The 131,086-nt window shown below is 57.2% G+C and overlaps 1 protein-coding gene across 7 annotated transcripts; it reads right to left on the bottom strand.

Annotated features, from left to right (window-relative positions):
* Positions 1-23,826: 23,826 nt before the first annotated feature.
* BAHCC1 (BAH domain and coiled-coil containing 1) lies at positions 23,827-84,239 on the bottom strand. Of its 7 annotated transcripts, none has more exons than XM_043463104.1 (28): positions 84,045-84,239; positions 79,858-80,235; positions 60,546-60,725; positions 49,875-49,997; positions 44,682-46,430; positions 44,280-44,388; positions 43,931-44,139; positions 43,643-43,801; positions 43,190-43,398; positions 42,680-43,013; positions 40,749-41,594; positions 36,611-36,810; positions 36,331-36,467; positions 35,606-35,794; positions 33,313-33,433; positions 32,185-32,476; positions 31,255-31,437; positions 30,857-31,158; positions 30,538-30,645; positions 30,303-30,447; positions 30,100-30,214; positions 29,926-30,001; positions 29,693-29,801; positions 28,823-28,942; positions 28,469-28,645; positions 27,201-28,372; positions 26,843-27,079; positions 23,827-26,218 (listed from the first exon to the last, which is right to left on the bottom strand). In XM_043463104.1, exons 2-28 carry the CDS (start codon positions 80,033-80,035, stop codon positions 26,012-26,014), a joined length of 7,986 nt encoding a protein of 2,661 aa, XP_043319039.1. In that variant the 5' UTR covers positions 80,036-80,235; positions 84,045-84,239; the 3' UTR covers positions 23,827-26,011. The 7 variants fall into 7 exon arrangements, with proteins under 7 accessions (XP_043319039.1, XP_043319068.1, XP_043319076.1 ...); XM_043463133.1 differs by having other exon boundaries at positions 35,606-35,716; XM_043463141.1 differs by having other exon boundaries at positions 35,606-35,716; positions 36,343-36,467.
* Positions 84,240-131,086: the final 46,847 nt, after the last annotated feature.

Raw genomic sequence — 131,086 nt, 5'->3', positions numbered from 1 at the left:
AGTGCTGGCCGAAGAATTGATGCTTTTGAACTGTGGTGTTGGAGAAGACTTTTGAGAGCCCCTTGGACTGCAGGGAGATCCAACCAGTCCATCCGAAAGGAAATCAGTCCTGAATATTCATTGGAAGGACTGATGCTGAAGCTGAAACTCCAATACTTTGGCCACCTGATGCGAAGAACTGACTCATTTGAAAAGACCTTGATGCTGGGAAAGATTAAAGATGGGAGGAGAAGGGAACGACAGAGGATGAGATGGTTGAATGGCATCACCAACTTGATGGACATGAGTCTGAGCAAGCTCTGGGAGTTGGTGATGGACAGGGAAGCCTGGCGTGCTGCAGTCCTGGGGTCGCAAAGAGTCGGACACGACTGAGCGACTTAACTGAACTGAACTACTTCTCTACTGATGGCTACTGAGGTGACTTTAAGATTCTTACTAATTCACATAACACAGTGACGGACTTTCTTATTTATGCATCTTTGTGGACTTGTCTGGAAATGCTCACTTCCTCAAAGCTCTTGTCCAACCAACCTTGAGCTTTCTTCAAGGGTATTTGCATTTTAAGACTTTCCTTAATTTTCATGGGGAAATTTCTGTTTAAATCTGGAGACTTAGTTGGCAGGGGAGGCCCAAGAGGGAGGGAGTACAAGTATACATATAGCTGATTTGCTTCATTGTTGTTCAGCCACTCAGTGGTGCTAGACTCTTTGCGACCCCATGGACTGCAACAGGCCAGGCCTCCCTGTCCTTCACCAACTCCTGGAGTTTTCTCAAACTCATGTCCATTGAGTCGGTGATACCTTCCAACCATCTCATTCTCTGTCATCCCCTTCTCCTCCTGCCTTTGGTCTTTCCCAATCACTTCATTGTACTAACACAATATTGTAAAGCAACTACACCCGGATTTAAAAAAAGAATAACGACAAAGAAAAAATGTGGAGACTCTTCCAAATTTCCAAATCACTCTGCCAACTAAATTCAATCATGCAAGTCTTGGGATTTCCCTGGCAGTCCAGTGGTTAAGATTCTGTGCTCCTAATGCAGCGGCCTTGGGTTCGATCACTTATCAGGGAATTAGGATCTCACATGCTTCGTTGCCAAAAAAAAAAAAAAAATGTGGGGGCAAATCAGGCAGGCCTGTGTAGCTGGTTTGTTTTTTTTTTTTTTTTTTTTTTTTTTTTTTTTCAGTAAATAATACTTTATCAGACTTTGCCAAGACAACCACAGGCTTATCTGCTCTTTTCATTTACCATTTTAACCCAAGCATCTCCCTAGATTATTAAACATTCTTTGTCGGGATGACTGGGCCAGGATTCACATACTCTCCTCTTTGGAAAAGGTGGTTGATGCCACTGGTTGTGGTTATTATCCACCCCATCGTGATGACACGTGTGTTAGCGCTTTCCCATCACTCTGACTACCATCCTGTAGAGAGAGATTACCTAATGTGAAATCACTGGGCCGAACCTGAACCCTAATGCATGGTGGCTGATGTGGGGGCCACGGACGGTGGGAGGCCACCCCAATAGGCAGGAAGCAGAGAAGGCAGGAGTTAGGAGCATGGCTTCAGTGCCAGTCTGAGCACCTGAATCCCAGCTCCACGACAGCTGTGTGATCTTGGGTGAGTTCCTAGGCCTCTCTGAGCTTCACTCTCCGCAGTAACATCGGAGTACATACCTTGCAGTGCTGTGGGGAGTATTGTGCTAACCTGTTTAAGTGCTATTATCCCCTTCAACACCCTTTCCTTCTGATGTAAAACAGACTGAAAATTGAGGCTGCCTGCCCCGAGTCAGTAACATTTATTAAGCACCCACTGTATGCCTGGTGCAGTTCAAGCAGGTCCTTGAACTTGGGTAGTGCCTGCTGCAGGGGGGTGCCTAACTCCATGTTGGGGGGGGAATGCCTGTGCAGGTATAACCTCCCTGAAAGGTGGACAGGGGCAGGGCCTTGCAGGGCACAGGAAGGCTGAGAACTTTCTGGGAGGAAGGAACTCCATGTGCAAGAATGCCAGGATGGAGAGCTGATCATAGAGCTGCCCAGTAGCCCCCAGGGAATGGGGACTTGCAGGGCTCCACCCAGGGTTCTGACCCCAATTCCAGGCTCTACTCTCTGTCCTTTGTCAGGAAAGGAAAACCATGTAGCTACAGAGTCCCTTCCCTTCCCTCCTCTTCTGTTTTCATAACCAGCTCATCAAGGATGCCAGGCTCTGTCTGTACCGTCTGCTGCTTTTGGGGGCAGGTGGGTCCTCTCTCTTGGGTAACCAACTGTCCCAGAACTCAGAGTCTTAAAACAACCATATCTGAAGGTCCAGAAGCAGCCTCCTTGGGTGGTCCTAACTCAAGGTCTCCCACAAGGTTGTGGTCAAGCTGTGGGCTGGGACCATGGTTTCTGAAGACTCAACAGGGACTGGCAACAGCTCACGTGGCTGTTGGCAGGAACCTGTGTTCCTTGCCCGGAGGAGGAGGTGATAGAGAGAGCCATGGTCTCACAACATGCTCTCAGAAGTGCCATTGCTCTGCCCTCCTCTGCTGGCCACCAGACCTGCCCTGGTCCAGTCTGAGGGGGCTGGGGGCTTGAGGACCTGGAGATAGGGCCATGGGGCCACCTTGGAGGCAGTCACAGCTGCTGTCGCGTGTCTGCCCATCTGTGAGTTTTGTTTTGATGGTTTTTTTTTTTGGCCACACCACGTGGCTTGTTGGATCTTAGTTGCCCAATGGAAGAGTGGAGTCCTAACCACTGGGCCACAGGGAATTCCCTATGTGTTTATGTAAAAAGCTAACTAGTCAGCTTTATTCTTAAGATGCATTAAGTCCACCTGAAACAGGTTGAGGCTTCTGCTGGCATTCTTCCGGAATCCTTTCTTGGGACATTCTACGAGCTCAGAAGGCCTCAGCCTGTCCAGCGTTGACAAAGAATTTCCTTGGATTCCTTCTCCAGATTTCTTTTTGCTGAAAATAGTCATTGGCTGCAAATAAATCCCTTTTTGTGATGCTCATGGATCTAGTCTGTCTTGATGATTCACGCAAAGGAATAATCCAAAGTGTCCCCTCAGCCTTGTCAGGCCCAAGGAGGGGTCAGCACTCACCAGCCCTTCCCCAGCCCAGAGTTCCCATATCGCTGGGAGGCGTGGACAGGAGAGGCCTGGGCCAGGACTGCCACCTGGCAGGGGTCTCCTAACTTTATAGGAGCCCACAGCTATGGCAGAATGAACCAGCTGCCAAGGGCAGCACCGGCCCTGATGTCAAAGCACGGGGGGTGGCCCACAGCCAAAGTGAGGAGCATGCAGGAGAAGGGGACTGGGCCTTCAGTGCCGGGGACCCATTACATCAGACATCCAGGGTCAGGAGATAATTTGTCTGTTCTGTGCCCCACGAGGCCCCTGTGGAAATCAAACAAGCAGTCTGGCCCATTTTTAAAGATAAATTAAATGCATCAATATAAAAAATGTCAGGCAGCAACATGGAAGGGAGAGGGTGGGGAGGTGGATAGAGCCGTGTGATTTATTGGCTCTTTAATAAGCATTTCTGGGGCTGTTCTGGCAGCCTCGCACCAACCACAGGGTGCCCGGGGGCCCCTTCACTGAGGTTGTGAACACAGCCAACACTCAGTCTTGGCATCTACTCGCCAGGCCGAGGCGTGTGTCCTTCCAGCCGGTGTCTGGCAACATCAAATACAATGCCACTGGGGAAGAGATGAGAAGGAGTAAGTGGTGGGCGCCCTTCCGTCCTGGGTAAGGTCTCACTGGCTACCCTGGGGCCAGGCCAGGCTCTCCTGTGTGGTTACTCTTTGGGGCCTGAGCACAGCTCCTTCCTCCTCCTTCCTACAGTGGTCTCCCCCCACCCCCCATCCTTCCCCCTACCCCCGCATCCCACCAACACCAGCTAGACCACCCTGAAATGCTGAAATGTTTGCCAGTCTGGTAGGTGAAAAATGACACCTCCTGGCTGTTTGAATGTGCATGTCTAATTTTTGGAGGGTTGAAGCGTCTTTTCATTTGTTTGGGGCCTTCGTGGAATGTCTTTATCATAACTATTGCCTATTTTCTATTGAAGTACTGCTGTTTCTCCTTGATGGTTAATAAAGACTCTCTGCTGTGTCGAGAATGTTATCGCTAATGTTTCTTCGCGTATGTTAAACACAGTGGCCTGGCCTATTGCCACAGCTCTGGTGTGTAGCTGGGAGGAGGGTCAGCCTTGATCTGAAAGGTGGTCTGCAGATTTTTTGGATTTATATTCACTATTTTATTGTCAACAAATACTTAAGAGAGGGCCTCCTGGGGGCAGGCAGGATATAGCCGGAAACACAATGGCAGAAAGAACTCACATCCTAGTAGGGGGAAACATTCTTAAAACAAGGAAACTGCTTTGCACTGGAGGCAGACGCTAGCTATAGAGAAGCAAAGCTGGGACTGGGACGGAGGGCATAGGGACTGGGGCGGAGGTGAAAATTTTAAGTAGGGGGTTAGAGGAGAGCCCTCTGAGAAGACATTTGAACAAAGATTAAAAGGAGGAGATGGAGGGGCAAAGAGAGATGGACAGTGCGAAGGCCCTGGGGGTGAGTGCAGGCCTGGGTGAATTCCAGGAACTATAGGGAGAAACAATCTGGAGTCTGGGGTTTTGAGATGCTGGTGGACTCAGCAGAGAGTTCAGATTATCAGGGCAGAGGGCTCTCTCAGGGCTGAGTGGACAGCTGGAAACAGAGTGGCTTACAAGGGTCTAAGGAGATTGAGGCAGATCCAACCCAGCGCTGGGTCCACAGGCCCTTGGGAGGACCTCCTGGTCTGCTCTGTTCTCCCTCCTCTCTGGGAGTTGGGGTTTCTGATCCACATCCAGGAAGCTCTAGGGGAGCAAAGGCCCAGGCCTGATGACAGGAAGGGTAGGGAGATGGAGGTGATGGGTTTTACCTAGTCACATGTCCCTGCAGCTGGGGGTTGGGGGGCATTGTGCACAGGGGCGAGGTGCTGCCAGCCTTGCCACCCCTGTCTGTTCCCAGGAGGGAGTGGGGGACAGCACCTGCTCACCAGCCCTCTCATTCATCCCATTCTCCTTTCTGAAGGTGCTGCGGGCCTGGCCTGCCTCCTGGAGGCTGCCCTGGGGCCTTAATCTCGGTCATCTAAGGGGCCGGTCACATGCGAGGGGCTGAGGCCTTCGATTCCTACCGCCTTTGTGCAAAGCCCCGCCTCGGCCACCTGCGCTGGCCCGGGGCGGAAGCAGTAGCACCCTCCGTCCGTCCCGCTGAGCCATCCGGCCGGACGGGTAGGGAGGGGGCGGGGGTCCTCCAGGAGGCAGGCTCCCCAGGGAAGGGACAAGATTCTGTCCAGGAAGAGCCCTGATCCCCCGAAGGCCCTTCAGAACCCGAGATAAGTTATCTCCCCAGAAGAGAGGCGGGGTCGCGGCCGCCCTTGATTCTATTAGTTATTCCCCGAAGCAGAGATGACTTAATGAAAATTCTCCTGAAGCCTTTTCTTTTAACCTTGCCGCTCTGCTGCGGGGCAGGGGGAGGAGAGGGAGAAGGGCGGAGGGAAGGGAGGAAAGGGAGGAGGGGAGAAGGGGGAAAGGGCGGGAGGGGAGGGAGGGGCGGGAGGAGAAGCCCGATGCGGGGTGGGGGAAGCCCGCCTGAAGTCGGACGCGGGTGCTGGGAGGCGATCGGCCACCGAGAACCCTCGCCACTCCCAAGTGCGGCCTCCCCACGACCGCACGCAAGGCTGACAGGGACCCCCGCCACTGCGGCCTCGCGGGCCCAGGGGCTCCTTTGTCTACGGATAAAGGGGCCCCTCTCGCAGCCAGATGTCGCCCACAGGCTCTGAGGGGGCCATCTCATAAATTCTGCTTCTCCCTTTTGTACTGAAGCGTTTATTCTCTTACAATAACGACAGTTCTGCGTCAATAGGGGCTTTCACCTCCCGGATCTAGTTGAAGGGACTGCGGGATGCGTGGGTTGCGGGGGCTCGAAAGGGGCGGGCGAGCACCGACCATCGGTCAGAGCAGAGGACTCTGCACGACTGGGGAGGGACGGCGCATCTGCAGGATCCCCTGCTCGTGCTCCCCCAGACCAAAGCCGGGAGGGAGAACTGGCTCGCACGCGGCGCGAGAACCCCACCAGAACTCAGGAACTCACTGCAGCGAGCTCCCGAGCGGCGGGGGCGGGGCCGCGCGTACGGCCCAGCGCGCGTGCGCCCGCTGCAGCGCGCCTTCTGGGCGCCGGGAAACCGCCTTTGTGATTGGCCCGGGCGACTGCACTCTTGGCCAATGGGCGCGCGGCTCTCCGAGCGCCCAGCGGGTCGATGGCAGTAGGGCCCAGGTGGCGGGTCTGATTGGGGCCAGCTGTATGGTTCCTGGGGTCTCTCTTTAACCTTCCTCTGCCGCCCTTCAGTAAGGGAAGTGAGGCTGCGAGCGAGCCTACGATTCTTGTCGACACCCCCCCGCCCCAGCAAATAATGGACCTGTGCACAGAACCGAAGTCGGCTCGACGTGAAGCCCCCGCCCGACCCAGTGCTGGCTGGGGGTTGCCCTGGGCCTTCGAAAGTTAGTAGACAAGACATTTCCAAAAACCAACAGTGTCACCACAGATTACCCGTGGTCTTTTCTAGGTGGTGGAGTTGGAGATGAATACAAACTTTTTCTTTTCTGTAGCTTATAAATTGTTTAATCTGCCACTCTCCCGTCTATGAGATTTCCCAGGCAAGAATATTAGAGTGGATTGACATTTTCTTCTCCAGGGGAATCTTCCTGACCCAGGGATTGAACTGGCATCGGCAGGGGGATTCTTTACCACTGAGCCACCTGGGAAGCCGGCTTATAAGTTAGTTTCAACAGATATGTTTTGTATTGAAAATTACTTTAGGACTTTTCTGGTGGCGCAGTGGATAATCCACCTGCCAATGCAGGGGACATGGGTTTGATCCCTGATCCGGGAAGACTCCACATGCTGAGGTGCAAGTAGGCCCATGCACCACAACTAGAGAGTAGTCTCCACTCTCCAGAACTAGGTAACGCCGGAGTGCAGCAATGAAGAGTCAGTGCAACCAAAGATAAATAATTTTAAAGAAGAAAATATTACTTTAAAAAATTCGTTTAATGATGATGAAAGTAACAAGTATTGGTGAGATTGTAGAGAAATTTGAGCCCTCATACAGTGCTGGTGCAGCCTTATGTAAAACAATTTGTCCATCCTCAAAGAGCTAAAGATAGATTTCCTTTCACTTCTAGGTATACACTCCTCTTGAGCAGTGACTCGAACAAATAAATACTTGAATGTATCTTGTAACATAACAGTAGGGAAAAGGTCCATCAACAAATGAATGGATATAATATGGTCTATCCATATAAAGGAATACTATTCAGCCATGAGAAGGAATGAAGTTCTGACACACATTGGAACGTGGATGGACATTGAAGACATGATGCTGAGTGACATACTGAATAGTGAAGTGAAAGTCACTCAGTCGTGTCTGACTCTTTGGGACCCCATGGACTGTGGCCCACCAGGCTCCTCTGTCCATGGAAATTCTCCAGGCAAGAATACTGGAGTGGGCAGCCATTCTCTTCTTCAGGGGATCTTCCAGAACAGGGATCGAACCTAGGTCTCCTGCATTGCAGGCAGATTCTTTACCATCTGAGCCATCAGGGAAAAGCACAAGTATTGTAGTATTGTATGACTTCATTTACATGAAACACCTAACCTTGGCAAATTCAGAGAGAGAGAGAGTAGATTAGAGGTTATGAGATAGGGAAGAATGAAGAGTTATTGCTTAGTTGCTACAGAGTTTCTCTCTGGGATAATGAGAAAGCTCAGGAAATGGATAGTGGTGGTGGTTACTGAACACTGAGAATGTACTAAATGCCGTTGACCTGTATACTTGATAATGGTTTTAAAATGACATATCTTGTTATATACATCTACCACAATTTAAAAAATTAATGATGTAATATCCCCAAACTATGGAATTGTACACTTTAAAGGGGCAAATTGTATGGAGTATGCGAGTTATATTCGAAACAGTATCTGCCATCTTTTTGCTCTCAAAGTGCTCTGGGCCTGGGTGTGGCAGGATTTGAGTTTGGAGGTATTGATTACACTTGGGGAGGTGGGGGTGGCTAATACCCCCACGCTTTACCTGGTGTGCGTGCTACTCTTCACCCCACCTGGTGAGCTTCGAGGAGCAGAGTGCCTTACGGGGCAGCTCCCTTTTTGGTTCCCAAGTTATCTGAGATCCAATCAAGAATACGGGGCGTCGATCCCCAGGCTGGATCCAGGCTGGATTCCCTACAACCGGTGCGCCCCACCCCCACCCCTACCCCACACCGCCAGCTCTTCGGGTCCACAGGTCTGCGATCGTCCCTGCCGCAGCCGCTGGAGGGCGCCCCAGCACCGCTCCTGCCGGCCGCTGGCTTCCCCCGCCCTCCACCACTGAGCCCTCGGCGGCGAAGGAGGTTGATCTCCTGGTTCACGTCAGGACGGTAGAACCAAGGGTGGGAGCGGGCGGGCGGCAACTTCCCGCCCCGAGACTGCACTGCAGCTGATGAGGGGCGGAGGTGGGGAGGGGAGGGGGGCGAAAATGCAGCAAAGGCTCAGTGGAGAAAGCAAACGCAGTTCCTTCCTCCCAGGACCCCGTGCCTGCCTGTTAACTGCTCCTCTGCAAGCAAACCTGCACTAATCCCACATCCCACCTCCTGAGGGGGTGCCTGCCAGATGCTCTGAACACTCACTTCCGTTAAGACAAGGCACTAGATGGCCAAGACCTGGCATCCCTCTGGGGTCCCTGTGGCCCATACTCAACACCTCCACGCCTCAAAACTCGACCCATGAGGGAGGTGGGGGGTCTGAGTTTGGGGGTCCTCAGCAGGTGACATGCAAGCAAGAACCAAGACATGGACGGCCGCCCTCTCCCGGCCCTCCCTGCGTCTCCTCCCCTGGCAGGACTTCTGGTTAGAGCAACCCCAGAGGATTCAGATTGGGTGCCAGTGGCCTCTCCAGGAAAGGACAGCATCCACAGTGAAATCATCACACTGGTGGCCCTGGCCCAGGGCTGTGGCAGCTGCAAGGGTCTCCTCTTCACCTCCCAGTGAAATGACCCTGGTCCCAGGCTAACTTCTGGAAGTGGGACCCTCAGCCAGTACCCGGGCCCAGACACTGGTCAGTGTCCTTTCTCAGCCTCTGCCCCATGGAGGTCTCCTGCTGACCGCTCTGTCCTCCGTGGAAGCTGCTGCTGAGACGCCGTCTGCCTCAGGTGGCCCAGTAACAGTCATTTGACATCAAGGGACAGACGTGGTCTGGCTGTCCAGGGTGACAGTGACATCATCACCACCATGGCATCTGAAGAGCAAAGATACTTTGGAGAGAGCCTGTGCCAGGGTGGCAGCTGGGCGGGGGGAGGGTAATCTTGGCCCAACTCACAGAAACCCTGTCACCACCCTGCAGCTGCAGCCTCAGGAGACACCACTGCCCCAGGACTCAGGACTCGGGGGAAGGGCATTTGAGAAGGCGGCTCTGCTGCCCTCGCTAGAGTTGGGGAACTGGATGCAGGGCTGGTAGTGGGATGCTCCGGCAGCTGCTCGGCCTCCCAAGCAGTGGCCAGCCCTGGGTCAGTTGGGTCACAGAGCAGCCGGCCCCTAAATCATTCTGGGCCTGCCCAAGGGGAGGCTTCCGCTGCAGGTGGATGACTGGTCCTCGCTATCACCTCCAAAGTCTGTTTCCTTTTCCCTCTGCTGGCTCCTCCAACCTCCCTAGACATCCTCCTCTTTCTTGGGTGGAGCCTTCAGCTTCCGCAGGCCTCCATGTGAGTGCAACAAAATGCCACTGAAAGGAGCCTGCAGTGTTGAGGATGTGCCCCCAAGGATCTGTAGGGCAGATGGCTGAGAAGCCCAGAAGGTCTGCATTCTGGGCAGAGAAATGGGTCACCCCTTGTAACTTGCTCCAGCACCCCTGGCTGGCTTTTGCCCCAAGACCCTCCTTCTCTGTGGCTGGCATAGAGGGTCCCAGCCAGGAGGGGGGTACATTCCACCTGCCTCTTCACCCTGAACCCTTGCTGGTGAGATGCTCCCACAGACAGGCTGTGTTGCCCCCTTGGCTCTGCTCCCCCCTCCTTCCCATTCACTGGGCTCCCGGCCACCCTGATGGGGCCTGTTTAATTGATTCAATTTGTCCAACAGTAAAAACACTCCGCAGATGTCAGGCTCCCAGCACCCCACCCCCAGGGAGCCAGCAGACACCTGCCAAGGCCCTGAGACTGGAAGTCCTTCCAGGGCCACTACAGTCAGGCTGCAGGGGAGGCCTCTGAGCCCATGATGCTTGCTGGGAGCTAGAGTGGTTGGCCCAACACACCAGAACCCAGGAGTCACACACGATGGTTGAGGGACTCCTCCACTGATGGCATGTGGAGGCATTCTGAACACGGATCACATTCCAGTCTATCTCAGGGAATTACATTTTTTACAGACTCCCAGGTCTGGGCAGGTGATCTCGGAGGTGACTCCCTTGTTTGTCAAGCTGCTGTCCCTAAGCCACCATTAGGGCTCCATCAGCAGTGGTTTGGGGGCTTTTCCAGGTCAATGGGGGTTGGAGTGGGTGCTGAGGAGTCCTTGGGGCCTGACTTCCTCCCTTGCAGGGGCCCTGTACTTCCTGTTGTCTCAGTGGTCTTCTCGGTTGACACCTCATGGAAGGAAAGGAGCTGAGACTGGGTTCCCAGTGGGTGGGGGAGAAGGAGCACAGGGGAACTCTGAGTGGGAGGGGAATCTAGAGATTGGGAGCCCTGTGTCCATAGTCGGGCCAGTACTGCAGCCGACTGCCTCCTGAGATTTGTATGTAGCCACCATCTCACTGGGAAATGCCTCCAGGCAGTTTCTGGGGAAAGGTGGTGGGCTGGGATGGAAAGGGACCAGACCTGGACCCCTGACCCCCTAACCCAGCCCAGAGCTCTCTCTCCCTGCAAGGGCCTCTGGCTCCTGGGGCCACCACTTTCCACCCCAGAGGGAGGCCACTGTGAAGTGATGGAAGAGGGAGATGATTTAGGGAGAGTTTGCACAGCTGGCCAGGCTGAGGCAGCGGCTTTTGCCCCATCCCCCACCCATCCCCTCTGATTAGGAGAAGACTGTCATTCTGAAAACGGTCTCAGGTTAGCAACATCCGGACACTTGGCCTCCTCTCCTCGGCAAACTTCCCCTCAGGAAAAATCAAGAGACATTCCTATCACTCACTGGGTACATTTGAGAAAGAGCCTGAGCTCACTTTTTATGGGTTCTTCTTGTCCACAAGTCCTAGGAGACAGGGAGAAAGCAAGGGTAAGGGAACCAAGGGACAGAACTGAAAGGGCTTGTCCAAGGTCAGCCCCAGCGCAGGCCGCGTTTCAGGCTGCGGGTTCTTTCTCCTGTGTGTGAGCAAGTTGGGGGGAGGGTGGTTGGAAAGGGGACTGAAGGGGAGGCCGGCCCGGAGCGGCCACTTAGTAGGGTCCTCGGCCGCAGCCTGCAGCTCCTCAGTGGCCCCAACCTGAGCTCTGGGGTGGGGGTACGCGCAACGGGGGAACGCGGGCGGTAGGGGACCCCCGAGGCGGGGCCCAGGAGGCGGGGCTCGCGGTGCCGCGGAGGAAAGAACAAAAGGAGGCCCCGCCCCTCCCTGGCCGGCTCCCCGCAGCCAATTGGCGAGGCCACTGTCAACGACGCCCTCTGATTGGCTGCACGAAGACCAATCGGGCGCCGGGGCCGCGAGCCCGTGCGGCCCCACGTGGGGCGGCGTGCGCGGCTGTACTCCGGCCGCGGCGGACTGCGTGCTTATAGTTGGGTGTGCCGGGGAGACCGTACAGCGACTCGCGCCGTCTCAAGGACCCCCAACCCCGAGGACCCCCACCGCCCCGAGGGTCCCCGAGTGTCCTTTGCACGCAAAGCGCTGTACCATCTTCTGGGTCGTCTGCTGTGCAGGGTTAGGGTCGTGGTTGCTCCCGTTGCACACGTGGAGTGAAGTGACAGCTTCAAATCCACCTAGCCTGTTAGGGCGGAAGCTCCTGGAGACCCGGTTTTCCGACTCCGCTGCTCGGCCGCGGGTTCTCACCTTCCCTGGGGGTTTAAGCCACTCACTCACCGCTGTACGCTCCTGACCTCAGGGGAGGAAGAAGGAAGGAGTGTGCCATCTGGGCTTGGCCGTGGAGGCTGAAGCAGATCGGGGGGAAGGAAGGAAGAGGCAATCTGCTGTTGGGTGGTGGAGGGGCTAGGCGGGATCAGTTCATATATCGATTGAGTCAGTTATTGACACCTTCTACTATTCTGGGGACACGAACATTGGTGGCCCCGGGGGAGGCTTGGAGGCTAGCCTCCCCCTAGTTTCCATTAGTCTCCCCTCCAAGCTACTCCAAGTGGAACATACAAGAATGTTCTTTATGGGCAATTGACGTGGTCTTACATTTTTATGGCACCCTCAGACAGAGTATTTGAGGAGAGTTGAATAAATGGAAAATGAATGAATTAAAGGAGAGATGGTGCCGCCCAGGGCCAGCAACAAAGGGGAGCTGTTACCACTTTGACCTGAAGGGTAGGTGTAGTCACAGGAGAGGCCCATCCTGTAGGAGTTCCGACCTTGGAGGGAGGGACACAGGGACTGGCCGGGAGGAACCAGGTGATATATATACTGACCTCACTTTACTCCTGCCTGCGCCTCTCATCTGCCGGCTCCTTTTTGGCTGAATTCCAATTAACACAGCGCCCACAGGTCAGCCTCGGGCCACAAGGCAGAGCAGCTGGGGCAGGGAAATGGGGAGGTGTCCAACACCTGTTGGGAAGTGTGAATAAAAGCATCTCAGAAACATTGCTGTTTTGATGTAAGTGAAACCCTTGTGCACTCCTATGCTGAGGTTGTTGAGAAATGAGTGGGGCGGGGTTCGGCCTTCCTCTCTGGTGCAGAACCAGTCCAAGCTCCAGAAGTGGGAAGACAACATGCAAGCAGCAAGTCGAACACAGGGGCAGAGCGGTGGGTGCGGAGCATGCTTGTCAGTGCACATGGGCCACACAGTTCAGGCGCCTCCTTCAGGAGGCCCTCCCTGATGCTCTCTTTTCATTAAGCGGCTGTCACAGGGCACCGCTGGGACCATGAGTCCCAGGGTCAGGGACTGGTCTTGCTCACTGTTGTCTCTTCACGTGCCTGCCTCCATCCACAGTGCTCAGCACATACTAGAGGGTGGAAGGACCTTTGCATTTTGTCTTGGCATGGTCTGACAGGCTTTGCTCTGAGACAAGGGGTGTTTACTCACTTAACACATTTTTTCAGGAGGCCTTTCTCTGCCTGGCCAGGTCTCAGCCCCAGGAGGCTCCAAGGAGGGAAGGATGTGTTCCAGGTGTGAAGTTTGTGGTCTAACAAGTTCAGGATGAGGTAGCCTGAGCCAAGGACCCTGAAAAGTTTGGGGAGGGGAGATGAGGGAAGGAGGTGGCGCTTTAGGTGGCTTGGAAGGACAGGTAGGCGTTGGAGCACTGGAGAAGGTGAAGAAAGGCAAAGGGCACAGAGGTGAAACCTCAAGATCCAAGGGTGTGGTTTTGGGAAGTCTGGCTGTGTATGTACCCCACTACACGGGAGTCAGGGGGCCTGGGCCAGGTACCCCACCTCAGTTCCCCACCTGTCAAATGGCGGTAATAACAGGATTATTGGGCAGGTTGAAAGAGACTGTATGTGATGTGCTTAGCACAGTCTTGCAGGTGGTAATTATGGGCTCAATAAATACACGTGCGCTGTCATTAGAAGCATCATTGTAGTCAGGGAGGTGGTGTTCGGTTTGGCGAGTTTGGGGAGCCTGTCTGCGGACCGTGGGGGTTGTAGAGTGAAGGTGGCCCTCAGGGCAGCAAGGTGGCCTTGCATTCTTCCATCACATGTGGTAGGTGTCACTCATCCATCAACCACTCTTTCCTGTGGAGCCCAAGGTGGCCTCAGAATCCTTCTCAGCACATTCTCTAGGCAACCCTCTAATCAATTGCAGCTGGCACATAAGATGACCAATTTGCCATCTCTGACTCAGCCAAGATCAGAAGTTGGAATGTGCCTGGAATCAGGAGTGCCAGTTTCAGACCTGGATCCTCCTTCCAGAGAGGGAGGAAGGAAGGAAGCCGGGGCAGGTGGACGGAATGCTACTCAGGGGCAGGGAGGGCGTGTCCTTAAGAGCACCTTCTGGCTTGCAGGGTTGGGATGTGCAGGTGCCCTTAGCGCTGTCAGAACAGTCCTGACTGAAGGCCAGGGAGGCCAGGATGGTGGTGCCTGTCAAGGTCAAAGAGAGAGAATGAATCAGAAGGAGTGTGAGAGCACATAGGCCCAGGGCTGCAGGGAGTGTGGGGTTTGGCCGGGGAATTGGCAGAGCCCAGAAAGCTGGAGGCCAGTGAGTCCTGAACAGAAATGGGGAGAGAGGAGGAGCAACAAGAGCTGGTCTGGGGTTTCAGTAACAAGACTTTCCTGTGAACCTATGTTCTGTGTCCCTGGACCGCACCTCCTTGTTTTAAAAGTTCATCTATGGACTTCCCTGTTGAGCCAATGGTTAAGATTCCATGCTTCCACTGCAGGTGGCACAGGTTTGATCTCTGGTTGGGGAAGTTGCGCATGCTGAGTGATGCAGCCAAAAAAAGAAAATTCATCTAAAAATCCTGAGGCAGAGCACCGATCTCAGGTTTAAAGGTGGATGGAGTTTCCATTTGTGTTCACCATGCAGCCACCATCCCACCCAGATAACTGCCCCTGTAGTGTCTCCCCAGTGCCACCTCTCATCCCAGACCCCAGAAAGGTCTCCCTAGAGATTACTTTTGCCTGATCTTTATATTCCTATTAATGGAGCCACACCACCTGTCCTGAGGCTGTCTGCTTTTCTTAACATAAGGTGTGTGATTCCTCCTTTGCTGTACATGTCTGAGTTGTGTTCTTTAGCATCACTATTCTGTTGTATGGGCATGCCAGTTTATTCATCCAGTGTCCTGTTAATGGACGTGCAAGTAATCTCCAAAATTTAGAGTGCCACTACAGACATTCTAGTGCATGTCTTCTGAGTTTGTGCCTGGCAGTGGGGCTCCTGAAGAGGCAGTGTTAGCTTTAGTATATACCGCTAGTTCTCCAAATGGCAATCCTGACTGCTTTTCTTATTGGCAGTGTGGGTGAGTTCTGATGGCCCCATGCCCGTGTCACCATTTGAGATTGTCTGTCTTTTACTGTTAGCCATTGGGGGTTGGAGGAACACGTCCTGCCTCCCAATCTTCCTAATGCCCCTGTGAATAGGATGCTTACCTGGGTGGGGGTGGTATTACCCCATTTATGGGACAAGAGTCGGGGGAGGGTCTGAGAAGTGAAGCCGCATGGCCAGCAAGCCCTGGAGCTGCTTCTGGAGTTCTAGAGCAATTCTTTCCTCACATCTGAAACCAGAACTCAGAAACTGAAATGTGGTGGTGTGGATAGCTGGAAGGCTCTGGGCCTTGGAGGTCAGGACTGGTGCAGAGCAAGGAGAGCTATGGAAGGGACTCTGAGCATTGGAGGAGGGCAAAGGAGGAGGGCAGGGAGCAGGAGGGACTGTGGAGCCGAGGAGGAGGATTGGGGAGCACAGTGGTGTCAGCAGGGCCAGCACCCAACTGGTGCACACCTGTGCCCAGGCCCTGAGCTGGTACAGGGACATAATGGTAAACCCACACAGGCAGGAACCCTGCCCTCACATTAATGACAGTCCTGGGAAGCAGGCAATCAAGGAAATCCACAATAAATACATAATTATAGACTGTGATGAGCGCTTTGTGTTGTGAGAGGGCCTGACCTGGCAGTGACATCAGGACTGAGAATGAACCACATTAGATATCAGATTGCCCCAGGGACTCTTAAAAGAGGTGTCCCAGCAGAATGGCAGGAGGTGGAAGTGGAAGTCCTCAATACCGACAGACAAGCAGCAGGATAGGAGAGCCTGAGAGACTGGGGGTGGACTGAGCAAGATCCAACACTCAGTGAGGATTAATGTCCACAGAAACCCCAAAATAACAGCGACTTAAACAAGAGAAACATTTCACAAAAAGCCTCCAGAGCAGCTTTAGAGGCTCCACAGTCATCAGGAACCCAGGCTCCTTCTCCTTCTGTCTTGTTGCCCTAGTATTCTCAAATACGGAATCTTCCTCATGATCCAAGAGGGCTGCTCAAGCACCAGCCATCATGTACATTCTAACAAGCAGGAGAGGAGAAGGGACGAAGAAGAGCACAGCCCCTGTGTTAAGGACACTTTCCATTGCACATGATGTTGCTTCACACTGATTGGCCAGAACTTGGAATAGCTGCAAGGGAAGCTGGGAAATGTGATCTTAGCTCTGGGTAGTCAGGTGCCTAGTTATAAGTTGTGGTTCTATTACTGAGGAAAAGGGGAAGACGCATTGGGGCAACACAGTCTCTGCCCCTGCTGGTAACTGGAAACGAAGAGATGATGCTGAAGGTAACAAATGACCTTTTGTCTCTGTCCCTCTCTGCAGATACAGTCATTGCTTAGGCCCAGCAGCTCAGAGGCCATGGGGTACACAAAACATGCTGGAGTCTCTACCAATGAACTGTCCTCACATTTCATCTTATTTTCACAGGCAGGGAACCTAGGTCTCAGGGAGGCAAGTGGCTTATCCAAGGACCTGTAGTTGGGAGATAGGCCAAGAAAAGCAGACCTTGCTAAGAACTTTTCAGATTTCCACTATCTGGTGAAGGAGGCTCAAGACCATGAAGCCCCTATCACTCCCTTCCTTGAAATGCTCAAAGCTGTCTCCATACTTGTTAAGCAGGACACAGGAGCAGCCATAACCACCCTCCCTCCAGACCCCATCTTCTCAGGGCATAGGAGGCAAGGCAGGACCGGAGGCAGGTGGCAAAGCTCTGGATGATCCGTGTACCCTTGGTGCTGGACAGGCAGAAAGGAGAGGACCTGAGAGCTGGCCCTCTTAGTCTCAGCACACCCCCCAGCCCTGGCATCAGCCCCTCATTTGGGCTGGAGAGCAGTGTTTCCTGCCCCTCCCCGCCAAGCCAGAACTGGGTTTTCAGCAGGAGCAGGCTCCAGAGGCTTTCTGTGCCTTCAGGGTTTGCTTGGCCTCTTCAGTGTGTACCCTTTCTGTCCCCTGATAAAAAGCTGCTGGATACACCTGTTTATGGCCAGGTGGGCTGGGGGGCACCCAGTTTGTGTTGGGAGCACCAGTTGGGTTTCAAGTTCAACCCATCATCCCACAGTAGCAAATAAACATAGGATGTTGTGTTAAATTTATTCTTTTATTTTATTCCACATGGCGTGTAGATCTTAGTTTGCTGACCAGAGATTGAACTCTCCCCCCTTGCAGAGAAAGCATGGAGTCTTAACCACTGGACTGCCAGGGAAGTCCCAGGATATTGGGTTAAATTTAAATCTCAGACCCTGAATAATTTTTAGTATATCCCTATTACCATGGACCATACTTATACTAAAAGTTACTTGTTGTTTATCCAAAAGTCAAATTAAACTGGGCATCCCGTATGTTATCTGGTGACCCGATCCAGTCAGAGGGTGGTCCCGCTGGGGTTTAGTACCAGGCCAGGAGATACAGGCTTCACCTGCACCTGCAGCTCATGCATCCCACCTGGCTTTTAAAGTAAGGCTATGCTCATATCTCCAGCTCTCCTGAGCCAGGAGCAGACCCTAATTGGCTCAGCTTGGGTCACATGCACACTCCAAAACCAATCACTGTGGGAGAGGCACTCTGATTGGCTAGGCTGAGGTTATATGACTAGAGTAAGGCCTGGCTGCCAGCATGGCTTCTTCCTGTTGTGGATCTCCCTGGTGGGGTCATCTTGGGCACAGACTACAGAGGAGGCTCCTTCTGCTGGGTCAGGGGCTTCTGGACCACTGGGACATTGGCCTTAGGCAGGCTTCAAGGGCGTTGACATTTCCATTTTGGCCAAAGGAGGGAGGCCTTAGGATGGTGTCCCGCAGGGCTGGGGTGGTGTGGTTTCCCTGCTGATCCCGCGGAAATTCTGATGGCCAGAGCAGAGGCTGCTCCGGTGCTGTCTTGTCCTTGGCACTGGGCTCGTGTCCCCTTCCTGCGGAGTTCCTCCACAGCCGCGTCCAGCGAACTCCAAGAAGGGAGCCACTGCAGGGACCTCGGGGAACCCCAGGCCTGGGGTGTTTTGCCCAGGATCAGAGGGGTCGGCTGAAGGCCCGGTAGAGAAAAATATAATTACCCTGTCAGTGCGGAGTCTCCTGACACTCCCCCTGCTCACCGCCGGCCCCTGAGTCTGTTTCTTATAAGTGAAAACAGATTTCCTGACAAGGGGCAAGATCTTAAACTTGTTCAAAACCTCCCAAATAAAAAGGGTGGTTTTAACTTTCCCCTCTCAGCAAACCAAATTGTTGAGGAGGTCTCTGGACCATTCCATTACTGCGGGAAGGGTTGGGGAGCCTGAGGCTCCTGACTGCTGGGAACCTTAGGGCAGAAGGGCTGTGGGAGGCCTCGGGTTTAGCTCACCGTGCCGGCATCTGGAGCGGTTTTTCTCAGTGGAGCCCCAGTCCCCACTCCCAGGCTCAGAAAGAGCAGACTTCCTGCTGGCCTCAGGGCCAGTCTGCCCCAGGGCTGAGAACTCAGGTCTCCAGTTGTTCTCCGCATTGCTGTTTTTCAAGGTGAGGCCAGTGGAATTTGGTTCCTACCCAGCGAAGCCCTAGTTCAGCCTTCCTCTGAAAGCTTCTTCAGATTAAACCAGTTAAAGGAAGCAGCTGTGGATGCCCCTAGAAGTGCTTCTGCCAGGGGCTGGGTTTCCTGGGAGAGGAGCTCCCCTCCCTCCCGCCGGGCCCTTGACCTGGATTTCTCAGCCTGCAGCTGCTTCGTGCTCCCTGCCTGGCGCCCTGCGCACAGCTTCTGCGTTTGCTGGATGCCGTGGTTTCTGGGCCAGCCTTCTCAGCCGGGCTCAAGCTCTCAGAGGGCGGGCACTTTGTGTCATCCCCTCCATGCTGCATCGTGGTGCCTGGCATAGGGCCCAACACACAGTAGGTCTTCAGCACATACTTGCTGAAATAATAGATGGATGGTTGGGTGAGCAGACAGATGAAAACAAGTTGTGTTCCTGCCAGGAGCCGATCACATCTGCGGGAGGTGAGAAAAGATGTAGGCCGTGTCCTTCTCTGATGGGCAGGATGGCGGATTCTAGGATGTTTGGGAAGGGTGGGAGGCATTGCCTCCTTCCCCGCCAGCCCTGGGTGTCACCAGGGGCCCCTGTCCTTTTCTGTTGAGGAAGACAGGACTGGTAAAGGTTCTCCCTGAACAATGGGCGTTGGCCTGGCAAGTCTAGGGTGCTGGGTCAGTCTTGCTTTTTCTCTGAAAACGGATGCAGTCTGCCTTAGGAGTCCTGCAGAGTCAGGCTGGAAACACTCATTCAAGTAGGCCCCGCTGATCCTGAGGTTGAGGTGGCTTACGATAGAGAGCGCCTGAAAGCTCAATCTAAGCAGTGGAAGGGGGCAAGGGACACTGTCAAGGGAACTTGGAACCTAAGAAAATAAAAGCTTTTCCAAGCTTGAACCTAAGAAAAGCCTTTCCAAGCTCTGCAGTGGCATCAGGTGCCCACAGCTGTGTGGTGAGCTTATTTCAAGCCTTTCTCTGGGCTCGGAGCGGCTCACTCTCCGTCAGCAAAGTGACAGAACCGTTCTTTGGCTGCTCTTTCTGCTTCTAGATGCTGGGGAGGGCCTTGTCCCCAGCCCTGGAGATTTGAGTAGGCTGAGTAGAAGTTGAAATGTGTCTGAACTTCAGAATTGATGGAAATGCCTAGAGAGCGCTGGCTCCAGGCTCCATCCCTTCAATATGGTACAGCACATAGAGGGGCAGTTTGGAGGCCAGCCTGTCCTCTTTATGCCCGAATTGGGCCCTCCCAGGTCTCTTGAGGGTGTGGAGTGGGGATGGGAGCCTCTGAGGATGGGCCGTCAGGATAGCAGAATGTGCAGTCACGGAGCTGTGGCCTGCCCACCCCAGACGGTTCGGTTTACGGCCTTGATTCCTGTGTCTTGCAGTGGCCTCTTGCCGTGCTGACCAAGCTGGCTAGGTGTGACTGAATCTTCTGTTCCCACCAGAGCTGGTCTGGGCTCCTGGTGAGGAGGGTGAAGGGAGGGGCTCCAGCACTGTCCGTCAGGGCCCACAGCACCCCATCCAGGCCCATAGCTTCCATGGGCTGGACCCCAGCAGGCGTGGTGGAGACTCTCCAGGGGGCCTGGGCTGGCCTCAGGACACAGAGCTTGACGAATGAGCCGCACTCCTGACTGGCTCAGTTCTGGGAGCTGGGGCTTGGGGAAGGGGCAGCCAATAGAGGGAAGAGGGGCGGAAGGGAAGGCGGAACATTACCACCCCCACCCCAGGACGCTACTCAGAACACTCTCCTCTGCTCACCCCAATTCTCTTCCTCAGGTCCTTTTTGTCCTAGAGCGCTGGCCCCATCAGCTCCACACTCCTCCCATCCATCCTCAGGGCTGGGCCAGGGGCTGCGTGGGGGCCCTAGGGCCTCAGGCTAGTGTGGAGGGAGCGGGGGAGGTGTGGCTTTGGAGACCCATCTGACATCCCCCCTGGGGCAGCAGGGGGATACATTCTTGACACCTAGGTGGCCCTGTGAATATTTGTTGGGGAAGGGCAGGTAGCACCCCCAGTGTACCCAGAGGGAAGCCTCATCAATTCTCAGCGGAGCCACTGGGCATGCCGGGGGCCCCTGGATGGAGATGCTGGGGCGGCTTCCTAGGTCCTGAGGCATCACCAGGCAGGGGAGAGCCAGGCCCCTGAGGCAGACAGGGGTGTGGAATCTGGCTCCACCGTGTCCAGCTCAGGCCTGTGCGTGTCCCCACATTCGGAGCCCTTTCACTTCCAGTGGGGAGGGTGTAGAGGCAGCGGCATGCGGGGCAGTGTGAGGAGCTCAGCCCGGGGCTCTGTCGGTCAGTCCCTTCCTGCCTGGGCAGTGGCGTGTGGCCCATGGAAAAGACCCTGGCCCACCTGTGGGTCCAGACATCCCTCACTACCTCCCACCAACCTCCCCCGATCTCCTCAGTGGCAAGAGTCGGGGACCCCGTTTCACAGACAAGGATTCTGCGGTCCCGGGCTGTGCTCCCACTGGCCACCCCGCCTGGCCCACCTCTACTCATCCTTCTCTCCGGAGGCCTGAGCCACTCTGACCCCGGGGGCTTTGGGTGAGGGCTCGCCTTGATGATCCCCAGCCTGTCTGTCTCCCTGGAGCTCGTGTACCAGCAGCCCTGTTCCTGTCACCGTCCTGGGTCTCAGCAGGTGGCCTGACTTTCAGAGCAGAAATGGCTTGGGGGGGTGCTGACTTGTCATGGGGAGTGCTGGGGAAGGGGAGGGGGTGGCGGCAGAGGGTGGGTGGCAGGAAGAATGGAGGTCAAGACCCCAGCTTCTCTCTGGGAGGCAAGGGAGCCCTTAGGGTCACCCTTCTTGGTGTCATCTTGGCCCACTTCCTCACCCAGGGGTCCCAGAGGTGGGTCCCTCCATGCCTGGCAGGGTCTCTTGAAGCTGCACAGACTTGGGAGGCCACTAGGAACCTGACCAGCCACTGGCCTTTGGCCGGCTGAGTGCCTGGAAGAACCCTTGATGGCTAGGCCGCAGAACCGAGATCCCCTGTCCCCAGCCTGGGTCTGCTCCCCACCCAGCCCCCAGCCACCTCGCCCCAGCCGGGCAAGATCAATTAAAGCCCCTGTCCCCAATTGGTTTGTGGTATTAAAAACGAATTGCGATCAGCTGGGTTGTCATTTCTACCTGATAAAACATCACTTTTATTGATCTCACTCACCCAATGCCATCACTTATCTTGCTTCAGCATTTCACATAATGGCTCGTTTGTCTTGATCCAAGTGCAGTCTCGCATGTTTAACCCTTGGGGCTCTGTGGCCTCTCATGTGCCCCTGCCCCCACCCTCCGTCCCTTGCCAGGCCCTGTTTTGGTGGGCAGGAGGTTCTAGAAGGCAAGAGCCGCACGGTGTTAAGGCAGGAAGAGGGAGGAGTTGGGGGAGGGGAGGAGAAAGTAGGAGGGCTGGGGGCGGACCCTAGTGGTCCTCACCTGTGTCGCTGTAGTTCCCTGCCTCCCGGCTCACCCCCACTGGCCCCCGTTTCTGTGCCGATTGACAACCCTCCCAGGTTTCTGGTCTGCAGGACCCCCTCACCCTCTAGCCCAGACCTGAACTCCTGTCCCCACACCAGTCCCTTAGGGTCTTTCTCTGGGTGCCGGTGTCTCCCCAAGGTGCTGGTTGTCTGACTGTGGGGTCGCAGAGGGAGGCGTCTCAGTCTGATTTCGGACTCCGCCTAGAGACTTCTGTGTGTCCCATCTCCAGCAGACAGTGCAGACCCGTCCTGCACTCGGGCTCTGGCCCTGGCCACAGTCCAGCTATTGCTTCTGCTCCTCTGTACCTCCTGGCCACCAGCCAGCCATGTTCCTCACCTCCCTGTTCCCTGCCATGGTCCTGCCTGGACTCTGCCCCAGCACATAACCAATACACTTTCAAGCCCACAGGGATCTCTGTCTGCTTCCCCCAGCCCCCCTTCCCCCACTACAGTGGGCCTCTGAGCCAGAAACTGTGGTCAGCTAGCACTCCCCTGCTCAGACCCCTTCTGCCGCTCATCCTAGTCCCCAAGGCCTCCTCTGGGCTCGCCCTCTCCTCTCCCTCCTGCAGCCCTTGGAAGTGGGCTTCCCTCCTGAGCAGCTGGAAACCTGCGCCTGCAGAGTGGGGGCTGCTGACTCATAAACTCGGTGAATCTAAGGGCCAGGTTGTCTGCCTTCAGGCATGGCTGAGCCTGGGAGCTCGGGCTGATTGTCCCAACTTCTTGCGGCCCCAGGCCTCCTGCTCAGGAGCCCCGTTCTCATCGGATTCCTTGATGGGCTTGGACCGGCCCTAGGGAAGAACTTGTCAGGCCTCACCTGTCACACCTGGCTGGTCACACGGCCTTGGGCCTTCTGCACCCCAGGGAGGGGTCTGCTTTCTCTGAATGAATCATCCCGTGGAGGAAATGAGAAAGGGGAACAGGGCGTGGTCAGGGCTGGCCTGCGGTAGCCCCAGAGTGGATGGGCTGGCAGCGTGTGTGTGCACCTGTGCGAATGGCCCACAGCTCCTGACACCCCTGGGGGGGGTCACAGCCCCACTACCCACACTTCTCTGCCCTGACCTGAGCTCCCCTCATCGGGGTCCCAGTTTCAGCTGAAGGGGTCCTCCCCAGGAGGTCTTAGAGGTGGAGGGAAAACAGCGCCACCCCCCCAGGTAGGGTTCCTGGGGGGCCCTCAGGGCTGCAGCCTCACTGAGCGGAGCTCTCTGGAGGGGGGGGCGCACATTGAGATGTACCCTTGCCCAACATCCCCCAGGCCCTGATGGGGGCTAACCATCCATTGAACAATCAGGACTGCTGTTTGAGTGTAACTCATGCATAGCTGAAAATATTTGTCAAATGAGTAAATTCATGCCTTCTGTGAGGAGAGTGCTGTCCGGTCTGCCCAGACCCCTCCCCTCCACTTTGGGGACCCCTTTTTCCCCCATGCCTGTACCTTCCCCTCCTCCCTTCCAGGGGCACCCAGCCTGGCCACATGTTCAGGCTGGACATCTGACCCACCTTGGGAGAGATCTATCAAGAGAGGGACCCTTGTCCTGGGTGGGGGGGTCTCAAAGCCAAGGCCACTCCAAAGCCATTTTGGCTGCATGTGCCTCTCAAAGGCCCAGCCCCCCCAATTCTGGCTCTTCTAGGCTGCTGCAGGGTAGGCCTCGCCGTTGCCCCAGTCCCTTGTCTGCTGAGACCCCAGCCTCTGGGGCCTCCAGGGAGTCCCCTTGGAACACACACATTGGACGCTGGGGTGCAGTTAGGATTCTGGACCACTGAAAACCTGTACAATAGTTTATATATTTATTCTTAAGCAAGTTATCAATAAAAAATTTAATACTAAAATGCCTTTACATAGAGTTTGCTGTTCATAAAACCTTTGCATTTTTTTTTGTTTGTTTGTTTTTAGTGTTTACATTGAAAAAAAAATCAACCATCCTCTTAGTTTACACATTTACATGAGTCGTGCTTTTGCCAGGTTTAACCACGGTGGGAGGCCGCGCTGTCCGCGCACACGCGGACAGAGGGGATGAGAAGAGAAAAGCAAAGGACAGAAGTCCACAGACGAGGGAGAATAACCAACAGGAGGGCGGGAGGGCCAAGAAAAGGCTGCCTGTTTTGTTCGTTCCTGCCTTGCAGACTGGGGTTGGAAGTAGCCTCAGGTTCTACTGTCCATGGCTGGCCCTTCCCCACATGCGCCTTGGAAGCTGGCTGTGTCCTCTCCACGGCATCTTTCCACTTCCCCAGCCGCCAGCAGGACCTTGGCGGCCGTCTCCAGGACGACCACCAGGAATGAAATATTGCACTCGAGCCGAGACAAAGGGGAGAGTTGGGGTGGGAGAGGAAAGCTGGGGTGCAGGGGAACCCCTCCCTGTCCCTGTACTTTCCTTGGAGCCGCCAGGAGCGGGGGAGGGGCCCTCCGGGTGGGCGGGGTGATTTCCTGGTTGGAAAGAAAAGCGGGCCCAGGCACCCGCCGACTCATTTCCCAGGTACCTGGTGTGGGTCTGTGGGTCACACAAGAGCCCGTGCTAAGGAGCAGTGGCTAACGTGGGGGGCCTTCCTGGGGCTCTCAGTGAGGCCAGGGGACCCTTAGCGTGACATGGGAGCATGGATCCCTCAGTGCGGTTTTTGGGGGGGAGGGAAGGGCTGTTGGGTCACGGGCCTGGCTTGCCCTGCCTGTCCCTCTTGGCCTCAGAAAAAGTGAAGGGGTGACATGTTCTCCGGGATTACTGGGGTGGTGCTGAGGGTCTGGGACACGCATGCGGCACAACAGTAATTATGGTGCTGGGCAGAGCAGCGCTCCTTGTACCCGAGGCTGGGGTGTGGGCAGGAGGAACCCTGCTCTGGGCCCCAAGCACTAGCCTGCCAGGTCATTGGCCCTGCCAAGCGGCTGCAGAAAAGGCCTGCAAAACTCCACGTGAGTTGGGGAGGGCCAGTTCCTTTCCTGCTGAGTGGAGGCTGGGCAAGATGGTTATTGAAACGGAAATCGGAAATAACTTGGAATATTCAGGAAATCAAATCAAAACATCATCCTTTCATATTGATAGTTTAAAACATTTGTTCATTTTTGCTTTGTTTTAAATAGAGGTAAGATACATATGGCTGCAGTCACAGTCTTGGGCTGGGGAGCCTGCTTCTGGCGTCCCTCCTACCCCGCAAGGGACCCTCATCATCGACCTCCCCCAATACATTTTTCCCCAGGAGATGAATTAAAAGGAAATAAACTCGAGTGTGACTTCCATCTTAGACAGTCCCCCCAAGAGGTCAGCAGGTATAATCTAGGGTTCTGTCTGATCCCTCCTGTGGCCTCTGGCCCCTCGGACCACGCCCCACCTGCCTCTGTTGTTACAGACACCCCAGTTGGAACTCAGCTAGGCTGAGGAAAACAGTGCATTTTCAAAGAAGACCCCTCAGAACAAAATCTCTACACACACACATACACAGACACACACACACACTCACCCACACACACCCTTGTCACGCGTGTGGGGAAAAAAAAAATCCTTTTCCACTTTTTTTCCATAAAACTTCCCCGCAAGGAATACAATATTTACATAGAGAAATAAATAGACAACACACCTGATTTCTGCTTTCCCTGGTGGGAGACAGTCGGAGGTACTAGGGAAAATATGGCTTGGATTCTAATCTCTCATGAACTGCCGATGCGGGAAAACAGAGAGGGCCGGCGGATCCCAGTTGGGGGCACAGCTGACCCTCCGCAGCAGACGGATGGGACTGGGTTCCGACGCCTAAAAGCTCTCTCGCTTTCCAGGGAAAATAATAATAATAATAATAATAAAAAGCCTGGATCTTGCCTTGGTGGGTTTGCATATTTGCTCAGACTCGCCCCTCCGAGGTGTGGGCCAGCCTCCTACTCAGAGGCGTGGGGCTGCGTCCTCTCGTGCCTGTGGCTTGCACGCCAGGCACCGCTGGGCGGGTGGGTCACCTGCGGCCGTCCGCGCAGAGTCAGCACAGAATGGGCACGCCGTCGGCCGTCACCAGGCGCCCTGTGGTGGGGTCGTAGGTGCCCGCCAGGTAGTAGAGGTCCCGTCGGTCCTGGTACTTGCGGCTCCGTGTCATCTGCTCGTACTGCTCGCGCCCTACGACCTGGCACTTGTGGGAGATGGTCTGCACGTCGTTCTCGTCCTCGTGGCAGGACTGGTACAGCGCGTTCTGCCGGGGAGCGGGGTGAGGAGCGCCTGGGGTCAGGTCTGGCGTGGGACAGCACACCCCACCCGACCCTGGGACCCTCAGCTCTGGATAAGATTTTAACCGTGTGGCGGGGGAGCCGGCACCTAGAGCCCCGGTGGGTGGGCAGAGTGCAAGAAACACTTGTTTCTGCACCATCTGCAAACACGGTTCTCAGGGAAGACAGGAGAGTGTGCTGGGGGTGTTTAGGGTCTTAGATCGGTTTGGGCAGGCAGGGACCAGAGGGTCTGCTGTAGGGGGGCGCTGCTGAGGGTGGGACCTGCTTGGTGCTACATGCTGCCATGGGTCACAGCCCCCCATGAGGTGAAACTGTCACCCACTCCACTAGGAGTCATAGAAGTGGTCAGGGAGGGATCCAGGTGGCCTGGCTCGGGGCCTGAGCCCTCAGCCATGTTACTCCCTGTTGGGCCCATGTGACCCTTAGGAAGAGGCACCTTGAGGTGTGGGTACAGGGAGGGGGGATGTTCATAGGTGATCATTCCCCTTCTTCCGACTGCTGGTGCTAGTTGCTAAGATACCTCTTCCCAGACCCCCACTCTGAGCCTGCCCAGGCCCCCGGGACCCCTGCCCTCCACCAGGCGGCCCCACCTTCCCGTCGCTCTGCCGCTTCCCCAGTTTGGTCTCCTCCGGATGGTAGAACCATTTGACCTTCACCACCATGTTGCTGCCCCACGACTCCCACATGCTCTCGATGCGGCCGATGTAGGGCAGGTTGGGCCGCCCGGCCGACAGGAAGACCGCGCAGTCCCCGATGCGAAGCGTCTCCTTGCCCCGGACGATGGCCTTGTAGAACAGCTTCCTGGCCTTCCCCTTCATGCCACGCCTCTGCAGGAGACAGCCAGGGGCACAGGGTGGGCAGGGGACACAGGCCGGAATGACAGCGACAGTGTGCAGGAGAGACAAATGGCAAGTCTCGAGGGCGCTTGCGCGGGCCAGGCCCACCTACCTGCGTGGGGTTCCCCGACCACTTCCAGAGCTGCCGGGCGGGCAGGAAGGCTGAGATCTTTGGCCGGTTTTCCACGGAGGGCAGCCGCTGCCTCCGGGACAGCTCTTTGGCTTTGGAGAAGCTCAGGGCCTCCTTGCGCTTGAGCCGGGGTCTGCTGCTGCTGGGGCCCGCGCCCGCACCCCCACCGGCCACGGTGGCCCTGGACAGGAAGCAGCGCTGGGCGTGCGGGTGCGGGCCGCCCCCCTTGGAGCGCAGGGCCTCGGGCTGGGCCAGGAGCGCGGGCACTGGGTGGGTGAGGCATGTCTGCAGCAGCAGGGCGGGGTCCTCCTCGTCTGAGCTGTAGGAAGAGCCCTCGTCGTCCGAGGAGCAGAGGCTGGAGGTGGACAGGGAGCCAGAGGAGGAGGAGGTGGATGAACCCGAGGACGAGGAAGACACGGACAGGCGGGCGAGGAAGCGGGAGGGCACGCCAGGTGCCAGGCCAGGCCCGTCTTCCTCCTCGTCTGAGTAGGAGCTGTGGCAGTCGCTGTCGCAGGGCAGCGGGTACTCGGCCTGGCCCGCGAACTTGCGCAGCGCCAGCCCCATGGGCAGCGGGTGGACGGGTGCCCGCCCCTTCCTGTCCTTGCCCACGAGGGCTGGGTGCCCGTAGCTGGGGCTGGGCAGGGGCCTCCCTGGCCTGGGCCCCGAGTCCTTGTCGCCAGCGTGTAGCGCCTTGCAGTTCTTGCTCTTGGGGGAGGTCACGCCCTCGTGGTCAAGCTTGACCAGGAACTCGCCGCCTGTCCGCCGCCGCCCGCCCTTCTCAACCTCGGCCTTCTTGGCCCGCAGCAGCTTGTGGGCCCCCCCGGGCAGGCCAGGCCCGGCCCCGCTGACAAAGGGCGCGTAGGAGCTGGCCAGGCTGCTGAAGGAGTCAGCGCGGAAGCCGTTGCCGAACACGGGTGGCGCCACGCTGTGCATGGGGAACAGGGCCTCGCGGGCCCGCAGCTTCTTGGCGCTGCCGTTGAGCTGGAAGAGGTTCTGCAGCACTCCTGGCCCCTTGCTGCCTGCCGCGGCCACCGCCTTCCGCTTGGTCTGCGCCACCGCCGACCAGCTCAGCAGCGGGCTGCTCCGGCGGCCCAAGAAGTGGTCTGAGGCCCCCGCGGGGGGCTTGGCACCAGAGGTCAGGAGCTCTGTTTTGCCTGGGGAGAGGCCAGGTAGAGTCAGAGAAACCACCCTCCCACCCTTCCTTCCCCCCCACTCCTGAGGGAGTTCCCCACCCGAGGTCCTGTGAGTACCAGCTTTGTCTTTGCCTGTGGATTTCTTCCCGGAGGTCTTTGAGGCTTCGGACCCGTCATGAGCCTTAGGAGACAGGCTGGGAGCGGTGGCCTCACTGGGCGGGGGCGCCTCACAGGAAGATTTCTTGGTCCTCCGGCAGCTGCTGGACACCAGCAGGGCTGGCGAGGGCTCGGTGCCTGCAGGGTGGACCAGTGGCCTCAGCGCTGTGCTGCCAGGGTGACCTCTTCCCCATGAGCCTCCTCTTGGGAGATCAGGGAGCTAATGTCTGGACCCAGGAGAAGCCCGCCCGAACTCCAGCCATATGGGCTGATCCAGGAAGGAAGGACGCCACCCTGGAGGGCCCTGGGGCTCACACTGGATCTTGAAGTCTGGAGGCAGCAGCCTGATGTTGGAGACAGCAATGTGGCCAGTGTCCCCGTCGTCGAACTCCACCACCACGGAGTCCAGGTCCTCTTCCTCATCACTGGAGGTGCCTGGAGATAGGGCCCACCTGAGCACACCGCCCTACGCTCCGGGCCCAAGAAGCTCTCCCCAGTGGCCAGGTGGCCAGGACAGGAGAATGATGGGATGGGCTCCGGAGCGCCTGACAAATGATGCTGGGACATTCTGCTCCCTGATCACATTTGACCTTGGAGCTGCTGTGGCAGCTGGGAGCAGCCCGCCTCCCCTCCACCTCCTGAAGTGCCGCCAGAGAGGCAATATTACCGCCATCCATCACCAGCATCCCAGGGCACACACGTAGGGACGCAGGGCCCCCGACCTCCCCCTGTGGACAGGCTCACAGATGCAGACACATGCCTGGCTGAGGCCTGCCAGACAATTTGCCCACCCACCTGTCTGACCCCAGGATCCCCACATCCTGTGCCGGGGAGCGGGGAGCAGAAGAATTCACCCAGGAGAGCTGGTGCCCAGGTGACCAGTTCATAACCCTCAGGTCCTAGGGCTCTCGGGCCCCTCTCTGCTAGGCCTTCTGGTCAGCCAGTGGCTCCATCCTGTCCCCACCCAGGCAGCCCCTCGACTTTTCCTGTTGACCAAGGAGCTGAGGTTATCGTCTGCCCTATCCGATCTGCTCTGGCCTGGGAAGCAGGGCTGGTAGGAAGCCTTCCTTGAGAGACAGGGTCCCCTCCCTGGCACTCTAAGAGTCTTGGAGGGGCCTCCGGCCTGTAGCTTTGCCTGAGGGGAGGAGTTGATGGACCTCGCTGGGGTCCCCGGGTGGCGCTCACCTCGTACCACGTTGCCTGGGTACAGGCAGCGGGACTTCTGGCTCCAGTAGGCACAGACCCTCGTGCCGGGTGGGAGGTACCGGCTGGACTGCGGTCGGACATCCAGAACCTGCGGGAACAGTAGTTCGGCAGCCGTGAGCGGGCAGGGCTGGCCGAGGGGTGCCCAGGAGGGGCTGGGTGCCATCAGGCCCACCTCCCTGGGGTGGTGAGCCGAGCAGGGGCTGTCCCCTCACCGCCTCCTGCAGCAGCTGCTCCAGTGAGTAGATCCTTTGCCGGTTGCCTCTTTCGCCCTCGATGACAATGCTGTAGCTGAGGGGGGGACGGGGCATGGCAACGGGAGCATGAGCTAGGCCTGCAGACCCCCCACCCCGCCCACAGCCCTCCCTGCATACACGCCAGGGCCTCACATGTCGGGGGGCTGCAGGGTCCTGACGCTGCCCGCGTACAGCAGACTGTCCTCCTTGGGGATGAGCACAGGTAGCCCGTCCTGCAGGTCCTCCTTATGAATGGTGCATGAGCGTGCTGGGGAGACCAGGGCGTCAGTGCCCGGCCCCCCGCCTGCCCACCACTGCCCCTCCCCAATGCTCCGAGCCCTTTCCTGGCCACTCACCCAGGGCGGCGCTCTGCTCTGCGCTCAGGGGGCCACTGGCCTCCTCCTCCTCCTCATCCTCCGAGAGGCAGCTGCTGTCCTCAAATTCAAAGTCGTCCTCCACCGCAAAGCTCTCCAGGAGCCGAGTGACCGCCCGGCCCTTGCCCTGGGGGCCAGAGGGGTCAGCTCCCTTGGGACAGGTGGGGGCGGGTGGTCAGGGCCAGCCAGTTCCCTGGGGTTGGGGCAGGGATGCTACCTGTTTGCCAACGGCCTTGGTTTTCACCTTGCCCGCTTTCCGGCCCCTCCCCAGGATGGCCTTGGCGTTGCGGGGCGACAGGGCAATGGACAGGGCCCCATTCTTCCGCTGTCGGAGGAGAGGGGTGAGGTGAGGGTGGCACAAACCTCCTTGCCCCCGGTGTGCCCGTGGAGTGACTCAGACAGACCCTGAGTATGAATCCCAGGGTGTGACTTGGTGTAGCAAGTAGAGAAGAGTGGGGTGAGGGTCCCCAAAGGCTTTCTGCATCCAGTACCCCCCCTGCCGAGCCCAGGACCCCGGGGCACCCGTCGGCCCTCACCCGCAGCCCCGGCTGGAGCACCGTGCTCTTGCGTGTGGCTCTCTTGAGGCGCTCGCTGGCCAGCCTGCTGCCCTCCTCATGGCAGGCGAAGGCCCGGGCAGGGCCGCAGAGGGCGTCCCTGCTGGGTGCGGCCCCCGGCTCAGCCCGCAGGCCGCTCTTGGCCTTGGCCTTGGCCTTCTTCTTGCCGGGCCCCCCTGGGGGCCTGCGCCCTGGGGCCCGCTCCAGCTTGCTGCCCACCTTGGTCTTCACCGTCCTCCGCTTGACCTTGACCTCACTCTCGGGGCTGGAGAGGCGGCAGGCCCCTGGGGAGGGAGGGAGGGCGGGCGTCACAGGAGCCCCAGCTGCCTCCCGGGGCCCCTCCCGGCCCGGCCTGCCCCAGCCCAGCCCTCCCTGGGTACCTAGCAAGCTCTGCCTCTCCTTCTTCTTCTTGGCCTTCTGGTTGGCCTCCATCTTGACCACGGAGGAGGGCGAGGGCCCCAGCACGGCCATGCGGGTCCCAGCATGTAGCACCAGCCCAGGCTCCTTGGGGGGTTCTTCTGTCTCCAGCAGACCGTCACAGTTTTCACTGTCTGAGCCGCTGTCTGTGGGGAGGTGGATGGTCCAGGTAACTTGGCATCAGAGCAGCGCCATTTTGGGGTGTGGCTAGGGGAGTGGATGGTTCATGTGTGCGGATGTGTCGGGGGCCGAGCAGAGTCCATCACTGTCGTATGGGGGCTGCTCCGAGGGCAGACACCTGGGCCAGGTATCCAGGTGAGGGTGTTTAGACCAGAAGGAGAAGGGGCGGCCTCTCTGACCTCCCTCTCTCTGTCTCAATCTCCCTTCCTTACGCGCTGGACAGTGGGGCCCCCACCTTGCAGGGCTGAGGGTTCCCATCCCCAGGGGCAGCCCCTTTCCCTCACTCGTCCTCCTGCCAGATGCCCTCTGTCTTCCTGCTTCCTCTTCCTTCCCTTTGTTCTTTCCCAGGCGGGACCTGGAGGAGGGGGCAGGGGCTGGCAGAGAGGAAGGATCTATTTTTCCAGGCCCCTGTCTCTGGACATGTGTGTCTGCTGGGGGCCAGATAACCTCTCCAGGTCACTCGGCCGGACACAGCAGGAAGGCCGGCTGGAGCAGGCAGAAGGGCTATTTTTAACCCCTCTTTCCAGGATGCATCCAGCTGTCTGCTTCCTCCCCGTGGCCCCCTGTGTGGGGGTGGGACACGGAGAATCCATCCTAGGCCAGCAAGAGGGTCTCCCTGGGCCCAGCACACTCCAAGAGCCCCTGACCACCCCCTCCCCCAGCCCCTAATGAGCGTGGAGGCCCTGTTTGCGATGCTCGGACTAACAACTTGCCTGCTTCATGTGTTGCGGCCGCTGCCGGCTGGGCTGGGAACTTAGGGGCCTCCCTGCCACCAATGCCGCCGTCGGGCTGTGGGTGCCGGGCCGCCCCAGACGCCTTGGCATTCTTGGCTCGTGACAGCTTCTTCCGGATACGACCCCCTGGGGTGGCCTCCTTTCGCCGGAAGGGGCTGAGGCCAGTGGGCAGCCCCTTGCTCTTGACCTTCGGCTTCAGCTGGGCTACCTTGTGGGCCACAGCAGATGCCAGGTCGCCCTGACTGCTGCTCTTCTTGCACCGAACCTTCTCCTGTGAACAGGCAGGTGGAGGCTGCAGTTACTGGTGCCCCAACCCTTAGCCACGGCCCTGCAACCTCCGGCCTCCCTTCTACCACTGGTAGGTAGGCTTGGGAGGTGGCAGGTCACTGGCCTTGCCCTCCAAAATGACTGAGAGGGCTCTGGCCCCCCGGGCACAAGGCCTGCCCAGTGGAGCCTAAACTTGTGCCTGTCTGTCCCCCATTTCACAGCCTCCCCAGGCGCCCAACCCACTCAGGTTTGGGGAGGGAGGCCAAGGACCCAAACGTCTGTCCTGTCCTGGACAGAGGGACCAGCCTCCTACTAGGGGAGGGACAGGCAAAGTGACAATAGACTCAGACCCACCTCTCGCCTGTCCCTCCCAGGACCCTAGAATAGGGGTGGGGTAGGATGTACCCACCGCATTGAGAAGGAATGGGGGGACTGGCACCCCGGGGGAGCCTGTCCCAAGAGAGGAATAGCTGTCCTTGGCCCACCCACTACACCAGGTATGCACCAGGTATGCATCGTCCACCTGTGACCAGGGCAGTACGTCCTGTGACCCACGACACCTATGTGCTCCTTTCCTCACGCTGCAGTGAGCAGAGGAGGGGGGTGTCATGGAGCACAACCAGCTCCTCTCATACCTTCAGGGGCCCGCCTCTGTGTGAGGCATACGAAGCTCTCTGGGCCTCATCTGCTCATCTGAGCAAGGGGACCCCAGCTGGGTGGTGGGGCGGGGCGGGGCGGGGCGGCAGTGTTCAGCCTGGGGCTGGTCTTCCGCCTGCTCCCTGTCCTGTCTGTCTGACATCTTGCACCCGGCCCAAGGGGAAGGCTGCAGCGGGGACTCACCGCAGACGTGGGCTGCAGGCCCACGTAGGTGCCCTGCTCCAGCCGGCCTCGCTTCTTCGAAGGCTCATCATCGCCGCCCCGCAGCTCAGCACATAGCAGGCTCAGGCTAGACCGCACAGCCCTGGGAGCACGGGGGGCGGAGGTCACACCGGGGCACCCGGGCCTTGTGCCCATGACAGGCCCTGTGGTGGCAGCCAGGACGCCACGTGGAGGTGGGGGGCGTGCAGTGCAGCTCTAAGTCTGCAGACCCACTTCTCCCTGTGAGGGCCCTGCCTCCTTCCTGGCCAAGGCTGTGTCCCTGGGCCAGGCTCCTCCAAGCACCCAGAACTGCTGCGGGGGGCACTGGCGAGCTAGGCCAGTGCTGAGCCCCTGGGGCACCTGCTACCCAGCCGGCCCCCGCTGCCCACTGCTCAGGGGCCACGGCCCTGCAGCCGGCTGGGCCACTGTGTGACCTGGGCTGTAGCCTCAGTCTTTCTACCTGGAAAGTGGGGGTGCTTTTCATTGTGTCTCTCTGCAAGGTGGGGGTGGGATTGTGCCAGTCCCAGGCCTGGCCCTTATTGAGTCCAAAGGCCAGCAGCTACCGCAATTAGGAAAAAAGAGGGAGTGAGGAGAGTCTGCTGAGAATGGGGTCCACTTGAAGCATCTCTGCCATGGTCAGGAAAAGGATGGGGGGGGCAGCGGCCAGAGAAACTCATGCCCAGGCTCTGCCTCCCAGCCCCCTGGGACCCCCACTGCTGGGCTCAGACCCCTCAGAACTTTGTCCTCTGCCTTCAATTCCTGGTCTCAAAGGAGGGACTCTGAACTCCCCCTAGCCCAGCTCCCAGGCCCTGGGAGCCACTGACTCTGAGCCTGGTTCCATGTCCCACAGGTGTGAGGCTGTGAGCTCCGCTCTGTCCTTGGGCAAACAGGGGCTGGGGACTGGGCCTCTCACCTGCCCTCTCCCTCACCCACATAGCATTAATGAAAATGAGTCCCAGGTGGAGGCTGAGGGCCCTGACCCGGCCCTGGCCTTCTGTGGCCAGAAGTCAACTTTTACCTTCCTGCCCAGAGAGGCCAGCCAGGAAGCCAACCCGCAGCCACGCGTGGCCCCGGGGCGTTGGCCCTCCCACTTCCTGCCTGAGCCCAACTGTCGGCAGCTACTGCAGGGTAGGGGCCCAGAGAGGGATAGAAAGTGGAGAGGAGCCCGAGATGGGGAGAGGTGGGAGGGAACCCCAGTCCTTAGGAAGGGAGGGCCCTGGCTTTGGTTTCCTTCCCCTGCCAACCAGGGCCTGCTTTCTCAGGTCAGTGGGGAAAGTGGCCAGATGCAAGCACCAGGACCTGGCTTCCAGACTCGGGCTGGCTCTTGGTGCCAGGTGGGTCTGAGACAAGTGTGGGGCAGCCTCGACAAGAGGATCCCTGACAAGGCCCCCTGCCAGGCCCTGGCCTTAGCCAGCAGCCCCCCAGTTCTGGCTAGTCCTCAAAGGGAGCCCCCTGGAGGCCCCTCGGGGTGACACCTGGGCAGGGTGGAGGGACAGCCCCAGGAGGCTCCCCCCAGCCATATGGTGCGTCCCCTCCCCAGCCCGCAGCCGAGGAGAATTCCCCTCCCTGTAACCTTCTCTGCATTTGCTAATGTTTTGTGACATAAAGCCCTGAGATTAATTTTTTGCCTCTGTCTTAATTGAAGGAACCATTTAGTGCCGATTTAACTATTATTACCAAATCATCAGGATTGATGCAGTGCGCACACGCCGCGCCAATCGTGTTTGGAGGAACTCGAGGATTTATGCAAATGGGCCTGCCGGGAGAGGCAATTTGTAGCCGAGAAGGACAATTATACCAGGCCCGGGAGTGCGCCAACGACTGCGCCGGGCGGGTAATGGATAATAACCGCGTGCCGGCAGCCGTGCGCAGCACCGCAGCGTGACCAACGACTCTATACGGTGCAGATAAAGAGGCTTTTACGCAACACTGCCTCGCACTCGTGGGACTGGGTGGGGGCTGGGGCCGGGCAGGGGGTATGCCACCGCCCTGGCTACAGCCAGGTGCGTGGGGCTGGAGTGGCCACGTGCCAGGCCCAGGGGGTGGGGCTTGTCTGCCCTGAGCTCAGGGCCCGGGACACCGCCACGCTCACCACCACATCTGGCCTGGGGTTCTGGGTCTTCAGGAGAGACTCTGAGAGGGGCTCTTGTGGCCCCGGGAGCCAGAGAGGAGCCCAGTCCCACCGGTCAGGCCTTAAGGGCACCGGGGCCAGCCCAGCCTCATCGAGTAACCTCAGCCCTAGGCACCCCACGGGACCCCTGCACCCAGGACTCACTTGACTTTCTTGCTGTCGCTGGGGCGCAGGGCAGGCAGCAAACTGGAGTATTTGCGCTTCCGTGGCCGGCCAGGCCCTCGCCTGGCAGGGCTCCTTGAGCTCTCCTCTCTCCTGGGGACCGCAGGAAGGGTGGTCAGAGACTGATGCCCTTCCTGGCTCCCTGGCAAGCGTCCAGCAGAGGTCACTGCCCTTGGGGGATATGGTGGGAGCCAGCTGTCCCAAGACTGGGCCTGGGGAGCCTGGCCACCCCGTGGAGCCAGAGTCCCACCATCCCTACTTCCCAGCTCCAGCCGTCCTGTACACACCAGTCAGGTGAGCTGCCACCACTGCTATGACAAACTTGGGGTTCCCTCTGCCCCCCAGAGCCCAACCCTGCCCTGGCCCCCTCTCTGACAGCACTACCCTCACCCTTTGCCCCACCACCCAAGGACCAGCCTCTGTCCTGCACTAGCCTTTGCTGCGTACTTCTTCCACCCCACACCGTACCGCACCTTGGTTTCTCTGCTGGGTGACTGCCTCATGGTTCCACTGCCTCTGGGGACCTTCCCAGGCCGCCCCCCCTTCCAGTCCCCACTCACCCCAGCACACACAGGTTGACCCCTGGCCACAAGGCGATGGCCCTGGGCTGGGCCGTGCCCGCCTCTGCCCTGAACTGGGGGCGTCTGCACAAGCCGCACTCCCGCCCCCCGCCCCCGCCCCCGCCCCACTGCCAGCCTGGGCCATACTCATGGTCGTGCCTGCGCTGCAGCCGGGCCAGCTCCCGCTGCTTCTCCTTGTAGCGCCTCTGCAGCTCCGCCAGCTGCACGCGCATCTCCACCTCCTGCGTGTCCAGCCGATCGATGGCAGCCTTCAGCGGGCACACCTAGTGGGCAGGGGCACAGAGGCCTGTGAGCCCAGCTACATGACCGCGATGGGGTGGGCAGGTGGCCAGCCTCGGCACTCAAGGCCCCGCCCACCGTCATGGCAGTGGGCAATGGGGGCAACCAGGGCCCCCCCACCACTCACAGGCTTGGTCTTGGGGGTCCAGGTGTCCTTGCGCCGCAGGATCTGCATGCGGGGGGTGAGCGTGGGAGCCCTGCAGGGGTCAGCGGTAGGGGGCTGGGCCAAGGAGGCAGGGCTGTCCAGGTTAGCAGCTTCGACCAGGGACCAGGCTGAGGCCAGGGTGGCCAGGCGCTGCAGGTTGAAGGCCAGCACATCCTCCTCCTCTGCAGGGCACAAGAGGGTCAGTGTGATGACAGCAGGCCACACACTGTCCCTCAGAGAGTCTCTTGACGTCAGCCTGCATCTCAGCCCAACCCAGACTACCCCCTCACCCCCACCCTGCAGCATGCTCCTGCCCTCCACCCTCACCCACAGGCTGCCTGGCTCCCTGAGACATTCAGACCAACGAGGGTGAGGTGGCTGGGAACGAGATGGGTCCTGGGTCAGACACCTAGCCCTCGCCTCAGCTCTGGGTGAGGGAGATGTCACCCTTGGCTACTGTGGGCCAGGCCAGTTGGAATGGCACAAGTCCACAGGACAGTGACCAGACGATTTCGTTAAGGCATGGGTCTCATTACACCTCTAACAGCAACTGCCTTGCATTTTTGCACTCTTCCAGATTCATGAAAATGCGGAGTATCACAGCCCTGGTGGGTGGGGAGGGACGGCCCGTTGCGGGGTCAGAGCCTGGCCAGTGGAGGGCAGTGTCCATTCATGAGACAGGCCTGGAGTGAAGACTTGGGTCTGAATACAACCACGGGGAGGGGGTGGTGGCAGAGATGGGGAGGGGGGTGGGGGTGGGGGTAGGGCACACGCAGGTAGGCAGATCCTATGAGCTACAGACGGGGAGGGACCGGCCAGGATGAGCCCTGTGGGGTCAGACAGTGTCCCTAGGGCTGAAGGTGTATAGTGGGTAGTCATGACGTCTAGAACACATAGCCAATTCTGCCCCCAAAGAAGAACTGAGAGCAACACCCCAGTGCTAATGAGCACACCTACACCCTGAACTTGGCTTCTAATATCCTCTGAGGAAAGGCATCAGCCTTCTTGGGGACACTGCCCCAAGAAAAATGGGGAAAGGTTTGGGGTAAGCTGAGAGGTTCAGGTAAGCCGGGAACACAGGAAGCTCAGAGGACGATCCAGCAGAAGGGGCCAAACCTGAGACAACTCAATCACCAGATTAAATGATGACAGTGACACATTATAACAGACTGAAGTAAATAAATATCCACAAGTTACACTGACATAAATAAATGAGTGAATCCAGTGTTTGAAGAGGAACGAGATATCACATCATTTCAAAGACACTCCCCACTGAGTAACTACAATAGAGGAGGTGCCCAGTCACAGCCTTGATGGAGCCATCAGGGTGACCCACTCTCAATAACGGGACAGAGCACAGGTGGACACCGGAAGTTCAACCCTCTGGATGCAGTGCTGGGTCAAGGCCAGAGGTGGGGTGCTGGGTCAAAGGTGCCCTGGGAAGACAGGGGAGGGGCTGCAGGGGCTTTCTTCTCCCACCTCAAGCTGGGGCACTGATATCTGCAAATTCCATTTCAGCTAAAAGTTCCACAGGGTCTCCCTGTCCCTTGAGGTCACTGTGACTGCGAGGACACCTCCCTGTTCCTCCCTGTCCCTCACTTACTCCTCAGGCTAAGCCTGCTAAGATGGCAAAGTCTTGCAGGTGAGCTCTGGGCGGGGGGCAGGAGTAGGGGGCTTAAGGAGATGGCAGGGGTGCTGGTGGTGCTGGGCTCCAAATGAGACCCTGCCGTGCTCTCTGGTTCAGGGAGCTGTAGGGGCAGACAACAACAGTCCTACCCTCTAAGCCTCCAGGTCTATACCCCCTGTCCAAGGAGGGATGTGGGGTGGGCTCTCCAGGCAGGTTGAGGCTCCACAGGTACAGAAGAGGCCCAAGACTTGGGTTTCCTCCCAACCAGCCAGGCCAGTAAAGGCTCTTGGGGCCAGGAGCAGGTGGGAGGAGGGAGTGTAGCAGATCAAAAGGGGGTCTGGGATCTAGACTCAGCTCATCATGTAAACTGGGTGGGTCACTCAGGAAAGAAGGGGCAACCAAACTCTGGGATGGGGCCTGGGCTTCACAAAATCCCAGGGTAGATGGGAAGTGTAGTGGACACCATGGCTCCTGCTGGCCGCTCCAAGTGCAGAGTGGGGCATTCTGGGCGCCTCGGGGATGGGCCCCTGCAGGCAGGCCTAAAAATCCACAGTCAGACAAGTGAATGGCCAGAGGTGTCCCGACTTCCTCCCAACCTCAAGGCTCTGTCTGGGGCCTGAGTCCCTGCCCCAGCTGGAATGGAGGTCTGCGGGCTGGGCAGCCTGCCCACTGAGCTCCCTGGACTTGAGCCCAGATGGGGGATAAGCCAGGGTCCTGGGCCAAGTCCTACCGGTGGGGGCAGTGAGGGCTCTGGACGCCCACGCCGGTGCGAGTGGAGCAAACAGCCTGGGGCCCAGCTACGGAGCCAGGGCCACGTCACCTTCCTCAACCTGGTTACCGCCTCTTTCCCACTTCTCAGGGATCCCCATCTGGCCTTTCAGCAGCTCTCCCCAGCCTGGGATGTACTTCAGGGGGAATGTACTCAAGGATGAGAGGGCAGGAGGCCCTGCTGACCCTCTGGGATCTTTTCCCTCCCTCTCCCCTCCACATCCCAGCCTGTTCCCGGGATGTTCTTCTTCCATTTTCTCCTTCTCTGAGTCCTGCCTTTTGCTCCAAAAACAAGCTGATTTCCTAATTAATTTCAAGCAAAGCAGTCACTGAGCTTGTAAAGAACAGCTCCAGAGCTGAGAGGCTGCGCAGACCAGCCAATTAACTGGGACAGTGGGAAGGGGCGGGCCTGGGAGCGGCAGAAGGGGAGGGTGAAGACCTGAGGGCTCTAAGAAGGGAGGGTGGGGGGCTTGGGAGAAACAAGAGGGGAGAGTGGGGGCTTGCAGGTTCCAGAAGGGGAGGGTGGGGTGGAGACCCAGCAGTGGCAGCAGGGCCTGGCCTGGACTGGCAGCTGCAACGCCCACAATGGGACACACGTGGTCTACACGTGAGCATCCATTCAATGAATGGGCACGGGTCCAGCAGGCATTCACAGGCACCGACCGGGTGGCCACACACATGGTGCTTGGCATTGGCTCAGTGCATCCTCACGCCAGCCACACTCACAAGGTGACTTGGGCAGCAGAGCCCCCTGCCCAGGGCCACCCCACCTCACCCTTCCAGGGTCGTGCCTGGCAAGGGCTCACTGGCTCACTCTCCTCACCAGGACAGTGGTGGCCCCTCTGGTCAGACAGTAACGGAGTGACACAGAGGCCTTCGGGGAAATTAACAAGAACTTTCGCTTATCTCCACGCAGCACAAGAGGTGCTGGTGGCTGGCTGTGGGCTGTGAGAGGTTCATACAGTGAGAAGACAGGCAGGCCAGCTGAGAACGTTGTTGGGTTCTTTCTATAAATATCAACCGGGTACAGTGCCTGGTTGGGGGTGCCTCCCCTTTCCCCCCTAGGATTCCAGCTGGGAAAGCCTGGGTGGAGTCCCTGGGGGGACCTAAGGGCTAGAGAGGCCTAAGCGGAGGCCTGACCCTTGGGTGGGATGCAGGGAGCCCAGGAACAACTTGCCCAGCAGGTCAGCTCCAGGGGCCTGGTGAGGCTTATGGGGGCCTCACCTCCCCAGGGCCCTTCCTCCCAGGGCCTGGGAGGCGAGGGTCACTGTGTCTTTAGCTGGACCCAATGCAGGTATCAGGTTCGGGAGCTGCAGAACCCAAGGTGGTGATAGCTTGCAGAGAGAGCGCCATCTCTCCTCCCCTTTCCTGGCTGTGAGATCATCGTTTAGTGACCTGGGCCCCCCACCCCCCCACCTGTGGGCCTTGGCACCCTTGTGCGTAAAATGGAGACAACCTTGAGCACACCCCCTGCCCCCCAGGGCATCGTGAGAATCCCAGAGGTCTTCCTGACACCACCATCAGAGGCACAGTCCTGGCCCTGAGGCCCTGCCCCCATGGCCCAACCTGCAGCTGGGGCTGGAGATGATGCTGGAGGTGTGGGCGCACCTGCCTGGTTTCCTGACCCGGGGCCACACTGTGGGGACCACTGAGTGGGGCTGAAGGCTGACCCTGAGCCTGTGCCTGAGGGTCCAGCTCCTGGGGCTCTGGAGGGATGGGGCTCACCTTGCAGGGCTGGCTCAGTCCTCTGCTGCTGGATCTCCAGGTCGGCCAGCTCGCTGAGCAGGGCAATTCCATGAATCCCTGAGCTACGGGGCAGGGGAGCTGTGCGGGGTGGCCCAGGGACAGCAGGGGGCGGAGGGTCCAGTGGGCCGACGCTGGGCAGGTCCCCCAGGTTGATGGTGGCTGCCACCAGAGCGTCCAGCCCGGGCAGCTCCCCGGGCAGCTGGCTGTTGTCAGGAGTCGAACCCCAGTCCTGCTCCTCTTCCTCCTCTTCTAGCTCAGCCTCCTCCAACTCGGCCACCTCCTCTGCCTCTGCTTCTGTAGGGCCTTGCTGTTTGCCCGGCTCGGCCTGATTCAGGGTGCCCAGGCTCCTCGCTGGCTGTTCCACGGCCTGGGGACCAGCCCCCAACGAGGGCCCCAGCTGTCCGTCCTCCCGCCCCTCCTCCGTGGTCCTTGCCTCTGGGGCCCCTCCTCCCTGAGTAGAATCAGCCTGGCCAGAGGCCTCAGGGCCCCCTCCCTCGAGGAGAGCCCCGCACCGAAGTTCTCGCAGCCCCTCAAGCGGGCTTGGGTCTGCTGCCTTCCCCGGGGGTGCCCGCTCGGCAGGGTAGGGGGTAGCGGCAAGGTCCTGGGTGGCCTCCCTGGTCCCTGAGGGCAGCCCAGCCTCCTCCAGTTTCTGGGGGCTGCGGAGGCAGCGCTCCCCGGGCGGGAACGTCCTGGCCAGCTCAGGCTGGGCCCCCAGAGGGGCAGTTTGCATAGTTTCAGGGTCCGAGAGGTCAGATGAGTGCACGCTGCGGGGCAGGGAGAAGCCCGAGCTGGCCGCCGCAGGGCACGTGTATCCGGGAGGCAGGTCTGCAAGACAGGAGCGCAGTCAGGAGAGCAGCTGGGGACGAGGGCGGCCTCCAACATCCCAGCTCCACCTGCGGGGAGGGTCCCCAGCCAACCCTCTGCCTGTGAAACGTGCCAGGAAGGAATGGGGACACGGTGTGTTGAAACGGGCAGAAGAGCACGGCGGGCGGGAGGGGCTATTTCCCAGGCCCCTCCTTGACCAGGACAGTTGTGAGCTCCCCAGCTCATGCCGCAGCCTTGCGGGGGGAGGGTATCCCTGGGGGGTGTCCCTGGAGGCTACCTCTGGCATATGTGGTGTGGCTAACCAGAAAAGGGGGGATTTTAAAACAAGATACTTGAATCAGGGTTTTCCCTGAACCAGAACGAGCTGGCAGCCTGTCGGAGGCATTACGCCCCATTAACTACAATAAAAAAAAAAAGAAAGCAAAAAGTCTAAAACACACACACACGCGCGCACACACACACAACCACCTCGGCTGGCTCAGCCTCCTTATTGTGGAACTGGGACAGGTTTTATGTTTGCCACATGGGCTTCCACTGTAAACTCTTAGCCTAATTCAGAGAGAATCAAATAGCTGTGGGGAGTTGGTGGGCAGTGGGCGGGAGGGCGGTTGCAGCGGCCGGGCTGGGCCTGGACCCTTCACCGCAGGCTGCTGCTCCTTGCCTCGGGCCCAAGCCGTGGCATTTTGGGCCCCTGCAGTGAGAATGAGCTCTGTGTTGCCCAGCTTCGTGGCTGCTGCCCCGTGGTCCTGCCACCATCACCAGCAGGCCAGGCCCTTTCTCATCTTCGAGGCTCCAGCGCCGGCTGGCTGGGCCTGACCTTCACCCTGCCCCATCTGCCAGGGGCAGGGACCCTGAGTTGCTTTCCCTATGGGTCCCTCAGAAGGACACGAGAGGGAGGAAGGGAAAGAGCAGTGGGACAGGCCACCTTGTCCCAGGCCCCATCAGGAGGACTGGGAAGGTGAGGACAGCCCTGCAGGAGGCCAAGCCAGGTGGCATGGTCCGCATTCAGCTCAGCCCACCAGGCAGTGCCAGGCCTGACTGGAGGGGCCGGCAGGCCAGGGCCAGCCCAGTGCACCCACTCTCACCTGGTTCCAACGTGTTGAGGTCGGCTCTGGGCCGCTGGCCCTCCCCACTCTTGTCTTCGGCGCTGGGCAGCTTGGAGCCTGGCCCGGGGCTGCCGGTGGGGCAGACGGATAAAGTGCACGGGGCGCCAGGATGCGGTGGTGGTGTAGGGCAGCTGGCGGGGGGGGGCTTCGGGGCGGGAGAGTGGCAGCAGGGTGACAGCTTCGCAGGGCCTGCGGTGGCAGGTGAGGGGGTGCCCTTGGCCGTGGGGGTTAAGGCAACTGGCTTGTGGGTGGACTTCAAGGCCTTCTCCTGGGCAGGCTCCTCCAGCTCCAGGTGGTGGTCCTCAGGCTTCTGCTGTTGGGGTGGGGCAGAGGCTCAGCCCAGCCGGGGCCCCCAGTGCTCAGGGCATTGTGGTGCACGGCAGGGACGAGGAGAGTGGGCAGTGGGGACTCTTGGACCCGGTCAGGTTGAAGCACAGAGGGAGCCGGGGGTGCCCTGGGTCCCAGCTGGGAGTGCTAGGGGGTGGGTACCTGGAGTTGGCTGGCCCGCTGCAGCTCCAGGGCCTGAGTGGCCCGCTGCTGCTGCTGCTGCTGCTGCTGCTGCAGGGCATAGAGCTCCTGTTGCCGCAGGAACTGGGACCGGGAGTAGACGGGGAGCTGGCCGGGGTGCTGCATGTGGGAGGCGGGGCCCCGGCCCCCATACATGGGGGGCCACAGCGAAGCCTGGTCCATGACATCAGCTGTGGGCAGGGCCAGAAGAGCGGTCAGCTCTGGCGGAGACAGCATGACCGGGCCGCATCCCAGCCGAGCGGACCTCCTCCGGCCCTCATCTCTCAATTATCTGCCTCACACCTGTCTCTCAGGCCCTGGCCGGGTGCCTGCCTTGCTGCCCGTTCCCCAGCGCCCAAAGGGGCTGCTCCCTTCCTCAGACCCGCTTCTGATCCCCCCACAACATGCAAATAGCCTGGCCTGAGAGGCCCTTACCAAGCGCATGGGGGGCCGTGTGGGGTGTGGGCTCAGATGGCAGGATGACTAGTTGTGTGGGGGCGTCCTGGGAGAGAGGGAAGACGGGGGGCATGGAGCCAGGCACGGATGCAGGGAAGCCGGGGGGCAGATTCTGGTGCAGGGCAGGGTGCCCAAGGCCTGTGGAGACAGGGCACTGGGGTCAGACAGAGCAGAGCAGGAAACAGGGCCCCGGGCCGGCACTGACCACCATGCCCCGCCAAGACTCTTGTCCTGCCCCGTGCCCCTACCTGCCCTCAGAGCACTGACCGTAGGAATGTCCTCCCATCCACAAGGAGGGGCTGCGGGTGCGGGGCAGCCAGGGAGGGTGGGCAGGGTGGGGATGGGGGGCCGGGTCCCCGGCCAGCTGGCTGCTCTGCAGGGAGGATCCCCCAGCGATCATGAGATGGGGGGCCAGGTCCCCGGGACAGCCGCCTGATGGGTGGATCCGGGCGAACTCCACGAGGTCCTTGTTGTCCCTGTCCATCATAGGGGGTGGGTGAGGGCTCCGCATGGCCGCCAGCCACCCCCGGCCCAGCTCTTCCACCCCATGTGACCCCACTGGGCACCCCCAGGGGCATGGCCCAGTCCCCAGCAAAAGGTGCAGCCTGGTTCTTACTGCAGCAGCAGTTCGCGGCCGGCGAGCCCCAGGCGGTCCTCACATAGGCGGGCCCTCTCCTCTTCGGCCTCCAGGTCCAGTGGGTGGGTGGAGCGGGGCCCACCACCAGCTGCATGGTGGGGGGATGGCAGAAGGGGCGAGGGCTGGGTTGGCTGGGGAGCCACAGCTAAAGCAAGCAGGAACCCCACTTCAAGCCAGGAGACTGATGAACTGAGGGGTTCTCCTGCCCATGAGTCTCACAGGAAAGGCGCAGGGCAGGTCAGCTCAGCCCCGGGAAAAACTGCAGACGTGGGGAGGTGATGGGTGCGAAAGCCCGGGGTCCAGCCCTGGGAACCGTGGGTGAGTGGACTAGGGCAGGTCAATGACACCCCCCCACCGCCCCGCTCCGTGGAGGGTCTGTACCTTTGAAGGCGGGGGCTGCCCGGCCCTGACGCCCTGTGTTGGCACCGTAGGCTGACTCCGACCGGCTCACCGTGTCCTTCTGCCTGGCCAAGGCCACTGCAATGCCCACTGGCGGCTGCCGCACCTCCCCATCACTGTGGGTGGCATCATGCTCCCGGCTTCGGGCACAGTCAGGCCTTTCCACCTCGCCTGAGGCCTGGCCTGCACCCTTGGAGTTCGGGAACTTCCCATCCTGCTGGGCACAGCTGGCCTTCAGGCCCCCCAGGCCCACGAAGGGTGCCTTCTGGCCGACGACCAGCGCTTGGTTGCTGTACTTGAGCAGGTTCTTCATGGCCGAGACCTCGTCAGGCGGGGCAGGCAGGTCCTGCGGCAGGAGGGCGGCCTGCTGCAGGGTGCCACCAAAGGGGTCCAGATAGGCACCCGCCTTGCGCTCCTCACCAATGGCCATGGGGGCCCCCTGGCCTGACTGGACGTTCCACGGGGGCGGGGGCGGCCCGCCATAGCCCAGAGACGCCAGCTCCAGAGACTTGCGCTTGGCCTCGGCCCCGCTGCCCCCCGGTTCTACCTCAGGGGCCACCAGGTGCTGCTGATGCCGGATGCGAGCCACCTTCTGGGCCCCGGGGGCACCCACAGGAGTCTCCTTGCTGGCAGCCTTGTCTAAAGTGCAGCAGGCCTGGGTGACCTTCCCGCCCAGTGGGTCCTGGTGACTAGGCCGGGCGCAGTCTTGCGAGGGGGCGGGCAACTCAAAGTAGCCGCTTTTGTCCAGACCCGCTTTGGGGAGCCCAGGAAAGGGGGCCTCGGGGCCGGCGCTGTCCAGGTACTCCAGGCCCTTCAGCCGGGGGTTGAGGGCCGCTTCGAAGCTTCCGGACCGCCGCTCGCCCTTGCTCTCGGCCTTCAGGTGGGCATAGGAGACCCCATAAGGCGCAGCATGGTCAGGCGCGGCGGCCGCCTCCAGGTGCCGGTCCTTGCCCTCACCCACCACGGCACAGGCCTCGGCCGCCTGGAAGGGGCGGCTCTTGTCGGCCAGGTGTCCCACGGAAGGCACGAAGGTGGGCCCGCTGGCCTTCAGGTCCCGGGGGACTTTGTCCTGCAAGGGGCAGAGCCCATCCGGGCCCCCATGCAGCTGCAGGCAGGGGAAGGGGCCGGCCGCGGCCGTGCTGAGGGGAGGGGGCGGCCCCGCGGGCAGGCCGGACGGCACTGTGTAGGACACGGCGTGGTGCAGCATCTGCCTCCGCTCCAGGCACTCGCTGAAGGCTGGCCCAGGCTCTGTGGGGCCCGCCGCCTCCTTGGTGCAGCGTCCAGAGGCCGGCATGCCCACACCCGGCCGCCCTAGCATGGCCCCCGCGCAGCTGGCCAGCGCGGACCGGCCCAGCTCACCGTCGAGCACCTTGGTGTTGAGAAGGCAGGAGGCCAGGTGCTTGGGGCGGCCTTCGCAGGCTCCCCGGGCCACGTTGCCCTCCTTGCAGTGAGAGTCCCCTGGCACAGGCAGCACCAGCTTGTGCCGCCCCCGGCCGACGTCCTCTTCCGCCGCCGGCCGCTCCTTGCCCTCAGCTGCCTTGCCGGCTTTCTCTTTGCCCATGAGGAAGCGGTCGAACTCCTTGGTGCCCTTCTGTAGGTGGCTGGCCTCGCCCCTGTCGCGGCTGCAGGAGCCGATGGGGTGGCCAGGGGCGGCCCGGGCCACACTGGGGAAGTTGTGGTTGGCGGGCAGGAGCGTGGGCTGGGGGGGCAGGTTGCGCAGGTAGAAGTTATCTGCGTGCCGAGAGAGCTGAGGTCAACAGGAAGCCCGAGGCAGGGGCCGGAGGGCTCAGTGCCCCCAAGACACTGCTCCAGGTGCCTCCCCACCATCACTGGCTGACCCTGACCCATTGGTTCTTTCCAGGGAAGGTTTATAACTGTAGAAAACATATTAACATAAACATCACCTCTTTAACCATTTTAAGTGTGCCGTTCAGTGGCTACTATGTTCGTGGTATGCAACCTTCATCCCTGTCCATTTCTGGAATTTTTCATAGTCCCAATCTGAAGCTCTCTGTCCCCATTCAATACCGACTCCCCATGCCCGAGGTTCTGACTTATGTTCACCCCTAAGAGATGAGCACTGAAAAGAGCACAGCTCCCATAACCCTGCAGATTAGTGGAGGGAGGGTGGGAGCGGGTGGCAGTGTGTCCTCACCGGATGCAGGGGGTGAAGTCTGGGGCCGCAGGCATCTCCCCCAACCCCACACGAGCTGGAGGAGTGCAAACTGATCAGTTCTTTACAAACAGCCATCAGAACCCTAAAGGCTAAGGAGGTTGTGGGTTTATAGTTGTATGCTTTGTCGCTCAGTTGTGTCCGACTCTTTGCGACCCCATGGACTGTAGCCCACCAGGCTCCTCTGTCCGTGGGATTTTCCCAGACAAGAATACCGGAGTGGGTTGCCATTTCTTTCTCCAGGGGCTTATAGTTGGGGGATGGCTCAAAGTGGACAGCATGTGCTGTGATGTGGCCACTACACAGCTCAGGACGCCCAGCCACGTGGAGAGTTATCTGAGGCAGGCCCCTGAAAGCAGCATAGTGCACTGTCGACAGCAAAATGGATGGCCTTTAGTAGCCCCTGTAAGTGCCAAGACACCCCTGCCCAGGAGGAAGTGAGGCCCCGGGCAGACATGCGTCTGAGAATGGGCCAGGAGTGAAGGACCCAGCCCACCTACCTCCTGAAAGCTCTGAGAGGCTCCCAGCCCTTCTGCATCAGGGGCTAGGGTGATCCTTTACGGAAGGAAGAAAGAAGAACGGTCCAGATGCCCACCCCTATCTAGTCCACACTGGGCTCTCGATGTCTCTGCAGCTCTGGCCCATCTTGCTTGAGTGGCTGGGGGGTGTACCCCCAGCTCCCTGCACGGGGTCAGCCTGGGCCCCCCCTAACCTGGGGTGCCTTGCTCTCTACCTGGGTCCCTGGCCAGCCCTACGGACACCCACTGCTCCCTAAGTTGAGGCTGGGTTACTGGGGACCTGGAGGGGCCGCCCCCCTCTACACCCAGCTGGGGTGGCGGATGGGCAGCCTGGATGGCCTGGAGCCTAGAAAGGGAACAAAAGAAACTTTTGGAACTTGTAAAACTGTCCTCAGTCCTGTAAATTCCTTGTCAATTTCCTGCTAATTAAAGCAAAGGGGAAGAGGGTAGCCTGGGCTAAACCTAATTAGCTCAATTTCCAAAACCAAAGTGTTCTTGGGTGGGGCTCCGCCACAACACTGTGAAAGCCGAGGAGGCCGCCAGCACTCCTGGAAGCCAGCGGCCCACACCCTGGAGGGGGTCCCTAGCTCTGGGTCAGATTTCTGAGGCTGGGACCACCTGCCTGCTCTTGACAAGCGCTGTCAAAACAGCAGCACATGCGGGGGCTGATGTGGGAGGTGGAGGGACTCAGGCCGCGGCCTACGCGGGGCTCTCCTCTGGGCAGCAGAGCACCTGGGCTCCAACCCCGAGGAGACTGGCTCCCTGGGCATCCAGTGTCTGTTCGAACCCTTCATGGGGCCGGGGAGCACTTCTGGCCCCTCTGCAGGCAGGGTCGCATCCGCCCCGACCCAAGCTTCACCAGCCCTGGATTGGGCCAAGTGAGAGTGAGGCCTTCCACAGCCTCAGCCATCCAGCCTGGACAAAGATGCCAGGTGGGCTCCAGGATACAGACACCCCGATGTCACAGAGTGGGAGGCTGTGAGGAAACAGGAGGACGGTGGTGGGAGGGCAAGAGGACTGGCCACAGGCCCACCCCCAACCTGCCTCATGTGGTCACCACTCTGGGGTCCCCTTCCTCCCCTGAGACCCTTCAGGATTCTCTCCTCCTTAGCTGCTGCCGCTTGAAGCCTGCCAGGTACTTTGTGAGTCCCTCCCCTGCCCCCACTCAGAGCCCCAATCTTGGGGCTCCCTGGAGCTGGATCTGTCCTTATTTATCCTCCTCACCTGGGTGGCCCCTCTCCTTGAGCCGGATCAACCTCTCAACCTGCCCTTCTGGCACTGACCCCCACCATGAGTGTGCAGTCACCCCCTGGGAAGGTGGCCCCCGCCCCGCAGCCCCTCAGCATGAAAGCTGAACTCATCACTCCCCTCTGAACTGCTCCTCTGCAGGTACACCCCTTCCTGCAGCCTGGGCTATAAATGGGGGTCATCTGGGGCCCCCTGACCCTCGTGCTCCATCCAGGCCCCCCATGGGATCCCATGGTCCAGTTCAAGTCCAGATCACTTGTCATCTAAACACGGTAACTAACCCCAGCCTCCTGGGCACCACCCTTGGAAGATCTTTCTAAAACACAGATGAAGTGTCACCCCATCCAAGAAAAATCCTGGACACGGGGCACCAAGGTCTCAGGCCTCCCCCTACACCTGTCTCATCTCCAGGTGGCTACATCTCTCATGGGCTCCCTGAAGGCTGGGCCTTTACACACACATGTGTGCGTGTGCATGTGGTGTGAGCACACCCTTCTTACAGAATGCCCTCCCAACTCCACCAGCCCTATGTTCCCATCAGCAAAGCTCCAACCTCAGCATACCCTCTCCAGCGACATCTCCTGCCAATGGGGTAGGAGTCCCTCCTCTGTCTGCTAGGGGCACACCATTGCCCCTGTCCCCTGCTGCTGCCTCCACCCCCTACCCCCTACCCCTGACCTCTCTGACCTTAAGCCCTGGTGTGGGTAGGGGGCTGGGCCTTCTGCTGTCTAGCTCAATGAGGCAAGAGGTACAGACTTCTAGGGGGCTCCCCTTCCCCCACCAGGTGGTATTCTCCCCTGAGCTGCCCCTGGGACCCCCTGAGCTGCTTGGGTGAGTCGGTGGCGGGGGGGGGGGGTGCCACAGGGTAAGGCCAGGTGCTGAGGGAGCTGGGTGCCACTCCTTCAGGGCCGCGCTTGTTTGAGATGCTTCCACCTGGGTGATGAGAGCTCACGGAGCATGGCTGTGTTTTCAGCATGCTTGCCTGACCCCGGCATGCAACCAGCTGCTTGGCCATGGTCCTGGGCCCCGCACTTTATAAATTTTCTGGGGGCCTGAGAAGCAGGCCCATCCTCCTCCGGCCCCTGTACCTACAGTGTGGCCTGGAGAGAACGGTTCATCCAGGCTGGCCACCTTCACCTGGCACCCCAGAAGCCCCCAGCCCTGCCCTCCACCCCTCCAGGATGCACTGTGTCCCAGGCCCCATGCAATCCCTCACAGACCCACGCCAGCACTTGCCTTTTTGGGTTCCATAGAAACGATGTTGCCCATAGAGAACATTGCTGTTTCCATGGTGATCCAAGTGGCTCATGGGTAGGAAGGTGGATGCCAGACTCCCCGAAAATCTGGGGTACCCTGGAGCTAGAGAAGCAAGGAGACTGTAGTAGAGGCGCCTCTGGGCCACAGGCTTGCACCCGCCCTGACCCCAGGGAGGTGAGAAGCCGGCAGGTGGCCCAGGAGTGACGCCCCGCAGAGCCCGGCGTGCAGCCCGCCGGTGGGAAATCAACCCATCAATACATCATATTAACTCTGACTCGACTAATACCATCCCTCCGGTGTGGCACAAATTGAATTGCTGATGGGCTGGGGAGAGAGGGGAGGATGGAGGAGGGAGCCTTTGATTTCTCTCCCAGCAGCACTTAGCAGTGCGGGAGCTTCGAGGCAGGCCAACAAAAGGGGCTCTGGAGAGGTGTCTGGGGAGGAGGGAGATGTGGCGGTCACATGCAGTGGACATGGAGGCCCTCGCAGCTCAGGCCGAGAGGAGAGAGGCAAGGCCGGACACCACCTTGGCCTGTACCATCCGTAGCTGCCAGGTGAGCAAATCACTCTGGGCTCAGTGGCCCACGCCTGGGGCTGAGTTGGTTGGGTGTGGCCAGCTTCTGCCTGGCTGGAGGCCACGGGCACCGGGCTGTCCACTGGCCGGCCTCCTCAGTGCTCTGAGATCGGCACAATGAGCTGGTCCCCAGCCACGGCAGCATCGCCCCCCAGAAGAGCTTCCTACGTTGGTCCCTAGCCCGAGACCCTCCCTGGAGCCTCCGAGTCATGTCAAGCAGGCCCCTCTCTGTCCCTTTGAGGGGCCTGGACTGTCTTCTTGGCCTGGCCCTGCCCAGCAGAGGATCACCAACTACACCCCGGACTTTGCTCTGGCCACCTGGGACACATACCCTGCCTCCCAGAAGTGATGAAGACAGAAAGAGCGAACATTTGGCCAAGGAGGCCCCTTAGGCACTGGCACCTTGAGACCAGGCACAGCCATGGGAGGCGTGTCTGTTGGATGCCCAGAGCCACTTGCAATGTGGCTCCTCACAGCTGGTCCTTCTCTACCAGGCCCAGCGGTGAGGAGGTGGGGGCGGGTGGAGGCCTGCAGCTGGGATGGCTGAGCTGGCTGGGCTGGGGTGGACAGGATACTGTCTTGCTCCAAAATTCCTGCTTTGAGTTAATGCTCTTAACATTTTCCCCATGGAAAATGAGTCCCAGGGGAGCTGCTCCTGGGGACCCCACGGCTGTCCCAAGAGTGACGGGTTGCTGGGGGCGGCTTCCCACCTGACTTCTGAGGCGCCTGGGCTGTGACAAGGGAGCAGGAAGGAATCCCAGGGTCTCCCTGGGGAGCAGGGGCCACAGGGAGGAGGAGGGGCTGGCGCAGGGTCCCGAGGCTGCGGGCCCCGCGGGAGGGTGGTGGGTCCCAGGGTGAGTGTTCAAGCTGGGTCATAGCTGTGCCTTGATACAAGGGAGCCGTGAGCCCCATGCCTGGGGAGCAGGGGTACCAACATCCCTCTTAGCGCATCACGACAAAGTTACAGACAAGTCTGAAGCAGGGAGCTAGCTCCGTGTGACCTGCTCATTTACTGTTTTCTAAATTCCTCTTAGGACAGAAGCCCTTTGCTGTTTCACTGGAACTCCTTGTGGCAACTCACGGCCAGAGGCTCCATGGAACACACGAGACCAATACCTTTCTAGAAGGAGAGGCTCAGAGCTGCAGGACAGGCCTCCAGGCTCCAGGTCCTCAGAGGCCCTGAGGCTGGCCTGCCTGGGTGCTGAGGCTGTTGAGATGGAGGGTGGAGGCCGGCTCAATCTCTGTGGGTGCATGGGGGTAAGCCCTGGAGCTTGCTGTGAGTATGAGGGGCCCAGGAGCAGCCCCTTGGCAGGTCTGAGGCTGGGGTGGTGAGCCGTGCCAGTGTGGGTGGGGCTGCGGAACCCAGCTAAGAGGTAGGGATGGACGAGGAGCTGTGAGAGAATGGAACCACACAGGCATCAAACACTCTGGGATCCCCCAGGGACAAGGCCCCCAGCCCAAAGGGTGCACTCTGCACCCTGATCCTGGCGGCCCCCTCGACATATCCACCATCCTGCCCCTAATGATGCAGGAGGATGGTCTCTGGATCAGGAGGTCTGAGGTCAAGCTGTGGCACCCATCCTCAAGAGGTGCTCCCTGCAGAACGTTCCCGTACCAGCCCCGTTTGGAGGTTCCCCTCAAGCACGCGTGTTGCAAAAGCTCTAAGAAGTCCCTTGGGCATCTCCCCACCGAGGGGCTCACATCCCCAGGCCCGTGGGAGGATACAGGGGAGGTGCCCACTGCCCCCCAGCCCTATCCCTCTGCAGCCCCCTAATGCCGAGGGCACGGCTGAGTCTGGGGAGCCTGGCCGCCTCGCCTGGTTTGTTGAGTGGAGACACATCTGGAGCAGATGTTTCCGAGATGAAATGCAGCTCCTGGAAGACCTGACAAAAGCTGGCCGAGCCCATCGGGGGTCGGGGCAGGCCAGGGCGGGGCGGGGGGGTGGGCAGAGGCCTGTGTGTGTACTAGGGGGGAGCGGTTAAAGTGCCACAGCTGTCCCCCTTTAATTGGCTGCTGTTAAATGTTTTACGGGGCCTCGTTTTGGTAAACAGAAGTCTGTAAATTCCTCCTTCCCAGACGCCCGTTACCCAGGCACAGACCCCCCGTGACCCCTCGGGAGGTCTGGGCCTCCCGCCCACCCACCCTCGGGGGAGCCGGCCTTCAGCTGGCCAAGTGGTGGGCTCCTTCCTGTTGCACCCTTCGGGGGGCAGTGGGAGGGTGATGGCCATGCCTGTCCCTCCACTTCTGACCCTGAACTGCTGGCCAGGGATCAGGGGACAGGAATCTACGGGGGCTCCTCCCCCCATCTCCAGTCTGCATAAAGTCCCACCCTCTGAGACCCCAGAAGCGGGGAGTTAGGACTGGGGGAGTAAGGATGGGGAGATGGAAGAAGAAACGGAGTGGGCAAGGGTTGGAGCTGAGTGGGGTGGCCAGGGAGGGGAAGTGTGAAGAGCGGGTGGGCATCTGGGGTGGGGGGCAGAGAGGGAGGAAGGAGGGAAGTCCTCCCAGTTCAGCCACAGAAAGGACCCTTTCTTCTTCCCAACAAGACCCTACTCTCTGAACTGAAGAAGAAAATAAAAAATGATTTTTTATGAATCAGAGCAGCTGTTCTGTGACCAGAAGCCAGGGCTGCTGTAGCTGGCCTGGGAAATGCCTCAGGTCCTCAAAGGGGCTTCTGCAGAGGAGAATGTGGTGGTGGTGGGCTCTGAAGAGGTCTCGGGGAGCAGAGGATGGGGGTCGGATACCCTGGAACCCAGGGCCAGAGCCCCTCAACCCTGTACTCCTTCGGGGTGGCATGGTCCAGAACCCCCTTGTTCCCAGGCTCTCACACACCCCCAAGGTTGGCTACTGCGATAGCCCCAGTTGACAGGTGAGCCCACGCTGTGTCCTCGGGCCCCCGCTGCCCTCGGAGCCCTGAAAGCCCCTGCTGAGTTCTAGGGAGAAGCCCTGGGCCTCGGCGAACAGCCCACTGAGATTCCCCCCATCCTGGTCCCACGCTCTGAGCTGCCAGGAGACTTAACCCCACCTGTAATGTGAGCATTAACAGGGGACAAAAAGGTGACACCGTCAGCACCTAATGGGGTTCAATGATGTGGAGGCAGTCTAGAGCTGGGCAGGGGCAGCACAGACCAGGTCCTTGGTCTCCTAGGACACCCAGCCCCTGCCAGCATCCCCCGGGGCCCTTGCTGGCCACATCCGGGAAGGTCAGGGGTGTTGGTGGGGAGTGTGCTCAGTGGGCTAAGGAGGAGAGGAGCCAGCGGGCAGCCCGTCCCTGGTGGGGGCTGCCCAGAGGGCAAGGTCTGGAGATGGAAGGGTGAGAGGAAGGGTGGGGACACTTTACAGGGGAAATAGGTGCCATGGGGTAGGAGGCACCTCTTGTCACCCCACCAGAGAAGGTGCCTGGGAGGACCCCAGGCCTGCTGCAAGTCTCTCAGCTGGAGAGGAAAGAGAGGTGGCCCTGGCCCCCTACATGCGCCCTCCTTGCCTGACGGGGTCAGTCCCCACCCCACCTGACGGCACCTCACCTCTCCTGGGTTTTGCTGTAGAACTTTCCCAGCAGCCCGAGGTGCCCCACCTGCCCCAGGCCAGACCCAAAGGCTGGGGAGGTGACAACACCTCCCCGCGGCCCTTGCAGGGTCCACCTTCCTAGGAGAAGACCGACTCTTGTGTCTCAGAAGGCTGACTGTCTCCTGGCCAGGTCTGTGCATGGGGTGGGGTGTGGCTTGTGACCACCCAACCAGCAGACCAGAATCCCTTGTGGGGTGGGTCAGGGGACTCCCACCACAGGGTCCCTGAGACCCCCACCCCCAGGCCCACAGAGCTCAGTGCAGACCCTGCAGGCTTAGCAAACTACCAGTGGCCTGACACACAGGGCTCTAATCACCATCATGCCACCAGGGTCCTGCCCTGGCTCCCCGCTGGCTCCCTGCACACCCATGTGGGCAAGGCCTTCCACAACAGATGGCCCCCGCCCTCCATGATGCCTTGACAAAAACATGGCCACCTCCCCGGAGGCTCGAGTTGCTAGAAAGTTCTCCCCACCACTGAGCCCTGAGCTGTGGCCAGGGGCTGCCAGCAGGGTCTGACATCAAGTCCCAAAGGCAGCTCCCCACAACGTGACTGGCTGAGCCCCCAATCTATGGGGCCGAGAATCACGCTTTTATACAGCTGGCCACACTGTGGGGGCGAGGCGGGCTGGTGATCCAGAAAACCCGAGTCGAACCATCTCAACTGCCCATCTCGTGGGTCAAGCCCACCTTCCCAGGGCTCAGCAGAGGGGAAAAGACCCTCTGGATAGAGCCCCACCAGACCACTCCACCCTCAACTGGTGTCCTGCCAACCCTGACAGGTCCCAACTTTACTCTACCCATGACAATCCCCACGGACACCTAGGCAAAGAGCCCTTGTTCCTGGAGCCCCACACACATCTATCCCTCTGAATTTTGCCACACCGACACTAACTGGGTGCTGGCTCTCTTCCTGTGACATCCTTTTCACTCAGGGTGTCAGTGGATTTCCACTGTGGTACACAAGACTACGAAACAGTAGTGACCACATTGAAAGCTGGGTTAAGAAGGATTCTGAGGCTGTGTCCACATGCAGCTTGGAAAGTGTTGCAATCGACTAGTAATGCCTGTCCTGGGCACAGGAAGGTCATTGGCAGCATATGGGGAGGACATCTGCCACCATCCTTGCTCTAGTATCTGAAGGAGGTAACTTTGCAACAGCCTCCTTCCCATGTCCTCCCTGTTCCTTGCCAAATACTCTGGTTTCCGTCCATAAGCCCCTTCAGGCTCACACTCAGTGGTCAGAACCCTTGGGAGTCCAGGCTGGGCATCACAGTGCAGCTCCCAAGATCGACCACCCAGGACATTGTTGGGAGCAGCTGAGTGAGACCCCTTAATGGGCTGAAGGCGGCTTTGGAAGCTGGGCCTCTCAGGGAGTGCCCAGATCTCAGCCTCTTGCAGCTGAGGGCTGGGGCTGGGGCCTAAGGCTGGCACAAGATGATTTCTGTGCCACTGTGGCCTGTTAAAGTTGGCCCAGGCAACACACTGACCCCCAGTCGCCCCAGGTTTGGGGCCCGGCTGCCTGGTCTGTTCCCAGGCTGAGAGGAGTGGCTCAGAGCCAGGGGAAGGTGCCAGGCTCCCACGGACACCTCTGGAACAAAAGCAGCAGGCAGCTAGCCCAGGAGCCAGGTGGTCATAGACAGTCCAGGGCTCCTAGCAAGTGCTGTGCAGGGAGGAGCTGGGTTCAGGCCATACAGAGCTGAGGTGCAGACCTTAGCAGCAGCCGCTCCAGGGGAGCAGGACCTGTGGGCCAGAGAGGGCTGGGGACCAGGTCTTGCTCAGGACTAAAACTGGGGGAGAGACAGAGTCTCAGAGCTTGGAGCTGGGAACAAACTGGCATGACCCCCCAAACACTCACAACATCCCACCCATCACCTCTGTCTGTCAGGGAGCTCGGCTGGAGAGAGCACTACACTACCCCTGACCACACCTACTATACCCTGTCTTCCTGGGTGGATGCTCCAAGACTCCCCCACCCCATCCCGGGGTATCTAAGATACACACAGAGCATAGTGCTTGGGGGGATGCTGGGGTCTTGTGGACACGGGAACAGTGCAAGCCAGCCCCACACCCAGATGTGACACTGGGCCTCTCCCAACCCTGTCAGACCCAGTATAGCTCACACACACGCCCAGTTGCAAACAGCAGCCCGGGAAGGTCCTCAGACCCCCAGCACAGCAGTGGACAGTTGCTACAGGGGACATGCAAGGACAGAGGGGTCCCTGGAGGTTGGGACCCTGATGGGGAGGTGGGCGGAGGCAAAGTGCAGTGAAGGGCCAAGGTCACAGGGAGCCGGGGGGTGTCCTGGCCACGCAAAACCCCGAGAAAGCTCTGGAGGAGGTCAGAGGTCCAGATGGGACAGGGCTCCCTCTGGCTACGATGAAGCTGGCGGGAGAGGACCTGTCTGGCAGGGCAGCCCTGATCCCCCACGTCTGGATCTGGGGAGTTTGGTCACTTCCCCTACACTGTCCCCAGATCACAGGGGGGTCAGCTGCCCCTACTGACCCAGCCCTGCCCTCTGGCACCAGCAGGAACAGGTGGGCAGGGTGAGGAATGCTGCCTACATGTGGGGGCATCTTTACTGGGCGGGGAGGGGAGGTGAACATCGGTGTCCTGTGCGGGCAGATTCAGAGGCCATTTTGGCCACCGAGAAAGCTGAGGCCAAGAGAAGGGGCTGGAGAGGCCAGCGTCCAGGGAAGAAGGACAAGGTCCGGGGCAGGGATCTGCCTCAGAGACAGGCAGGCAGAGGGCTCCTCTCGACAGCGTCACCACACTGAGACGGTGACACTGGCTGGGACATTTGTCCCCCACACAGGCGTGCTCCCAGAAGCCCTGGTGAACCCTGAAGTCTTAGAGGGGACAGAGGGGACAGAAGGACAGCTGAGGGGCTCAGGGAAGCCGGGGGGGGGGTTGGGAAACTGCAGGGAGTGCCTAGTGGCTCTTGGGTGAGACCCCTGCCCCACTGGAGGTGAGCCCAGCCCCGGCAGGAGAAAGAGCCTCTGGGGCGGGTGCAACTGACAAAGAGGCCGGCCAGGCTAACGGCCAGCGCTGGCGCATGTGCCCGCTGCCTCCAGACGCTCCCCCTCCAGGTGGCACAAGAGACCAGGAGTGGCCCAGGCTGTGGGAACCCAGCAGCCCCGTTCCTCCCCAGCTTAGCCCCCAGGAACAGAATCCCCTTTCATGGCCCCGTGGGTGGTCCCACCAGGCAGCCGGGGGGGGGGGGGGGAGGAGGGCGGGAGGGGGCCGGCCTGCTGACAATAGGGCCAGCTGTGCTGCACCCCACCCCCACGGGGACCCACCCAGGGCAGGCCGGCTGAACACTGGCTCACCCCTTTGCCTCAGGTCAGTTCCACCGCCCACCCTGACCCTAGGCCCCGGAAGGGAAAGTCTCGTCTCTGGCGGGACCCTTCACTTGGTTGAGCCTGGGGTGGGGGGTCTGGTGGGTGGGGTAGGGTAAGAGGCCCGGGACAGACAAGCTCTGCCCCAGGCCAGATGTTCTGGGGCGGCTCCTCCGTTATGGGGTACTTGTCCTGCACCCCAGCTGCTCCACCAGGGAAGCAGGAAGCCCTGGCCTCGGCTCTGGTGGCTGTCCCCCAGATGGTGGGTTGGGTCCACCCACGGAGAGCCAGGGGCCCTGCCTGGAGTGGAAGGGCCCATCCGCTCTCCTGGCCCCCATTGACATCCCTCCCCCACCCCCCCACCATCCTGGCATCCTTGCTCTTAAGCTAAGAACTCCTTTCAGGGCCCAGCCCTGACTATTCCCAGGCTGGAGGAGGGTAGCAAGCCGGCTTTGCCCGACACCTGTCTCTCTGCCCATCCTGGGGACGGCGAGAGGACGAGGGTGAGGCCACACTGTGGAGCAGCCCGCCCAGGCAGCCCACCCTGCCCGCCAGCCCCCACTCTCCGGCCATGTCGCGTGCCCCCCGCCCCACCTCGGCCCCCCTTCCCCCTGAACACACACGGCAGAGAAACAGGCCCCGGCACGCGGGCAGCCAGCTGGCACCCAGTCAAACTAGCAGCCAGGCACGCTGCCAGGGCAGCCAGCCAGCCAGCGCTGCCACTCGCCCCGGCCCCGCCCGCCTGCCGGCCTTTACGCTGGGAGCTCACAGCGAGCCGGCCGCACCACGTGGCCTGTCAGAGCGAGGCTGCAGAGAGTGGAGGGCAGGGGAACCCCGTAGGAAGGGGGTCCCAGGCCGGGCAGCGCAACTGCAGGCAGAGAAGGGGAGACTGGGGCTCAGGCCTGGGAGGTGGTAGCGTCCCCAGGACAGACACACGAGCTACCCTCAGGAGGGACCTGGCAGGTTGGGGGTGCTCTCCCCAGGGGCCGCTGAACCCCTAAACTCATCTTTGGCCCGGGTGGGCCCTGCTCTCCCCTCCACTCTTGTGTTCTGGAGCCTGTGTTCCATGTGGGCAGCTCAGAGGCCTCCTCGCTTCCCCTTGTCCTGCTCCCCGCTGCATTTGCCCTCGGAGCCCACCACCTCAACATGCACACCCTCCCCCATGAGACCGTGGGTGCACCCAGCCCAAGGAGGTGCCAGGGCTGGTTCGGGGCTGCTCCAACTGTCCTTGCCTTGGAGCAGCTGCCTTCCCGGAGTGCAGTGGGTAAGGGGTGGGTTGGGGGGCTGGCACCCTCCCACACACTGCTCCCCCACACTAGGGTGTGGGAACTGCAACTTGCCAGGTGGCTCTGGGGCTGCGGCTGAGGGTGGCGGGGTGCCCCGCAGGCCACGAGCAACTCCGCGGAGGCAGCCGTTGGCCGGGGGAAGTGAGTGTCTGGAGGCCGTTGAGGGCGCTATCTGCGGGCTGCCTCCCACCCACCCACCCCCGCCTCCCCGGCAGCCCCCAGAGGGGCAGGACAAGGCGCCTTCTCCCTGGGCCCCAGGGCAGGTGGCACTGCCCACAAACCGCCCTTCTTGCCAGCAAGGTCCTCAAGGGTGGGCCGGAGGGGCAGGGGGATATGTACCTTCTGACGCAGAGCTCTGCCATCCTGACCCTGACCAGGGATCACCGTGGCAGTCAGCCTGGCCACGCCCACGCCCCTGTGGCCAGGTCAGGGCAGGGCAGCGGCCGTGGGTTTGGTGGAAGCAGTCCTACACGGCTGCTGCGAGTATGCCCTGCCCGCCCCATGGCACTCGGCCCTCTCCTTCCCCCCACAGACGTTTTGGAAGCCAGACGCTCCCGCCAGGTCCAGGAGTTCGCCCAGCAGATGCAGAAGAGCTGGGAGGAACAGGGGAGCAAGGGGTGCCCAGCACGGCCAGCCCAGGAAGCCCCGATCCGGGGCCTGACACCATTGCACCAGGTGTGCCCTGGGGAGGCTGCAAAGAGGCAGGGGTGGGAAGCAGGCAGCAGAGAGGTCTGGGTCAGGTGTTTGCTCTGCCCACCTGGGTCCTCAGGGCCAGCCTGGCCGCCCTTCCACTGGGGAAGGGAGCTGCTCCTTATCGCCTACCCAACATGTGCGCTCCGCACAGCGCTTAAAGCCCAGATTATTTTAACAACTGTCCCTCACTCGTCACCTGTCCTGTTTGGAAAACAGCCCCTTTCTTGTTGCACAAAGAGAGGTTTCTCTCGCTCTCCAGCAGCGCTGGGCGCTAATCTCCCCGCCTGGAACGCGGGCGGCAGCGGGCGCGGTGTGTGGGTCCGCGTGCTCTGCAAACACAACGCCCGCCGCTCAGCAGTCATTGAGTTACGGCGGTGCTGGTGCCAGGAGCGCAGAGCCCTCTGTGCCCGCTGCCAATTGCAATTACCTCTCCGCGTGCCAGCCGCCGTCGGGCTTAACCCTTCCCACGCCATGGCGGCCGACTGGATACCAGCAACCTTGGGCTGGGGACACTGGGGCTAAGGGTCACTGCCCACATCACAGTGCCCAGGGGCTGAGCAGACAGTACGGAGCTGGGTGGGGGTGGTGACCTTCCCCGAGAGTGCCAAGGGGAACCTCAATATCCTAATAGGGCCTGCAGGGGCCCTCCAGCCAGCCACGAGGCCTGAGAGTGACACGTATGAGGCACCTACTGTGTGTACAAGGCTGCAACCGAGGGGAAGGCAGGGGCCAGGGAGGGACTGTGTTCTAGGCCAGGCCCCCAGGGTGGCAGCCTGAGTCTGTTGACAGCTCTCTCCTCCCCTCCCCTCCCTCCCAGCTGACACATCTGGAGCCCATGCCTCTCCGAGTCTGGGAGGTGGGCGCAGGCCTGCCTGGCCAGCCCAGCTGTGTTCCACATTTCCTCAGGTCCCCCGAGCCTTCCCGGCCCCACCACTTTTTCCCTCTCTGCCTGTCTCTGCTGCACATCTGGCCAGGACCACTGACTGGCGGGGCTGCACCCCCCCACTCTGTTTCCAACCAGTTACCAACTCCCCCATGGGGGCATCCTCGACAGGGAGGCAGCCCCTCGCCCCGGTGCTTGGCATGGTTTGCCAGCCACAGCAGGAGAGCCCTTTGCTTCACCACAGGCCCTGGGCACCACAATCAGTGGCTCTAGCTGCAGGGCACGGCTGGGAGGCTGGGCCCCAACTTACCTTCATGGGAGTGGGAGAACCAGATCTGGGACGTGGCGGGGTGTGAGCCCCGGTAGGCCTGATCCGAGGGAGACGGGGTGGGGCCACTGGGGTGCGCAGAGGCTGCCGAGCCCAGGCTGCTGGTGAGGAAACTGCCCATGAAAGAGGAGGCCGGAGAGTTTCCCATCAGGCGGCTGCTGGCTGTGGACACAGTGGGCGAGAATGAGTCTGGGCAGAGACCAGCACTAAGGAGCCCTTCCCCAGGGCTGACTCTCAGGCCCCAAGGTTCCCGGGCTTTTGTCTTCAAATAGCGAAGAAGCCAAGATGGGAGAAGTTGCCCGCTCCAGCCCTGGGGGCCCTGACACCCTCCTGTTCTTGCAAAACCCTGAAGATTGGCACTTCTGCTGAGTTGTCCTCCTTCACCCCGCCCGCCACCCCCGGCAACCAGGTGCCAGGTACTGTGGGAATAAACGTTCAGGGACCCAGGGCTTGAGGGAAATGTCGACCCTGTGGGCAGGTCTTCACTTCGGAGGCTGACTCCCCCAGGCCTCTTAGCTGCCGGCAGACCTGCCAGAGTGCACCTCCCGAAAAGGTCTAGGGTCGGCAGGTCTCAGCAGTCTCTGTCTGCCCCCCCGCCCAGGTGGCACCAGGGTTCTGGCCTTTCTCCCCCGTCGGGGGTCTTCAAACTTCTCCCCAGGTCGTTAACCACCTCATCACACTGGTGTGCCCTCTACCAGGTGAGCAAGAGAAGAAACTGAGGCAGAGCAAGAGAGAACCACAGGAGGAGAATGGACATGCCAGGATCTGCTTTAATGTTCCCAGGGTTTCTCAGGGTCAGGCCCTCACCGGTAGCATTGAGACGCAGTCATTTATGTTTCAGGATACTCAGCATTTCGCCCAGCAGCTAGCCTCCATGGCCTGCCTACCTGCACCCTGACACTGTGTCCCCATCTCTGCCCTGTCCAGTGGCCACGGCCAGGCTGATCGGGTCTCTCCAGGTTACCATGGCAACCAGTGGTTTGCCTAGGAATGATGGCCACAGTGCACTCTGCGCAGTGCAGCCCCCGGTGCCAGGCGGGTGGTCTGGGCTGCACAGTTCAGCCCCTACCCCAGCAGGGCCCCCTGGCACCTTGTCACCTCCATTCCATGGGCAGTGAGCCTGGCTTGGGACCATCCCAGGGGATGCGGAACAAGGTTCTGGGGGCTCACCATCCCATTAGGCTGAACGCAGCAGCCTGGCAGGGTTTGCAAGGGTTCTGGGGGCTCCAGGAGGCTGCAGGCCCGGCCCAAGGTGAGTCAGGGCAGCTGTTTCCCTACCCGGGAGGCAGGGGGAATTTGCAAATTTGTGATGCCTCATCCAGCCTGGCTTGGCCCTGGGAGCTTCCCAGACACGAGGTGACTCAGCAGAGAGGCGGCAAGGCCCTGGAGCAGGGGAGAGGGAGGGGCTGCCCCACCAGGACCCTGGCAGCTCCCCTTCACTTCCCTTCACTCCCATTTGAGGATGAGACTCGTGGATGAGAAAGGCCTCGCCTAGGAACCGGCCTCAGCGGAAGGGTCTGTGAATGCTGGCCAGATGCTAGGGTGTGAGCTGACCTCTGTGGTGGGTATCAGGCCAAAGGGAGACCCTGAAAGGACCAGAGGACCCAGGGGCAGGGGGCGAAGGTGTCCAAGAGCCAGGGACTTCCCAGACCGCAGGGCTGGGACTGCCATGGGCCCCGGCCAGACCACAGGCACGTCCAGCCAGGGGAGGAGACTCTGGGCTGGGAAGGGAAGTACTGGCCTCCCGGGCGGGCGGGCAGAGCAGGCAGGAGATGGAGGGCGGTTCCTGCTGGGCTCCAGGGACCCTGGGGGGGGCCATGCTTGTGGGATGAGTGAGGCCTCTTCCTGCCTCACCCAGGCCCACCCCATGTCCCCCAGGCCTTCCCACCCCCGCACCCTCCCAGGGAAGTCCCTCCGCCCTGCTCTTCCTGGGGACAGTGGGAAGCAACCGAGTCCAGAAGTTGGTCTGGATAAAGGATTTCTCTGGGAGCTCGGCCTGAGAACCTTGAGTTCTCCCACAGCCCAGCGGGCGGGGGCAGTGGGCGGGCCTGAGGCTGGGCGGGAGGAGTGGCCTGGCATCCCATAGGGCCCCTCCGGTCCGGATGCAGGGAAACTGAGGCTCAGAGGTGACCCCCTTCACAGGGTCTCCCGCACCCCGGCATCCTGCATGGGCAGCAGGCCACCTCTGCAGACCCACTACCCACACCTCCAGGGACCACCCACCAGGGGCAGGTGGGGAGCATCCCTGAGGCCCAGAGGGGGATGTCTTCTAAGCTGGAACTGGGGTGGGGGTGAGGGAGATGTGGGACTTCCTGTCCCCCTCCCCCAGAAGACGTCCTGGCCCTGGCTGGGCACTCTTAAGGGTGCCGGTTTTGACACCATCCCAGAAGGGGGTGTCCCACTGTGTGGAAGCTTTGGAGGGGAGAGGCACTGCAGCTCAGCAGCCCTGGTCCCAGCTCCACAGGGCAGGGGACACACCAACAGGCTGAGCTTCCTGCTGTGTGCCCACCTTGCGCCAAGCCAGCCAGTCTCCCAACTTGGGGGACCCTCTTGGAGCCTTTTCCTGAGTCTATAAGGAAGGAACCCCTGCTCCTGAGTGTGGGAAGTGAGTGGCTGGGACGGCACTCCAGTCTTGCCCTTTGACCTCAGTCCGGGGCTCCCCAGGGCCCTCCTTTGCTCCAAGCCTTTTGGGGATGCCCCTGCTGCTCCATCTTCCCCAGCCTCATGGGCGGTTTGCGGCCCCAGTGTCTGGCCTCAGGCTGGACCATTTATCTCGGGGGCGGGGGTGTCTTTTCTCTCCTTTTTCCTTTCACATTGAAAACAGAAGAGCTTTATCACATGACTGTTATGTCTTTATATCTTCACTGTAAGACATTCAAATGACAGATACAACAGTTAGGAAGGAAACAGAGGTCACAGGGACCCCACTGCTCTGGGGCACAGCCACATGCATTCCAGGGACCACTTTCCGGGCACTCGCCCTGTGGGCCACCTGCGGATTCCCAGGTGTCCTCTCCTAAGGCCCCAGCCTACAGCAGCAGGTCCTGCCAGGGGCTCTCAGACCCCCTGACCAGCAGGCCAGCCCTGGGGGATGGGCGCTGGGCAGCTGCAAAGCCAACTCCCCTGACGGGCCCCCCAGCCAGGACCCTGCTCAGTTGGTGGGTTCCATGAGCCTTGTTCCAAAAGGGTCAGTCTCCTCCCGCCATCCTGGGCTAGAAGTCTGCAAGCTGCCGCAGGTCTGACAGGCTTTGCCAGGTGGGCACTGCCATGGTGGGTGTCGGGGAGGGGATGGCTGGCACCCAGAGCCTCCCCCATCCCACCTGACCCCTGACCCTCAAACAGAGCATCCATGCTCCCGTGTCACTTCCACCTCCAAGGACTTCGGCCATGGCCCTGTGCCCAGCTAGCAGAGGCATGGGCAGACCTGGCTGCCACCTCCCAGCCCCCACCCGCCGACCAGTAGCCAGTCCCAGACAGAGCCTGAGCAGAGGCGGCCTGGGCCCCGGCCAGGGCTGGAGCTGCATGGCCAAGTCTGGCCGGGAACTGGGCTGGAGACTTCTTTCCTCTTGGCAAGGTCCTTGCCCACGGAGTGTTGTGGTTAGCAACCCGGGAGGGGATAGTGGGAGCCCCGAGCAGCAGGAAGGGCCAGAGGGGCTTTCGGCTCAGAGCCCGCCCGGGGGCTGGGAGCCCTGAGCCTGGCACTGTCTGCCCTAACCCTTCTCACAGCCTTGTATTAACTCAGGTCACCATGATCCCAGGTGGCGGGCCCACCATGGGACTGACGAAGGAATGGGCATCATCACTGTTGGCCCTGCAGCCTCTGGGGTTTGGATGTGGCCTGTCAAGGGAGCATGGTCACGGTGGCCTGTGCCGTGTCCTCTAGGGGCTCGCAGCAGAGCCATCTGGCCAAGCTGAACATCATCACAGGACAGAGACCTGAACAGGGTCACTGAGGCAGACGGTACTATAACCACACACCAGCCCCCAGCCCGCTGTCCCCACTGCCCGGCCAGCCCAGGCCAAGGTCTGCAGCCCCAGACACAGGGCTCCAGCCCCGACTCCAGCGCCGCCTCAGCTCTGCCTGGGACACCACGGAGGCCTGGCCCGGGTGCCGGGCTGGCTGAGAAAACCGCTCCGGAAGCCAGAATGCCCGGGAGGGCTGGTTGACACCCCCCACCCCCTGCCATGGCCCAGTTCCTCAGGCCCGGCCCTCACCCCCGGAGGCCTACTCGTTCCCACGCCCTGAGGCCCAGACAACCCAACCTGGACCGGGAGACAGGCCGTACCTGGGCCCAGGCCGTGTGGCGACTTCCAGCTGCCCCAGCCGGACAGGGCTGGGCTGGAATCCCCTGACTGCCTAACCTGCGCTCACAGGGCCATTCTGTGCTGGCCGTGCTCGAGGCTGCCCTACGTGCCCCCAGGAGAAACCAGGGGGTGGGGGCCCTTCTCTGCCAACCTGTTTGCCAGGCCCACATGCTACAGCCAAGACATTCAACAGAAGTTGGGCAGGCCAGAGGGGTGCTGATGGGGCCCCTGCCGTGGAGTCCAGGGCTGCTCCAAGGAGCTTCCAGTCCAGGGAGTGTCTGACGGGCAGCAAAGTCACCAGAGCGCAAAGGGCTGGCATTCCGGATGCTGGCCCTGGGGCCCTAGATGACCTAGGGCCTGCCCACCTCCTCTGCCTCCAGCCTCTACCTCCCCGTCAGCCAGGCTGACGGAGGGACAGACAGAGAAGGGCTTGGGAGAGCCCGGGAGCAGGAGTGGGAGCACGGAGTACAGCAGTGGGAGCATTTGTTTTGACTTAAGCGAGCTACCTTTTCTGGAAACAGTGAAATGGGTTGTAAAAAAGCACATACACAAAAGACCTCCCTGTGATGGCTGGCAGCCGCTCCTGAGAGTCAAGCCCTTTCCGGCTCCCCTGCCGCTGCTGGAGGCCCAGCTGATGGGCCGCTGGCACAAGGCTCCCCAGGGGTGCTGTGTCTGGCGGCTGCGCCCTCCCACTGCCCAGAACTGCTCCCGCCCTGCTACTCACACCTGCTCAAGGCACCCCACCGCCCCCAGCCCCTGGCAGAGCCTGCCTGGGCGCTGGGGACATCCAGCTCCCCTGGGGCCATCCCTGGGTTCTCCCCCAGGACCTCAGGGGCAGCTGAGACACTGCCATGACGGGTGGCCTGCCTGGGAGGCCAAAGTGCCCCTCAGGTACTAGGCCAGGCCCCCCCTCCCCCCCGAGGGAGCCGACTGGAAAGGAGGCGGCAGGAAGGGTAACAGCCCACCACGTGGACTGTTCACATTCCTCTCATTCCAGGAGAGGGAAGGGGAGGGCGGATGTCCATCCCGGGTGTCCGCGTGGACAGAGGTGGAGAGACCTCGGTCCAGCCTGCCTACAGGCGGGTGGGTGTCCATCTGTCTGGCCACCCAGGAGAAGAACGCGGGGAGAGAGACAGGCCTGGGGATACCAGGCCCAGGTGGGAGGGGCTGCTCTGGACTGATCCATGGGAAACCCAAAGCGGGTAGAGCAGGGTCTGGGCCGTAGAGGCAACCCTGCACTGCCGGCCACCAGACCTGCTCTGGGTGCACACGCGTTTGAGGGCTCAATTCCTGATGCCACCAGGGACACTCCCTGCTGGGCTGGAACCCACCAGTGGCCCAGGCATGAGATAATATGTATGCGTGTGTGTGTGTGTGTGTGTGTGTGTGTGTGTGTGTGTGCACGTGGGCACTCAGGGGTGTGTCTGGGTGTGTGTGCATGGCTGAGAGTGCATATGGGCAATGGTCACGCACACAGGCTACAGATGTGCATGGAAGTCTGGGGCCAGGGCTCTGAGTGTGCGCTCAGGATGCGGGTATAAATGCCTGGCTCTGAGTGTGTGCAAGGTGGTGACTTGTTCGCATGTGAGGGACTCACACACAGGCTGGGCCAGCCCTCAGGGACGCTGCTCCCCAGGGTCACACCTCCACCAAACCAGTCTCCTTACTGGCCCAGACTCTGAAAAAGGCTCCTGGCCCTGCTTCTGGCCATCCTCTGCTGCCCCAGCCCGCGTCCCTGAGGATGCCATCCAATAACCCCAGCTGCCGTCCACAGCCCTGAGATGATTCAGGGACCAGAGAAGGAGGCGAGACAGGCCTAGGGAGGGAGGGAGGAAGGACAGGAGAGAAGGAAGAGGCTGGAGGCAGGAAGAGAGACAGCTGCAGTGGTGGGAGAGGGGGTGCTGGTGGGAGGCGGCATGTGGGGGCCAGCAGTGGGGACAGAAGGCAAGCCTCCGCCAGCCCCGCCCTGAGATGTGGGGGCAGCCCCAGTGAGGGGTGTCTGCCCAGAACACGCAGGCGTCACATGGGAGGCCCCTCTCCGCTGGTCCAGGAGAACCTTCCAGAAGACCCGCTTGGCCCAAAGGCAGTGTCTCTCAGGCCATAATAGGAAAACTCTGTGGTTGCTGAGCCACCAGGCCCACAAGTGTAGAGGCAATGATGACAGGGGACAGGCCCAACCACCAACAGCCCAGAACTAATAAAAGAAAAGGAAAACCGGATGTAAGTCTGGTTCTTATTAAAAGGGTAAATTTAGCTTTTTGGCTGGAGAGGGAGGGGGGCGGCCAACACTCCCCCCTGGGGCCGCCCTCGGACTCTGGTCGAGAGAGTGACTCAGAGGGCTGCTCCCCCTCCTCCTGTTCTTCGCACCTTCTGGGGTCTCCGCCTCCATTCCCTCTCACACCCTCCCTGGCAAGCAGCCAGCACTCCCCCTCCAGGACACCTCTGAAGGCCGGGGTAGGGGGGGTGCATGGGGAGGTGACCAGCACCACCCGCTCCAAACCCCGCCAGCCAGAGAAGGAGCCTCAGCCAAAGCATCACACCATGTTTAAATAAGCCAGCTGCAATGAGATGAATGCCCTAGGGGCTGTAGTCCACTGTGGACATCGGGGTGCACACACACCCCCCACCCCGAGCCCCTGGACAGGGTCAGAGGAGCCCACCCTGTTCTCCTACACTCCATCTGCTGGACCCAGGCACTCAGCATCTCGAGCTGGTCTGGGACACCCCTCTGTCTCAGCTGTGAGCAGGCAGGGGAAGTGGGGAGCAGATGGCAGGGTTGGGGGCGGGGCTGTGCCTCTCCAGGCAGAGACCTCCAGGGAGCCCACATTCTCGAATTTCTGACGGGCCACCCTCTGCAGCCCATTCCTGTCCTCTGAGGCTCTCAGTAGACCTGGCCTCCCCACCCGACTCGAACGTCCGTGACGAGAAGCAAGAAAAGGCCTGGCACTGGGGCTGGGGCTGCTCCTGGCTCCTGGCAGGAGGAGCACTGGGCGGGGGGCAGCTCGCTGGGGAGCGGGATCCCCCACAATGTGTTCCTGGGGGCAGCGCTGCCCACCCCACATGAGAAGGGAGATGGGGCAGGGGGCAGGGTGCACCCAGGGCTCCATATCCTTGTAGCTTCTTCTAACAGTGCTGCTCTGACAAACCACCCAACTCCCTTCAAAGAACAGAGAGAAAAGTATTCTAATTTCCAAAGACAGTGAGTATAAGCAGACAGAAAAACCTCAATTCTCTGATGTACAAACTACAATATTTCTGGGAACTGTTGAAATGAGCAGGGCAAGGAAAGCTGTTTCTGAGGTGGAGAAGGGAATCCCACTGATCTGAGGGTCCCAAATAGGGATATAGTGCCAGCCAGCCCTGGGGAGCCAGTAGGGGAAACAGGCTCAGGGCAGTCCCGCAGGAGCTCCCAATGGAGAGAAGACCCCCGGCACACGCAGCTAGCTCACAGCCTGTGCACCCAGCCCTACACTCCCCCAGCCCCACTGCAGGGCGTGCCTGGGCAGCAGGTGGGGGTGGGGATGGGGTCAGGCAGAGAACCAGCCTTGGATCTCCAGCCCAGAAGCCTATACTCCCATCTCCCGATGTGACCACAGGGCAAGCAAGTTGGCTTGCTGAGTCTCCACCACCTGGATCCCACCTGCTTCAGGGGCAGGGGGCAGCAGGGAACTCAGCCCTGAGCCTGAGGACTGACTCTCTTGCCTGATTCACACGCTGGGCTTAAAGCAAGTGTCATTGGCAAAGGCTCTGCTGCCAGAGCAAAGGAGGGGGCTCTGTTCTGGGCTGCCCGAGTAGGACAAGGTCTCCAAAGGGTACCCTTCACCCCAGTCTAGAGACCACAAGATGCACCTTGACACTCCCAGCCATGTAGTTCAGCAGTGGGTACCTGGGCCAGCTGCCCACTCCCCAGGAGGGCCCAGGCCATGGTGGGGCTGCCCTGAATCTCCATTGGTTCCAGGTAGTCCAGGGCGAGTGCCCAGGGAAGCTAGGGCACCTGCTGACCTCGCTAGGGCAGGCAGCTGATGTGGGAATGTGAGAAGAAAGTGCTGCCTAGACCAGACAGCATGAAGGTCCTTGTCACCCAAGCCACAGACTGGGTCCGGAGTTCCGGCCAGAGAACGAAGTTCTAATCCAGCTCAATCGTTAGACAGTCACTGAGTGACCACGGTGTGCAGAGTCACCCATCCTCACCCTGGCATCCAAGGAAGCCGCAGGCTGCCCAGGCACCCAGGCCTTCAACAATGGCCCTCGGGCCTCTCGGTGACCCACACTGGCCTCATGGCTGCTTGGGACCATCTCACTGGCCTGTATCTTGGAGCAGACTTTTGACAGGTAGAAAGATGCTGCTGCTTGTGTGTACCTTCCAACTTTTCTTGATTTTACCTGTATTCACACTTGTTAAGGGCTTTTTAAGAGTTCGCCTAAAGATGCATTACAATTTAATTGAGCTTTCATATTAATATTAATTTAAAACAAATTAAAAGCTTATTTTTAGGAGACCCAAAGGGATGCAAAATGTCTTGAAAAAGGGACTGGCTTCAGGCAAACTGCCCTCAAGTGACCCGCTGGCCAGACATGTGGCAGGTCATCTGGACAGGGCAGCTGCCCCATTGGGCAGACCGGCAAGCCCTGGGGGACCCCAGGTCCGGCTCCCTCACCTGCATCCTGTGCAGGCCGAGGAGGACTGTGCCCATGGGCCAGGGACAGAGGGATCTGGTGGCACCCTTCCGCGTGGTGCTGCCGAGGCCAGGAGGTGCTGCGGGCAATAGCCCGGTCCTGTCCTCACTGCATCCGTGTCTGAGCCTGGGTCCTGAATCCTGCCTGCCGGCCGCCAGGACCCTATATGGGGTGATGAGAGGAGGCGTCAGGGCTGGTACCCCACCGAGTGAGAGCTGCCTGGGGCAAGGAGAAGCCACCAGGATCTGGAGCAGCAGGGCCTGTGGGAAAGAGCCTCCAGGAGACGTGCAGGCAGCGGGTCCCACTAACTGCCACCAGCCCCAAGCAGCCACGCGCTCCTGCCAGGCTGGGCGCTGAGGCTGAGAACCTGGAGCAGCTCTGAGGCCTCCTGGTGCATAAATGCTGTGAGAAAGAGTGGTGCAGCGTGGGGGCCCCACCTGGCGATACAACGCTCCAGTGCCCACAGCCCCTCACTGCCACACCTGCCGGCCAGGGAAGCACGCGGAGCAGAGGGTGAGGGGCCACAGCCCTGCTCCCTCATGTCTCCTGAGCCCTTATTTTTCTTTTGTTGGTTGACCCCCCAGTTCTTGTCTACTCAGTCACCCAAACAGCCACCATAGAGGGGAGGGGAGGGGGCAGCTCTCCGCAGCAAGTGTCCTTCCTGACCCCCCAGGCCTTAGGGCCCAGGTGAGGCCACTGGCTTCTACCCTCTGATCTATCATAGATGCCCCATCACACACAGAACCTCCTGTGGATGATGAGAGGCACCTGCAGAGGGTGCCGGGGGCCGGTCAAGAGATAGACAGGAAGTGGCCCTACCCCGTGCCCAGCTTTTGCTCCATCAGGTCCCTCCTTTGCTGCAGCAGGACAGGGCAGGGGAGTCTCTGCAGGGACGGCCCCCTTCCTGAGCCTTGTTCCATCCCCACCGGCCCCTTCTCTCCACAGCCCAACCTCACATGTGCACCCAGGGGCCAGCCCGGGTGCCATACAGATGACGCTGGGCTGTACTGCCCAGTGGACCACTCCCTGCCACGCTCTTGCCCCCTGCCACCGAGTATGGCGCTAAGAAGGAGGGGACTGCCCTTTCTGCCAATCTGTTTGGCTCTGAGACCTTTTTAAGACACAGTCTGGGAGCTTCTGCAGATGACGCTTCTGGAAGGTGAGGAGACGCTGATCTGGTCCCTGCGAGGTGGCCACGCAGGCTGGAGACACTGCCAGCGTGACTGTCTCCATGTGTGGTCAGGTATGGGGCGGTTTTCAGTGTAGAGACCAGGGCCAATCCAGACTCCTGTGTTTCCTGCCCTTCTCTTCCAAACGAGGTTCTCCCAGAGCGTTATCGTCTCGATTTTCCAGTGTGGCGGCACACTGGTAGGAAAAAACCGAACAGCACTCTCTCCATGTCTAAAGGCAGGTGCGTGCTTTGCCTGTGTGCACAGACACGCGTACCCCCTCTCGCCCCAGCCGTCCTGCAGGGAGGGAGGCCCATGACAGCCAGGCCCAGCTCCGGGGAAACAGAGGGATGGAAGGCAGAGACACCCTGACTCAGGACCCTGCCGTCCCTCAGGGAAGGTGGCTCCGTGTGGAGGAGGACCGGGCTGCTGCGAGGCCTGGTGAGAGAGACTGCCAAGGGCGGTTAGGGCCAGAGGTCACGGGGATCTGCGCCTTGGTGACTGTGGGGGCTGCCCAGGTGGGAAGATTCCAAGAGGGGCAGGGGAACGGGGCAGAGAAGGTACTTGAGGCAGCAAAGAGGGGCGCACAGGCGGCCGGAGCCTGTTCGTGGCTGGGCATAGATGCTGAGTACTGGGAATGCTTGGGGACAGTGGAATGACAAGAGTAGAGGGTGGGAGCTGGCCTAAGGTGTGCGGGGGATGCTTGGGGAAGGGAGACCTGGAGGGAAAGAGAATCAGGGCTGAAGACTCAGATAGGCTTGGGACTGACTTGCAGGTCGGGGCGGGGCAGGGCAGGGAAGCTGACCGGCACCTCCTAGAGGAACTGGGCATGGGCTCAACAGAGACATGACTTTTTCAAAGCTATGGTTTTTCCAGGAGTCATGTACGGATGTGAGAGTTGGACTATAAAGAAGGCTGAGCGCCGAAGAACTGATGCTTTTGAACTGTGTTGTTGGAGAAGATTCTTGAGAGTCCCCTGAACTGCAAGGAGATCCAACCAGTCGATCCTAAAGGAAATCAGTTCTGAATATTCACTGGAAGGACTGATGAAACTGAAACTGCAATACTTTGGCCACCTGATGCGAAGAACTGACTCATTGGAAAAGACTGACGCTGGGAAAGATTGAAGGTGGGAGGAGAAGGGGACGATGGACGATGAGTTGGTGGGATGGCATCACCGATTCAAGAGACATGATTTTGAGCAAACTCTGGGAGTTGGTGATGGACAGGGAAGCCTGGAGTGCTGCAGTCCATGGGGTGGCAGAGAATCGGACACAACTGAGCGACTGAACTGAACTGAACAGCTTCACTGGAAGAAGCCTGGGGCAGGTGCTGGGAAAGGACCAGCTCCAGTTCAGTGGAAACCAGAAGATGGGTTCCATGGTGACAGAGGGAAGGAGGGGGCTGAAGCAGGGGCAGGCAGCTCACCAGTATCAAGCCCAGCCTGTCAGGCTCTGAATCTGCCATCTAAGGTCACTGGGGACCTTTAGGCTCCACCTCCGGCAGCTGGCCAGGAGCTGCAGGATGGAGCAGGAGATGGGAAGTGGAGACAGACCAGAACACACATTCTGATCACTGGGCCCACTGGCTCTCCCCCAGGCCAACTGGGATGTGATTCCTTGAAGGCCCATTGTGTCTGTGAGTGAGTGTGTGTGTGTGAGTGTGAGCACGTGTGAGTGTAAGGACATGCCTCAGGGTGAGAGCACACGTGAGCAGGTGTGATGCGTGTCCATGCATGTGTGAGCTCAGCCAGTTAACGTGCTGGCGAGCCTGTGGGGACGACGACATGGTCTGTGCCTCTGCCCCCAAAGGGTACACAAGCAGGGCCAGGCAGCAAGGCTGGTGCTAAGCTGAAGCCTGCCACATGGAGCTGCCCTGAGAAGCTGGTGGACAGCAGCCTGGCTCCTTCCCCACCCGCATCAGCACATCCCCACCCTGGGTCCTGCCCCTAGGGTCTCATCCCGCTGTGCCCAACCTGCCTTCTCTTCACCCCCATCCAGCTGGGCTCCCAGCACGCCTGCCTTGAGGGTAGGGGGCCCTTCCTGGCCTGACCGTGTGATGTTGGGGCCATGGTGTCCTCCCCAGAACTGCCTTTGAGAACAAAGTCCCAAGGAAGAAAGGCCTTGGCTTCCCTGAAGGAGGAGCAAAGGGATAGAGCCAAGACTGCCTCTTCCCAAGGAGATGGCAGAAGGTGGTTTAGTCCATAAACCACCACTTAAATGTAGCTGATGATTCTTTCTCACTTGGCGGGGTGCCCCCAAAAGACAGCCCCAGGCCACCCTGGGGGACCCCAGTCTGCCGCGCAGGGGCCTCCCTCGGCAGCACAGGCATCCTCTGCCCCTCCCCTGAATTTCTGGTAATTTCTACTGGAAACCAAGTCCTTGCACTTGGATGAAGCAGGACTGCTGTAACTTTCCTTTTGGTTCCAGGCACACAGTGGGTCCCCCTTCCCCAGCGTCAAACGTCTTCGGATCTAAAGACACTGGACTCTTTGTTGGGGGCCCTGGGGGGAGGGGCGAGGGGGCAGGGAACCCAACCCACCTGTTCATTCCCTCCTCCTCCTCTGCCCCAGCTCTAGGTCAGAATGAAAAAAAAAAAAAAAGCTTCCTGGCTGATCCAATCTGGAACCTAATCGTCTGGACAGCTGCAGCAGCCCTCGGATGCCAGCCCGGCTGGCTCCCTGCTTGGGCACTGGATGCCTCCCCACCAGGCCCTCAGCCTGCTGCAAACCCACACCAAGCCCCTATGTGGGGCTGGGGCAACTCCCACCCTGTGCCCCCCGCTTCCAATCCCTCACCCAGTTCCCACCGACTGGTCCCCATTCTCTGGTGGCAGCTGCTGGCAGGGCCACAGGAGGCAGTAATATTATATATTACAACAAACAGGGGCGGCCCACTGACAAATAGGCCTGCGTGATCTAAACGGTATATTATCCCATAAAAACGTCAGCGGGCAGGGCGTCAAAGCCGAGACGGAGCAGCGGCCCCTGAGCACAGGCTGCAAGGCCCGAATCTTCCTTGGCACAGCCCGGAGCTGCAGGGATGTGTTCTAGACAGTGCATGCTGGTTGTGATCTTGTTGTTTGCTTTTAATCTTGAATCTTTGGTGGGAGAAAGAAGGCCCTAGAGGTTAATAGGGATCAAGGAACCCCGAGAGAGCTGTCCCCTGGTGGGTGAGGCAGGTGGAGTGCAGCAGTGCGAGTCACCTACTGCCAAACAGTGGGTGCTGCACCTGAAGCTCTGGCATCAGCTCGAGAGCTCTGGCACAAGGCCCAGCAAAGACCTCCGAGGATGGCCTTTCCAAGGGGCACCCACCTTTCCAAAAGGCTGCTGGTAGTGGCCCGAGTGAGAACTTTCTCTGGATGGGTGATGACGACCCCCCTTCCGAGGGGCTAAGGCAGCACCTCTGCCCTGGGGGGATGGTTTCTAGTCATCAGAAGTCATCCAAGGTGGATGCTGGTCAATATGGCATTGACAGGGCTACTGCCGCCTGGTGACGTGAGGCTGGGAAGAGAGGCAACGCTCCAAAGGCTGTGCAGGACTTTCTTGTTGGATTCTCTAGGCAGAGATCAGCCCTGAGGCCACCCAGGTGGAGTCCCCAAATCCCTTCCATGCTGACCTCTGGCCAGTGTGTGCAGGGCCCCTCTGAGAAAGCCCTGAGCAAAGGGCTGAGATCAGGGCAACTGGTGGGAATCCCCCTGAGACTCTGGCCACGCCAATCAAGGCAGCTGCCCGCCCTGCTGCACAGGGTCCCTGGGGTAGAGGGGCAGCTCCCATCTTCGGGGGCCTATATTCAGATATTTATGGTAGGGAAGAGGGCAGGCGGGGTGAGGGGCCCCCAGAGGCCTCTTTCAGAAGAAAGGGCAAGGGGGCCCTGGGGGTGGTGACCAAGGGCCCCTTCCACCCAGAAAGCACTCATTCCCAGTGGCACTGGCTGAACTCTATCTGAGCTTGGGAATTCCCAGCTTACAGCCGGTCCCAGGCTCAGACCCTGGAGCTAGACCAGGGGCATTCTGGGAACTGTAGTCCTTTGGGAGTTGGGAGGGCCTGCTGGGATTTCAGGGGGTGGGGTGGGCATCCCATCAAGAGCAAGCAAATAAGCAGAGACAGCAAAGGAGGTTACCCTGACCCTAATCCCAAGGTGGAAGTCTGACATTCCTGGGAAATGGCTGAACTTAAGACATCTGCTCCCTGAAAAGACACCAGCCAATATTGGATTCCAGCCTCAGATCACACCCGCAGTGGCTTCCCTGAGCAAACTGTCTGGAGCTCTTATTTTGGTGAGGAGACCTGGGAACTCCCCAGAGAGGAAAGACCTGGCCTGAAGTTCCCCAATGCCTTTCCTCCTCTGGCAGCTGCCTCCAGACCGCAGGAGAGACAGGGGTGCTACCTGCTGGGCTCCCGGAGAGGCTGCAGCGCATCCCGCACACTCTCGCACATTATTTATGCTCACAGCCCGCGCTGATGACATATGTAAGTTGACAGCGAACATCCTATCAACTTGCTGGAGTGTATCTTGATTGTTAAAACACACTCTTAAAGGTGTACGATCATTTATCAAATTAAAATAGCGGCGCCTTGCCTGTCCCTTTTCTGCCTTCCCTGACCACTCCCCTGTAGCCTCCCTTCTTCTCTGGCCTCCTGGGCATCCTGCCCTTGTACCCAGGCCCTGCTCCTCGAGTGGGGTGGGGGGAGGGGAACCCTGTCCCTGCTTCCAGGGACCCAGACTCAGCACCCCCTCCCTATCCTACCCCAGGCCAGGGCAAGCCCACTAATCGCCAAGAAGTGACAAACGCCAGAAGCCCCACCAATTAAATCTAAACTCAAGCAAAGCTCAGTGGCCAGTAAATTATTATTTTTATTAGCTTGAACCAAGTTCCCGTAAGAGAGAAAGTCAACTTGCTCCCATGAATGGCTCTTGTATAATTTATTTAACTCTGTGCTCTTTGCCAAAGCCTGGAATATTTTTAGCTCGTTCTGTTGTTGGATTTGGCTTTTTTATGTGTGTTTCTGAGGGGTATTTTTAGCTCCCTCCATGTTATTCTAACAGCCTCCTGTGCGTTTTGTCCTGTCTGTGCGGGCTGTTGAACCCAGTCTCACAGCAGACGAGGGAGATTTCTAAGAATAAACGGGAGCATTTGGGGGTGATGAGGGATCCGCACAAGGCCACTCCCTGCCTCGCTGGCTAATTTGCCTTAGTGCTCACGTGACCTGGATATTCCTATAGGAATATCCCTGTAGGAATAATCAGACATGGGGGCAGTACAAGCCCCACTGAGAAAAAACCCACATTCCAAAAATGGCTTCGTTGGGGTGGGTGAGGCGGCCGCAGTCTGGCCGGTCCACGCGGCCGCCGGATTCTGGGCTCCACAGGGCGGCCGTGGCTTTGATGTTTGCTTCTGTCACTTACAGAGCAGGATGGGTAGAGTCTTCGGAAAGTAACTCTTTTCACACCTACTTAATGTTGGTAACGGTTGCTGAAACACTCCATCGTGTCATTGAGTTAATGAGGTATTTACGAAATTGTAATTTTTTTCCTATACGAAAAAATATCACATGAGAACGGAGGGGGATCCTTTGATGGGGTCTTTTTACATCAGGAAAATTATCCCCCCTACACACTGCATTTTTCTTTTTCTTTTTGAGATTAAGGATCAGAAACACTTTTAGCAGGAGAGAAGTTTGTGATTCTCCCACCAGAAGGAACCTGCCGCCCTGTATACTCCCAACAACCACAGGCCCAGGGCACCTGGCTTCCAGGTCGGGCCATTTACACGCCAAAGAAGCCAACAGAAGGGGCGGAGAGGAGAACCCACCCGCAGTCACATTGTCGAAACCTCTGCCTTCCTTGGGCGGAGACCCAGTGATTCTCCTTTGGCCCCAAGGGCGACACACAGAAAAGGATGAAGGGCAGTAGCTGTAGCTGACCGGCTGCAAGAGGGGGCAGGGACCCGGCTTCTCCCAGGCAGGGCTGCCTCCTACTAGACGCGCTCCCTCCGAGGAGAGGCGCGATCCCCAATCGCTCCAGGCAGTAGCACTGATGAAAAATCTTGGGCTGGTGTGTTGTTGATTTTCATTTTTTCCCCCCTAGATTTCACAGCTTTGCCTCCGGACCATCTGTATTAGAGACAAAATCTAACACTGCTCTAAAAATAATGATTCCAAACATTCTAATTGCACCTTTTGGTGACAAGGTTACCAGAACAGCACTTTACCATAAAACCCTACAGCCCGATGATAAAGCTATCCGCACTTTCATTTTGAGAAAAACAATGGGAGAAGCCCTGGAGCCCAACATCCCATCGGGGTCCTTCAAGCTGACATTATGAAAGCGCTGGGTGGGGGCAGCACTGGAGGAGCGCAGGGAGGGAGACCCTTGGCCCAGGCTGGGGGGCTGAGCCAAGGCGAGGAATCCTCAGAAGCCAGGGACTCGATCTCCGGTAGCTGGATCCTACTCCCGTGTTAGAGCTGGACAAATAGGAAGAAGCTCGGTGCAATTTTCCTTTCAGCAGGGTAGTCAGTGGAGGGAGGGGTAGGCTGGGCTGCTGCAGCCTGGCTTATGGACCTGAGGCCATCACGGAAATGGGAAGAAAGTCCGCCAAACTGGCCATTTTGAAATCCGCACACGAGATGCAAAAAAAAAATTTTTTAATTATACTTTTTCCCTTTTAAACTCGATCATATGTAGATAGAGACCAAAGCAAAGTAGTCTGAGGTATAATTCTTTTTTTTTTTTTTAATTGATGTAGCTAAATTTTAAAACCAATACAAGATCCTGGCTTTCAGCAATTTCAAAAGCCTTTCAGCGGCAGATGTTCTAGCTGGACGCTCTCAAGGCCAGCCTTCCAGTCACAAACGGGTTGAACATCTCTAGGCACAATAGGTCTCTCTGGTCCCCCGGGGAGGTGGAAGCAGCCTCCAGGAGCAGTGGACGTGTGAGCCCCCAGTTGCCCCCTGAGGGTGCCCTGGGGACCTCCAGTGCGCTCTAGAGCACCCTGCATATGGGGAAGGTGAGTAGGGTCTGGGTCAAGGACACAGACCAGGCCAGCGCCCACCTGATTTCTCCAGTCCCTCCATGGCCTATGATCCAAAAACCACGTGGTCAAACTTGGAATGAGCAAGACAATGGTTCGGGTCACCCAGACCATGTTCCCACCTGGCCTGGTGGTGCCTGCATCTGGATATGAGAGCAGAAAGCAGAAATGGCGGCTGACCAGGATCTGCCGAGGGCTGTGGGCTGTTGAATAGGGACGAGGGAGGCAGCAGTGACTTAAACTGATGGGGAATCCAGCCTGGCCATGCCCCCCCGCCCCCCACTGCCCCCAGGAGGGCATGGCCCCAGCCTGTCTGTGCACTACTGGGACAGCCTTGGTGTCAGGGGCTCTTCTGAACCCTCGTTTCTGTTACCCTCCAGGCTAGTGAGCATGGCATATGGCATGGGGGGGGGGGTGATGCATCCAAAAAAGACTAGGGACGGTATGGCACTGTCCCTACAGCTACTACAAGCCCCCAACCACAGCCCCTCAGTGTGAGCTGAGCTGGGCAGGCAGCATCTCCAATGCAGAAGCAGGAGAGACAAGCACAGGGACAGTAAGGACAGATATTTAAAATCACCGATTGCCCAGGCAAGTGCTTTTGCTCTTTTGAGTTATAAATCTATAAGAGGAAAAAAGCAAGGAAGAGGGAAGAGCGAGGCAGAGGAAAAAAGCACCCTTGCAGAAGGCTCGCCCTGGAACAGGAAACACGGGCGAAGCACTGATTCCAGGAGAGGGCTGAGTCCAGCCCCTCCACTCCCAGCTTGCTCTAACTTTTTGAATCTCATGTTGTAAATGCTAAAAGCCCATTAGTAATTAAGCAATTTCTCGTTATTTTTTTTCTTTTTAGGAAATTTATGTTTTTCTTTCTGACTGCCCTCCCTTCTGACATTTTCCCTTCTAGCCTGACTCTGCCATCCGTTTTAATCCACACACTAATTGTAATCCCATTAAAGCAGATATAATTTTATTAGTATTCACAGTTCATCAAGCTAGCAATAATAACTGTTACTGCCAAATTAACAACAACAACAACAAAAAAAAGAGGCAAACAACATTTCTAATGTTTAGAACAAACTGTAAACAAAAGCAAGCCAACCTTCCAGGGTGACCAGCGGGTCCCCAAACGCGCAGCCACTCTGGCTTCCTGCAAGCTCAGCCGGCGCTGGCCAGTGACCTCCAGGGTCTCGGCGAGGTAGAGGCCCCTTTGCCACCCTCTGCCTGGCCCTGCTTCTCCTCTGACCTGGCTCGACAAGTAGTATCGAAGCCACCCCAGAGGGGGACCGTTCTGGAGATTTGGGTCAGCTCTGCCAAGGAACAGCTCTTTCCCGGGAGAGGACTGGAGTGCAGGGAGGCCCCAGCTCTCTTCTCTTGGAGCAAATCTGCGAACTCGCCTGCACCGAAATCCGGCGGCGGCCCCCGCGCCGCCCCCAGCCGAGCCGGCGCCGGCGTTGCCCTCCCCCAGAGCGCAGGCCGAGAGGCTGGGCCACGATCTGGCCACGCTTTGTCCGGCTTTAGCAGGATACCAGAGGCACTTGTTAAAGCAAATGCATCCCCTGCAAACCCATTCTCGCCCTGACACTTCAAGGCTTTATATAGAAACAGGATTTGCTCGTCTTACACCAGCAGTCCCTATTAACGCTCACCCCGCGCACACACCGCCCTAATCCGAGAGGCCGCGGCACTCCCCTCCCCAAGTCACAACAGCCGTTTTTGTTCCCGCAGAAAAGTGGCCTCGTTGTCCCAGCCCCGGAATGTCTTAAGGATGTGAATGCAAAATGCAGAAATGAGGTTTCCGCGGAATTTAGTTCTTCGGCAGGAAGGGGTGGGGGAGGGTGCAGGAGGGGAAAGGCTTTATTTTTAGCCGGCTCCGGGTCTGCCCCTCCGAGACCCTGGGGGACCCCGGGGAAGGGCGCTCTAAACCGCGATGATCCGGCTCGGGGGGCCCCCGCAGGACGCGCGGGCCGCCACCGGTGCCGGAGCAGGGAAATGAAACCGAAGGCTTCTCCGCAAACGCTCCGAGAGAGGAGGGGCAGGCTCCCATCCGACCCTCGACCGTGCCCACCTCGCGGCAGGGTCTCCTCTCCCGCGCCCGCCCGGCTGGCACTGACCTGTGTGCGAAGCCATGGGCAGCGGCGACGGGAAGTACTTTCCGGGCTGGAAGTGAGCGGGGGGCTGCGCGGCGGGCCCGGGCGGGGCGAGGCGCGCGGAGGCGGCGGCGCTGCGGTGGCCCAGGCTTCCGCGCTCCGACAGCAGATGAGGCGGCGGTGCGAAGTCGCGGCCATCCATGCCGGGCCCCGGCCCCGGCCAGCCGCCGCCTCCCGGGAGCAGCACGGCCGGGGCCCGGGGGCGGCTCGGCGCGCAGGCGGCGCGGAGGAGGCGGTGTCTGGGGTCACCCGCGGCGGCGGGGCCGGTCAGCACGCGGGCGGACTGGGCTCCTCGGCGGGCGGCCGCGTGCCGAGCCGGCGGCCGCCGTGCGGATCCATAGTCTGCGGAGACAAGCAGAGGAGACTAGGTGACTTGGGGGTTCGGCTCGCCCGGGGGTCCCCGCCCCCGCCCGTCCGCCTGCCACCCTTTTCACCCCTCCGGCCCGAGTCCCGCCAGGACGGGCGGCCGGGCCCCGAGCGCCCCGCGCGTCTTCCCGCTGCACGCGCGCGCGTGGGCCACCCGATCTCCCCCGCGCACACGCACCATCCCGGCCACGCTCCGGTCCGGAGGAGCCTGAGGGAACCCGGCCGTACCGCTCGCCGCTTCCCCTTCGCGGGTCCCTGCGGCGAGGGCGCCGCGGCGAAAGGCTGCTGGCTCCGTTGGGTGATAAAAACCCAAATCTGCGAAGCCATCACGCAAACACACACACACACACACACACACACGCACACCCTCTCCCCTCCCCCGCTGCCCAAAGGTGTCTCTGAGGAAAGGCCTGGGGTCCACGCTAGCTTTTTTCCTCTCTCTCCATTCCGAGGTCCAGCTTTTACTGCATTCTGCTTAACCGAATAACCATGCTAATTAAGCGAGTAATTTTATTGATTGTAACTCAAGAGTTTTTTTTTTTTTATAACCTTCCTTTTTTTCCCCTCTCCCATCCCCCCCATGCGTCTTTTGGTCCATTCTTTTGAACCCGCCGCTCCTCCCCCCCACCCCCACCCTGCCACAGCCCTAACGGGACCAAGCCCCCACCCCGCAATGCCGAGCTCGGACCCTGGGCCAGCTCCCGGAGCCCCAGGGGTCTACGTCCGCCGGCGGCGTCACCTGAGCCGCCACGCCGCAGTGCCCGGCCGGCCGTCCGGGAGCTTCCTAGCGAGGTTCAAACAATCACCCCGCCCCCCGGTGAAATTCGCCCAGGATCTTCCTCTGCGAATTGGGGGTTTGGTGGGGGCCTCTTTGAGAGTCAGAAATTGTTCTTCCTCAACGCCCCAAATCGGCCACGGAATTTCTCCCTTCGGCGCCTGCCCCAGGTCGCTCGCTGAGCCGAGGCCGTTCTCCGCACGGCCCGGGGACGTGGGGTTTGCGACGCCGGGCTCGGCCGCAGGGCCGCGGACAACTGGCCCGGCCCAGGGCAACCTTCGTCAATGCCCAGGTCCCAGCGGACCCCTGGCCTCCGTCGTCCACCTCCACCTCTCGGCTGAGTCACTTGTAATGTCCCCCACCTCCCTTCTCTTCCACCCCCACCCAACGCGGAGAGTCCACTCCGAGGCGAAATTGGAGACAATTTCAGACGCTGAGTATTAAACGACGAAGCAAGCAACATAAACTGAACAGCTGTGCGCCCGCGTGGACCTCTTTCATTTTGCACATTTCTCATTTCCTCAGTCTGCATTGTTTTAACGTTTGATATCACTTCGAACAAAAGGGAGATGGGCAGGCTCAATATTCTTAACTGTGAACTTTGCAGAAAGTCTTCGGATTTTTTTTTTTTTAGTCGTCCCACCGTGACAACAAAGCGATTAAGATGTTTTCCATTTTGTGAATACTATTTAAAATTACTATATTTAATGCTACAGGTTCTACACGTCTTATTTGCAGACTGTTTTGTGTTTGATTTAATCTATAACCGAAAACATAATGTATTAAGCGAATACATATTTGCTCAGCTGATAAGCTTTTTAATATTTATTCGGAGAGCTTTTGCATTGTAAATAAACGGGACCCACACAAAGAGTTCTCTTTGTCTCTCAACTTCCTACAAAGGGGTTTTGGGCTTCCTCCTCTCTAGGGATCTTCAGCTCTCTACCCCGGTCTAACAAATCACTCAGCTCGCCGCCGCTAGGGCCTACAGAGCGAACGCCTGGCCTCAGGACCGGGAGAGCGCCGGGCGAGGGGGCTGCCCGCGCTGGGGTCAGGGGAGGGAGGGGCTGCCCGCGTGGGGCTTAGGGCCTCCGGGCAGCAGCGAGCTGCGAGCCGGGGGGCACGGGGCGGGACAAAGGGAAAGAAGGAGGGGAGGGAGGTCGAGAACCTGCGGCTTCAAAGGCGCCGGAGGCCCGCGGCTGCGCGCACGGGGGGTGGGGGGCTTCCCAGCGGCCTCCGGGAAACCGCGTATACTATGCTTTTGTTTTGTGGGGTTTCTTTTTTCCAATAAGAAATTCCAAAATTGTCGAGAAAAGGAGTTGCTCTCGATTCTCGGGACGCGGGCTTGGCTACCAGCAACAGCTTTAATCTTCACCTTCTGTGGGCCAGATCGATCCTTCCCCACCAGCTCTCCAGACTTTGACTCGGAAAGGGATGGGCTGTTGTCGCCCCTCCGTGCCGCGGAGATTCTTACCAGGTCGGAGGGGCTTTCCTTTGTGTTCTTGGCTCTGGGGAAGAGGCCGCGCCGCGCCTCCCAGTCCGCCAGAGAGCGGCTCCCGGGGGCCTGCGGAGCACGAGCCCGGCAGGGAGCGGGGCGGCGACGCGCGGCCGCCGCCGCCTGGGCCCGAAGTCTCGGATCCCAGGCGCCGCCATCTGCGAATCCCAGGGCTCCGAGCCCCCTCCCCCCAGCGCCGAGAGACCGCAGCCCGCGTCGGGTCGGACTTGGAAAGGACACCGAGCGAAAGCGGTGGCAAGCCAGGGGCCCCCGCGCCGGCTGGAAAATCGCTGACAAGGGTATTTTGGAAAGAGTCGAACCTCGAAACGCTGGGTCCTCCCCAGGACTCCGCGGCGCGATCCCAGGAGTCGCCAGTCTCTGCGCATGGCTCGAGCGCTCCAGGATTGTGGGAGCGGCTCCTTCGGTTTTGCTTCGGTTTTAATTTAAACACGGAAAACCCTCCCTTTGCTTCTGCCACCCGCATCCTCCGGCGCCGTCTCCCGGTGCGCTGGCGCTGTGGGGCCTGCAGGCTGGGCTGGGCCCCGAGCACACCCGGCGCGTGCTGCTAGGGCGCCGCCGTAGAACCCGCTCCCTGCGAAACGGTCGCGCCCGACACCCACCCTACTCCCGCCAGGAGAGGACTGAGGCCCGTGGCCGCTCCGGGCCCCCGCACCCCAAAGCGCACCCGCCCGCAGATGCCGCCTCGGGGGTGGTGGTCTGAGCCCTGCGCGCCGCCCGGAATGCGCTCGGTGAGAAAACCACTCTTCGCTGGCCTCGCTTGGCCCCCTCCGCCACAATCAGCCGCCCCAGAAAAATTTTTTCTGAAATGTCCAGAAATGAATTAGGCTCTGGAAAGAGAACCCCCACAAACCTCGCCGTTACCCCTCTCCGCCCGGTCCCTCGCCCCGCACGCGGCTGGCGGCCGGCAAGCCCCTCTGGTAGGCGGCTCGGCCGCCTCGGCCAGCGCGAGCCAGCCGGTTCCCGGCGCCGCGGAGCGACCGGGCGGAGCTGACCCAAGGCCGCTCGGGGGAGGGGAGCAGCGTGGGGGGCGGGGGTGCAAACAATTGGGGTTCATTCGTGGTGCCGCCAGAGCCGGGAGCGCGTTGGCTGCGTCGGGAACCTCGCCGACTGTCTAGCCGGAGCTGCCCGCGCGGCTTTCGCCGGACGCAGCCTGGCGGTCCCTGTCCTGTCGCGATTATTTATTTTTAATGCTGGGTGTCGATCGAGACAACAAGCGCTCAGAGCAAAGCAAGGACGCATTACGGGGGGAATTTTAAACCGATCGATAAGATTTTTCAGAGGGGAAAAAAATCGCTATTATATATAGTCCATTAAAAAAAAAAGCCTGTTCGACATTATAACGGATTTTTTAAAAGGGAAGATATATACTTAACATCGCAACCCTGAATTTCTCTTACTAAAAAAAATTGTAAATCCCCAAAGCCAAAATAAAAATAAAATAATAATAAAAATACAAAAACAGAAAAAAAAATGAAAGCAATTTCAGTTACTTACTGGAGGTTGTTTCCTGGATACAATTGAATGCAATACAATTAAACCAGTAAATGTGACTTTGTTTTGTATTCCTATTGGTATTTTCAATGTGCTGACTGTTGCACTGTAAATGCACCGCTTCCACAACAACGACTCTAGCGAGCCCATCCAGAGCGGCTCTCAAACCTGCAGCCCGGCGCGGCGAGCCACGGGCCCTGCATACTAATAAGCTCGTGCCACTCAGCCCGGAGCAGCCCGTGCGTTGATTGGCCGCGCGGCCCTCCGCGGCCGGGAGCTCGTGCCACTCATTCGGCGTAAACAGGCCTCCCAATAGGCTGGCGCCGGGCCAGGGAGCTGCCAATCAGGGAGCAGCAGGGCTACTACCAAGCCCGATGGCGCCTAATTCAAGCCCGGCGACTGCGCAGCTCCTTTGCGCAGATCGTTGCTGCTGAATGGGAATGTGTTGGCGCAGGGCGGGAGAGGGAGCAGGGGCGAGTGGGAGCGCTTATCCACGCCGAGGGGAAGGCTTTTGCTTTTTTTTTTTTTTTTAATTTAACCCAGCAGGTCTAACGTTTGGCGTCCGGTGCACAGAGGCCAGATGATACAGCATCACGCGTTGAAGCAGATGCTTTTAAAAATACCTGGGATGTCTGGCAGGTGGCTGAACCCGGCACAGGTAGGCCCGAGATCCAAGCATAAAGGCCTCCTCGGGTTGCCTGGCCCTACCACCACTTCGAGGCCTCCACCTGCTCTGACCAAGCTCAGAAATGCCTGCACGCTCAAAGTCTGGGTACCACGGACTCTTGAGTCGCCGGCCTGGTCCTCTCCTCCTCCTTCCCCAGGGAGCAGAATCGGGGGAGAAGTTCTTGTGTCTCTGGCCACGTATCTGCCGACCCTCAGTTTTTATTCCCCTTGGCTATATTTTGCAACGGAGCACTGATGAAAATGAAAATCGGTGATTTATGGCCATGACAAAGATTGCCCTTTTTTCATCTGCAACTAGATCTTTTAAATATGTTCACCTTGATACCCACAGTGTGAAAACCATGCACAGTATTTTTTTTCAGTGTCGCTCTCCTGCATATCTGCTAAATTCTTGCCCTAAATAAAAAAGCTACTAAACAAATATCTTCATCTTAATCAGATGCAAACTACTTTTTAGGTTATTCTTCAAATATTTCTGTTAGAGTTTGGTTTCCCAACGATGCTATTTATGCTCGGGAGTCAAGTCTATGTCTCAGTGACGACGGATACATTACTTTTACTCCTCTAGGTGCAGTTCTGCTTCCCCCTCCGGGGGGACAAAAATGGTATTTAAACTAGATGCCAACCAACTAGGTCACGCGCGGTAGAAATTATCCACCGGTTCATTCCGGTAGGGACCGCCGCCGCCGCTAAGTCGCTTCAGTCGTGTCCGACTCTGTGCGACCCCATAGACGGCAGCCCACCAGGCTCCTCTGTTCCTGGGATTCTCCAGGCAGGAATACTGGAGTGGGTTGCCATTTCCTTCTTTAATGCATGCATGCATGGTAAGTCGCTTCAGTCGTGTCCGACTCTGTGAGACCCTATGGACACAGCCCACCAGGCTCCTCCGTCCACAGGATTCTCTAGGCAAGAATACTGAAATGGGTTGCCATTTCCTTTTCCACCGATAGGGACAGGAACGGGTTAAGCCAGAGGCCTTCTGTTGTCACCTTCCTTTCCCCGCCCCCCCGCCCGCTCCCTCGGGACCGCCAGGATTGGCTGGCACTCTGCCAGCAGGCTGTCAATCACCGAGTGTAAACAAGGCGCTGATTGGCTGTTGTCCAGTCCGCACAGGGCCTCCTGAAAAAAGCAATTACTGGCTCCGCGGTTTCAAGGAGGCCCCAGGCCGCTTGATGAAAGGAGATAAGCTAGGGACCGTTTCCAGGACCCCCGCGGGCCGACCCTGGCAGCCTTGGAGCCGAGGTGCGGCGAAGAGCCCGCGGATCAAAGGAATCCAGAGAGAAAGGGGAAACCGGGCGCTCGGCTCCGGCCGGCCTTCCCCCGCAGGCATCTCTGACCTGGGTAGGGGCTTGAGCCGCGGGCGGGGCTCCGGAACTGGGAGCCCGCTTTGGGCGGCGCGGCCGGGCAGCTCCGGAGAGTCCGGGGCTGGCAGGTAAGCGCCTGGCTCCGCGGGCCCGGGCCTAGGACGCAGGACTCGGCCGGCGCGGTCCTGAGTCCCGGCTCCAGCGACAACCCTGCCAGGTGACGAAGACCCCTGTCTCCCACGGCCTGAGCCCCTGGCCAGTCCCGAAGCCCGTGCCTTCGGAAGCCACCGGGGTGGCGCGCGTCGGCAGCGGGAGGAGGCGGCACGTATAAATCCATAAAGCGCTCGGAGATCCGATTAGCCCACTGCTATTCATTAGGCCGGGGGCGATTGAATTAGGTTCCGGGTGCGGGCCCGAGGAGGGGGGTGCCGGCGCGGGTTGGGCGCAGCGGCCAATGCGGGGCGCGGGGGTGGGGGCGACGGTTCTGGCGCAGACCTCCGGGCTTGGGCCGTGGCTTCCGGAGGAAGAAGTCAAAGCATCGACTCCGGAGCGAGTTGAGGGGACGAGTTCCTCCAGGTCCTGCCCCAGCCGGTGCGTGCGGGGGCGGCCGGCTTCCCATGCACACCGTGCAAAGCCAACCTGAGCCCGGTCCGGCTGCGGAGAAATCGCGTCCTCGGAAGGGTGGCTGGGTGGGCGGGCGGGAGGGGCTGCCATGGCTCTCGGATCCAGCGCAAGGCCAGGAGCAGCCGGAGCTAGGGCTGGGAGCGGCTAGCTGTGCAGTCCCGGTCCCGGTCCCGGAGCACACCGGCCTCGCACCGCCTCCTCGGAACCGGTGACCTGGCACGCCGAGACTGCCTGTTCCGCGCGCCCAGGGGTCCCGCCAGCTTCCCGCAGCCCTCGGAGTCCTGACCCCCAGCAGTGTGCTCCTCGCCTCCGGACGTTTGGAATCTGAGTTCCGGATTACTGTCTCTGATGAGCTTGTTTTCTGGCGCAGAAACTTTTTCTTATAACTAAAGTTTTTAAGTTACACTTGAAATTTTTTAAAATGAGAAAAAAGTGTATAAGAGAAAAAATCCTCCACCCAAGAGAAAGAATACCTTGTCTACCCTCAGTCTCTGTAGTTGCGCCTAGCTCCCTGAGCGCCTGCCAGCGCGGGCCCCCGCAGTGCGCTGGAGTCGAAAAGGGGCTCAGCCTTGGACCACCACGAGGGGGAAGGGCCTCCAAGCCCCCACTCTCCGTCGGAGTGTGTGAGGAGGGGTTTCCAAACCCCCATCCCCCACGGGCAGAATATTGGCTGAGGGTCCTGGAGCCTGGCTGATGGACCCCACCCTAGGCATAATCCAAGATGTGCAGGCTGCCAGCGCGAAGGAAGGACAGAGGATGGCACGGCTCCTCCTTGCCCTTGCGAAGGCTGGCTCAGATCCTTCCAGCTCGTCATCACCACATTCCTAATTCAGTGGGAGCGAACTGGCTTTCAGAACCCCCACTGCTGTCCCCTGCCCCTCCTGGCCCATCGGGAGAGAGAGGCTGTGCGCCTGGGGGAGGCAAAGCACAGCCCCCTGTCCTCTTGGCTTCTTCCCCTCTCCTCTCTCCAGCATCACTTGAAAACAAATCTAGTGGGTTTTTTTTTTTTTCTTAATACTGTTTCAAAACAGTTGTTACAGCGAATAGCTGCAGACGGGCCTGCTGGATGCGGCAGGGGCTGGCAGCTGCCCAGCGCGGGCGCCTGGCCGCTCAGCAGCTCCCGCAGTACCAAAATAAGCTCCCCGTGTTCCCCTTGAGAAGACGCGGCCTACCGAGGCTCCTGCGGGCCGGGGCATGTTTGGCTGGGCGCACTATCAGCTCAGAGGAAACCTCCCCGGTTTCCTTTTTTATTCTGCCTGCTGTCCAGAGCTAACAAATGTTTTTAATTTTAGAGGAACATGGTGTAGGGATCTGCAGACCAGCTTTCCACTGGGGAGGGAGAGAGAACCAGGGAGTGGGTGGGGAAGGAGAAAGGAGAGGGGATAGAAATGTGAGATCAGGGTTGAGCTGGGGTGTCCAGGTCTCTGCAGTCGCCCACAGTTTCACAAATGAATGGGCTCCCAGTCAGGCGAGGCCCACACACCCTGCCCAGCCCACATGCCCTATCCCAGCCTGGAACACTACCCAGGGGTGTCCTTGAACCCCCAGCTTGCTTCCTCCCTGGCAGGTATCCAAGCTTGCTCTATGGCCCCATGCAGCCAGTTGTGCCCTGACACCTGGGCATGCACCCTTGTACATCACCCATCCACACACATGCATGTGTGCACACACATATACAAACACATCACTGGCACATGCTTGAGCATTATATAGCACATCACACACCCACACAAATACATTCACAGCACACACTGGCACCAGTGCTCTGGAAAGCCTGCCTTCCCTTATACAGCCTGGGGGCCACTGTCACCCCAGAACCTAGCCCAGCCGTGGGGCCCCTCCCAGCACTTGCCCCCACACACTGCTCCCCTGAAAGCAGCTGCAAATCCAGGGCTCCTTGCTCCCCAAAGACCGCCATCCAGCTCTGTCTGAAATCATGAAATAAATAATCATTTTTTTAACGCAAGGGGGTGGAGGTGTTGGGCGAGTTACATAAAATTGTGAATTAGTCTCTGCTCCAAATAAACGCCTGCTTGGGCCAGAGAGCGGCAGAGCTGCGCGCTGGGTAATTGTGTGTCGGGTGTCTCTCCATTGTTCCCTGTGCCATTAGTCAAAGGGCAAATTAGAAACAATTTCTTGACAAAAATTGACTCTTAATTTTTCCTACCAGAGGCACAGGGGGCCGGGTCCAGAGGCTGGGCTCGGGGACAGACAGGCCTGTCCGGAGGGGTGCTGGGGTCACTGATTTGCACTTGCCCAGCCTGCAGTAGGGGAAACTGGGGGCCCCCAGGTGTGGTCCACAGCAACCACCCCACCCGCCCTCAGCTGGAGGGCAGCGTTACCCCATCTCAGCCCAGAATCTGATGCAGCGGTCAGAGGTTTGCACTCTTCCTCTCAAGTAAGTGGGGTAGGAAAAAAAAAAATCAAACACATTCCCAGAGATGCCTGGATTGGAGGAGCTCAGCCTCTGCACCCCTCCAGCCCCAGGAAGCAGGGTTAGCCACCACCACCACCACCACCTCCCCCCCCCCCGCCCCCCATCCTCTGAATGAGATCTTCTGCCATAGATGTGCAAAGTGGTTCTTTTCACCAGGGCCTTTGGCTGGTGGACTGAACGGGGCAGAGGTATGGGGGGAAGGTGCTAGGGCACCAGCCCAGCCCAGGATTCAGAAGCCCCAGGGCCCCACCCTGGCTCCCACTCACTAGGCAGCCATCAGAGCAGCCTGCACCCCTACCTGCCCAGGTGCCTTCAGCTTTGGCTGTGAGTGGAGTTGAGAAGTCCCTACCCCATCCCCGAGAGTCCTCCCCAAGGTGCTGCACGGGGAATTTGTGCCTAGATTGGGAGTGGCCTTCTTTTTGGCCACATTCTGCCTTTAGGGGCTTAAGCTTTGTTGGAATTGACCTATTTTGGAGGAGAAAGGAATACAAAGATCTCCCAGACCCCCCACTACCAAGGGGAGGGGGCTGCCCCCACCAAAAACAAAATCTCCAGTCACAGCCCCTTCGTTATCTAGCAGGGCCTGCAGGGGCCCAGAGGGCCAGGTGGCAGGGGAGAGGGCCACTCTGAGGCCCAGGGTCAAGGGGGAGCATCCGACAGAGGATGAAGAGTTGTCAGGAGCTAGGCCAGGAGGGAGAGTCCTCAGGCCATGCCTCCCATGAGGCCTGCCTCCAGCATCTCCTGAGCCCCGTGTGCTACCTTGAATCCCTTCCTAGAGGTCCCAGCTCCTGCCTGAGCAAAGGGCCTGCATGCTGAGGCTTGAGCCCTGCTCAGTTGGAGCCCCTGGAATGTCAGGGAGGCACAGCTGGTCTCTGCAGACCACAGACAGGCTCCAAGACAGACTTGGGGATGTGGCTGGAAGTTTTAAAAGGCAACAAGAGCAGCAGGGGAGCCAGACTTTGAAGTCAGATGAACAGCTTTCCCGGGACCCCTCCCTTTTTTCGGGGGAGGGGGGATGTAATTCTGTTGCTGGTTTGTCCAACCAAGTCAGGAGGCTGCCCAGCCCCCTCCACTCCGGAAAGGTGCTTGTTAAACACAGTCGTAATTTGTGGCTAAATATAAGCCAGTGTGTTCACACGGAGAGTATAATTCAGGGTGCTGGTTGTGTGAGGTTATCAACCAGGAGGCCCATCTGGGTTAAATTGAAGTGATTTTCATAAACGGGTAGGAGCATCCTATTGGCAGGCTCCTCCCTGACTTTTTATTAGTGACTGCATGATTGTTGTTAGTGTTAAAGGGAATAATAGGAGTGGGGGACTCCTGGGACCCCAGGGGCAGGGGGAGAGGGGAGCCTCCCCACTCTGCTCTGTCCTGCCCCTCCAGTCTCTCAACCACTTTCTCATCTAGGCTGCAGGAAGGCAGGGGACCCCCCATGGGTAGTGCCAAGCCATCCTCCCCAAAGACAGCCCTGCTCTTGCCCCACAGGAAGCCTGGGAGTGACTGTGGGAGAGTGGGAAGCAGGTTCTCTGGGGAGAACTCTACTCCCCCTGTAAAGCTGAAATTAGGGGGGATGCACTGGGGTGTCTTCTTGCAGGAGGATGACCCAAACTGGGCCCTCTGTTTTCCTGCTTATCAGGAAGGACCCTACTGATGACCAGAGCCCAGGCTTGGCCTGCACAAATAGCTGTGGGAGACGTAGTGGCTGGAACTGCCCCTTTTGGGGACACAAGTTCTACAGGGCCTAATGAAGGGTGGGTTACAGGTTACTTGGTGCTTCCAAGCACACCACCCAACCAGAGCCTGACTGCCGCCCTTCCTGGAAGGACACCTGCCTCCCTCCAGACGGGACCTCGCAGCCGCAGCCCAGCCACAGGAAGTGCCGAGTAAGCAGTTGCTGCCCCAGCCGTTCTGCTCCTTCGCAGCAGTGTTTGGGTGTGTTTACACGTGTCGCTGTCAAGGTAGTCTGGACAGGGCCTCCAGGGCTGGACTTCCCGGGTCTGGTCTCACACTAGCGGGAGGGCCCTGGGAGAGGGGCGCAGGCTGGGTGTCAGGGTCTCCTCTGATGAAATCCAGCTGGCCCAGGCAGAGCCAGAGTGGTCCAGCCAGACCAGGAGGAGAACCGAAAGGACAGGGACTGGGACTAGCAACCCTGGATCCACGGGGCCACAGCTGTCAGCCCCACCCCACACCCCCCACTCCTCCACCACACACGTTCAGCAAATTCCTCTGGGCATCAATTTCAGAGCCCAAGCAGCAGGAACAGCACCTGCCCCTTCCCACCATGCCCATGATGGGCAGGAACCTCGAAGCCAGCTTCCCCACTGGATTTCTTCCAATTCCTAGACCTAGAAAAGCCCCAGACCCTGCCAGACGCCCCCCTCCCAATTCTGCCCCAGCAGAGGGCTCCAGAGGGTAAGGGGCTACCCACTCAGACTTGTTTCTGATCACAAAACAAACAGAGGCCTGGGCAGTTCTGGTCTCTGGGGCCACACATCCCACTCTCCTATTCTCTTCCTGCTCTCAAGCTGGGCCTGCCAAACTCCCCACTCACACACCAGCCCAGCAATCTGGGCCCCCACCCCCACAAACTCCCTCCTGCCCTTGGGCAGGGCCACAGCCCCATCCTGTCCTCTGGACTTTTTCCTGTGTCTGATGGCCAAGGAGGGGGGTGGCCCTCCCCAGCCTGCCTTGGGGAAGAACCCAGGGCTGGGCATGAGGCCTGGGAAAGCTACAGACACATCTTTTCCTCCTCTCTCTTATTTCTGGGGAAGGTGGGTGTTGAGTCCTTGGCCTGGTTACCTGCCACATATACAGACCAAAAATAAATTATTCCCATCAAAATTCCCACAGAGCAGCTAAGGCCTGCAGCGAAGCGCTCTCCTCCCAGTTCTCAAAGGCAGGTAGCTGGGCTGATAGGCTCGGCTACACCACCACCCATCAGGCCTGGTCCAAGCACAGCCACCGCCTCTTTTGTTAGCAGGACAGTCACACCATTTAATTAAAAACCATCCAATAGGTCTGTTTTCTTCTGACCTGCACAAATACATATTCCACCTCAATTCATGACTCAACAATACCGGCTACAGGCGGTAATGGGAGGAAGCAGGAAAGTTTCCCAAAAGATGAGTACCCAGAAAACTCCCTGTTCCAACGATGCTAGCCCGGACGGTCAGAGGAGTCTGCCCTGGGGTCAGCGCCACGCCGGGCCCTGCGCCGCCTGCCCCCGCCAGCCACTTCCGCTGGAGCTTTTTCGAGCACATTCCACCAGGACTGGGTCTCTGGCAGGCTCTGGGCCGAGGTTCGTTTCAATAAGCAAACCTCGAGCCTGGCCGGCCGATTTCTACTCTGGCGGGTGGAAGCGCAGACGCAAAGAGAGGTTTTTCTTTCCACCGGAATTTGATTTTGTTTGGTTTGCATTTGTATTTTTTTACTAGCAGGAATTTTCGATGCAAAAACCCTCCTGGGGGGGCGGGGGGAGAATCAAAGTCCCTACATCCCTGCCAGAAACAAAAGCCCTTTGGAAACGGCGCCGCAGGGCGGGCAGAGCCGGGCGCCCGGGTCCCGCGTTGGGAGAAGCGGCGCGCAGCACCTACCGCTCGGCAGCTCCAAGGCGACTCCGGCTCCGGTCCGGGCGGCCGGTTTCCGACCTGCTCGCCCGAGTCCGCCGGGTCCCTAAAACGCGGAGGCGGCCGGAGGCCCCATAATCGCAATTTATGGCCTGGGTGACGTGCTTCCCTCTCCCACAATGGGGCCGGGTGACATTAAACAGAAAATTGATGAGAGCGGAGCGAAATCTAATCTCTACCCCCCCCCCCAACCCCAGGCCGACTCTCCGCGCCTTCGGGGAGGGGCTGGGGGACAGGAGGCTGAGTGGTCGTTAGTTGGTACGCTCGTGAGCCCCGCGCCAATGCTTCCTCCCGAATTCGGGCTCCCAGCCGGCGCACTGGAGGAGGGAGCACGACCCTCGCCCGGATCCCCATCCCTTGCGGCCCGCCGCTTCTCCTCTGGGCTTCGGGCCGGAGCTGCTCTCCTTTCCATTCGCACCGGGCGGAGTGGGGAGCCAAGCATCTCTCCCTTTTGCTCTGAGGGCCCCCGGCCCGGATAGGGGTCTCCACGAGCCCCCGGCCCTCCGTCCGCTACCCAACCTTCAGCCCGTTCCACGAGCAACCCCCTCCGCTTCCAGAGCGGAGTTCCCCGCCCCCACCAAGACGAGCCGGCGCCAGGAGAGGAGGGGAGGACCCGGACCACCCAGCCCCCACCCCAAGCAAGTGGGGAAAAGAGGGCAAGTGACCACGCAGGGCGCGCCTGGGGCCTCTGGCCCGGAGCACCCGCGCTCCTCCGCCCGCGGCACGGCTCCCCTGGGGCGCGCCGGGCGCCTCCTGGCACCGACCCCGCCGTGCCGCGTCCTTAAAGGCGCCGGCGGCCCTGCCGGCCTTTGTCCCTTTGGCTGGGAAGGTCACGCCAGGGACTCTGGGCAGCCTCATGGGCCCCTCGAAGCGCTCGCCTCCCTACCCTTCCTCCATTCCGTCCTCCAAAATTTACTCTAGGGCGCTCCCTGCCCTGCCTGCTGGCCTGGAGGAGGTCTCCACTTAGCAACCACCTGGCCACGTGCTGCCTGTGACCTCCAGACTTGCACAAGATACATTGGTCTGCTGGAGCACACAGCTGGGCCAAGGATCCACTTTTTAACAGGAGGAGGTTGAGGGGAGTGCTTCTCAGAGAAAGAATGAATGAAGGAGCCCCAGTGGGGCCGCAGGAGGAAACAAGTGCTAGTGCTGGCAAGAGAGAACACAACTCCACCGACCAAGGAGGCAGGCTGGCTGCCCTGAGCACTGCCTAGTAAGGGGCAGCCCCCCGGGGGATGCACAGAGTCCTGGTTGGGGGTCCACATTGGGATCCAGAGGGTAAGGCTTTGGATAGATGTACCCACAGAAGGTTGCCACCAGGGCCCCATTCTCCCTGGAAAGCCCCCTCTCCAGGCTCTGCCAGATAAGCCTGTTTGAGTCACTGGGCTGAAGACTCTGTGAAGCGGGTTCCCAAGCCTTGGTCTACCCCTCTGGCCTAGATGAAAACTTGTGCACCTGGGTGCCAGATGGTGTCCTTAACACTCAATCTCTGGACAGACTGGGAAGCAGATGTCAGGATGATCATGCCCATTTTCGAGATGGGCAAAGCCCCTGAGACAGTGAATAACTCTCCTATGTTCTCCCTCGAAGGCTAAGTACCTGGGCCCGAGGTTCTTCTGCAAAGCCAAGACATGGATCGGCTGGTCTTTGGTCCCCAACAGCCCCAGGACTCATGGGGGCAGACTATGTCCTAACTTCCACGTGCCTCCTACCCTTGGAGATGTGCTGTGCAGAGTCGCTCAGTCGTGTCTGACCCTTTGAGACCCCATGGACTTTAGCCCGCCAGGCTCCTCTGTCCATGGGGATTCTCCAGACAAGAATACTGGAGTGGGTTGCCATTTTCTTCTCCAGGGGATCTTCCCAACCCAGGGATCAAACCCAGGTCTCCCACATTGCAAGCGGATGAGCCACAAGGGACGCCCACCCTTGTAGATGGAGAACAGAAAAAGATGGGCCTCGTGACCACAGTTGGGTGCTTTGGATCACAACACCCACAGAAGGATGCCACCAGGGCCCCGTTCTCCCTGGAAAGCCCCCTCTCCAGGCTCTGCCAGCCCGGCCTGTGGAGTCACTGGGCTGAAGGCACGGCGAAGCAGGTCCCCATTGCTGCAGCTGGGAAGAACTGCTGATATATGACAAGAATCTGGAAGCCAGATTCCAGAAGGTCACGTTGGACTGAAACCAACAAGATTACATTTAACAGGCTGGATGTGAACCTCCACTTTTAGGTTCAAAAATCAGTTGTAAAAATGCAGACAGTTCTCACTGAAGACGTGATGAGCGACCTGCAGCTGTCTGTACCATTCAGGCAGAACGGGCTCCCCAATGCAGGCCCCTTGTGAATTTCCCGGAGCCCCAGCAGCTGAGCCTGCGCCCTCCAGGGCCCTCCCGGGATGTCAGGCTCACTGGGGAGGGGATGCAGCTGGGGACAGCAGAGAATGGGGTCCTTGTGCTGCTATCATCAAACCCGGGGCTGGATGAACACAGCTTTGTCTGCACCCACACTCCCGTGGTGACCACGGGACTAGAGATCAGCGCCTGGGGCTGGGGGCGCTTCAGAACTGGAGTGGCTGCTTTTTGGCCTCTGTTAACCCTTGAGTGGGTGTTGGATGCACGGTCTTTCCCCAGCTCTGTGCCTGGGGTTCAGGGGGGCAAGCAGAGCAAGGGTTAAAAATCTGTGTCAAGTCCCAAGGTTCAAAACAGCATGTTGTTAAACTCAAAGTTTTCCATATTTAAATAGCCTTTGGGGGAGACGCTTTCCTGGTGGCTCAGAAGGTAGAGAATCTGCCTGCAATGCAGGAGACCTGGGTTTGATCCCTGGGTTGGGAAGATCCCCTGGAGAAAGTAACAGCTACCCACTCCTGTATTCTGACCATGGACAGAGGAACCTGGCAGGCTACAGTCCATGGGGTCTCAAACGTCAGACATGACTGAAAGACTTTGACTTTCTTTTTCTTGGGGGAGATGAGAGGGTGGTCCTGGGTAAGGTAGGGGGAATGCTGAGCAGCCTTTCCCACAGAATCCCCTCCCACACCAGGTCCAGCTGGGAACAGGGGCCACTCATGGCAGCACCCCAGTCCTGGCCTGGCTCTAGCATGTGCTTTGCTTCTGCTTGAGCTCTTGGTCATCCAGAGGCGGGTGCCCCATGCTAGGCATCCACTGGGCAGGCCTGGATCTCAGCCCCGGTGGGAAGAGCGGGGAGACCCAACTACAGGGGGGACAATTGCTGGAGAGCCTCCTCCCCCTGCCCCGAGCTGGAAGATGGTGCAGTGACTCCAGAGCAAGTGAACATGTGAGTCAGGAAGGGTTTCCAGGGGGCAGGACGGGCAGAGGTGGGGCACCCTGAGGGTTATTTGTGAGCCTAATGGCTTGAATTCACTGTAGTGGGTCTGGGCTAGGAAGTGAGTAAGCATTGTTCCCTCTCAGTGAGCAGTGGGGGTAACAGTGGGGCCTAGAGCCACTCTGGTGGGGGGATCTGGGGTGGCTACTCCCTTGCTAGCTGTTCTGTAAGCCTGCCTGGCTCATTGATCATGGTTCTCCTGAGACCCCATCTTTACCTCACAGACCCCATGAGGGGTCATAGGCCCTGGGGTGCCTCAGTTAGCTCTACCCCCTCCTCCAGGCCCTATGGAGGCCACCAGCTGGACTCAGGGCGGGTGCCATCTGCTCTGGCTCTTGTCCCTAAGTCCACGGCACCCAGGGGAAACCCAGACCAGCTCCCAGAAGTCCTTCCCACTCCCCCAAAGCTGGGGTGTGGCTGGTAACTGAGCACGTTTATCCTGAACCCCCACAGAATGATGAGCCCTTGGTGGCCAGGCCCCTGCCCACCAGAGGCCCACACTCCGAATGTGCCATGCTAAGACCAAGGGCTCTGGATACCCTGCAACAGCGGCTCTGTGGGGCCTGGTCTCCTAGGCTGAGGCCTGCCTCCCCCACAGGTTCAGGGGCTGCTGGAAAGGCTCACCCAGGGGTCAGAGTCCACTGCTGAGAGACATGCAGGGTTCAGTGCCCCCCAGCCATCTGGTTGGGTTGGTTGCTCACTCCCAGCCCCACCCAGATGGCTGGGGGGCGCTGTACCCCCCACTCCCTCACTCCTGCTCCTGGTCACACAGGCAGGAAGGAGGGGAGCCAGGACTCAGACCCGGCTCGTCCACGCCAGTCTAATCTAAGTCTGCCACACACCCAGGTCCTCGAACCTTGAGAAATGCAGGATTTGGGCTCTGGTGGACGAGGCTCAGAGGGAGCTGCTACTGGCCTCTGACTCAGGACAACCAGGGTAGACAGACATCCACATGGCCAAGAAGGACTCTGAGAAGTCTTGGGGGGCTTTCCCCTTTTTCGCTGAGCCCAGCCCTCAGATGCAGAAAGGGTGGGTCAAGGAACCTCTCACTTTCCATCCACCTTGCCTCCAGGTGCCCACGGCCTTCCTCGCCTGGGAAGGTCTCTAGTGGGGAGGCCAAGGCTGAGTGATGGGGTCCCTGGGGAATGGGCTGAGCCAGAGGCAAGGACGCCTGGGAGAGAATAGGAGTGGGGTCCCGCCCTAGGGTAGGGGTCAGACAGCTGCCACACTTGGCAGGCCAGACCCAGCCCAGTTCCTACTTCTTTCTCCTGTTGGATGATTTGCATTACTAATGAACCCGAGGTCCTGCGTTCAAAGGTTTGAATGGCATATCAGTGGCCAAAAGGCCGATGGCTCCCCGACCTTGTCTGCTTCATCCTGCTTCATCCTTCATCGCTGCCCAAGGAGAGAGGCTGCCCCAGGCCCCAGTCAACCCTGCCCTCCTCTGCGGTCCAAGAGGGCTCACGGAGACAGGACTGCAGGAGGCACCAATCCTCCTGTCCACTCTGGGCAAAGCCCGGGCAGAGGGGAGCACACACTGTCAGGGAGTGACCACCAGCTGGTCAGGGAGGACAAGGGTCCCAGACTTGCTCCGAGGAGGAGAGGGACTCTGAGTTGTGATGAGGCTTGGGTTGGGGGCAGTTCATATGGGGTTCAGGCAGCAGTTGATTTTCTCCCTGGAGAAGGGCTGTTCTTTCCTCTAATCACCTCCTTGTCCTGTCCTACCGCTACTCGTCTCCTCCCTGACACACCTTCTAGATCTGTGCCATCCGACAGAAATACTGTGTGACCCACACCTAGGGAAAGGGAGCATTTCCAGAGGTCATAGGCCTCCATCTTCCCCTCCCCAATGTTAATTTCCAATGAATATATTCATGCATGTGCACATATGAACACACATGCTCACACATGCATACTTAGGCACCCATGCATGCACACCTGCAAATGCTGGTTTCAGCCTCCTGCCTTGGCCTGGCTCTGGATTCTCCTCAAGAGCAGATGGAATAAGAGACAAACACTCCGTATTCACACCTGTGGGAACTGCCATCTGTGAGGCAGGGCTCACATGCCCATTTCACTGATGGGGAGACTGAGAGGTAGAGGGAGGTATCTGAGGTTAAGCTTTGAACAGTGGAGTCACTGACCCTGCCCCTCCTCCCCCCAGGTGCTCGGAGGCCCGAGCTGAGCGCCAAGACTGGTGCTCCCCCCAGTCCAGTTCTAGGGGCTATGATCGTCCTTACTCTGCATCTGGCTCCCGGGGGGGTCAGCTCCCAGAAAATCCCTGGAAGCAGAGTTGCTTGGTAAGAGCACTCACATTTTAGGGACAATTATAGCTATGTGATTCTCTCAGAAGGCTGTCCCAATTCTCTGTCCAGTGAACGCTGAGAGTGACCCCCCGTCTGGGCCACTTCACAGGAAGTTTTGGAGAAGCAGAGCTCTGCAGCATGCATGAGATGGGGCTCTCTGGGGTGTGAATGTGGCCTGGGAGCTCACACAGCTGAGCTGCCAGGGGGGCTGGGCCCACGCCTGAGCTGGGGCCACATGGTAGGGAGGGGACTCCCCGGGCCGCCGCCCCAGGCGGGTTGATGGACGTGCAATTAACCTGCCTGTGGTTATGTTGGCAACTGAGCTGGAACAGGAAGTTAGTGTTATAAACCAGGGCCTTTCAAGTTATGACAAATTCATCAAACAAATGAACCCATGAGCACAGAGGGCAGGCGCCTCCATGCGCTAGGGATGAGGAATGCTCCAGCCCTTTCCAGTCCCTCCCCCGAATCCAGGCCCCAGAAAGAACTGTGTAGGGGGCAGAACCCGGGGCTGGTCCCAGTGCCTAGACTGGCAGTGGTCTCACTCAGCCCCAGCTCTCTGATGAGAGCTTCCCTGCCACCCACCCTCCCACCCCCAAGTGGCTTAGCATCTTCTGGCTTCCCTCTTGAATTCCAGATGCTGCTAACACCTGAAAACAATCCCAACCCACCCCCCATGTGAGAGAAAGTTCCAGAACCCCATTCTCTCCAGGGGCTAGCCAGTGCTTAGCAGCGCCTCTGGGGAACACCCCTGCTTCCCCTCCAGACATATGGCCCCCTCTTCCCCAACAGGCCTGAGCAGCCGACATCTTTCTGCTCAGAGCACGTGCTCGCTGGGCTGAGGCTGTCCTTTAAGCTTTAGGCTGGGGTGGGTTTCAAAATTACCCTGATGCCATGACAGGGCCTGAATGTCAGGGGAAGGGGAACATGTGGCCATCCACATTGGGAACCTCAGCCACTCATCTTACTGGTAGGAATCAGCCAGGGAGGGTTCAGCTCTTGACCAAGGTCACTCAGCTGTCACACCTGGGAGCAGAGCTAGGACTGAGAGAACCTGTGCAGACACCCCTGGCCAGCTTGCTGCTCACCACTCCCTCCAGCCCGAAAGAACCTCTCGGGCCTGTCTTGGCCTACCCAGACCCCAGACCTTAGGCCTCTGCAACACCAAGGTTGAAAGAACCTCCTGGGACTTGGGGCTCAAGGCTAGCTGTGGTACAGAGGGTCCCCGAGCCAGCAGTTCCTGGGCTCCAGGTAGAGTGATCCAACATTGTCCCAAACAGGGGTCCCATGCCCTGCCCACCCTGCCCACAGCCCACCCTGTCTCCAGGGCTCCAGGTGAGCACTGCCTGTGGTTCTTCTGGCTCTTTCTACAGCCTTGCTTCAAGGTCACCCCTTCTGCCCTTTGGTTCCAGGGCCTCCTCCCACTGAACTCAGACACCGAGCCCAGAGGTCTTGAGAGAGCAGCAAGCCCCTGGGCTTCTCATAAACACAGGTTCCACTGTGCTGTGGGCCAAACTGCCAGAGACCTAACCGCTCACACCTATGAAGGTGAACTTACTGGGAAACAGGGCCTTTGGAGACGTGATCCAGTTAAGATTAATTGACCTCCCTGTGGTTATGTTGGCAACTGAACTAGAAGAGGAAGTCAGCATTCTAAACCAGGGCCCTAATGCAATGACTGGTATCCCTGTAGGAAGAGGGACTTTTTCATACAGACACAAAGAGGAGAGAAGCCACATGATGATGGAGGCAGAGACTGAAGTGACATAGCCATAAGCCAAGGAACACCAAGGGTTGTCAGTAGCCACCAGAGCTGGAAAAGGTGACAGATTCTCTCTCAAAGCCTCCAGAAGGAACAAACCCTGCTGACACCTTGATTCTGGACTTCTGGCCTCCAGACTGTGAGACAGCAGATTCCTGTTGTCCTAAGCCACCGTTTGTGGTAATTTGTTACAGCAGCAGCAGAAGAGTAATACACTCCCCTCTACTTTGCTTTTCGGTTCTTTTTTCTTTTCTTTTTAATTTCGAGCCGAGGAACTGGCCTACTCAGGCATGTAGTTGGAGAGCTAGACACAGGGCAGGGCAATAGGTAAGTGTCTGGAAGATGAGCAGTCAGGCTTCTCACTTTTGAAGAAAGGGAGTTTCAAATGTGGGCAGTAATAAGCCTAGAATTAATTCTATGGAGCTGGACAATTGTTGCATTGGTATGAACTCATGTTTTGTAATATAGAAACGGATGTGTGTAGGGGGGTGTTTCTAAGCTCTGTTTGCCGAAAGGGCCCAGAAACAATGAAATCACAGTAGCACCTAGTGCCCAGATATTGGTTTCTTTTCTTTTCTTTTTTTGGCTGTGCTGGGTTTTCACTGCTTTGCACAGGCTTTCTCTAATTGCGGCGAGTGGGGGCTACGCTTCATTGCGGTGCCTGCGCTTCTCATTGCAGTGGCTTCTCTTGTTGCAGAGCACCGGCTCTAGGCACCTGGGCTTCAGTAGCTACAGTATGCTGGCTCGGTAGTTGCAGCTGGCAGGCTCTGGAACATAGGATCAGTAGTTGTGGAACACGGGCTTAGTTGCTCTGTGGCATGTGGGATCTTCCCAGACCGGGGATTGAACCCATGTCTCCTGCACTGGCAGGTGGATTCTTATCCACTTTACCACCAGGGAAGTCCAGACCTTGGTTTCTAAATGCCATTTATCCACTAGATGGAACTAGGTTTTTGTTTTTTTTGTTTTTTGTTTTTGAGAAATGACTGACCCTGATGCTGGGAAAGACTGAGGGCAAGAGGAGAAGGGGGCAACAGAGGATGAGATGGTTAGCTGGCATGAACATGGAAGCCTGGTGTGCTGCAGTTTAAAGAGTCAGACACGACTTAGCAACTGAACAACAAGAAGGGCTGGGACAAGGAATGCTCCAAATGGAGTATCTTGTGGTGGCAGAAAGTAAGGAAGCATTCAAAGAATGATGGGAGTGTCAAAAGGTGGGAAGTAGCTTGAAGGGGCTCCCACTGTCCAAATCCAGAACAATGTGAGCAACCAAATACAAATCGTAATGGACTGTTATCTTCATGATGTAAATAATTCATGATATAAATGAGTGAATGAATATATAAATGGGAGAGAAAGCTGGCTCTTAAATGTAAAAGGAATAGTGGAATTAGAAAACTTCCATTTGGCGAAGAGCACAGTAATAATTGAGTCAGGGAAGAATCAGCGACAGAGGCTCAAACCTCTCGTGAAAGGCTAATGGGAAACAGGATATTTACATGGACTCTATGTATCTCCTCACTGAGTGTTTACTCATTATCCCTTGTTCACTAGTGAGTTCAAATTCTTATTAATTAGCTTGACAGTGGCAAAACCTGGCAGAAACAACCTTACCTGAGTGATGAACGTTACTGCCACCAGCACTGGGACATCAGACATCGCATGCCTCCAGATATGATGTGGCGAGGAGCACACGGCATCACTTCTGAGATAGTCTTGCCAAAAATGCAGAAGCAGAATCTAGGCACCAACCCAAACTAAGGGATATTTTACAGAGTCACATCAAAAATATCACAGTCATGAAATGTCGTGGTCCTTGCGCGGGTTGGAAAAGGATTTCCAGACATGAGGCAAAATGAGAGGAGAATAAAGTTTATTAGAGTGGGAGACGCTGTTAGAACAGCGGGCCGGCTCAAAGGAGAGGTGAACACTTTCGCAGGCTAGTAGCCAATTTTTATAGCCTCAAGACAGAGAAAATTCCTATTGGAATGGTGGCATTAGGTGATGGGTTAGGATGCTATAGGGTGGGTATTTTACTTAATACGGGGTCAGGGAACTGGGCTGATATAGATCTGGAGGCTCGTGGCAACAGTTGCTATGGGGCTTGGTCGGTTCCAGAGATTTTTGTCTTATGACTTTGGTACCTGTGACCTTGGTATAGGACTCCACATGAAATATAAAGACCAATTCTAAAGATAGAGATTTTTAAAATCAGATTTTAAATTAGATTTTTCAAAAGTGATTCTCTAGCAACTTCCCTGGTGGTCCAGTGGCTAAGACTCCTCACTTCCAGTGCAGGGGGCCCAGGTTCGATCCCTGGTGGGGGAACTAGATCCTACATGATACTACTACAAGATACTGCACATACCACAACTAAGACCCTGCACAGTCAAATAAATAAAATAAATATTTAAAAAGTGATCTTCTGAACTTCTGGGTTGCTTTATCAGCTGACAGCAATGTTCAGAGTCCTAACTTGGGATCTGTGTGGTCTTGAGAAGGGGCTAGTGAGCTTGGAACCCCCTCGCGGGCCATTTTAACTGTGCCCCTCCACTTGTTCTCCACACACGTTCTGCCTTCCTCCCTGAATTTCAAGGTGCTGACCCCAACTGTCAGACCAAAGTGTGGAACACAAGCTTTCTCAAGCCTAAGTGACAAAACCACAAAGAAAGACTTTGATTCCAAAATTAAGTAGACTAAGGAAACTTGAGCGCTTGTTTGGAGGTTCTAGCAGGGGAGCGCAGCCACTTGTATTGCCGAAGACCAGTTCTCCTCTATTGGGGATGGTCGTCCTCTTGACGTGCTGAGCACGCAGCTTTGGGAGGGACATGCATGGAGCACTGAGGGAGGAAGGGGACACCCGCCTAGCCAGCCGTATCAGCCTAATCAACCCTGGCGATCAATGGGGTGACAGATGTCACAACCAGATTGCCCTCACAATCCAACGTGTGACCTTGGACTGGCTTCTGGATAAGACATTTGGGGGCAATTGGTGAAACTCTGCTGGAGTCTGAGATAAAGGGTGTGTTCAGTCACTTCAGTCATGTCCCCATGTGGCCCCGTGGACTGCAGCCTGCCAGAAGCCTCTGTCCATGGGATTCTCCAGGCAAGAAAACTGAAGTGGATTGCCATGTCCTCCTCCAGGGGATCTTCCCGACCCAGGGATTGAACCTGCGTCTCTTGGGTTTCCTGCATGGCAGACGCATTCTTGACCACTGAGCCACCTGGGAAGTCCGTGACAAAGGGCAGTGTCATATCAATATTAATGTCCTGATTTTGATCATTATATAGGTGCTTGTTTCAGGAAAAATGCAGATGAGCATTAAGGGATAGCAGGCTTCATGGCTGTAACTTGCTCTCAAATGGTTCCAAAAATTAAAAACAAAAATTAGAATAAGAAAAAGGGGTAAAATGTTAATTCTTAGGGAATCTGGGTGAGCAGTATCTAGGGACTCTTTGTACTATTCTAGCAACTTCTGTAAGTTGGAAATTGTTCAGAAGTGAAAAGTTTAAAAAAAGAAAACAAACCCCAAACCCACCCTGTTCAGAGGATAAAAAGACGAGCTCCAGACTGGGGGAAGATCCCTGCAAACCGCAAATCCGACCAAAGCCTAGTATCTCAAATATGTAAAGAATTCTTAAAGCTCAGCAGCAAAAAAGCAAACAATTGAATTAGAAAGTGGGTAAAAGACATGAGCAGACATTCCCTGAAGAGGCCACACAGATGGCAACAGCACAGGAGGGGATGGACCACATCATTGTAAGAGATGCAAATTAAAACCATTTTGAGACACTGGTACACACCTATCAGAATGGCAAAAAAAAAAAATAGTCACAAAAGAAAATGGTGGTGAGGATGTCGAGAAATTGCATCACACACACACGTTACTGGTGGGAACGTGACATGTACAGCCTCCTTGGAAAATGGTCTGGCAGTTTCCTTAAAAACGAAACATACTTCCCTGGTGGTCCAGTGGTTAAGAATCTGCCTGCCAGTGCAGGGAATGTGGGTTTGATCCCTGGTCAGGGAACTAAGATCCCACATGCCACAGGGGAACTAAGACCCAACACAACCAAATAAATAAATATACTTTAAAAAACAAAAAACTAAATATACAACTACCTTAAATCCTGCACTTGCATTCCTGGATCTTTATCCCATGGAATAAAGACTTAAGTTCACACAAAACCCTGAACTTGAGCAGTTTTATTTCTAAAGGCCAAACACGGGAAACAACCCTGAAGACCTTCCAGGGGTGAATGGTTAAACAAACTGATCTGTCCGCACTGGGGACTGAATTCATCTCGGCAATAAAGAGGAAGAGCTGTCCACACACATAGTAACCCGGACGAATCTCTAGGGAATTGTGCTGAGTGAAAAAAGCCAATCCCAAAGGTTACATTCTGTAGAGCCCACATACATAACATTCGTGAAAAGACAAAATTACAGAAATGGAGGAAAGAATGGTGAAGGGGGCTGAGGTAGAGGGGAGAAGGGAGTGGGTGTGGTTATAAAAAGGCAACTGGGGGATCCTTGTGGTGACGGGATGTTCTGTATCTTGACGGTATCAATGCCAAAATCCTGGTTGTGATATTATAGTATAATTTTGCAAGATGTTACCATGGGAGGAAACTGGGTGAAGGGTATGTTGGATCCCTCTGTGTGTTATTTCTGACAACTGCATATGAATCTATAATTATTTCAAAATAAAAAGCTTAACCCAAAAAAATCCTGATTTTTTGTTTGTATATATACTGTTACATATAATATCATATAAAATAATGTGATTTTAGATAATTGCTAAATAGATATTGCTGTGTTTATTGCATACATTTGCATACACTTAAACAAAACTTTAAGTGCTTAGAAACAAAGGCCAGTTCCCAGTCCTCCAGAGCCTCTGGACTAGAATTGCCAAAGATTTGGACTCTTGGGATTTCTCTGGTGGTCCAGTGGTTAAGACTCCCAGTTTCAAATGCAGAGGGCACCGGTTGATCCCTGGTTTAGGAACTAAGATTCCCACATACTGTGCAGCATGGCCAAAATTTTTTTTTAAGTAAAAAAAACCCAAAGAGCTGGGCTCTGTGCCAGCAAGTTCCAAAGTTGATTCTGGTTCCCGCTCAGACAGAACCACAAGAGCTCAGGGTCTCCAGAGAAGAACACTGTCTTTTCAAGCCCTCAACCTTCGTTAGGCCACAAGGCACGATACCATTCTAGTGCACTCATGTTATTTGAGAATGTCCTGTGAGGAGGCACTGGGCTAGAACTGGGGGTCCAGAGACCTTGCCCATAGCACAAGGCTAGGCAGGGACATAGGTGAGGTCAGTGCACGAAGACAACCAGGAAGCAAGGCCAGCAGCCAGTGACCAACCGGCCTGTGCCCCACATCTCACACCTCTGCTGTGCGCTCACAGACCCTTGGCTTATAGACTGCTCATCAGTCCCCCTATCCAGCCAGGTCCTGGGAGCCGCCTCTCAATCACTCATCTGCCCAGTACTGCATGAGGGTTGGTGTGGTGACCTGGATCACTCATGGATTAGAAGAAGAGGGAAAAAAAAAAATGCTGTTTCTCAAAGTGAGGTTGCTCTGGGAACCTGCATCAGGCTCACTAAAGGAGCATATTATATGAGCTTTTTGGACCCCACCCCAAATTCATAGACCAAATTTTAAATAAATTTTAAATGAACTCTTCTGGGGATCCTTCTACACATGGACTGAATCTCAGCAGTTAGACTCTCCCTCCCTGGAGTTTTGACTCTTGTGCAATGATTGAAAATCAGACATTTCCCTCATGTGTTGGTTTGAAAACAAAAAACATGCTCATAAATTCTCGAATACTCCTTCCATGGATCTCTGTTCCCTCACGTCCTCAAATCAGGGCTGACTCGGCAGACAGCCTTTGCTCATTCAGAAAAACCTTGTTATTTCTATCTGGTTCTCTTGGGATACTAGCCTTTGGAGCCCTGAACTAGGATGTAGGACACCCCTAAGCCATCATGCTGTGAGGAAGCCCAGGCCATAAGGACAGGCCATAGCCTACATTGGGCCTCAACCACCAGATGTGTGAAGGCATTTCCAGATGGTTTCAGTCCCCAGGACCTTCAAGCCACACCTAGTTGCTTCCTCAACCAAGGCCTCAGATAGCATGGAAGCCATCCCCACTGTGCCCAGTCCAAATTCCTAACTCATAGAACATGCGGGCATCATGAAATGGTGGTTTCAGCCACTGAGCTGAGGATTGTTGTTTACACAGCACTACTAGCTGGAACAGAGATGATATAACCTATGGTGAAGCCCAACCAGAAGACTCATGGATTCCTGCCACTTGGATTTTAAGAGCATCCCTGCTTCCTGTCCTGTTGGAATCCTGGGTGTACAGCTCTCCCCTCCTGTCTATCAGCCAACCCACATCCTTCCAAGTTAGCGCCAAAAATTCTGATGCAGCCATGCTGACCGTGAGGTGCTGTCAACATCCAAGTGGGGGTGACCAATGGACCAGGTGGTAGTGAAAGTGGCTAGAGTACAAATTTGGGAGTTCTCAGTGCAGAGGTGTGGTCAAAAATGCAACCTGCAAAAAAAAAAAAAAAAAAAAAGCAACCTGCAATGTGATGATCCAGAGAAAGTTTGCAGAGAGAAGAAATGGGTCCAGGGCACCACATTTCAAAGGGTGGGTGAAGGAAAAAAGACCCATGGGAGGACATCAAGATGGGAAGATTGGAGAGAATGGTTCATGAAGAAAGGGAGCCCCAGTGATCAGGGTGTTGCCTGGGGAGATAAGGGCTGAAAAGCCACAGGACGTGTTTGGAGACTTCTGAACAAGGAGGGTGGAAGCAGAAGCCAGATGGTGGTGGATTCAAGAGAGTGTGGGTGGCCCTGGATGGGCTGCACCCTCCATGTGCGGCTGCAAACCAGGGCCCCATGTCAGCCACATCCATGTCGAGATAAGTACAGAAACCGAGAGGGAGTGTTTAGCAACTTTTATAGCACTCGGACACTAATTTATGTCTGTTGAATCCAATAATAAAAAATTAGGGCCTGCATTTGGGATGGCTTTGGGGTTTTAATTTCATTTTTCTAGTAATTCGTTTTATTATATTTTACAGAAGTATTAGTCTGCACAGGATTGGGAAAACAAAACAAAACAGAAAAAAAGCAAAACACAACAGAAGCAGTGGTGTAGACAACTCTTGCCAGATGTTTTGCCAGGAAGAGAGAGGAAAAAGCATCAGCTGAAGGGCATTCAGCATTAGAGGAGGGGTTTTTGGTTGCCTGGTTTGTTGTTGATGAAGTTTACTTTTAGGATGAGAGAAATCTGAGCATGTTTACATGATGAAGATAAAAAGCCAGTTGAGAAACAAAGAGATGACAGGATATAGCAGAGAAGATATAATTGATGGAGTGAGGTCACCTCTTGAGCTAGTGGGAAGAAAAATCAAGAGCACAGGTGTACATGTGCACACACAGGCACAGAATAAGAAAAGTGAACAAAAATCCAAATGCAGAATTTATTTTATTTATTTATTTATTTATTTATTTTTTAATTTTATTTATTTTTATTACGATTATTATTTGCCACGCCACACAGCTTGTAGAACCTTAGTTCCTTGCCCGAGGATTGAATCTGGGCCCTCAGCAGTGAAAGTGCGGATCCTAACCACTAGACCGCCAGGGGAGTCCCAGAATTTTTTTTTTAATTATGATAATCTTAAGTATACCTCTGCACCAACAAAATAAAAAGAAATCTAGATTAAACAATTTTCTAGGGGGGAAAAAAGCTAAAACTGACTCAAGAAGAAGTAGAAACAACCACCTTTCATGAAAAGGTAGTTATGAATTAATCCATTAAAATGTGATAAGGCCCAGACAGTCATTAAGCAAGGTCTACCAAAATGCTCAAGGCACAGTAACTTCCTTGGTGCTCCAGTGGCTAAGACTCCAGGCTCTCAATGCAGGGGGCCCTCCCGGGTTCGATCCCTGTTCAGGGAACTAGATCCCTCATGCCCCAACTATGAGTTCACGTGCCACAACTAAACAACCTGCAAGTCGCAACAAAGATCAAAGATTCCGTGCGCTGCAACTAAGGCCCGGTGCAACCTAAATAAATAATTAATGAAATTTCAAAAATTCTCAAGAAACAGACAGTCATCATACACGTAAACTCCTCCAAAGCACAGAAGACAGGATGTTTCCTGACTCTTCTACAGATCCAAAGCAGAAACATGAAAAGAAATCTGTATTTCAACTTTATGAATGTAGACACAAAAATTCTAACTAAAATGTTGAAATTTGTTCTTTTTTTTTTTTTTTTTACAAACTTCACCAGTTGAAAGCTTTGTTTATCCTTCTTCAATCTTTCTTGTTTCCCAATAAGTGTATTAAGGGGTGGATGTGTGTTAAGTTGCTACAGTTGTGTCTGACTCTTTGCAACCCTATGGACTGTAGCCTGCCAGGCTCCTCTGTCCATGGGATACTCCAGGCAAGAATACTGGAGAGGGTTGCCATGCCCTCCTCCAGGGGATCTTCCCCACCCAGGGATTGAACTCAAGTCTCTTGCGGCTCCTGCATTGCAGGCAGATTCTTTACCACTGAGCCATCAGGGAAGTCCTGTATTATGGGGTAAACATTTTCAATTCTCCCTTTGGGATATCTCACATGTTTTCAGATACAGTGTTCTCATTTCTTCTATTTCCCCTCCACAATTTCTGTTTTGATTTTCTTCTTTAGCCAAGAGTTACCTAGAAGGGTGTCCTTAAATGTGCCTATTTTTTATATTATCTCCTTCCTCTTAATTTCTAAATGATTTTATTGCAGTCAAAGAATGTGAATCGTATGATTTTTGCTCTTTAATCTATTAGATTTCCATGGCCCCCAAAATGATTCACTTTTTGTGACTGGTCCATATGTATGAAAATAATACAGTCTCTGTTCATTGATCACAAAGTTCTATTATACAGATCTGTTGGATCAAGTTTGTTAACTGTGCTTTCAGAATCTGCTATATCTTATTTGTTTTTTGTTTTTTGGTCTCTCAGTTTCTGAGACTGAAGTGTTAAGGTCTTCTACTAAATGTGGATTTGTTAATACAGGCATGCTGTAATTTTTTTGCTCTATATGTTCTGAGGGTATATGTTGGTTGGTCCATAGCAGTTCACAAGTGGTGTGACAGGCTATAGAAAGATGTTCATCACCTATTCCAATCCCTTCTCTTTTGTCTGCTTCTCCTCTTACGAAAGGAAATGTCCAAGTTGTCCAGGGGTTAAGAATATGCTTGCCAAAAAAAAAAGAATATGCTTGCCAATGTAGGAGACATGGGTTCGATAACTGATCCAGGAGGATTCCACATGCCACAGAGCAAATAAGCCTGTGCGCCACAACTACCGAGCCTGTGCGCTAGAGCCCAGGAGCTGCAACTATTGAAGCCTGCGTGCCACAACTACTGAAACCCAAGTGCCTAGAGCCTGTGCTCCACAACAAGAGAAGCCACCATAATGTGAAGTCAGCACACCACAACTAGAGTGTGCCCCTCACTCACCGCAACTTGAGAAAAGCCCATGCACAGCAACGAGGACCCAGGGCAGCCAAAAATAAAAATAATTTCTTTTTTTTAAAGAAAGGAGATGCCCAGATCCCTGGTCTCCCTGGAAGACACAGGGTGACCATGTGACCTAGTCCTGGCCAAGGAGATGCAGACGGAAATATCTGAGGGCTTTTCTTTCTAAAAATGAAGGCAAGATTTGTGGAGATAAGGTTTAGGCTTTATCCCTTGGCCCTTCCCCCTTCTTCATTTTTTGGAAACAGTACATAACCAGAGATACAGCAGCCATCTTTTAAGCATAAGGACAAATCCAGATGTCACCAAAAACCAGTTGAAGTATCTCTGATGAGTTCCTCCAACAACTGTATTTTAATCATGGACTCTACCTCCTGCACTTCTTCCACCAACAAACTCTGCTTGGGCTGCTCATTATATGTTGTCTGCTCTCTACAACTGAAACTACAGAAACAGCTACTGCAGACGGACACATATCTCTGTGATGAGGCTAAAAATGGAAAACAGTGGGGTGTTTTTGAGGGAGTTGTCTTTTTAAATGTTTTTTGCTTTGTGTTCTTTTTGTCTCCTCTTGTTAGCATTTGTCTGATATAGTATGCTTTTTGTAATCTTTTAAATTTTGTTTAGATTTTTTTGGTCTGATTTTTTTTACAACTTCTACCTGAATTCTATATGAATTCCTTTATATAAAAGAATACATATATTCCTTCTATATACATGCATACAATTCCTTATATATATGTGTGTGTGTGTTAGTGTGTTAGTTGCTCAGTTATGTCTGACTGTTTGCGACCCCATGGACTGTAGCCCACCAGGCTTCTCTGTCTATGGGATTCTCCAGGCAAGAATACTGGAGTGGATTGCAGTTCCCTTCTCCAGAGGATCTTTCCACTCCAGGGATCGAACACTGGTCTCCTGCATTGCAGGCAGATTCTTTACCGTTTGAGCTACAGGGAAGTCATATATATATATATATATATATATATATATACATATATATATATATATACACACACACACACATACATACACATTTTATTTGGCTGCACCAGGTCTTAGTTGCAGCAAGTAGGATCTTTAGCTGTGGCATGCAAGATCTAGTTACCTGACCAAGGATCTAACCCAGACCCACTGCACTGGGAGAGTGGAGTCTTAGCCACTGGACCATCCCAGAAGTCCCTTTTATTTGCTTTTTGTTGTGGTAAAATAAATGTATGAAATTTATCATTGTAAACATTTTAAAGTATACAATGCAATGACATTCAGAATTGTCACACTGTTGCACTGATTGTGTTGATTGTTGATTGTGTTGAAGTACAGCATACACATAAGTAAAAATGCACCCATGTTATATGTGCAGCCCTATGGAGTCTGGAATAATGAACACGCTGGTGCAATCAACACCCAGGCAAAGAAACAGAAGGTTCCCCTGGTGTCACCTTTCCCCTTTTCTCTGTGGTGTTTTCTTTCACATCGGTGTGCAGGTAGCAGAAGCTCTGCCTCAAGCTGGAATCGACAATAATGGAGTTGAATGTTTTTGCAAGAGGACAGATGTGGGCAAGTGTGACTCAGAATCCAACAGTGTCTCCCAGAACCAAGGCCTTGCCCCGGCTCAGGAAGGTTGGAAGGCATTGGTTCTGCTCTCAGTCTGGGTGAGGTGCCTGAAGTTGCAGGCTTCCTGCCCAGATAGACAGCGTCCAGGAAAGCCCCAGGGCATCTCCTCCTGCAGCGCGTGTAAAAACCAGGAGCTTGTCCTGGAGTCCCAGCATACGTCCCCTTGCATGCACTGTGCCCCCCGCCCACCCAACCGGGCTCTGGATCAGCAGCCTGGGCACCTCTTGAAGTCTGTGGACTTAGAAGTCTGTGGACTTAGAAGAAGAGTTTTCAAAAATATTTATTTATTTATTTATTTTGTCTGCGCTGGGTCTTTGTTGCTCTGCATGGGCTTTTTCTAATTTTGGAGAACAGTGGTTACTCTCTAGTTGCAGTGTGTGGGCTTCTCACTGTGGTGAATTCGCCTGCGGCAGTGCACAGACTCTAGGGGCTCAGGCTTCAGTAGTTGCTGCACGTGGGCGCAGTTCAGTTCAGTTGCTCAGTTGTCTCTGACTCTTTGCCACCCCATGGACTGCAGCACGCCCGGCTTCCCTGTCCAGCACCAGCTCCCGAAGCTTACTCAAACTCATGTCCATCGAGTCAGTGAAGCCATCTAACCATCTCATCCTCTGTCGTCCCCTTCTCCTCCTGCCTTCAATCTTTCCCAGCATCAGGGTCTTTTCCAATGAGTCAGTTCTTTGCATCAGGTGGCCAAAGTATTGGAGTTTCAGCTTCAGCATCAGTCCTTCCAATGAATATTCAGGACTGATTTCCTTTAGGTTAGACTGGTTGGATCTCCTTGCAGTCCAAGGGACTCTCAAGAGTCTTCTCCCAACACCACAGTTCAAAAGCATCAATTCTTTGGCGCTCAGCTTTCTTTACGGTCCAACTCTCACATTCATATATGACTACTGGAAAAAAAACACAGCTTTGACTAGACAGACCTTTGTTGGCAAAGTAATGTCTCTGCTTTTTAATATGCTGTCTAGATTGGTCATAGCTTTTCTTCCAAGGAACAAGTGTCTTTTAATTTCATGGCTGCAGTCACCATCTGCAGTGATTTTGAAGCCCTCCAAAATAAAGTCTGTCACTGTTTCCATTGTTTCCCCATTTATTTGCCATGAAGTGATGGGATCAGATGCCATGATCTTGGTTTTCTGAATGTTGAGTTTTAAGCCAACTTTTTCACTCTCCTCTTTCACTTTCATCAAGAGGCTCTTTAGTTCTTCTTCCCTTTCTGTGATAGGGGTGGTGTCATCTGCCTATCTGAGGTTATTGATATTTCTCCAGGCAATCTTGATTCTGGCTTGTGTTTCACCCAGCCCAGCATTTTGCATGATGTACTCTGCATATAAGTTAAATAAGCAGGGTAACAATATACAGCCTTGACGTACTTCTTTCCTGATTTGGAACCAGTCTGTTGTTCCATGACCAGTTCTAACTGTTGCTTCTTGACCTGCACACAGATTTCTCAGGAGGCAGGTGAGATGGTCTGGTGTTCCCATCTCTTGAAGAATTTTCCACAGTTTGTTGTGATCCACACAGTCAAAAGCTTTGGTGTAGTCAATAAAGCAGAAAGACGTTTTTCTGGAATTCTTTTGCTTTTTCAATGATCCAACAGATGTTGGCAATTTGATCTCTGGTTCCTCTGCCTTTTCTAAATCCAGCTTGAACTTCTGGAAGGTCATGGTTCACGTAGTGTTGAAGCCTGGCTTGGAGGATTTTGAGCATCACTTTGCTAGCATGTGAGATGAGTGCAAATGTGCCGTGGTTTGAACATTCTTTGGCATTGCCTTTCTTTGGAATTGGAATGAAAACTGACCTTTTCCAGTCCTGTGGCCACTACTGTTTCCCAAATTTGCTGGCATATTGCATGCAGTACTTTAACAGCATCATCTTTTAGGATTTGAAATAGCTCAACTAGAATTCCATAACCTCCACTAGCTCTGTTCATAGTGATGCTTCCTAAGGCCCACTTGACTTTGCATCCCAGGACAACTGGCTCTAGGTGACTGATCACACCATCGTGGTTATCTGGGTCATGAAGAGCTTTTTTGTGTAGTTCTGTGTATTGTTGCCACCTCTTTTAATATCTTCTGCTTCTGTTAGGTCCATACAATTTCTGTCCTTTATTGTGCCCATCTTCACATGAAATGTTCCCTTGGTATCTCTAATTTTCTTGAAGAGCTCTCTAGTCTTTCCCATTCTATTGTTTTCCTCTACTTCTTTGCCTTGATCACCAAGGAAGGCTTTATTATCTCTCCTTGCTATTCTTTGGGACTTTGCATTCAAATGGGTGTATCTTTCCTTTTCTCCTTTGCCTTTACTTTCTTTTCTTTTCTCAGCTATTTGTAACATACACAAGTAGTTGTAGTGCATGGGCTTTATTGTCTCATGGCATGTGGGATCTTCCTGGACCAGAGATCTAACCTGCATTGGAAGGTGGATTCTTAACCACTGGACCACCATGGAAGCCCCCATAGAATAAGTTTTTTAAATACATAAAATGCATGGGGTTATAAAGGAAACCATGTGATAAGACAGTAATCAAAGTCAATTTGACATGTCTTGTACACATGTGTGCATGTATGTGTGCTCAGTTGTGTCCAACTCTTTGTGATTCTGTGGCCTGTAGTCCACCTGGCTCCTCTGTCCATGGGATTTTTCAGACAAGAATACTGGAGTGGGTTGCTATTTCCTCCTCCAGGATATCTTCCAGAATCTCCTACTTTGCAGATGGATTCTATACCCACTGAGGCATAGATAAACCATGTGATAAAATAATCATCAAAGTCTTTATATGACTTGTGTATGTCTTGTATATAATGTATTACTATATCACAAAAATTTGTGATATTTGTGCTTCCTCATTAACGGATTAAATAACTACCCAAATTTTGATGTACTGATGATAGAAACTACTTCAAGATACCTGGAATCACTGCAGCATGATTTGAAAATAATTGTCATTTTGGTTGAGCCAGGTTTCATGAAAGAAACGTCAAACTGTAGTTGGAGGTCAAATAAAGGAAAGGTGTGAAAATGTGGTTCCATCCAAGGCCATGGACCCCAGTCCCCCTCATCTACCATCCATGAGACAAGATTAGGCACCCCTGGCCCAGACCAGTCATTGTTGGGGGTCAGCTTCATTGATAGCACCCTCCAGATATCAAATTTCCATCTATCCCAAGTGTCTCTATCTTCAATGCAAGACTTTAACTTATTAGCATTTATTGTGATTATTGATATACTTAAACCTATTCCTGTGACCTGGTTTCAGGTTTTGCAAGTTTCCTGCTGTTCCTACCCATCCACCCCCATTTCCTACTCTTGTTAGGTAAGTCAAAATGTCTTCCTTCCAATTCTTTCTTCTTATGGTTTGGAAGTTTTATATTTCTATTTATCTAGTAGTTGAAATTTTTTAACATGTATATTCGAATTTAGCTCTCCCAACCCGTGTCTGTCCCCATGAACAAGATACACCACTTTTCAGTTTTATTTCACCCCATCCTCTCCCTTCCACTGCCCAGAATGAGATCATTTGGATTCTCCTCCCAGACTGCTGAGAGTATTTTCCAGGCTTCGTCCCCTGATAAAAATAGTTTCACTGGCTCCTGCAGCCCATGTCTTCCTCTCGGGTTCATTTTTCGTTTTGCTAGAGTATCTGAGCTAGTAATTATTTTGGATGGTATTTGTTGGAAATAAACTCTCCTAACACTTGGCATGACCCAAAAAAGTTTGTTTTTCCTCCTAACTGAATGGCTGTTAGGCCTGCTCGAGAATTATAGGCTCAAATCACTTTCCCTCCAAAATGTGAAGGTGCCCCTCCATTGTTTGGAACTCGCAGCTGTCTCATGTCAGGCTTATCCTTTTTTTTTTTTGGAGGTAATGTGTTTTTTTTTCCCACTGGGAGCTTTTCTTTGATCCCTCTCTCTTCTGTGTTCTAAAGTGTCCTCCTGTGTCCCCTTCAGCCCAAGGCTGCTCCCGCGTATTCTTTCCCGAAGCATTCCTTTCCTTCTTCTCTCTGTCCTTCGGAATTCCTTTACAATAACTGAATGCAGAAAACTGGGCTCATGTCCCATTTCTTAACGTTTCCTTCCTACATTATAACTTTCGGTCTCTGACTCTGTGTTCTGGAGAATTCCACAGTTTGACCTTCCAGCTCACTAGTTCACCACTTTGATGTGTCCACTCTACTTCTCAGCCCACCTATTGACTAGTTTTTATCTTGGCATCCAAATTTTTTTATATCCTAAGACATTGACTTGATTTTCGGGAATATCTTTAAAATACTTTTCTTCCATTTACATTTCCCCTGGTTGTTTCCTATCACCTCCCCAGTTTTCCCAAATGTTTAGCCCTGGCATAACAAGGCAAGCACGTTATTATTTCCAGCTCACCATATCCGTTTCCCTACTATCCACAAGCCAGCCACTAAGCTAACGCCGCATATTTTAGAGTTTTGTCACAACAGCTCCCTGGGAGCCCATTTCTGCACTAGTTAGACTGGGCGTATTAGTCAGCTGTTGCCACAACAATGCTGCATAACAAACCACTCCAAAGCTTCTGTGTCTTAGACAACAGTCACTGATGCTCACACTCACAGCTCTGAGAGTGGATGTGGGCGGGTTCAGGACTGCTTCAGGGCTCCCTCACCCTCCTTGGACCAGTGGTGTCCCATTAGCACATGGGAAGGAATTTGGGAGGAAGTGGGGGGGGGGGTTGTGGACAGCTGCAATCTCAGCCCCACCTCGTGCGAAATCCTTCATTTGTGGCTTGCTCTTCACATGCAAGGTTTCCTGTTCGTCCATCAATAAGTGGTTACTGGCCTCGAAACTGTGTTTGTGGGTCTGACCAGCTTCTGGGGGCATGAGTGACCATTCTGGGGACATGTGGTTCCCTGCTCTTCTAGGTGTTCATTAATGTAATTTCCCCTTTGTCTACTGCCTGCTGCTTATCACAGCTGGGGTGGGGTTGGTCTCAGATAAAGCTGTGCATCACCCTGACAGTACCTCAGGGCCCTTCAGCTGCTGCCTCAAAGCCACCCATCAACTGCCAGCAGTTTCTTCCCTGGAGCCAGAGGAACCACCCACCACCCCTAGAATTTCTTGGGATATCTGGGCTTCAAGGGAACCCTTCCTGTTCTCCTGGTTATAGTGAGTTTTTTCATTTTTCTGTCATTTCTAGGCATTGAGGGTAGAGTACAGACTGTTAGGAAGCATCTGGACCATCAACTTGATTTTTGATCTCTTTGAGGCATCTAAACCAGTCCAATTCTCAAGCCTTGGATGCTTAGGCCCTGGGAGCAGAATTTCCAAGGACCTGTGATGGGTCTGCCAGTTGCAATGTGGTCTGGACCAAGGCAGGCTGCTGGAAGGGGCTGCCTGCTTCCACCTGGCTGCTGCTGGCCTCCTGAGGCCTAGTTCAGGATCCCCATGACCCCTGGAGGAAGGAACCCCAAGGTGGTGCCTTAGGGGTCACTGGGAGAACCCCAAGGTGGTGCCTTGATGCTGACTAGTGGCTTTAGCAATAGGAAACTGGACCGTAACTTTGGTGGCAGCAGCCCAGTGATGTGGACACTGACAATTCTCAGGCTAAACCCAGCAGGTCCCAGGACATTTGTGACAGGGCAGGTCCCTCTGCCATTGGCATCTTACCCACACACAAGGTTCAGCTCACTCCTGGACCAACAGGATCCTGAAAAGAAGTCCCTCCCCCACCTCTATGTCCAGTGTTTTCAAGCAGAATCAACCCCAGATCTTTTGCTCCAGTTTCTACTCTTATTTGTCATCAAAATTTGAACAGAGGTTTGGAGACCAAGGGCTTCCCTTGTAGCTTGTAGTCGGTAAAAAATCTGCCTGCAGTGCAGGAGACCCGGGTTTGATCCCTGAGTTGGGAAGATCCCCTGGAGAAGGAAATGGCAACCCACTCCAGTATCCTTGCCTGGAATATTTCATGGAGAGAGGAGCCTGGTGGGCTGCAGTCCATGGGATCGCAAAGAGTTGGCACGACTGAGTGACTAACACTTGCTTACTTACTTGGAGACCAAGAAAAGTTTAGAAGCCACCCTTCCTGAGGCCTGGGACCATCGGTTGTGTTTCCTTCCCCTGTCTTTCTGGCGCTTTCAAAGAAGGTGCAGGACTGCACTGGGCTCAACTTCTCCTCTAAAAGCAAGCCAACCTGCTTTTAATGAAAAGATGGGAACTAGTAATTTGGGATTACCTTCCTCCTTTCTGGGGCGGCAGCAGGGAAGTAATTAAAGGGTCAGAACTATGCTCATCACCATAGGGCTCAGGTGAGGGCACAGGCAGAGGCCCTGGCTGTGACCCCCTCCTCCACCCGTAAGCTGGGAAGAACCCCACCTCTGTGCAGCAGACCTGCAGCCCCAGCCGTGGAAGGTCCATATCTCAGAGTCCCGGGGCGGCGTCTTTCTCCCCTTCAGTATGACCCAGCCCGGGAAGACAGGGGCCACCGTTCATTTGCGGTGACCCTGAGACAGACGCCAGGCAAGGAGTGAGGCCAGGACTGGCTCCTGGGCCCCAACTCTATCCCAGGAGACAGTTCCGGGTGGCGAAGCCCCTGAGCAGCGCCCCATTCCGGGGCCCCGGGACGCTCTCAGAGCATCCTTTTTCCCTTCCGGAGTGTTGCATTTCTTTGTAAGTCCCGGAAGAGATATGCGCGGCGGACTCCAGGGAAGAAAGCGACGGGCGGTTCTTAAGCAAATCCCCTGGGCCCTTGGGGACCCGCTCCGGAGCCGCCACGCGGTGTCACCCCCACCCCCTCCGCACTCCAGGGCATTTTTCCGGAAAGCGGATTCGGAGGTAGAACGCGCGGGGGTCTTGGGCGGCGAGTCAGCCGCTTTCGAAGCTCCGCTTGGGCCCGGGCGCAGGCCTGCCCGACGCCGTCCTGCAGCTTACGACTCCGGGTCCGTGGCGCCTTCCTCCTCGACCCGTCCGGCCAGCCCATTGGCTCAGACGTGCGCTACCCGCTTCTCCGCGAGATCTCATTGGCCGGCGGCCGCGGCTTAGACAAAGGGAGCGGCGGCGGCGGGCGGCGATTGGGCCGGGAACAGGATGGGGAAGGCGTGGAGGGGGCCAGAGGGGAGGGAAAAAAGAGAGCGGGGCGGGAGCCGGGGGAACACCCGCACAGGCTGGGGCGGGGGTGGGGGCGCGGACTGAGCCAGGGAGGGCGGGGCGGGAGGACAGCGAGTGGGGGAGGGGTGGAAGAGCGAGGATGGGGGGAAGCAGCAAGGGAGGGGCGGGGGCACGGAGCCGCGCAGGGAGGGGAGGACGGGGGGGCTCGAGGTCGGGGGCGGGAGGGAGAGGCGAGGGGTTTAAGGCGAGGAGGGGGAGAGCGGGGGTGTTCGAGAGGGAGGACTCCAAGGCCGGGTGGAGGCGGGGGCGGGGCCCTTCCGCGGGGGCGGGGCCGGGAGCCCCTGGAGGGCGGCGGCCGCAGGGCCCGGGGCGGCGGGAACCCGCCCGCCCCTCCGCCCAGCACCCCTCCCGCCCCGGGGCTCCTGCGCGGACCGCGGCCGCTGCTGCGTCCTCGTCTTCCCCGAGGGTTCCGCGTCCGTCTGCGCTAGCTCGGCCGCGAACGTGGGAAAGCGGGAACCTGGGTCGAGAAGGACGTGCCCGGACCCAGGTCTGGACGTGCAACCCGAGCCGCAGCGTAGCGGCGGGACGCGCCGCCCCTTGGCCTTGGAGCCCCTCTCCGGGACTGCTGGGCCTCGGGGTTCCTCTGCGCGTCCGCTCGCAGGCAGGAGATGCGGGCCCTGGCGCTGGAAGACGTGTCCGGCGCGCGGACAGGAAGCTCCTCGCGCTTCCTGGAGAGTTGGCTCGGCGGGGTGCGTCGCCTGGGAGGGAGGGATGGGCCGTGGGGCGACCGGCCGGGCGGGGAGTGGCTTCTGGGGGCCCCCTCGCCAGCGGCGGGCCCGCGAGGCCGCCCTCGGAGCGCCGCCAGGTACGTGCGTTTTCCATTTTTCCCGCGCGCCCAGAGCGCACTCTGGGTAGGGAACGAATAAAAACCCGGCTGGTGTGTTAGAGCCTTTCGCTGCACACGTGTCTTTCTGCAGGGCTCGGGGAGGGCTGCTGAACTCGGGGTAGACACTGGCTTAGTCTGTACCTGTGGCCTCGGTCAGAGGACTGTCTCCTACTCCACCTCGGGGCTCGAAGGAAATGTCTCTTTGCAAAAGCCTGTCCCTTTCCTCCAGGTTGCGTTTAATTTGCCGAGGAGACCATGCGCCCTTCCTCGGCCTCGGGGCTGGGTTTATAGGGCTTTGTGCAGTCTCCCCCACCCCTAACCCCTGGAACCCCAGGGATTTTCAAGCGGGGCCGCTCAGTTCTGAGGGACGATCGCTGGCAACTCCGGATGGGGAAACCCGACCTTGATCCCGCGCTAGGCGGACAGGTCCCCTTGTCCAGTAGTTAGCCACACGAGTCCCGGACCTGCCTGTTAGGGGAGGCCCTTGGGCTTTGCTTTTTGGTGGTTTGAGGAGGCCCTTTAGCTGGCCTGGGGCGGGCTCCCTCCCCTCCCCCATGCCCACTTCAAACAAAAGAAGTCTTAGGAGAATCGTTTCCTGGGGAGAACTCTTCCGAATGTGAATCTCTAATTTCCCCCGCCCCAGTTCTTAGGATGGGACAGCCTTTACAACAAAGGGGAAGGTTGGAGACAGTTGAAGGAAAGGGCGCGCTTTTATTTAGGGAGACTTTGAGAGAAAGAATGCACATTTCACTTTCTTCCCGTTTTCTTACCTGATTAATGGAGTTTTAGGTGATGTTTGGATATGGGATATTTTCGTTTGGAGACTGTTTCAGAAAAAGAAGAGGGCTAGATCGATGAGAAATTGGCAATTTGGTCTCCACCCGGTGGGGGAAAATACCCCATGGAGTGAAACGTATTGCTTGCCCTTTAGGGGAAGACTGAAAATTAGGGATTTGATGGTTAAAAGGGAGGGGTTAATTTTGTGTCATTTTCTACCGTGACCCCCCCTCCCACCCCCGGCATAAGTCGGAACAAAGGGCCCAGGTGAAAGGGTTCAAATCGGGCCCGCTGTAAAAACCTCCCAGTTCCCGCGCACCAGCGAGTATTCCCGTCGGAGTTTGGGTTGGAAAGAAAAAGAATCAACCCCCCAGAGTCCGCATGTGTATCAATACCCAGCTCGCGAGCCTCCACCGCTCTGGGGAAGCCTGGTTACCGGGCTGGGGAGCGAGGGACCCGGTGGGCGGGAAACGCCTCTCCTGGGGATAAAGCGCACAGTTTCAGTTTCCACCTTCCCCGGAAGAACCGAGAGGTTCGCGGTGTCCCGGCGGCGCCCGTCCCTGCTCGCCCGGCGTGGCGCTCCCGACACAGACCCGCATCCACCAAAGCCCGGGACCTCACTTCTCTCGAAATACTTAAAACTCAACAAGCCATAAAAGGCTCCCGATTCCAGTGGAAAAGGCGTCGAAGATTTATGGCCCCCTGGATTCCCCACACTCTAATTATGCCTGTTTTTAGTTGACTTATGGGTGGTGACCACTAAAATCATTTTCCATTTGTATTTTTTTCTTTTAACATGAAAAATGCGAGCTTCACTTTTTCTTACCGGCTTGGGCAGGCATTTTTCCGTTCTGGAAGAAAACTCCCGCCTCCTTCTGCCTTATCTGTGGCCTCTGGCTGGGTGTACTGGACCTGTGGAATCCCTCCATAGCCCCCTTAATTGCAATTTAGGGGAAAGTATTTTTTCTTTCTGCGATCGTTAACAGGTATTCTTCCCTTGAAGCACTTCCCTATGGCGCACTAGTTTCCCTGCGGATTGCTTGGGGTTCAGAACCCTACTCCCACTAACTCTGGGCCAACGACTGGGGGTGAGCCTAGCCAGAGAACAAGTCCCCCTGTGGTCCCAGCTCCAGTAGTCACCCTCATCCGCCCTCCTGGGAGCCTGGGGCATTAAGGGGTGCCCCCCCAGGGTCCTGAGGGATCCGGAACCTACCCCACACCACTGTCTGGCGGTCCCATCCCCCATCTTTTTCCCTTTGTTTGCCACTCCGGACTCTGAGTTGAAAGTGGCAGGAAAAAAATAATTAGATGGAAATCAAAGATTAGACGGGCACGCTGGCTGGCGGCCTCAGTGAGGCCTGGCCGACGCTCTGATGGAGCCTCATAAATCTTCACGGGCCTGACAAAAGCTGTGTCCTCTGGTTCTCTGGGAATTTGGGAACTTACCGATCTCCTCACAGAGTCCTCAGGGGCCTCAATTTCTGCCTGGCGCAGAGTTCTCAGAAATGAAGGTGTGGTAGGGGAAAGGGGTGGTCTGGCCAGTGAGTGACTAGGGCCCAAGACCCCCATTCGAGGAAGGGCAGCAAACACCCTCACCCATTTTGCTAACAAATATTACAAGGGTGCTGTATTCCCCTACCTGAACTGCCTCAGGAGGCTGTGGTGGGGAGGACAAAAAAGGGGCATGTGTTGGGGGGGCCGTTAACCCCTCACTAGCGACTCCTTTGTCTGGCCAGTCCACTGCTGAGACAAGTGGCATCCTGGCCTGTGTACTAGGCACCAAAGTCAGGAGAGCCAGCCTGGCTTCCAAGGACCCCCTCCCTGGCTCAGGTGTGCCAGCTGTGGGTGCGGACCGCTGATGCAGGTTCAGCTGAGCCTAGAGGTCTCTGCACCCTTCTCCAGAGGTCCCAGCATCAGAGGTCTTCGGGCCCACGTGCGATCCACCCGGGAGCTGTGCCCCCGACCAGCCTGGGTGGGAGAGAACGTGAAAGAAGTCTCGGCCTGTTTAGATCGTTTTAAAAAACTTGAATTAATTGGGAAAATAGTAACCGAGCTTTCCAATGAAGGGAAGAGGTTGGGGGGGGTGTCTTTTTTGTTGTTGTTGTTTTTTTTAACTATACCCCCTTGTTGTGGCAGTTGTTTTTTACCTTTTCATAGTGTTATAAGAAATGTTGCAACGTTTAATTTCTATTGCCATGAGATATGGAGAGGGTAGCCCAACATTTTGAAGTAATTTGATAAGGCTTCGAGTAGCAAATCCGAAAGGAGGGCTGGCGGCCCAGGTATAGTTTCTTTATAACCTGAATTTACAATGAAAGCATTCTCCTTTATGGATATAATAGATTAGATTTCACAACTTAATTCACCGGAATGGCTCCGTTTAAGGGAGCTCCGGCTGATTTTATTACGCCAAGCCAAATTGGATGTTTGTGGTCTTAAGGAAAAGCGATTGTGACATAAAATATATAATTTTTTAAGTAAAAAAACAACGGGTTCGACCCTGTCCCCTCTGTTCTCCATCCTTCTTCATCACCCTCGGTTCCCCAGTTTGGGAAATACCGAGAATTATTTGTTGATTTCTGCGGGTGAGACAGGAACTCACACTCGGGAGGGGGCGGTCAGGGAAAAGCCACTCGCGACCCGGCCGGGGGCTCCGCGAGGCAGCCGGCCTCATCGCCCCCGTGCCTGCAGGCCGGCCGGCTGGCCTCGCTAGCGGTGCGCACGCGGTGCCATTTACCCGTAAAGGATAGGGGTCCCGCTCCTCGGAGTCTGGAAAAGTCGAAATGCCGGCCCAGGCACCACAGTCTCGGGGCCCTCGGAGCTCCCGCGGAGGGCCGAAGCCTCCGCTTGCCCCCGGCACTGGACAGCCTCCCCCGACAGCGCTGGTGGGATGGAGAAAGCGCCCCTCGGAAAGCCCGGTGCGCGTTCCCCTGGCAGAGCCCGCGGCGGGAAACCGGGAAGGGAACAGGCTCACGCTACTTAGTGCAAAACAACTGCACTCCCGCTGGGCCCGCTCCGCGCCCGCCTCGACCACAAGGGCTGCCCTAGGGCGACCGCAGGGGCTGACTCCAGGACCCGCCTTGTCCCGTGGGGAGTGGGCATCACGCGCAGGACTGTCTAGGGCCCGCCAACCCCCCGCCTCCGTGCAGATCCCGGAGGCCGCCTTCTCCGCGCCCAGCAGTTGACAGTGGCTCCCGGCGGTGGAGACCGGCACTGCCCGCCCGGCTGGCGGAGGACCGTGGGGGGATGGGGGACTCGGTGGCCCTGCCCGGGCCTGGCCCGCCAGCGCCCGCGGCCCATTCTACTGTCACTTCTCATTAGGATCGGGCTCTATTCTCCCGACCGCATTGTCCCCTTCTCCTCCTCTCTCCCCCCTTCCTCATTTACTGGGTGGTTTTAGCCCAGATTTAGCCCCCACCCTCTCTTCCTGAGTGCGGTCCATCCTTTCCCAGGTCGATCTCTGACCCGAGACCCAGCCTCCGACGGGGGAGCCAGGCGCGAGCCCTTGTTCCCGGGGCCTGAAGGGCCCCCGGGCGCTCCACGTGGCATCCGCGCGGCCGGGAACCCCGCATCCTGCGCTCAGAGGACGGCCTGCGTTCCGGTGCGTGGCTGGCGGGCTGTGGGTGCGCGCCTTAAATTAAATCTCCTCAGCGTCTGACCTTGTTTTTTCCTCGGCCTGATAGCGGCAGCAGCTGGGTTGGTTTTTTTTTCCAGAATTCCTGCTGCTGGGGGAGGGGCGTTATTATTATTATTTTTGGTTGTTGCAACCTCCTGGAAAAATTCCCTGGTCTCAGAAAGCGTAACAATAGACTAGCGGATTTCTGGAGGAAGTGCCCCCTCCCCTGTTTTCTCTAGGGACGCTTCTGCCCTCAGGATGCTAAGGAGACTTCTGTGGGGAGTGGGACCAATTCCCCTACTCTGGCCCCAGCCCCCTCCTCGTCCTTCAGAACCTCTCAAATCTACCTCGAGTCTGACTCCCAAATCTACCCTGGGGTCCTGCCCTTGCCCCCATCACTCCTGAGAGAGGTCACAGCTTCCTGAACTGGGGAGTAGTCTCCTCCAGCATCCGTGGGGGTAGGGACAAGAGATAGAGCTTTCCAGCACCCCGCCCCCTGCACTGGGGGCTGGGGGTGGGGTGGGGGGGGCGGTGTCCTGTCCCCTGGAATCCTATCCCTGTTTGCTTTGGGGGTCAGCTTTAGATCAGAGGCAGTTAAAGATTAATGGGCCTGGGCCCTGAGGGATGGTATGAGGGAGCTGGGGAGGGATTCAGTCCCCTGCTGGCCTCTGCACTCTGTGTGCTGGGCGTGAAGTCCTGTTCCCTGATGCTGCTCCTCCACCCTTGGGGCTGAATCTCGGCTTCAAGCGGGCAGCAGCAGTCTGGGGCCCACCTGTCTGACCCGGGGGGGGGCGGGGGGGGCACGTACTCTGGCCGCTAACTATACACATGACCCCAATTCCAGCTTCACCCCTAGGGAACCCCGCTACCTGGAGTGGAAAGCAGAGGGGAACTCTGACCCTCCTGGCCCCCTCCCCCACTGGGGCAAGAAGCCCAGGAAAATGGCCGAGGCCGGGCCCAGGAAGGGGCCAGGGATAGCAAGGCCGGCCAGTGGGTATTGCAGCGTGTGGCTGGTCTGGGCCTCCCTGTATCAGCCTCACTGGAGGTGTGCGGGTGAAGGTGTGGGGGCTGCTGGGGGCTTTTACACAGCCCAGCCCGGGCCTGCATCTCCCCCCCTCCTTGGATAGAGAGGGGAGGGGGTCCAGGGGAAGAGGCCTCTTCGTATCCAGTGGTCCCCGGGAAGACCTGACTCCTCTCACTCAGGAGGGGCCACACTGCAGAGCCCGCAGGACCTTCCTTGAAGCCCCTCATCCTGCCCGTAAATGTATTTACCCTGGTGTGACACCAGGTGCGTGGCTTCTGTGACGCAGGGTCCCTGGCCTGCGCGAAGACAGGAATTGAACTTTAGTCTCCAGGCAATTAAGGTGGCAGGGACTATAGTTCATTAATGGTTGTTATGCAATAAAAACGATAAAATGGCCCTGATTTTGCAATTTAAAAATGCAGTTTATTTTAATTTATGTTTCTAAGTATTTATGGGGTTTCATGGAGGGGGGCAGCTTGGGTATCACTGAGGGGGTTGGGGCCACAGCCCATCCATTTGGAGGGACAGGGAGTGATTGAGATGAAATGCGACCTGGAGCAGCAGAAAATACAGAGGAGGCTGAAGGAGTGGGCCCTGGCTTTAGGTTGGCGAGAGCTGGACATTCTGGGCTGCCTTTTACAAAGCGGTGGAAACTGACTCCGAGGCCTCGCCCTTCTGTCCCTGGCTCCTGCAGAGTGGGCCGGGGAAGCACTCCTGAGCCAAACATCCGGAAGCGTGCTGGGCAGGACTGTCTCCGGGGACCCTGGGACCTTGGGCACAGAGACTTCCCCGCCCCACCCCACTTGCGGCTGGGCAGGTTCCTCAGGTCCCAAAGTAGCCTGCCTGTTGCCTTTGGAGGCTCCTTGTGTCAGGAGTCAGCTATGGCTCTGTCCGCCTTTTCCTGGCCTTATGAGTCAGATGTCCGTTTCTACAGCCTCTGGAGGGTCCAGCTGTCCTGTCCCCAGTGCTGTGTGCTTAACCCGGACAGCATATGCACTGCCAAGGCCTGAGGGCCCAGACACTCTCTAGGTGTGTCTCCCTGGTTTCCTTCTGCACCCCTTCACCCCCCACCCACAGACAGACCTCAGGCACTTAGAGAACCCAGGATTATGACAGCAACCTTCCAAGCCCAGCCACAGACTGCAGCAGACACTTGAGAGGTGAGGACACCTGTGGGAGAGTTTGCAAGTTAGCCTCAAAGGTGGAGGGGCCTGGCTTCAGACAAAAAAAAAAGGGGGAAAGGAAGTATGGGAAGGACCAGGGCTGGGGATTGTAGTGCAGAACATCAGAAAGCCTGGAACCCACTCCATCCCTGGTGATCACAGGGTCCTGGGCCATCAGCGTCTGCCGTTCAGACACCCAGTGTTAGACAAGTGACTTTGTCGTGGACACCGTCAAAGCCAGGGCTCCTGGCCCAGGTTGACAAGCAACATGCACCCCCACAACATGCACCTGCGCGCACGCCGCGCGCACACACACACACATCCCCTGATTTTAGCATCACATAGCCACAGCCAGGAAAACCAGAGAAAGGCAGCCTTGGCCCCTCCTGCCGCTCACTCCCACAGGTGGGTGCCTGGGGGCTGGGGAGCAGCCTCCTAATTCCTCCTCACCCTCCGGACTCCTAAGGCTCATGGACTCCACCCCCGCCCTGCAAGGATTGTCCCAGGCCTCTGCCTCCCTCTCCTTTTTATTCTGGGCACCTTGGCCTGCTGAGTTAATTGGCAAACTTTCCCAGAAGAAAACTTGATGGATGGAAATTAATAATTTTCCCAACGATGCAATCATTGCTAATCATGCCGGCTGGGAGGAGGGGGCCTGGGTAAAGGCTGGTGGGGTGGGTGGGGGCATGGGCTGAAAACCACTAGCATGAATGATATCTGCTGGGGCTGGGGGGTCCCTTATGCAATTTAGGAGTTTTATAGCCCCAGTGCTGGTGCAGTGCTGGCAGCAGGGAGGGTGCTTGGGGAGAGTCTGAGCCACCTCTACACTCCCATGGTCTCTTGCCATGAAACCTGGGCCCCATGAAGTCCACTGGGGTGCTTCCAGAGGGGTTCTCTTACACAGCAGAGGTGTGAGAAGGGGAACCCTGAATGTATACTTGGAGGCCTGTGGGGGGAAGGGGCCCTGAAAGGAGAGAGAGGAGAGGATGGCCATGAGGGCTGCATGCGGCATCAGGGCTGCCTCCCCAACTTTGGAGCTCTTCTTTTGAAGATGACTGAGGTCTTGCTGGTCCACCTAAGACAGAGGGTGCCTCGTGCTTGGGAACCTTTCTCCCAGGACTCCTGTAAAGAGGCACAGTCCCCATCGCTATCATTGTAGAGCTCTGGGCCTCATCCTGTCAGGCCTGGGTGGAGAATCAGTGATTGGACAAAACAGGTCTCTGCTCAGGATTTTCCTTCCCTGGGAGCAGCGAGGAAACAGTGCCTGATAACTGGATCCTCAACAGCACTTCACCACAGTGAGGGGTTCTTGGGGCCCTCAGTGAAAGCGCATGCTGGACAGTGGCCTGGGAAGTGTGGGCATGACCAGCATGTACCCTAGACGGTTCTGACTCAGGCAGCCCAGCTACTGCCCAGGAGGCCTGGACAGGCTGCAGTCAGTGATAGGTTGTGTTGAATGAATGAATGAATGCATGAATGATGGATGGATGATAATGTTTCACCAGGCACAAAGATGATTTTCTTGGCCTTTTCAGCATCCACGGCCTGTTGGTGGCAGAGCTGACTTCACTGGCTCCACCCAGAAATTTTCTTTGGAGAATCAGAGATCAGAGCAAACCCCTAGGGAGAAAGATGAGGTGGGGAGGGTTGAGAGGGCCACCTGGCGTCTTCCCTGCAGTGACCAAGCTCACAAGGGACAGAAGAAAGACCCTCTCCTTGATGAGGGCAGGGGCACATGGGGGGCCTGGGATGCAGTCTACCCCCATTTATGACCACACCACCCCGGCATTTCCAGGCTGGTGAAATGGGATCAAAATGAAGCTGGAGGAACTGGGATATGATTAAGGAGAGAAGGATAGTGTAGATAAAGGGAGCAATGAGAGGAGGAAAAGGGGGTAAGTCCCACTTGTCCTGGTGGAATTGGCTCAGGCTGACTGCCACAGCTGGTCAGGGCCTTTCTACCCTCTGGCAGGTACAGACCTCTTCTTGGGCTTGGTGAGCTTGGGCTGGCTCACTCTGCCTGCCATGGGCACCCTATGGGGACTGCCAAATAACTTTGTCCCAAGGCAGCAGGGACACAGGGGAGGAAAGAAAGGAGAAGGAAGAGAAAGAAACTGGCTCTGTCATCACCCGACAGCCTTAGCATATTAAAGATGAAGAGGCCCAGAGAGGTTCACTATGTGCCTAAAGGCACACAGCAGGATGTGAACCAGGCCTGTCTGCCTGGGAAGCCTGCCTGTGTCCACGACACGACATATTGCAGATTAATTAAAGTCGTCAGCCCAGCAGGGCACCTAATGGTGCCCCCCACCCCACCCCCACCTGAGACTGTGCCTGTGGCCCAGAGCCAGACAGCTGTCCCAGCATCCTGGGCTAAGCTGCTTCTGAGGGCAAGGCGCTCATGCCTCACCACACAGCTCTGGGGCCTGGAGCCAGCTGGGGCCATGGGGGAGGGGTAAAGGGGGACGGGGTGGGGAGGGGGAGGCTTCACTTTGAGGACATCCCTAGAAAAGGGGGTACCTCCCCTCTGGGACCTTATCTCCCTCTTCACACTGACCAGCCCCCATCCAGCAGAGCCTTGCTGTGTACCTGGGTGACATCAGCATGGGACTCACTGGTCTGATGCTTCTTTGCACCCTTATGGGAACGTAGCCCTTTGAAGCACAGATACGCTCCAGCTCTGGCGTTCCGGCTCTGGTTGAAGTCACGTCAGACCTGTTGTTTGCTCTCTAAGTTTTGCTGCGACCCTTTGGCCATTCCCTGGTGGCTCAGACGGTGAATCTGCCTGCGGTGCGGGAGACCTGGGTTCAATCCCTGAGCTAGGAAGATCCCCTGGGAAAGGGAATGGCTACCCACTCCAGTATTTTTGCCTGGAGAATTCCATGGACAGAGGAGCCTGGTGGGCTACAGTCCATGGGGTCACAAAAGAGTCAGATGTGACTGAGCAACTGACGACCCTTCGGCCATTCGGCTCTGATATGAGTGCCCTCCTCTCCTCTCCCCCCCGCTGCCAGCATGACTAGAGGCCTCAGTGCACCTGGCCTGGGTCCCTGTCCTGGTCGTTGCAGGTAACGGTGTCCTGGCCTCAAGAAAACTGAGGAGAAGTTCCCATGGACTTAAGGATATGTTGCTGATGCAGCTGTGCTGGTGTGGCCCCTGGTCCTGAAAACATCTCCGGGGTGCTGAGCAAAAGCGTGAAAGCAGAGGGGTGCTGGCTGTCTCGAGTTGTGGTGGCCCCACACACTTGGACCGCCTTAGAGACAGTGCCGTGAAGGCACCCCCCTAGGCCTCAGACCTCCTAGGCCAAGCTGACAGGGCTCCTCTTTTCAGCCACACAGGTCACCTTTGGGATTCTGCCCTCATTAGAGAAGACCTTGGAATATTGGTGATACAATCCCTGCCCCCACCTCCCTTCTGGGCACTGGGGGCTACAGGGGAGGAACACAGGGTGGTCCCAACTAGACGGCAGGCCCACCCTGTATCCCAGGGGCCTCATCATGGGCCCTTTGCATCCTTCTTGAGTCTCTTAGGAAAAAGATGTGCTGATTCCAGTCTGGACTTTTCCTGGCTCTGCTCTGCCCACTGTCCTCCAAGATCTGGCTTGAGCCCCACACACCTCTTCGTCTGAGATTCAGGCACCCTAGTGACACCCTCGACAAGCTCTTTAGGGACCCCACCTTTTGCTGCCAGCCATCCTGGGTCCTCTCTGCTCCCTGCTGGCTCCTGGCCAACTCAGAGGTGAAGCAAAAGGCAGGTGCCACCTCAAGAAGCCCCCAGTCCCCAAAAGAGAGAGATCCTTGAGCAGACAGCTACTGCTGCAAGGGGGAGCCTTGCCATCCATGCCTGCAGGTGGTGGACAGCACCCATTGGAGCCCCCGCAGCAGCAGGTGAGGGGCCAGGCCTGGCAGTGATGATCCTGCCACTCCATCTCTGAGCCTCAGTTTCCTCCAGGTGGTTCACGGTGTCACCTGTGAGATGCTTTTGTCCAGGACGCTTAACCTGAGTTGAGTCACAAGGGAAGAATAAAGGAAACCCAAATTGAAAAACATTTGGCAGAACAACTGCTCTGGATGCTTCAAAATGGTCCATGTTAAAAAAAAAAAAAAAAGGCTGGTGTGGGATTCACCTCTGAAGGGTTTCAGAGAGAAGTGGAGAATTTTGCACACGGGCTGCATGGGATCTGAGAGATCATGCCAGCTACGTTTCCAGGGCATGATGAGGTTAGAAAGCCCTTCTTGGAATTGAGATGCTGAAGTATTTAGGGGTGAAGTGTCACAGTGTCTGCAACTGGCTTCCAAATAGTTCAGCAGTTTTGTATAAAGGGAGAGAGAGCAAGCAAATGCAACAGTATTGCTTTAAATAGAGCTGTTTAAAAAAAAAAAAGAGCTGTGAGTACAAAGTCAATATACACAAATACATTTTATTTATATAACTTAAAGATATCTTCTGAGGTTTGGAGAAGCCAGACCCCCGGTGCTTCCCCAAGACCCCATCTCACTGTTGCCTTGCCCTGGGGACCTTGGGAGGTGCCCAGAGAGGACAAGCAAGAGCCAAGCCCAGCCCAGCGCTGTGCTGGTATTTACACTGTTTGTGTCCAGGCAGGGAGGGGATGGGGTCCATTTGCTCAAATGCTCCTGGAAGGAGCTCTTGAATCTCCCTGGGCTCCTGTCCTTGCACCCTGAGACACAGAGACTCCTGGGGCTCACGAGAAGGTGTTGGAAGAGGAAACCGTCACAAAGTCCCATCTCAAACACTGACATATTGGGGGTTTGCTGTTATTAACCCGTTTTTAAATAAGGAAACTGAGGCTAAGAGAGAGTAAAACTCGGGGGAAGGGAGACAGCGGTTGCCACTGATTTAACCTTCACTGTGTATAGACCTCTAAAACGTGGCCTCATCTGACCCTCACAACTAATGCTGTGAGAAAGGTATTGAAAATGATCCCATTTCTCAGATGAAAAAGTTGAGGTGTAAGGCATTTAAACACCAAGACCAAAGCCCTAGCCAGGGAAAGGGGAGCTGGGTGTGGCCAGTCCAAGCCCCTGCTGCACAGACACAGACTTGGGGACATTCCCATAGTGGAGACATGCAGACCCATGCAGGCACACGCACACCTCCAGGAGGAGCTGGAGGGAGCCCTGCCCAGGGGGCCTTGCTCTGGGTCTTGTGCTGGGCCGTGTGTGTTACTGACTCTTGCACATGGCATCTCAAGATGGTAGAGTGCAAACCCCAGAAAAGGAAACAGGCTTGTTAG

The sequence above is a fragment of the Cervus canadensis genome, chromosome 1, assembly GCF_019320065.1.
Source record: "Cervus canadensis isolate Bull #8, Minnesota chromosome 1, ASM1932006v1, whole genome shotgun sequence".
NCBI classification, from domain to species: domain Eukaryota; kingdom Metazoa; phylum Chordata; class Mammalia; order Artiodactyla; family Cervidae; genus Cervus; species Cervus canadensis.
The sequence above is the reverse complement of the archived record's forward strand: the minus strand, read 5'-3'. Positions and strand labels throughout refer to the sequence as shown.

Coding starts and splice junctions, on each gene's coding strand:
- BAHCC1 (XM_043463104.1), bottom strand. CDS start 80,035: ATGGATGGCCGCGACTTCGCACCGCCGCCTCATCTGCTGTCGGAGCGC. Junction 46,431..49,874: donor TTTCTATGGAACCCAAAAAG/GCAAGTGCTGGC, acceptor CTCGGCACGCAG/ATAACTTCTACCTGCGCAAC. Junction 28,373..28,468: donor CACAGGCAAAGACAAAGCTG/GTACTCACAGGA, acceptor GCCTCTCCCCAG/GCAAAACAGAGCTCCTGACC.